The sequence below is a fragment of the Grampus griseus genome, assembly GCF_964374135.1.
Source record: "Grampus griseus genome assembly, chromosome: X".
Taxonomy (NCBI): Eukaryota; Metazoa; Chordata; class Mammalia; order Artiodactyla; family Delphinidae; genus Grampus; species Grampus griseus.
This window is the reverse complement of record NC_138999.1, coordinates 67,246,747-67,390,925: the sequence shown is the minus strand read 5'-3', so window position 1 is coordinate 67,390,925 and position 144,179 is coordinate 67,246,747.

Below are 144,179 nucleotides of genomic sequence, written 5' to 3'. Positions count from 1 at the left end.
ACACTACTTTGTGTGTGCCCTCCAAGAGTGGAGCCTCTGTTTCCTCCAGTCCTGTCAAAGTCCTGCAATCAAATCCTGCTAGCCTTCAAACTCTGATTTCTGCGAATTCCTCCTCCCATTGCTGGACCCCCAGGTTGGGAAGCCTGATGTGGGGCTCAGAACCTTCACTCCAGTGTGTGGACTTTTGTGGTATAATTGTTCTCCAGTTTGTGAGTCACCCACCCAGTGTTTATGCAATTTGATTTTATTGTGATTGTGACCCTCCAACCCTCTCACTGTGGCTTCTCCTTTGTCTTTGGATGTGAGGTATACTTTTTGTGAGTTCTACTGTCTTTCTGATGATGACTGTTCAGCAGTTAGTTGTGAGTCCAGTGCTCTTGAAAGAGGGATTGGGTGCACATCCTTCTACTCCACTATCTTCCATGCTGTTTTGATTACTGTCACTTTGTAGTATTGTCTGATGTCTGGAAGGTTTATACCTCTAGGTTTGTTCTTTTTCCTCAGGATTGTTTTCATAATTCCTGGTCTTTTATGGTTCCACATAAATTTTAGGATTATTTTTCTAGTTCTGTGAAAAATGTCTTGGGTAATTTAATAGGGGTCACATTAAATCTGTAGATTGCTTTGGGTAGTGTTGTCATTTTAACAATATTAATTCTTCCATTCCAAGAGCATGGGGTATCTTTCCATTTCTTTGAATCATCTTTAATTTCCTTTATCAGTGTTTTATACTTCTCTGCATTTAAGTCTTTCATCTTCTTGGTCACGTTTATTCCTATTTTAGTTTTCTGATGCAATTTTAAAAGAGATTGCTTTTTAAATTTCCCTTTCTGATATTTCATTATTAGTGTAAAGAAATGCAACTGATTTCTGTAGGTTAATTTTGTATCCTGTTAACTTGCTGAATTCGTTTATCAGTTCTAGTAGTTTTTGTATGGAGTCTTTAGGGTTTTCTGTATAGAGTATCATGTCAGCTGCATATAATGATATTTTACCTGTTCCCTCCAATTTGGACAACTTTTATTTCTTTTCTTGTCTAATTCCTGTGGCTAGGACTCCTAATACTATGTTGAATACAAGTCGTGAGAGTGGGCATCCTTGTCTCATTCCAGATTTTAGCAGGAAGGCTTTCAGCTTTTCACCATTGAGTGTTATGTTGGCTGTGGGTTTTTCATAAATAGCCCTTATTATGTTTACAGTTTTTATCCTGAATTGATGTTGAATTTTATCAAATGCTTTTTCTTCATCTATTGAGATGATCATGTGTTTTTTGTCTTCTCTTTTTTGATATGGTGTATCACATTGCTTGATTTGCATATGCTGAACCGTGCTCATGACCCTGGGATGAATCTAACTTGATTGTGGTGTATGATCATTTTTTATGTGTTGTTGGGTTCGGGTTGCTAATTTTCTGAGAATTTTGCATCTATATTCATCAAATATATTGGCCTGTAATTTTCTTTTTTGGTTGTGTCTTTGTATGGTTTTGGTATCAGAGTGCTGGTGGCTTCATAGAATGACTATGATAGTGTTCCCTCTGCTTCAATTTTTAGAATAGTTTGGGAAGGATAGGTATAATTTCTTCTTTGTATGTCTCGTAGGATTCCCCAGTAAAGCTGTATGGTCCTGGGTTTTTGTTTGCAGGGAGTTTTTTTGTTTGTTTGTTATTTTGTTTTGTTTTTATAACAGATTCTATTTCACTTCTAGTGATTAGTCTGTTTAGATTACATGTTTCCTCTTGACTCAGTTTTGACAGGCTGTATGTTTCTAGAAACTTGTCCATTTTTTCTAGGTTGTCCAATTTCTTGGCAAATAATGGTTTGTAGTATTCTCTTTAAAAAAAAATTAACTTGTACCCAGAATTTTAAGGCCTACTCCAGACTTATAGAATCTCTTGATATGCTCAGTATAGTTTTGGTATAGTCTAACTATATTCTTGGAATATTTATGGTAAATTATGTTTTAGGATTAGTATGTTACATCTGAAAATTGTTTTCCTGAAGACTGTTCATCCATTTAAGGAGTAAGAGCTTTATTGAGATATAATTATTATTTCAGCCTTTTAAACATATTAGTTGATATATAATTCACATACCATATGATCCCACCATTTAGAACATTGTCATAATTTCTCAAATAAAGTCAGTACCTATTGGCAGTCAACCCCCAGCCTACTTTGCCAAACCCCTACCAGCCCTGATAAACTGCTGTATCTATAGATTTGCCTATTCTGGACATTTAACATAATGGAATCATACAAAATATTACTTTTTGTGTCTAACTTCTTCATTAGCATAATGTTTTCAAGGTGCATCTATGCAGTAAACATCTAGTAGTACTTCATTTCTTTTTTTGCCTAATAATATCCTATTGTATGTACATGACCACTTTTATTTATTCATTAATCAGTTAATTGACATTTGGGTTCTTTCCACTTTTGAGTTATAATAAGTAATGCTGTTATGATCATTCATGTACAAGTTTTGTTAGAACACCTGTTTTTAATTCTCTTGGGTATATTTCTAGGAGTTGAATCGCTGGATCATATGGTAACTCTGTGTTTAACATTTTGGGGGAACTGCCAGACTTTTCTTCACAGTATCTGTATTATTTTACATTCCCATCAGGGATGTAAGAGGGTTCCAGTTTCTCCATATCTCCACCAACACATGTTATTACCAGTCTTTTAAAATTGTAGCCATGCTAGTGGATGTGAAGTGGTATCTTCAGATATAACAATCTTCAGATATAACACAATAATCCTGAGACAAAATACAGCTGATTATACCAAAAATATATTTCAATGATACCAAGAATATATTGAGAACATTAGCATATTATTGTCACTATATTTACCATTTCCCTGATGGCTGAAAATGTTAAATGTTCTTTCATGTACTTATTTGCCATATATATATATATATATATATATATATATATATATATGTATATGTATATGTATATATATATATATATATATATATATCTTATCTGAAGAAATGTCCATTGAGATCCTTTGCCCTGGAGGGTGTGATGCTTAGACAAATAAGTCTGACAGAGGAAGACAAATGCTATATGGTGTCACTAATATGTGGACTCTAAAAAAACTAAAATAAAATATAAAAGAAAGAAACAGACTCACAGACACAGAGAACACAAGTGGTTACCAGTGGGGAGAGGAAAGGGGGAGGGGCAAGATGGGGTAGGGGATTAAGAGGTACAACTCCTATGTATAAAATTAAGAAGCTACAAGGATATATTGTACAGCACAGGGAATATAGCCAATATTTTATAATAACTCTAAATGGAGCATAATCTATAAAAATTTTGCACCACAATGTTGTATACCTGAAACTAATTTAACATTGTAAATCAACTATACTTCAAAATAAAAAAAAATCCTTTGCCCAGTTTTTAATTGGCTATTTGTATTGTTATACTTAAGTTTAGGAGTTCTTTTTATGTTCTAGATAATACCCTTATCAGATACATAATTTGCAAAAATTTCCCCCAATCTGTGAGCTGTCTTTTAATACTATTCATAGTATCATTTGAGGCACAAAAGTTTTTAATTTTGATGCTGTCCAATTTATTTATTTTTTCTTTGTTACTTGTGATTTTGGTATCAGATCTAAGACACAATTACTCAATCCAAGTTCATGAAGATTTACACCTAGGTTTTATTCTAAGAGTTTACTAGTTTTAGCTCTTCATTTAGGTCTTTGTTCCATTTTGAGTTCATTTTTGTATATGGTGGTGTGAGGCAGGAGTTCAAATTTATTCTTTTGCATATGGGTATCTAGTTGGCCTAGCACCAATTTAAAACAAAACAAAACAATTCTTTCTCCATTCAATTGCCTTAGCACCCTTGTTGAAAATCAATTGAGTATAAATGTAAACATTTATTTCTAGATTCTGAGTTCAATATAAGTTATCTATATGTTTACCCTTATGCCAATACCACATTGCCTTTGTCACTGTTCTTTTGTAGTAAGTACATTTCCTTTCTGGAAATGTTAGTCTTCTAACTTTCTTATTTACTATCTTATTTACTATCATCTTGGTTATTCTGAAGACATTGACCCCCTTTATAAATTTTAGGGCTAGCTTGGAAATTAAAGAGCCACTGGATATTTTGATAGGAATTGTGAAGAACCTGTAATGAATTTATGAAGTATTGCCACCTTAATGATATTGTATTTTCCAATACCTTAACATATCACACCTTTCTACTTAGTTCTTATATAATTTTTTGGACAATGTTTTATTGCTTGAAGAGTATCAGTTTTGCAACTCTTAATTTTTTTTTTTTTTTTTTTTGCGGTACGCAGGCCTCTCACTGTTGTGGCCTCTCCCGTTGCGGAGCACAAGCTCTGGAGGTGCAGGCTCAGTGGCCATGGCTCACGGGCCTAGCCTCTCCGCAACATGTGGGATCTTCCTGGACCGGGGCATAAACCTGTGTACCCTTCATTGACAGGCAGACTCTCAACCACTGCGCCACCAGGCAAGCTCCTGCACCTCTTAAATTTATTCCTAAGTATTTTATTCTTTCTAGTGATATTGTAAATTGATTTGTATCCTTACTTTTCATTTTGGTTTATTCATTGTTATTATATAGAAATACAAGTGATTTTTGTATATTGACCTTACATCCTGCAACATTGAGGAATTCATTTTTAATCTAATATTGATACTTTTTTTAGTGAATTGTAGAGGATTTTCTACATACAAAATTATGTCAGGGACTTCCCTGGTGGTCCAGTGGTTAAGAATCCACGCTTCCAATGCAGGGAGCACGGGTTTGATCTCCGGTCGGGGAACTAAGATCTCACATGCCACACAGAATGGCCAAAAACAAACAACAAACAAACAAACACAATTATTTCATTTCCCAATAGAGATAGTTTTACTTCTTTCTTTCCATTCTGGATTTTAAAATTTCAGTTTCTTGCCTAATTTCCCTGTCTAGAACCTCCAATATATGGTTTAATAGAAGTGATCAGAGTGGACATCCTTACTTTATTCCTGATCTAAGGGGGAAATTATTTAGTCTTTCATCATTAAATATGATTTAAATTGTAGATTTTTCATAGAGGTCCTTTTAATCACGTTGAGGAAACACTTTTTCACTCTGGCTTTTGAAAATCATGATAGGGTATTGAATCTTCTGAAGTGATTTTTCTACATCTGTTGAGATGATAATACAGTTTTCTTCTTTACGCTGTTGACATGGTGTATTATATTAGTTGATATACAGATGAAAAACCAACTTTGCTTCCTGGATAAAACCCACTTGATTAGGATGTATAATCCTTTTATATAGTGCAAGTTTTTGTCTGTTAATATTTAGTTGAGGATATTGCATGTATATTTAAAAGAGATGTTGGTTTCTCATTTTCTTTTCTGTGACACCCTTTTTCTGATTTTAGTATCAGGGTAGTAGTGACCTCACAAAATGAGTTGAAAAGTGTTTCCTGCATTCTATTTCTTGAAAGAGCTTGTGAAAAATTAGTATTAGTTAATCTTTAAACTTTATATTTTTTTAAATTTACCAGTGAAGCATCTGGGTCAGTGCTTTACATTGTGGGTAGGTTTTATATTTCTAGTTCAGTCTCTTTACCTGTTATAGATTTATTCATATGTTCTATGTGTCCTTGTAGAAATTTATCCACATTATTGAAGTTATCTAATTTGTTGACATACAGTTGTGTACAGTATTCCCTTATAATTCATTCCTATTTCTGTAAGCTTAGTACTAATGTCCCCTCTTTCATTCCTGATTTTAGTAATTAGTGTCTTCTCTCATTTTGTTCTTGGTAAGTCTAGAAAGAGATTTGTCAATTTTGTTGAACTTCTTAAGAACAACCTTTTCATTTTGTTGATTTATCCCCCTTTACTATGTTCTATTTTATTCATTTCTTCTCTCATCCTTATTATTTTCTCCAAATCCTAATTTGGATTTAATTTGTTCTATTTTCTTATCAATGATTTCAGGTGGAAGTTTAGGTTATGACTTTTAAGTTATGTTATTTAACTTTTTTTAATGATACAAAATTCACATAACATAAAACTTACAATTTAATATATTTTAAAGTTTATGATTCAGGGGTTTCTTGACAGACACAACCATCTCCACTAATCTATAACATTTTTGTCATCCCCAAAATAAAACCCGTAAAAATAAATTAGTAACATTCTACTCATTTTCCTCTCCCTTCAGCACTTGGCAACCACCACACTGCTTTCTCTCTCTATGGATTTAGCTATTCTGTACACTTCATATAAATGGAATTGTTTGGCTTTGTGTGTCTGGCTTATTTTACTAAATAATAATGTTTTCAAAGTTCACCCATTTTATAGGACAAGCAGTACTTAAATTATTTTTATTGCCAAAAATCTTACATTGTATGTATGTAACTACATTTTATTTATCCATTCATCAGTTGTTGGATATTTGTGTTGTTCCACTTTTTGGCTATGGTGAATGATGCTTCAATAAAAAATCATGTCCAAAATTTGTTCTGAACATGATTTTTATTCTCCTTAGTAATTGCTGGGTCATATGGTAACATGTTTAAATTTTTGAAATGTTTTTCACAGTGGCAGAACCATTTTACATTTGAAAGAGCAATATATAAATGTATCAACTTTACCATGTCCTTGTCAACCCTTATTTTCTTATTTTATTTTAATTTTTGATTTTTATTCCATCTATTATGATTTTCAGTCTTTTTCTTTTTAATACTTATCAGTCATTTATATTCATTTATGAATTGCCTGGTCAGGTTCCTTGTTAAAATTTGATAAGTATTTACCCAATTTTATTGATAAGATGCAATACGTATTCAGGTATTTTTGACTTATTTGACATACAAGATTTTTTAATTGAAGTTTAGTTGATTTACAATATTATATTAGTTTCAACTGTATATAATATTCATTAAATTTTTATAGACTATATTCTATCTTAAATTATTATAAACTATATTCTCTGTATGGTTATATTCTCTGTGCTAAACAATATATCCTTGTAGCTTTTTGTTTTATACATAGTTCTTTTTTTTTTAAACATCTTTATTGGAGTATAATTGCTCTACAATGGTGTGTTAGCTCTGCTTTATAAAAAAGTGAATTGGCCATATATATACATATATCCCCATATCTCCTCTTTCTTGCATTTCCCCCCCCACCCTCCCTATCCCACCCCTCTAGGTGGTCACAAATCACCGAGCTGATCTCCCTGTTTTATGTGGCTGCTTCCCACTAGCTATCTATTTTACATTTGGTATTGTAAATATGTGCATGCCACTCTCTCACTTTGTCCCAGCTTACCAAACCCCTCCCCATGTCCTCAAGTCCATTCTCTATGTCTGCATCTTTATTCATGTCCTGCACCTAGTTCTTCAGAAACATTTTTTTAAATGCCATATATAGGTGTTAGCATATGGTATTTGTTTTTCTCTCTCTGACTTACTTCACTCTGTATGACAAACTCTAGGTCCATCCACCTCACTACATATAACTCAATTTCGTTTCCATTTATGGCTGAGTAATATTCCATTGTATACATGTGCCACATCTTTATCCATTCATGTGTTGATGGACACTTAGGTTGCTTCCATGTTTTGGCTATTGTAAATAGAGCTGCAATAGACAATGTCATACATGTCTATTTTTGAATTATGGTTTTCTCAGGGTATATGCCTAGTAGTGGCATTGCTCTGTAATATGATAGTTCTATTTCTAGATTTTTAAGGAACCTCTATTCTGTTCTCTGTAGTGGCTGTATCAATTTCCATTCCCACCAACAGTGCAGGAGGGTTCCCTTTTCACCACACCCTCTCTAGCATTTATTGTTTGCAGATTTTTTGAAGATGGCCATTCAGACCGGTGCGAGGTGATACCATACTGTAGTTTTGATTTGAATTTCTCTAATAATTAGTGATGTTGAGCATCCTTTCATGTGTTCATTGGCAATCTGTATATCTTCTTTGGAGAAATGTCTATTTAAGTCTTCTGCCCATTTTTGGATTGGGTTGTTTGTTTTTATGATATTGAGCTGAATGAGCTGCTTGTAAATTTTGGAGATAATCCTTTGTCAGTTGCTTCATTTGCAAATATTTTCTCCCATTCTGAGGGTTGTCTTTCCATCTTACTTATGGTTTCCTTTGCTGTGCAAAAGCTTTTAAGTTTCATTAGGTCCCTTATGTTTATTTTTGTTTTTATTTCCACCTCTCTAGGAGGTGGGTCAAAAAGATCTTGCTGTGATTTATGTCATAGAGTGTTCTGCCTATGTTTTACTCTAAGAGTTTTATACAGTCTGGCCTTACATTTAGGTCTTTAATGCATTTTGAGTTTGTTTTTGTGTATGGTGTTAGGGAGTGTTCTAATTTCATTCTTTTAAATGTAGCTGTCCAGTTTTCCAAGCAGCACATATTAAAGAGGCTGTCTTATCTCCATTGTATAGTCTTGCCTCCTTTATCAAAAATAAGGTGACCATATGTGTGTGGGTTTATCTCTGGGCTTTCTATCCTGTTCCATTTATCTATATTTCTGTTTCTGTGCCAGTACCATACTGTCTTGATTACTGTAGTTTTGTAGTATAGTCTGAAGTCTGGGAGCCTGATTCCTCCAGCTCCATTTTTCTTTCTCAAGATTGCTTTGGTTATTTGGGGTCTTTTGTGTTTCCATACAAATTGTGAATTTTTTGTTGTAGTTCTCTGAAAAATTCCATTGCTAGTTTGATAGGGATTGCATTGAATCTGTAGATTTCTTCAGTTAGTATAGTCATTTTCACAATGTTGATTCTTCCAGCCCAAGAACATGGTATTTCTCTCCATCTGTTTGTATCATCTTTCATTTCTTTCATCAGTGTCTTATAGTATTTTGGCATTATATTTTGGCATATTTTAGTATTACAGGTCTTTTTCATCAGTGTCTTATAGTATTTTGGCATATATTTTGGCATATTTTAGTATTACAGGTCTTTTGTCTCCTTTGTAGGTTTATTCCTAGGTATTTTATTCTTTTTGTTGCAATGGTAAATGGGAGAGTTTCCTTAATTTCTCTTTCAGATTTTTCATCATTAGTGTATAGGAATGCCCAAGATTTCTGTGCATTAATTTTGTATCCTGCTACTTTACCAAATTCACTGATTAGCTCTAGTAGTTTTATGGTAGCATCTTTAGGATTCTCTATGTATAATATCATGTCATCTTCAAAGAGTGACAGCTTTAATTCACTGTTAAAGTGAAAGTGACAGCTTTACTTTAATGAGAGTTTTAATTTAATTCTTCTTTTCTGATTTGGATTCCTTTTATTTATTTTTTGTCTCTGATTCCTGTGGCTAAAACTTCCGAAACTCTGTTTAAATGACAAAGCGAGAGAGAGGCATGGACATATATACACTACCAAACGTAAGGTAGATAGCTAGTGGGAAGCAGCCGCATAGAACAGGCATATCAGCTCAGTACTTTGTGACCGCCTGGAGGGGTGGGATAGGGAGGGTGGGAGGGAGGAAGACTCAAGAGGGAAGAGATATGGGAACATATGTATATGTACAACTGATTCACTTTGTTATAAAGCAGAAACTAACACACCATTGTAAAGCAATTATATCCCAATAAAGATGTTAAAAAAAATAATAGTGGTGAGAGTGGACAGTCTTTTCTTGTTGCTGATCTTAGAGGAAATGCTTTCAGTTTTTCACAGTTGAGAAGGATATTGGCTGTGGGTTTGTCATATATGGCCTTTATTATGTTGAGGTAGATTCCCTCCCTCTATGACTACTTCCTGGAGAGTTATTATCATAATTAGGTGTTGAATTTTGTCAAAAATCTTTTTATGCATCTATTGAGGTAATCATGTAGTTTTCTGACTTCAATATAGTAATATGGTGTATCACATTTGTAGATTTGCATATATTGAAGAATCCTTGTATTTCTTCGATAAACCCCACTTGGTCATGGTGTATGATCATTTTAACGTGCTTTTGGATTGTTTTTCCTAGTATTTTGTTGAGGATTTTTGCATCTATGTTCATCAGTGATATTGGCCTGTAGTTTTTATTTTTTGTGACATCTTGGTCTGCTTTTGGTATCAGGGTGTTGGTGCATTGCACAATGATTTTGAGAGTGTTCCTCCCTATGCTCTATTTCAGAGGAGTTTGAGAAGGATAGATGTTAGCTCTTTACTAATTGTTAGATAGAATTCACTTGTGAAGCCATTTGTTCTTGGGCTTTTGTTCCTTCCAAGATTTTTAATCACAGTTTCAATTTCAGGGCTTGTGATAGGTCTGTTTATGTTTTCTACTTCCTGTTTCAGGCATGGAAGTTGTGCTTTTCTAAGAATGGGTCCAATTCTTCTAGGTTGTCCATTTTATTGGCATATAGTTGCTTGTATTAATCTCTCAGGATCCTTTGCATTTCTGCAGTGTCAGTTGTTACTTCTCCTTTTTCATTTCAAATTCTGTTGATTTGAGTCTTCTCCCTTTTATTTTTGCTGAGTCTGGCTAACGATTTATCAATTTTATTTATCTTCTCAAAGAACCAGCTTTGAGTTTTATTCATCTTTGCTACTGTTTCCTTCATCTCTTTTTTTTTTTAACATCTTTATTGGGATATAATTGCTTTACAATGGTGTGTTAGTTTCTGCTTTATAACAAAGTGAATCAGTTATACATATACATATGTTCCCATATCTCTTCCCTCTTGCATCTCCCTCCCTCCCACCCTCCCTATCCCACCCCTCCAGGCTGTCACAAAGCACCGAGCCGATATCCCTGTGCCATGCGGCTGCTTCCCACTAGCTATCTACCTTACTACGTTTGTTAGTGTGTATATGTCCATGACTCTCTGTCGCCCTGTCACAGCTCACCCTTCCCCCTCCCCATAACCTCAAGTCCGTTCTCTAGGAGGCCTGCGTCTTTATTCCTGCCTTACCGCTAGGTTCTTCATGACATTTTTTTTTCTTAAATTCCACATATATGTGTTAGCATACGGGATTTGTCTTTTTCTTTCTGACTTACTTCACTCTGTATGACAGTCTCTAGGTCCATCCACCTCATTACAAATAGTTCAATTTCGTTTCCTTTTATGGCTGAGTAATATTCCATTGTAGATATGTGCCACATCTTCTTTATCCATTCATCCGATGATGGGCACTTAGGTTGTTTCCATCTCCGGGCTATTGTAAATAGAGCTGCAATGAACATTTTGGTACATGACTCTTTTTGAATTTCGGTTTTCTCAGGGTATATGCCCAGTAGTGGGATTGCTGGGTCATATGGTAGTTCTATTTGTAGTTTTTTAAGGAACCTCCATACTGTTCTCCATAGTGGCTGTACCAATTCACATTCCCACCAGCAGTGCAAGAGTGTTCCCTTTTGTCCACACCCTCTCCAGCATTTATTGTTTCTAGATTTTTTGATGATGGCCATTCTGACTGGTGTGAGATGATATCTCATTGTAGTTTTGATTTGCATTTCTCTAATGATTAATGATGTTGAGCATTCTTTCATGTGTTTGTTGGCAGTCTGTATATCTTCTTTGGAGAAATGTCTATTTAGGTCTTCTGCCCATTTTTGGATTGCGTTGTTTGTTTTTTTGTTATTGAGCTGCATGAGCTGCTTGTAAATTTTGGAAATTAATCCTTTGTCAGTTGCCTCATTTGCAAATATTTTCTCCCATTCTGAGGGTTGTCTTTTAGTCTTGTTTATGGTTTCCTTTGCTGTGCAAAAGCTTTGAAGTTTCATTGGGTCCCATTTGTCTATTTTTGTTTTTATTTCCATTACTCTAGGAGGTGGGTCAGAAAGGATCTTCCTGTGATTTATGTCATAGAGTGTTCTGCCTATGTTTTCCTCTAAGAGTTTGATAGTTTCTGGCCTTATATTTAGGTCTTTAATCCATTTTGAGCTTATTTTTGTGTATGGTGTTAGGGAGTGATCTAATCTCATACTTTTACATGTACCTGTCCAGTTTTCCCAGCACCACTTATTGAAGAGGCTGTCCTTTCTCCGCTGTACATTCCTGCCACCTTTATCAAAGATAAGGTGTCCATATGTGCATGGGTTTATCTCTGGGCTTTCTATCCTGTTCCATTGATCTATCTTTCTGTTTTTGTGCCAGTACCATACCGTCTTGATAACTGTAGCTTTGTAGTATAGTCTGAAGTCAGGGAGCCTGATTCCTCCAGTTCCTTTTTTCGTTCTCAAGATTGCTTTGGCGATTCAGGGTCTTTTGTGTTTCCATACAAATTGCAAAATTTTTTGTTCTAGTTCTGTGAAAAATGCCAGTGGTAGTTTGATAGGGATTGCATTGAATCTATAGATTGCTTTGGGTAGTAGAGTCATTTTCACAATGTTGATTGTTCCAATCCAAGAACATGGTATATCTCTCCATCTATTTGTATCATCTTTAATTTCTTTCATCACTGTCTTATAATTTTCTGCATACATGTCTTTTGTCTCCTTAGGTATGTTTATTCCTAGATATTTTATTCTTTTTGTTGCAATGGTAAATGGGAGTGTTTTCTTGATTTCACTTTCAGATTTTTCATCATTAGTATATAGGAATGCCAGATTTTTCTGTGCATTAATTTTGTATCCTGCCACTTTACCAAATTCATTGATTAGCTCTAGTAGTTTTCTGGTAGCATCTTTAGGATTCTCTATGTATAGGATCATGTCATCTGCAAACAGTGACAGCTTTACTTCTTCTTTTCTGATTTGGATTCCTTTTATTTCCTTTTCTTCTCTGATTGCTGTGGCTAAAACTTCCAAAACTATGTTGAATAAGAGTGGTGAGAGTGGGCAACCTTGTCTTGTTCCTTATCTCAGTGGAAATGCTTTCAGTTTTTCACCATTGAGGATGATGTTTGCTGTTGGCTTGTCATATATGGCCTTTATTATGTTGAGGAAAGTTCCCTCTATGCCTACTTTCTGCAGAGTTTTTATCATAAATGGGTGTTGAATTTTGTCAAAAGCTTTCTCTGCATCTATTGAGATGATCATATGGTTTTTCTCCTTCAATTTGTTAATATGGTTTATCACATTGATAGATTTGCGTATATTGAGGAATCCTTGCATTCCTGGAATAAACCCCACTTGATCATGGTGTATGATCCTTTTAATGTGCTGTTGGATTCTGTTTGCTAGTATTTTGTTGAGGATTTTTGCATTCCTGCATTTCTTTTTCATTTAATTCTTTCTTTTATTATTGTAGTATAATTGCTTTACAATGGTGTGTTAGTTTCTGCTTTATAACAAAGTGAATCAGTTATACATGTACATATATTCCCATATCTCTTCCCTCTTGCATCTCCCTCCTTCCCACCCTCCCTATCTCACCCTTCCAGGCGGTCACAAAGCACCTAGCTGATCTCCCTGTGCTATGCAGCTGCTTCCCACTAGTTATCTTCCTTACATTTGGTAGTGTATATACGTCCATGCCTCTCTCTCACTTTGTCACAGCATACCCTTCCGCCTCCCCATATCCTCAAGTCCATTCTCTAGTAGGTCTGTGTCTTTATTCCTGTCTTACAGCTAGGTTCTTCATGACATTTTTTTTCTTAAATTCCATATATATATATATATATACATATATATATATATGTATCTGTTAGCATACACTATTTATCTATCTCTTTCTGACTTACTTCACTCTGTATAACAGACTCTAGATCTATCCACCTCATTATAAATAGCTCAATTTCATTTCTTTTTATGGCTGAGTAATATTCCATTGCATATATGTGCCACATTTTCTTTATCCATTCGTCCAATGTTGGACACTTAGGTTGTTTCCATCTCTGGTCTATTGTACATAGAGCTGCAATGAACATTTTGGTACATGACACTTTTTGAATTATGGTTTTCTCAAGGTATATGCTGAGTAGTGGGATTGCAGGGTCATATGGTAGTTCTATTTGTAGTTTTGTAAGGAACCACCATACTGTTCTCCATACTGGCTGTACCAATTCACAATCCCACCAGCACTGCAAGAGTGTTCCCTTTTCTCCATACCCTCTCCAGCATTTATTGTTTCTAGATTTTTTGATGATGGCCATTCTGACCGGTGTGAGATGATATCTCATTGTAGTTTTGATTTGCATTTCTCTAACGATTAATGATGTTGAGCATTCTTTCATGTGTTTGTTGCCAGTCTGTATACCTTCTTTGGAGAAATGTCTGTTTAGGTCTTCTGCCCATTTTTGGATTGTGTTGTTTGTTTTTTTGTTATTGAGCTGCATGAGCTGCTTATAAATTTTGGAGATTAATCCTTTGTCAGTTGCTTCATTAGCAAATATTTTCTCCCATTCTGAGGGTTGTCTTTTGGTCTTGTTTATGGTTTCCTTTGCTGTGCAAAAGCTTTGAAGTTTCATTAGGTCCCATTTGTTTATCTTTGTTTTTATTTACATTTCTCTAGGAGGTGGGTCAAAAAGGATCGTGCTGTGATTTATGTCATAGAATATTCTGCCTATGTTTTCCGCTAATAGTTTGATAATTTCTGGCCTTACATTTAGGTCTTCAATCCATTTTGAGGTTATTTTTGTGTACGGTGTTAGGGAGTGATCTAATCTCATACTTTTCCATGTACCTGTCCAGTTTTCCTAGCACCACTTTTTGAAGAGGCTGTCCTTTCTCCACTGTATATTCCTGCCTCCTTTATCAAAGATAAGGTGACCATATGTGCATGGGTTTATCTCTGGTCTTTCTATCCTGTTTCATTGATCTATCCTTCTGTTTTTGTGCCAGTACCATACTGTCTTGATTACTGTAGCTTTGTAGTATAGTCTGACGTCAGGGAGCCTGATCTCTCCAGCTCCGTTTTTCATTCTCAAGATTGCTTTGGTATTCGGGGTCTTTTGTGTTTCATACAAACTGTGAAATTTTTGTTCTAGTTCTGTGAAAAATGCCAGTGGTAGTTTGATAGGATTGCATTGAATCTGTAGATTGCTTTGGGTAGTCATTTTCACAATGTTGATTCTTCCAATGCAAGAACATGGTATATCTCTCTATCTATTTGTATCATCTTTAATTTCTTTCATCAGTGTCTTTTAATTTTCTGCATACAGGTCTTTTGTCTCCTTAGGTAGGTTTATTCCTAGATATTTTATTCTGTTTGTTGCAATGGTAAATGTGAGTGTTTTCATGATTTCACTTTCAGATTTTTCATCATTAGTGTATAGGAATGCCAGAGATTTCTGTGCATTAATTTTGTATCCTGCTACTTTACCAGATTCATTGATTAGATCTAGTAGTTTTCTGGTAGCATCTTTAGGATTATCTATGTATAGTATCATGTCATCTGCAAACAGGGACACCTTTACTTCTTCTTTTCTGATTTGGATTCCTTTTAGTTCCTATTCTTGCCTGATTGCTGTGACTAAAACTTCCAAAACTATGTTGAATAAGAGTGGTGAGAGTGGGCAACCTTTTCTTTTTCCTGATCTTAGTGGAAATGCTTTCAGTTTTTCACCTTTGAGGATGATGCAGGCTTTGGGTTTGTCATATATGGCCTTTATTATGTGGAGGAAAGTTCCTTTTATGCCTACTTTCTGCAGGGTTTTGTCATAAATGGGTGTTGAATTTTGTTGAAAGCTTTCTCTGCATCTATTGACATGATCATATGGTTTTTCTCCTTCAACTTGTTAATATGGTGTGTCACATTGTTTGATTTGCATATATTGAAGAATCCTTGCATTCCTCTAATAAACCCCACGTGATCATGGTGTATGATCCTTTCAGTGTGTTGTTGGATTCTGTTTGCTAGTATTTTTTGAGGATTTTTTGCATCTATGTTCATCAGTGATATTGGCCTATAAATTTCTTTCTTTGTGACATCCTTGCCTGGTTTTGGTATCAAGGTGATGGTGGCCTCGTAGAAGGAATTTGAGAGTGTTCCTCCCTCTGCTTTATTTTGGAAGAGTTTGAGAAGGATAGCTCTTAGCTCTTCTCTAAATGTTTGATAGAATTCACCTGTGAAGCCATCTGGTCCTGGGCATTTGTTTCTTGGAAGATTTTTAATCACAGTTTCAATTTCAGTGCTTGTGATTGGTATGTTCATGTTTTGTGTTTCTTCCAGATTCAGTCTTGGCACGTTGTGCATTTCTAAGAATTTGTCCATTTCTTCCAGGTTGTCCATTTTATTGGCATAGAGTTGCTTGTAGTAATCTCTCATGATCTTTTGTATTTCTGCTGTGTCAGTTGTTACTTCTCCTTTTTCATTTCTAATTCTATTGATTTGAGTTTTCTCCCTTTTTTCTAGGTGAATCTGGTAAATGGTTCATTAATTTTCTTTATCTTCTCAAAGAACCAGCTTTTAGTTTTATTGATCTTTGCTATCATTTCCTTCATTTCTTTTTCTTTTATTTCTGATCTGATTTTTATGATTTCTTTCCTTCTGCTAACTTTGGCTATTTTTTGTTCTTCTTTCTCTAATTGCTTTAGGTGCAAGGTTAGGTTGTTTATTTGAGATGTTTCCTGTTCCTTAAGGTAGGATTGTATTGCTATTAACTTCCCTCTTAGAACTGCTTTTGCTGCATCCCATAGGTTTTGGGTTTTTGTGTCTCCATTGTTATTTGTTTCTAGGTATATTTTTATTACCTCTTTGATTTCTTCAGTGATCACTTCATTATTATGTGGTGTATTGTTTAGCCTCCATGTGTTTTTATGTTTTCAGATATTTTCCTGTAATTGATATCTAGTCTCATAGTGTTGTGTTTGGAAAATTTATTTGATACAATTTCAATTTTATTAAATTTACCAAAGCTTGATTTGTGGCCCAAAATATAATCTATCCTGGAGAATGTTCCATGAGCACTTGAGAAAAAAGTGTATTGTGTTGTTTTTGGATGGAATGTCCTATAAATATCAATTAAGTGCATCTTGTTTAATGTATCATTTAAAGCTGTGTTTCCTTATTTATTTTCATTTTGGATGATCTGTCCATTGGTGAAACTAGGGTGTTAAAGTCCCCTACTATGAATATGTTACTGTCTATTTCCCCTTTTATGGCTGTTAGTATTTGCCTTATGTATTGAGCTGCTCCTGTGTTGGGTGCATAAATCTTTACAATTGTTATATCTTCTTCCTGGATCGATCTATTGATCATTATGTAGTCCTTCTTTGTCTCTTTTAACAATCTTTATTTTAAAGTGTATTTTGTTTGATGTGAGAATTGCTACTCCAGCTTTCTGTTGGTTTCCATTTGCATGGAATATCTTTTTCCATCCCCTTTCTTACAGTCTGTATGTGTCTCTAGGTCCGAAGTGAGTCTCTTGTAGACAGCATATATAAGGGTCTTGTTTTTGTATCCATTCAGCCAATCTGTGTCTTTTGATGGGAGCATTTAGTACATTTACATTTAAGGTAATTATCGGTATGTATGTTCTTATTCCCATTTTCTTAATTGTTTTTGGTTCGTTATTGTAGGTCTTTTCCTCCTCTTGTGTTTCTTGCTTAGAGAAGTTCCTTTAGCATGTGTTGTAAAGCTGGTTTGGTTGTGCTGACTCTCTCAGCTTTTGCTTGTCTGTAAAGGTTTTAATTTCTCCCTCAAATCTGAATGAGATCCTTGCTGGGTAGAGTGGTCTTGGTTGCAGGTTTTTCTCCTTCATCACTTTCAGTATGTCCTGCAAGTCCCTTCTGGCTTGCAGAGTTTCTGCTGAGAGATCAGCTGTTAACCTTATGGGGATTCCCTTGTGTGTTATTTGTTGTTTTTCCCTTGCTGCTTTTAATATGCTTTCTTTGTATTTAATTTTTGACAGTTTGATTAATATGTGTCTTGACATATTTCTCCTTAGATTTATCCTGTATGGGACACTTTGTGCTTCCTGGACTTGATTAACTATTTCCTTTCCCATATTAGGGAAGTTTTCAACTATAATCTCTTCAAATATTTTCTCAGTCCCTTTCTTCTTCTCTTCTTCTCTGGAACCCCTATAATTTGAATGTTAGTGCGTTTAATGTTGTCCCAAAGGACTCTGAGACTATCCTCAGTTCTTTACATTCTTTTTTCTTTATTCTGCTCTGCAGTAGGTATTTCCACTAATTTATCTTCCAGGTCACTTATCCGTTCTTCTGCCTCAGTTATTCTGCCATTGATCCAGTCTAGAGTATTTTTCATTTCATTTATTGTTTTGTTCATCGTTGTTTGTTTCATCTTTCGTTCTTCTAGGTCCTTGTTAAATGTTTCTTGCATTTTCTCTCTTCTATTTCCAAGATTTTCGATCATCTTTACTATCATTATTCTGAATTATTTTTCAGGTAGACTGCCTATTTCCTCTTCATTTGTTAGGTCTGCTCGGATTTTATCTTGCTCCTTCATTTGCTGTGTGTTTTTCTGTCTTCTCATTTTGCTTATCTTACTGTGTTTGGGGTTTCCTTTTTGCAGGCTGCAGGTTCATAGTTCCCGTTGTTTTTGGTGTCTGTCCCCAGTGGCTAATGTTGGTTTAGTGTGTTGTGTAGACTTCCTGGTGGAGGGGACTAATGCCTGTGTTCTAGTGGATCAGGCTTTATCTTGTCTTTCTGGTGGGCAGGTCCACGTCTGGTGGTGTGTTTTGCGGTATCTGTGGACTTATTATGATTTTACTCAACTTCTCTGCTAATTGGTGGGGTTGTGTTCCTCTCTTGCTAGTTGTTTGGCATAGGTTGTCAAGCACTGTAGCTTGCTGGTCGTTGAGTGATGCTGGGTGCTGGTGTTGAGATGGAGGTCTCTGGGAGATTTTCACCATTTTATAACATGTGGATCTGGGAGGTCTCTTGTGGACCAGTTTCCTGGAGTTGGCTCTCCCACCTCAGAGGCACAGCACTGACTCCTGGCTGTAGTACAAAGAGCCTTTCATCCACACGGATCAGAATAAAAGGGAGAAAATGTAGAAAGAAAGAATTCATAGAAGAAGAAAGAAAGGAAGAGGGAATGAAGGAAAGAAGGAAAGAAAGAAAGGAGGGAAGCAGGGAGGGAGGGAGCAAGGAAGGAAGTTGGGAAGGAAGGAAAAAAAGAACAAAAGAAAAGATAAAGTAAAATAAAATAAAGTAAGATAAAGTATAATAAGGTTATTAAAATAAAAATAATTATTAAGAAAAAAAATGGATGGAGTGATCCCTAGGACAAATGGTGGAAGCAAAGCTATACAGACAAAATCTCACACAGAAGCATACACATACACACTCACAAAAAGAGGAAAAGGGGAAAAAATCATAAATCTTGCTCTCAAAGTCCACTTCCTCAATTTGGGATGATTCGTTGTCTAAAGGAGGGAAGGAAGGAAAGATAGAAAGAAAGATAGAAACAAGACAAAGTAAAATAAAATAAAGTTATTAAGATAAAAAATAATTTTTAAGAAAAAAATTAAAAAAAAAAACAGACGGATAGAACCCTAGGATAAATGGTGGAAGCAAAGCTATACAGAAAAAATCTCACACAGAAGCATACACATTCACACTCTCAAAAAGAGGAAAAGGGGAAAAAAATCATAAATCTTGCTCTCAAAGTCTACGCTCCTCAATTTGGGATGATTCATTGTGTATTCATGTATTCCACAGATGCAGGTTACATCAAGTTGGTTGCGGAACTTTAATTCCCTGCTTCTGAAGCTGTTGAGAGACATTTCCCTTTCTCTTCTTTGTTCTCTCAGTTCCCAGGGGCTCAGCTTTGGATTTGGTCCTGCCTCTGCGTGTAGGTCGCCGGAGGGCGTCTGTTCTTCATTCAGACAGGATGGGGTTAAAGGAGCAGCAGATTCGGGGACTCTGGCTCACTCAGGCCGGGGGGAGGGAGGGGTATGGAGTGCGGGGGGAGCCTGTGGCGGCAGAGGCCCGTGTGACATTTCACCAGCCTGAGGCATGCCGTGCGTTCTCCCGTGGAGGTTGTCCCTGGATCCCGGGACCCTGGCAGTTGTAGGCTGCACAGGCTTCCCGGAGGGGAGGTGTGGAGAGTGACCTGTGCTCGCACACAGGTTTCTTAGTGGTGGCAGCAGCAGCCTTAGCGTCTCATGCCCATCTCTGGGGTCCACCCTCTTATCCGTGGCTTGTACCCGTCTCTGGAGCTCCTTTAAGCAGTGCTCTTAATCCTCTCTCCTCGCACAGCAGGAAACAAAGAGGGAAGAAAAAGTCTCTTGCCTCTTCGGCAGGTCCAGACTTTTCTCGGACTCCCACCCTGCTAGCCGTGGTGCAGTAACCCCCCTACAGGCTGTGTTCACGCCGCCAACCCTAGTCCTCTCCCTGCGCTCCGACCGAAGCCCGAGCCTCAGCTCCCAGCTCCGCCCACCCTGGTGGGTGAACAGACAAGCCTCTCGGGCTGGTGAGTGCTGGTCGGCACTGATCCTCTGTGCGAGACTCTCTCCACTTTGCCCTCCGCACCCCTGTTGCTGTGCTCTCTTCCGTGGCTCCAAAGCCTCCCACCTCCACCACCCACAGTCTCCGCCCGCGAAGGGGCTTCCTACTGTGTGGAAACCTCTCCTCCTTCACAGCTCCCTCCCACTGTTGCAGGACCCTTCCCTATCCTTTTGTCTCTGTTTATTCTTTTTTCTTTTGCCCTACCCAGGAACATGGAGAGTTTCTTGCCTTTTGGGAGGTCTTAGGTCTTCTGCCAGCCTTCAGTAGGTGTTCTGTAGGAGTTGTTCCACGTGTAGATGTGTTTCTGGTGTATCTGTGGGGAGGAGGGTGACCTCCGCATCTTACTCTTCAGCCATCTTCCCCTCCTCTCCCTTCATTTATTTCTTATCTGATCTTTATGATTTCTTTCCTTCTGCTAACTCTAGTATTTTTTTTTTTTGGTGGTGTTCTTTTTTTCTACTTGCTTTACGTGTAAGGTTAGGTTATTTACTTGACATTTTTCTTGTTTCTTGTGGTAGGATTGTATTACTAGAAACTTCCCTGTTAGAACTGCCTTTGCTGCCCTCCATAGGATTTGGGTCATCGTGTTTTCATTGTCATTTCTTTCTAGGTATTTTTTGATTTCCTCTTTGATTTCTTCAGTGATCTCTTATTTAGTGCCATATTGTTTACCCTCCATGTGTTTGTGCTTTTTACAATGTTTTTCATGTAATTGACATCAAGTCTCATAGCGTTGTGGGTGGAAAGATACTTGATATTATGTCAATTTTCTAAAATTTACTAATGCTTGATTTATGTCCCAAGATATGATCTATCCTGGAGTATGTTCCATGAGCATTTGAGAAGAAAATGTATTCTGTTGTTTTTGGATGGAACGTCCTATAAATATCAATTAAGTCCGTCTTGTCTAATTTTTCATTTAAAGCTTGTGTCTCCACATTTATTTCCATTTTGGATGATCTGTCCATTGGTGAAAGTGGGGTGTTAAAGTCCCGTACTATTATTGTGTTACTGTCTATTTCCTCTTTTGTGGCTGTCAGCATTTGCCTTATGTTTTGAGGTGCTCCTGTATTGGGTGTATAAATATTTACAATTGTTATATCTTCTTAGGTTGAACCCTTGATCATTATGTAGTGTCCTTCTTTGTCTCTTGTAATAGTCTTTATTTTAAAGTCTATTTTGTCTGATATGAGAATTGCTACTCCAGATTTCTTTTGATTTCCTTTTGCATGGAATATCTTTTTCCATCCCCTCACTTTCAGTCTGTACATGTCCCTAGGTCTGAAGTTGGTCTCTTGTAGACAGCATATATACAGGTCTTGTTTTTGTCTCCATTCAGCCAGCCTATGTCTTTTGGTTGGAGCATTTAATCCATTTACATTTAAGGTAATTACTGATATATATGTTCTTATTACCATTTTCTTAATTGTTTGTGTTTGTCTTTGTATGTGTTTTCTTTCTCTTTTGTTTTGGGCATAGAGAAGTTCCTTTATCATTTGTTGTAAATGTGGTTTGGTGGTGCTGTATTCTCTTTACTTTTGCTTGTTTGTGAAGCTTTTTATTTCTACATCGAATCTGAATGAGACCATTGCTGGGTAGAGTAATCTTGGTTGTATATTTTCCCCTTTCTTCACTTTAAATATGTCTTTCTACTCCCTTCTGGATCAGCTGCTAACCTTAAGGACATTTCCTTGTATGTTATTTGTTGTTTTTTCACTTGCTACTTTTAATATTTTTTCTTTATATTTAATTTTTGATGGTTTGATTAATATGTGTCTTGGCCTGTTTTTCCTTGAATTTATCCTGTATGGTACTCTCTGCACTTCCTGTACTTGACTGACTATTTCCTTTCCCGTGTTACTGAAGTTTTCATCTATAATCTCTTCAAATATTTCCTCAGTCCTTTTTTTTTTTCCTCTTCTTCCTCCTAGACCCCTATATTCAGAATGTTGGTGCATTTAATGTTGTCCCAGAGGTCTGTGAGACTGTCCTCGATTCTTTTTTCTGCATTCTGCTCTGTGGTTGTTTTTCCACTCTTTTATCTTCCTGGTCACTTATCTGTCCTTCTGCCTCAGTTATTCTGCTATTGATTCCTTCTAGAGATTTTTTTGTTTTTGTTTTTGTGGTATGCAAGCCTCTCGCTGTTGTGGCCTCTCCTGTTGTGGAGCACAGGCTCTGGACGCACAGGCTCAGCGGCCATGGCTCACAGGCCCAGCCGCTCCGCGGCATGTGGGATCTTCCCAGACCAGGGCATGAACCCATGTCCCCTGCATTGGCAGGTGGACTGTCAACCACTGCGCCACCAGGGAAGCCCTAGAGATTTTTTTATTTCATTTATTTTGTTGTTCATCATTGTTTGTGATCTCCTTAATTCTTCTAGGTCCTTGTTAAATGTTTCTTGTGTTTTCTCCATTCTATTTTCAAGATTTTGGATTATCTTTACTATTATTACTCTTAATTCTTTTTCAGGTAGACTGCCTATTTCCTCTTCATGTGTTTGATCTGGTGGGTTTTTACCTTGCTCCTTCATCTGCTACATATTTCTGTCTTCTCATTTTGTTTAACTTACTGTGCTTGAGGTCTCCTTTTTAAAGGCTGCATGTTCATAGTTCCCATTGTTTTTGGTGTCTGCACCCAGTGGTTAAGTTGGTTCAGTGGCTTTTGTAGACTTCCTTGTGGAAGGGCCTAGTGCCTGTGTTCTGGTGGATGAGGCTGTATCTTCTATTTCTGGTGGGCAGGGCCGCATCCAGTGGTGTATTTTGGGGTGTCTGTGAACTTAGTATGATTTTAGGTAGCCTCTTTGCTAATAGGTGGGGTTGTGTTCCTGTCTTGCTAGTTGTGTGGCATGGGGCACCCAGGACTGGGGTTTGCTGGCCTTTGGGTGGAGTTGGGTCTTAGCATTGAGATGGAGATTTCTGGGAGAGCTCTCACCGATTGATGTTATGAGGGCTGGGAGGTCTCTTGTGGTCCAATGTCCTGAACATGGCTTTCCCACCTCAGAGGCCCATGCCTGTCCCCAGGCCAGAGCACCAAGATTCTGTCAGTCACACAGATCAGGAGAAAAGTGAGAAAAAATAAAAAAAATAAATAAGTAAAAAAATATTATTATAATAATAATAAAAAAAGAAGGAAGAGAGCATTCAAACCAATAAACAAATATACTAACAATCACTAAACACTAAGCTAAAATAAACATAAAAAATCAGAAACAAATAAGTCACAGACAGAAAACCCCAAGGCTACAGTTGCTCCCAAAATCTACCGCCATAATTTTGGGATGATTCTTTGTCTATTCAGGTGTTCCCCAGATGAAGGGTACATCAAGTTGTTTGTGGGTATTTAATCTGCTGCTTCTCAGTTTGCAGGGAGACATTTTCCTTTCTCTTCCTTGTTCACACAACCCCTGGGGATCAGCTTTGATTTTGGTCCCACCTCTTCATGTAAGTTGTCCTCAGGCATCTGTTCTTCATCCAGAGAGGTGGGGGTTAAAAATTTGGCTGATTAAGTGGCTCTGCTCATTCAGGCCTGGGGAAAAGAGGGGTACTGTAGTTATAACTGGAATGTAGGGTGAGCTTTCAGCAGCAGAGGCGAGACTTTGCAACAGCCTGGGGTGTGCTGTGTGTTCTCCTGGGGAAGGTGTCCCTGGATCACCGGACCCTGGCAGTGGCAGGTGGCACAGACTCTCAGGGAGTGGTGTGTAGATAGTGACCTGTGGTTGCACACAGGCTTCTTGGTGGCTGCAGCAGCAGCCTTGGCGTTTCATGCCATCTCTGGGCTCCGAGCTAATAGCCGTGGCTCACGACCATCACTGAAGCTCGTTTAGGCGGTGCTCTGAATCCCCTCTCCTCATGCAGCCCAAAACAATGGTCTCTTGCCTCTTAGGCAGGTCCAGAATTTTTCCTGGACTCCCTCCTGGCTAGCTATGGTACACTAACCCCTTCAGGCTGTGTTCACACAGCAAACACCAGTTCTCTCCTTGCAATCTGACCTCCGAAGCCCGAGCCCCAGCTCCCAGCCCCATCCACTCTGGCGGGTGAGCAGGCAAGCTTCTCAGGCTGGTGAGTGCTGGTCAGCACCAATCATCTGTGTGGGAATCTCTCTGCTTTGCCCTCTGCACCCCTATTGCTGCACTCTCCTCCATGGCTCTGAAGCTTCCCACCCCCCATCTCCACCAGTGAAGGGGCATCCTAGTGTGTGGAAACTTTTCCTCCTACAGAGCCCCCTCCCAGAGGTTCACTTCCTGTCCCTATTCTTTTTTCTCTTGCCCTACCCAGGTACATGGGGATTTTCTTGCCTTTTGGGAAGTCTGAGGTCTTCTACCAGCTTTCAGTTGGTGTTCTGTAGGAGTTGTTCCACATGTAGATGTAATTTTGACGTATTTGTGGAGAAGGTGATCTCCACATCTTACTCCTCCACCATCTTGAAGGTCTCCCCGTGTTTAGTATATTTTTATATTTTCTATTTCTTTGTTGAAATTCTCACTGTGTTCCTCTATTCTTCTCCCACATTTGGTCAGCCTTTTTATGACCATTATTTTTTTCTAATTGAAATATAGTTGACTTACCTCTCAGGGGTACAGCAAAGTGATTCATATATACATATATATATTTCATATATACATATATATATTTCAGATTCTTTTCCATTGTAGGTTATTACAAGGTATTGAATACAGTTCATTCTCTGTGTTATGCAGTAGGTCCTTGTTGTTTATTTTATATATAGTGGTGTGTATCTGTTAGTTCCAAATTCCTAATTTATCCCTCCCCCACCCCTTTTCCCCTTTGGTAACCAGAGGTTTGTTTTCTATGCCTTTGAGGCTATTTTTGTTTTGCAAATAAGTTCATTTTCATCATATTTTTAGATCCCACATGTAAGTTATATTGTATGATGCCTGTCTTTTTCTGTCTGACTCACTTAGTATGATAATATCTAGGTCCATCCATGTTGCTGCAAATGGCAGTATTTCATTCTTTTTAATGGCTGAGTTATATATATATATATATATATATATATATACATCACATCTTCTTTATCCATTCTATTTTTGATTGACATTTGGATTGTTTCCATGTATTGGCTATTGTAAAGAGTGTTGCAATGTTCATTCAAGGTGCATGTAAACTTTCAAACCATCTTTTTCTCCAGATATATGCCCAAGAATCAGACTGCTGGATTATATCGTAGCTCTATTTTTAGTCTTTTTAAGGAATATCTGTACTTTTTTTCCATAGTGCCTGTACCAATTTACATTCCCACCAACATTGGGAGGGATTCCTTCTCTCCACACGCTTTCCAGCATTTATTATTTGTAGACATTTTGATGATGGCTATTCATACTGGTGTGAGGTGATATCTTATTGTGGCTTTGATTTGCATTTCTGTAATAATTAACAATGTTGAGCATCTTTTCTTTTCATGTGCCTGTTAACCATGTGGATGTCTTCTTTGGAGGAATGTATTTTAATTATTTTCTTTCCATTACTTTTAATTCTTTATCAAGTAGATTGTTTATCTCCATTTTGTTTAGTTCTTTTTCTGATTTTTTTCTTGTTTTTTTCTCAATCAAAACATATTCCTATGCCTCCTTATTTTGCCTACTTCTCTGTTTTTGTTTCTATGTACTAGGTAAATTAGTAACCTCTCTTGGTCTTGAACGTGTGGCCTTATGTAGATGTTTTGTGAACCCAAAGACACATACCAAGACACATTATAATTGTGTTCAGAAGCACAATTATTCCTGACCACTAGAGCCAGACACTCAAAGTGTATTCCTTATGTGTGCTGCATGCCCCCTCCTGTTATTTCAGGGCTTTGACTGCTGGTGGGTGGAACTCTCCTCCGGCCCAGCTGTGGAATCTGGCTGCAACTACTGCAGCATGCTGGTGAGTTGGTTTATTGGCTAGCCAGCTGTCAGGACTGGCTGAGGTGTAGGGGTGGGCTTTCAGTGAGGCATGCCCACTGGTGCTAAACGGTTAGAGGGAGAGTTATAAAATAGCACACACCAACACTGGCATTAATAAAGTAGCCTGAGGTTTCAAAAATGGCTTCCACCAGTGTTTCAGTCCCTGGGGAGCATTCCATCTCATTCCTGCCTCTCTGGCAGACACTTCAAGTTTGGTAAGTGGATCCCCTTCACCTGTAGTCTATGCACTTTTGAAACTAGTGTTTTTGCACTGTTTTCTGGGTTGAGTCAGTGTGCAAGCCCTTTAAGAGTGTGTTTTCTGTTCCCTGCAGTTCTATAATTTTGCTCATTGTATTTCTTGTTGATTTTCAAAGCCAGGTGTTTTGAGGGTTCGTCTCTTTTGTGCAGAATCTAAGGTTTGTGGTGCATGATGTGGTGCTCAAATCTTTAGTTCCTCAGGGTAAAAATCTCTACCTTTGTGATCCCTCTTGACTGTTGATCACTGTGACTGGGATTTTTTTTTTTCCCCTTGACAAGACCATATCTCTTCCTCTCCTCTCTGTATCAATACTGTCTTTTTACCCTTTGTTGTGGATGTTCTGTTGCTCTGTTCATCCAGTTTTCAGGTCCCTTTCAGTGGGACTTATCCCATATGTAGTTGCAGATTTGTTGTGTCTGTGGAAAGAGGTGAGTTCAGGATCGTCGTATGCTATCATCTTGATTCCTCCTCCTTATCGGCTTTTAATCATTCATCTGTTCAACAATTAATTTTTTTTTTTTTTGCAATATGCGGGCCTCGCACTGTTGTGGCCTCTCCCGTTGCGGAGCACAGGCTCCGGACTCGCAGGCTCAGTGGCCATGGCTCATGGGCCCAGCAGCTCCGCAGCATGTGAGATCTTCCCGGACCGGGGCACGAACCCGTGTCCCCTGCATCGGCAGGCAGACTCTCAACCACTGCGCCACCAGGGAAGCCCAACAATTAATTTTTGAGTAGTTTACTATGCTCTTGGCCCTTTATTGAACGCTGGAGATATGACCTAGATGTGAATCTAAGTAAGCATGACCACTGCCTCATAAAGGTTATATGTAGAATCTCATATTGCTGTATTTGAGGGGAGCAATGTAGGGTAGAAAACAGGCATTGATATAAAACCCTTTACTACTCGAATTATCACTTACTTTGCATTCCCTGGGATAGCAGAAACATTCAATTTAGTTGTTTATAATGCAAGCATCATCTTTTAAAAAAGTACTTTATCTAGACCTGAAATAGGCTTAAGATGAGTTGTTGAATACAATAACCAATATTCAGTTTCCCATAATTGAAGAGCAAAAGTCTAAAATAACATCTCCTTATGTCTGTGTCATTTTTAGTGTTTCCATACTGTGGAAATGACCTGAGACTCAGTGATTATTCATAATAGAACAAATGTCACATCAGCTTTGAACATTTAATAAAACAAGGCAGTTTCAATCTCTCTCAAAATGTTGTTTTCATTGATTCCATTTGCAGTAAACATTACCCTACTCTCAGCAGGGAGCTCTCATTAAATCCTGAGACTGCATTGTTCTGAGAAAAACTTGTCAGCAATCATTAACCCAACCCTCTGTGTTCTGTGCAGCCTCAAATGGTGACCTTCCCTGTCTTGTCAAAACATTTCAAAGACTCTAGCTCTTTGTTCACTAACATTCCAGTCATCCAGGTGCACAGGATCATGAGTGGTAAAATTACTTTCATTTAGCCTTTTTATCCCCACACATTTTAGAATCTAGTGGATGATCTTCGCCACCTACCAAATCAATATATTTTCTATAGAATAGTCATGGATGTTCTGGTTGGAGTGGTGGCTAGGAGCATTTCTTGACTTACTTGTAATTTTAAAATTGCTCACTTTATGATTAGATCATTACAAAACCCTAGTTTTCTTTGATTTCTTGAGATTTTGGGAAATGAGTAGATTTTTTGTTGTTATTTTACAGGGTGCTGGCATGGAGGAATTGCTTTCAGAGGAAATAAAAAATAAACTTAGTTAATTTTTTCCTGTTATGTTCATATGAAACAGCAATATCCTGGAAAGAAAATTACCTTTAGCATTTCTAAAACATCTGGATGACTCACTGTGTAATCGAAGCATTTCTCCCTCCCACTCACACACGTGCTAGCATATTCATACAAACATACATGAGTACAGAAACTTAATATTGGAGAAAATCAGAAATTGACTATAGAGCTCTCCATTCACCAAGAATTGACTTTGCTTTCCCTCAGAAATGGCACATTCTTGAAGAAAAGAGCACAAAGTCCATTAAATCTAATAGAATATACTATATCCAAACTGTTGAAAATTGTTTGGGAAGCTGGAAGTCAGATTGCTACTAGGAAGCATGATAGTTGCTCAAGAGGTTTTTGATTAATGTGTCAGTTATAAAGATAAAATATTTGGTTGAAATAGAACAAAATGATATCAGCCACATGGTCTTTCAGAATGGCCATAGGCTGCGAATAAAAAGGCTTGGTTTCTCATCTCAGTTTTTCCATTTATTAACTAGGTGACATTTTACAAGACACAGTACTTTGTACATCATAGGTACTGAAGTATGACACAGAAGGAAAAAAGGTGGTCTATGGTTATGTTGTCTCATTTCGCTTAAAACCTTACAGAAGATTCACGTCCAAACACCATCAGCTGTAATATAATTGCTGTAAACAAAGGTAATAATAAAGTGTTCAAAATGTCCAAAAGCAAAGAGAGATTTATTTATCCTTAAGAGATAAGGAAAGACTTTAAAGTAGACATAACACTAAAGTGGACCTTGCAGGAAATGTAGAATTTTGCCAGGGGGAAAAATAGTGAAAAATGTGCAAAAACACGGTAATTTGAAAAAGCATGGGATATTTGGGCAACACGAACAGTTTCTCCATCATTTTTTTCTGACTAACTATTTGCTTGAGAGCAATAAAGACAGTTTTTAGTTAAGGTTCCTTTTTGGAAATAATTCCTTAAGCCCAGCTAAGGTAACCCCAGCTCCATTGTAAAAAAAATGCTGTGTGTGGCAACGCATGCGTTGTAAAAAATTTTAAAAAAAAACAAAAACAAAAGACAACTGATGATTGCAGTTGTGATTATTAGGGATTCAGTAGAAGCAGGTTCTCTCAAGTGAAGGAACCCCTTCCCTGGACTGGCCATGTGACATCAATTTGGATTCTTATCTGAAGTTTCATAAGCACATTTTTTTTTGCTGTGTCAAACATCATTATCTACTCTCTACTTCTCTACATTTTGCTTCAGAATCCCATCCACGGGTACCTGACATATCTTTTAGCCAATGCAAGATGTGCTGCATATAGCATGATGAAGGCAACATAACACCTACATTCTGAGACAACACAGTTTTTTTTTAAATAAAAGGTTTTATTGGGAACAAATAAGGTAATTTTAATTACTTTGTGAACAGCTGTAATTATTCAAGCAGCTCCTCTCCTGACCATACCTTCCACACATAGTTTTGACAATACTAGAGCTCAGTATCACTCACATTTTATTTCTAAACACAACTAAAGACCATAAAGTGAAGCATCAGTGGTATTTCATAGTCCTAATGATATATTGGCACAGACTCCAAAATCAAGGACTGCTTGAATTTCTCCTTTATGTTGGAGAATTCCACATTATAGAAGTCTATTTCTAGATAATGAGACCTGTAGCCTCAAAGAGCATTATATAAGGTGTTGGAACTACGATCCTTTATTTTTTTTCTTAAACTGGAATGGTCATAAGTATTTGAATTGTAGGAAATAGGATGATTGTTATAATGCATTTTAATGTATCCTCAAATTAACCTTATAAACACTGGATCTATTCAAGATGCAAGATGTCAGCACTTAACAGTATTAGTTGTGAACTTAATTCACAGGCCATTATTTAACTTCCTCTTTGGTCTCCAGGAGTTATTGTATTCTATAACTGAACTATTGTGAAAAACCACTTAATCTCCCTGAGACTCAGTTTCTTCATCAAAAACATGGAGAAAATAATTCCCACCTTTCAAACTTGTTTAAGGAAAAATAAGATCACATAAATGAAGTGTCCAGCATAGAGACTGGCACATAATTACATGGTTAATTAATGATAGCTATCTAAAAGAGATGAACGGGACTTTCAACAGCTATGTGTTATTTGGGTAAAAAGTATGCCTGGCTAACCCTACTCCTATTTCAGTAACTTATAACCATGGAAACTCATCAAAAACAGAACACTGACTCATAGGGCCTCCTAGCTTATGTAACAGGGCCTTCTACTATAGAAGATAAGTCAAAGTTGCTGGTTACATAGAGCTCTCAAGAAGGATTTTAATGTTTTTCTGTATCTTTGCATATGACATTTCCATTTATATCTATCCTGGAAATGTTAGAAAGGCAAATAAGAACTAAATTGAAAGAAATACTCAAAGTGTTTACTGATAGATTTCACTTACCTGCTGTGCAACATAACCAGCTATAATACAAAGGTTCTATGTAATTCTTTTTATGACACTTCTTCACATGACCTTATTTTAACTTTTCAAAAGGTTGTAAGTGAAAATGGCATCAGGTCATATTTTTAATCACCAGCACTTTACCTCAATTACAGCCTAATCATACTGTTTTGACTGATAAGGAAGAACCAGCTTTAATTGTTGAAAAGTCTGAATTATTAACTATTATATCTATTTAGTCAACAAATACTTATTAAGCATCTATTATTTATTACGTAAAGGACAAAGGTGAAAAGGTGACAATCCTTGTCCTCCAGGATATACATTATCTTAGGACAATTCAGGAAAGCTCCCAAGTATAGATAATATAAAGATTATAGCTATAAAGACATGGCCATTCAAATAATTACAGAAGGTCCAGAAGAGGGAGGCGTCATAGCAGGTACAAGAAGAGACAACCAAGACAAATGATTGACCTAATGTGCCAGTGTAAAGCTTGAACTCATGCTAAAATCAAATATATTTCTACCACCACCCAACTTCAACATACATAATTTTTGCTCTTCTACTAACTAGAAATGGTTAGAATAGGTATGGAAACTCTTCTTTTTTGACATAAAGTAGAATTTCATCATGAGTGTAGCTCCTTCCTAAAAAACCTTCATACTATTTTTCTTTCAATACCAATGGTTCTCAACCTAACTGTACATTTGATTAACCCAGGAAACTTTAAAAAAAATATCAATCCCTAGAGCCCAATTCCAGATCAATTAAATTAGAATCTACTTGATAATGACTTATCCCAGCATATTATAAGTATATTCTTTTATTCAGCATGTAAGAGTTGTCACAGACCTCCATAAAGTGACAATTATTTTGATAGATATTGAATTGTTCATTATGGCAACATTTATGATTTTGAACCTGATTTTAATTCGATACATGATTGATAAATGTGTCAGGTTTTGCATCATACAAGTTTGGTTTGCTGTATAAGATAATTTGTCTGCTCAGCTTCGGCCATGATCTTCATTCACAGAGTCAGGTAGACATCTGGTCATGTCCTTATGCAAGTATCAGTATCCCTTTGTTATTAAACCCTTGAGATTACATAAATTGGCTTTATAGGAAGGGAGACATGGACTTCCTGGTTTCTCTATCAGTTAAAATCTTTGTGTGTGTCCCACATCATCAGGGTGTTCGCAAATTTTCCTCATTCTTGCAAATAAGTACAGTAAATTTCAGGCATCACATATTCATACATAAAGTGGAACAATAGAAAACGGACCATCTCTTCCTTCTAAGAAATCATTCTCCTTCTAAGAAATCTCCTATCCCAGACAGTGTCTTAGTTCTTATTAGCTAGAATAGTCTGATATGATACTCCCTAAGCAAATCACTGTAGAGAGAATGAAATTACCAGGATTGGCTTATATTAATCAAAATTCAGTTATTGAGTCTGGGCACTGGACCACTCATAAAAATTCAGAACCACACATGGTTCAAAACTAAAATTCTCTTAACAAGTAATAAGAGAGTAATTGTTGTTGGATAGGCAGACGAAAGTGTCTGCCACAGAATTATAGTATCTAAATTAACCAAGTGGTAAATCCAAGAGAGAACCAATAGCTAGTAATATCTCAAAAAAGTCCAAGCCCCAGAGCCTGCAGATAAAAGTAAGTAACATAAGGGCCTCATTTTACTGGACTGAGATTTTTGTCTGGGCTTTAGTACTCGAAATAAAGATCAGTAAGTAATCTAGGGCAGTCATGTGAGGATGAAGTTGATGTCCAAGAATATTGTTCAGAGAAGTCATGATAAACTTCAGGCATGTACATTGAAGATTATTTCACATCCCTCTCACTAGAAAGAGAAATATAGCTCTTGAGCACCTCCAGAACTCACAAAGAAAAGATGCACAACAAGCCTTCTTTCCCAGCAGACAGGAAGGCAACTAATTGCACCTTTGCATTTCTGTAAGTCAGTCAGTAGTATTTATGGGTTCCTCGACATTGTGTTGATTAGCCCACTCTTTCCTGCTATCAGCTCTCTCCTGGTGCCCCCCACCCCACTCAACTGATTCTACTTCTTTCTCCTCTTTTGGCCTCCTTGTATGGGCTGAAGAAAGCAAATGGTATAATACTATCCTTTCCTCAATGGGAAAATCTGCTTTCAGGAATTTTTAGTAGTCATTTAATATGGAAGTTGGAGGTTTTCTGCAAGTCAAAATTAGATGATCAAAGTCTTCATATAAAAAGTTTAAAACAGCTGTCATGTCTCATATGAATAACTAAGAATTGAGAAATTAAAAACCTAGATGATTTCACCTACCTGATAATTAAATATCATATAGAAATTATCTGAATAATTAAAAGTGATAAATATGTATCCTAGAGTTAAGATTATTATCTAGATTTTCTTCCTACCTAATTGAGGCCCTTTTATGAAATATTTCTAATACAAGGACTCTACATGTAAGAACACTCTAGTTGTTATGAGAATTTCCCTTATTCTGAACCAACTTACTTTGTATATTTTTGCTCTTTGTCAAAGTTTTGCTGTCTGCAACAACATATCTAAAGTAATCTCTGTTTCCCAGAACAAAAACTTCAAATACTGAATAATCTTTCCTGGCAAAAATAATTAAATATGTAGATAAACAAATAAATAAAAAACTGTCTTTGCACATGATTTCTTAGGTTCAGATCTCAAGCTAATGAAAAACTTTTTTCTTCTAAATTCTAATAACACTGACTTTGAAAAAAAGATATCTTTGGCAGCTTTAGGATTGGATGCTTTGTCTCCTCATCCACAGTGTAAGCCAGTTGAAGAACCTGAGATAATTTGACCGCTTATGGTATCTCCTATAAGTTGAAGGGGGCTTCAACCTTGTTTCTAAGGTGAGTTAATATGTGAAAAAAGTGAATTCCACAGAACCTCTGTAAAAACAAAGGACAAGCTGCAAGAATTCACATTTTATTCCAAGACAATTTATGTTTCATAATAAAAAGTAAATATCAGAATTTTAAAATAACATCTACCTCAGTATATCTCAGTATCCATCTCTTAACTGAACGGACTGTCTTTTACTTAATGGTAACAGTGGGATGGAGAAACCAAAATTCATAACTTAAGAAGCACTTTGAGAATTTATTGTGTCACATCAGACCATGTAATGTATTAGTACATATTATGATTCTTAAAATTCATTCAGAATTTACTAAAATCAACAATTATAGATAGTATCAAAGCATTCTAGTTTGTGAACCATGTTCTGGTTCCCATTCTATCACTAACTTCCTGTAGTACTCTAACCAACTCAACATTTCTCCCTTCAGTGTTCTCATCTGGGAACTGGAGATGTGCTGACTGTAAGACAGTGAGCCATGTTCCCTCCCACTTCTACCTCAGAGTTTGATGTTGCATATATATTAATACACATAGTGGGTCCAACATGCTCGCTGTTAAAAATAGACTTGGGTAAGTATATTTTCTTTGAATAAAAATTCCATATAACAAAAACTTTCTGCTTTCTCTGCATCACTTTCTCAATTAAGGCTAAAATAAGAAAGGAGAAAAATATAAAATGAAAAACAGACCAAATAAAATGTATGCATTTTCCCCCATATCTACTAGAATGTTCTGGTAAGCAGTGCTTCTGATATATCACAAGGAATATCAGGGAAAAGAGGGAATGGGAGAGATAGTATGCAAACTACAGAATGTCCTCATCCTTAGAGAAGGATAGATATAACAGAAACAAAAAAGATTGTTTAGTTCAGTCTCCTCATTTCACATGAGAAGATTCTGAAGGTCAGAGAGATAAAGTATTTTCCCCAAGACAACACAATTAGTTAATGTGAGAGCTGGAACTAAAACCCCAAATCGCCCTATGGCCAGTCCACTAACCTTCACACTAGTGTTTCTACACCTCAGTGACACACATGTGTGTTGTGATCAGCTAGCCGTAAGCTGTGTCACCAGGAATTTTCTAACAATTATAAAGTCCAAATGCTACCAATAATTTACTTATTTTATACATATATAGCAATGATTCAGCATTTTCCAAATCATATCACTCTTAAACCCCTTTTATGTACTATACATTCTTGAGTGAGAGAAAAATGGCTGAGATTAGAGAAAGCAAAAAAGAAATTACATGCAGCTCTGGCCATTTCTGGAAGCATGTCACAACTGTGGAGGTTATATTTCATGTTTATTGAGGTAGAAAAATTTTGAGGGTCATAGCCCTAAAATAGTATGACATTGTTTGGGAGGGAAAATGTTGAGAAACTTGTGATTTTTGTAAACAGTGGTAAATAAAAGTCTCCTTATTCATTTATAAGTCAGAGCCAAATAAGGTTAGAGCAGAAAGAAAGAGATAGAAATTATCTAATATAATCCAAATATCCCCATTTATTGATGGGGAAAGTTGGGGCATTATGGGACAAAATGAATTTACCAAGATACCAGAGCTCATTAGTGATTGATCTGGAAATAGAGCCCAGTATAAAATAACTGATGATAGCCAAGAGGGAGACAAATTGAGGTATAGTATGAAGCTAATCTATATTTTCTAACTAATTGGGCTTCCATAAATGATAACTTTTACCATTTTGTCATGCTTTAGCCTTACTCTTCCTACAAACAATCCAGGGATACTTACCTGGTGGAGGAAAGATAAAGGTGAATTTCAGGCTAAGGGTGCCAGAACAAAACAAACTCATAGTTGCTTTGTAGACATTTAATTTTCCAGCAAGAATAACAGTAGAATAGCAGTGGAATATAGATAATGGACAAAATTTGGAGCCTCAAACACCTGGGGGTTACTCCCAAGCCTAGAATGGAAGATGCTGAGTTTTTTCCTCTTACACTATGGGTTGAGAGGGTGAGCCATCCAGTGTGAAGAACTGTCTGCACACCAGCACACAGGATGTGATGTTGGTCACAAATATTCAATGTCTTCTGCACTGTCACAGGGAAAACAAAGTTAAGAAATTCAGGGCATGCTAGCCCAGAATTTCTTAAAACAACAGTTGATCTATTATAAGGATTAAGAATATATAAAGAAAAATATTAGAGTACAGACTGAAAAATAATCTCAAGATCTGACTGGGTTTTGGAAGTCCCAGTCACAACAATCAGAGAAGAAAAAAAATAAAGAAATGCAAATTGGAAAAGAAGAAGTAAAACTGTCACTGATATCATGCATAAAAAATTGTAAAGATGCTACCAGAAAACTACTAGATCTCATCAGTGAATTTGGTAATGTTGCAGGATACAAAATTAATACACAGAGCTCTGCTGCATTTCTATACATGAACAACAAAAGATCAGAAAGAAAAATTGAGGAAACAATCCCATTAACCATTATATCAAAAAGAATAAAATACGTAGGAATAAACTTACCTAAGGAAGAATAAAACCTGTACTATGGAAACTATAAGACGTTGATGAAAGAAATCAAAGATGGCACAAACAAGTGGAGAGAAATACCATGTTCTTGGATTGGAAGAATCTATAATATCAAAATGACTATGCTACCCAAAGCAATCTACAGACACAATGCAATCCTTATCAAATTACCAATGGCAGTTTTCACAGAACTAGGACAAAAAATCTTAAAATTTGTATGGAGACACCAAAGACCATGAATACCCAAAGCAATCTTGAAAAAGAAAAATGGAGCTGGAGGAATCAGACTCCCTGACTTCAGACTATACTACAAAGCTATAGTCATCAAAACAGTGTGATACAGGTACAAAAACAGAAATAGAAATATAGATCAACGGAACAGGATAGAAAGCCCAGAAATAAACTCACACACCTATGGTCAATTAATCTATGAAAAAGGAGGCAACACAATACAATGGAGGAAAAACAGTCTCTTCAATAAATGGTGCTACATGTAAAAAATGAAATTAGAATATTATTTAATACCATACACAAATATAAACTCAAAATGGATTAAAGACGTAAATGTAAGAATGGATACAATAAATCTCTTAGAGAAAAACATAGGTAGAACACACTTTGACATAAATAGTAGCAAGATCTTTTGCAATCCATCTCCTACAGCAATGTAAATAAAAATAAACAAATGGGACCTAATTAAATTCAAAAGCTTTTGCACGGCAAAGTAAGACTAAATGAAAGACATACACTAAAAGGAAAGACAACCCACAGAATGGGAGAAAATATTTCTAAATGATGAGACTGACAGCAGATTAGTCTCAAAAATATACAAACAGTTCATGTGCCTCAATATCAAAATAACAAACAACCCAATAAAAAAATAAGCCAAAGACTTAAATAGACATTTCTACAAAGAAGACATACAGATGGTCAAGAGGCACATGAATATATGCTCAACATCACTAATTATTAGAGAAATGCAAATCAAAACTACAATAAGATGCCACCTCACACTGTCAGAATGGCCGTCATCAAAAAACCTACAAAAAATAAATGCTGGAAAGGGTGTGGAGAAAAGGGAACCCTCTTGCACTGTTGGTGGGAAAGTAAATTGATACAGATGCTATGGAGAACAGTATGGAGGTTCCTTAAAAAACTAAAATAGAATTACCATATAACCCAGAAATATACTGGGCATATACCCTACTGGGTATATACCCTAAGAAAACCATAATTAAAAAAGACACATGCACCCAATGTTCATTGCAGCACTACTAACAATAGCCAGGTCATGGACACAACCTAAATGTCCATCAAAAGATGAATGGATAAGGAAGATGTGTTACATATATACAATGGAATATTACTCAGCCATAAAAAGGAACAAAATTGGGTCATTTGTAGAGACGTGGATGGACCTAGAGACTGTCATAAGAGTGAAGTAGTCAGAAAGAGAAAAACAAAAATATTGTATATTAACATGTATACATGGAATCTAGAAAAATGGTACAGATACACCTGTTTGCAAGGCAGAAATACAGATACAGACATAGAGAACAAATGTATGGACACCAAGGAGGGAAAGAGGGTGTGGGATGAATTGAGAGATTGGGATTGACATATATACACTAATATGTATGAAATAGATAACTAATGAGAACCTGCTGTATAGCACAGGGAACTCTACTGAATGCTCTGTGGTGACCTAAATGGGAAGAAAATCAAAAAAGAGAGGGATATATGTATACATATAGCTGATTTACTTCACTGTACAGGAGAAACTAACACAACATTGTAAAGCAACTCTACCCCAATTTTAAAAATCCAAATAGGAAGATACCATAAAAACAAGCCTACAAATAATAAATACTGTAGAGGGTGTGGAGAAACGGGAGCCCTTCTACACTGTTAGTGGAAATGTAAATTGGTACAGCCACTGTGGAGAACAGTACAGTATGGAAGTTCCTTAAAACCTAATAATAGAGTTACCATATGATCCAGCAATCCCACTTCTGGGCATATATTTGGAGAAAAATATGGGTTCAAAGGATACATGCACCCCAGTGTTCGTTGCAGCACTGTTTACAATAGCCAAGATATGAGAGTAACCTAAATGTCCATTGGCAGATGAATGGATAAAGAAGATGTGATATATATGTACAATGGAATAGTACTCAGCCTTTAAAAAGAATGAAATAATGCCATTTACAGCAACATGGTTGGACTTGAAGATTATCATACTAAGTGAAGTAAGTCAGACAGAGAAAGACAAATATCATATGATATTACTTATATGAACCTAAAAATAATGATACAAACAAACTTATTTTTAAAAACAGAAACAGACTCACAGACTTAGAGAACAAACTTACAGTTACCAGGGAGGATGCGTGGGGAGGGATAGATTGGGAGTTTGGGATTAACACATACACACTGCCTTATTTATTTATTTATTTACTGGAGTATTACTTTACAATGTTGTGTTAGTTTCTGCTGTACAATGAAATAAATCAGCTATATGTACACCTATGTCCCCACTCTTTTAGACCTCCCTCCCACACCCCCATCCCACTCATCTAGGTCATCACAGAGCACCGAGCTAAGCTCCCTGTGCTATACAGCATGTTCCCACTAGCTATATATTTTACACATGGTAGTGTATTTTTGTCAAACCCAATCTCCCAATCCGTCCCACCCTCCCCTTCCCCTCTGTGTCCACATGTCCGTTATATATGTCTACATCTCTATTCCTGACCTACAAATAGGTTCATCTGTAGAATTTTTCTAGATTCCACAAACATGCATTAATATACTGTATTTGTTTTTCTCTTTCTGGCTTACTTCACTCTGTATGACAGACTCTAGTTCCATCCACATCACTACAAGTGACCCAGTTTCATTCCTTTTTATGGCTGAGTAATATTCCATTGTATATATGCACCACATCTTCTTTAACCATTCATCTATTGTTGGACTTCTAGGTTGTTTCCATGTCTTGGATAGTGCTGCAATGAATATTGTGGTTCATGTGTCCTTTTGAATTATGGTTTTCTCAGGGTATATGCCCAGGAGTGGGATTTTTGAGTCATATGGTAGTTCTATTTTTAGTTTCTTAAGGAACCTCCATACTTTTCTCCATAGTGGCTGTATCAATTTACATTCCCACCAACAGTGCAAAAGTCTTCCTTTTTCTCCACACCCTCTCCAGCATTTACCATTTGTAGATTTTTTGATGATGGCCATTATGACTGGTGTGAGGTGATACCTCATTGTAGTTTTGAGTTGCATCTCTCTAATAATTAGTGATGTTGAGCATCTTTTCATGTGCCTCTTGGCCATCTCTATGTCTTCTTTTGTGAAATTTCTATTTAGGTCTTCTGCCCAGTTTTTACTTGGGTTGGTTGGGTTTTTTTGTTTTATTTTTGTTGTTGTTTTGTTTTTTTATTGAGCTCCATGTGCTGTTTGTATAACTTGGAGATTAATCCTTTGTCCGTTGCTTTTCTCATTCTGAGGGTTGTCTTTGTTTATGGTTTCCTTTGCTGTGCAGAAGCTTTTAAGTTTAATTAGGTTCCACTTGTTTATTTTTTGTGATTTTTTCATTGCTCTAGGAGGTGGGTCAAAAAAGATATTGCTGTGGTTTATGTAAAAGTGTGTTTTTCCTATGTTTTCCTCTAAGGGTTTTATAGTGTCCAGTCTTACATTTAGGTCTTTAATCCATTTGGAGTATATTTTTTTGTATGGTGTTGGCTAGTGTTCTAATTTCATTATGTTACATGGGGCTGTCCAGTTTTCCCAGCACCACTTTTTGAAGAGGCTGTCTTTTCTCCATTGTATGTTCTTGTCTTACTTGTCATAAATTAGGTGACCATATGTGCGTGGGTTCATTTCTGGGCTTTCTATCCTATACTATTGCTCTATATTTCTGTTTTTGTACCAGTACCATGCTGTCTTGATTACTGTAGCTTTATACTATAGGTTGAAGTCAGGAGCCTGATTCTTCCAGCTCAATTTTTCTTTCTCAAGATTGCTTTAGGCTATTAGGACTCTTCTGTGTTTCCATACAAATTGTAAATATTCTTTTCTAATTCTGTGAAGGATGCCATTGGTAGTTTGATAGGGATTGCATTGAATCTGTAGACTGCTTTGCGTAGTATAGTCATTTTCACATTATTGATTCTTTCAATCCAAGAGCATGATATATTTCTCCATCTGTTTGTGGCATTTTTGATTTCTATCATCAGTGTTTTATAGTTTTCTGAGTACAAGTCTTTTGCCCCCCTAGGTAGGTTTATTCCTAGATATTTTATTCTTTTTGTTGTGATGGTAAAAGGAATTGTTTCCTTAATTTGGCTTTATGATTTTTCATGTTTAATGTATAGTAATGCCAGAGATTTCTGTGCATTAATTTTGTAACCTGCAACCTTACCAAATTAATTGATTAGTTATAGTAGTTTTCGAGTGGCATCTTTAGGATTTTCTATGTATAGTATCTTGTCATCTGCAAACAGTGAGAGTTTTACTTCTTTTCCAATTTGTATTTCTTTTATTTCTTTTTCTTCTCGGATCACCTTGGCTAGGACTTCTAAAACTATGTTGAATAAGGGTGGCAAGACAGGATATCCTTGTCTTGTTCCTGATCTTAGTGGAGATGCTTTTAGTTTCTCACCATTGAGTATGATATTTGCTGTGGGTTTGTCATATATGACCTTTATTATGTTGAGGTAGATTCCCTCTATGCCCATTTTCTGGAGAGTTTTTATCATAAATCAGTGTTAAATTTTGTCAGAAGTTTTTTCTGTATCTATTGAGATGATCATGTAGCATTTGTTCCTTAATTTGTTAATATGGTATATCACATTTTTTGATTTGTGTATATTGAAGAATCCTTTCATTCCTGGGGCAAATCCCACTTGATCATGGTTTATGATCCTTTTAATATGTTGTTGGATTCTGTTTGCTTGTATTTTGTTCACGATTTTTGCATCCATATTAATCAATGATATTTGTCTGTAGTTTTCTGTTTTTGTGATATCTTTGATTTTGGTATCAGGGTGATGGTTGCCTTGTAGAATGAATTTTGGAGTGTTCCTCTCTCTGCAATTTTTTGGAAGAGATTGAGAAAGATTGGTGTTAACTCTTCTTGAAATGTTTAATGGAATTCACCTATGAAGCCATCTGGTCCTGGACTTTTGTTTGTTGGAAGATTTTAATCAGAGTTTCAATATCATTACTTGTGATAGGTCAGTTTATATTTTCTAATTCTTCCTGGTTCAGTCTTGTAAAATTGCACTTTTCCAAGAATTTGTTCATTCTTCTTGGTTGTCCATTTTATTGTCATATAGTTTTTAGTAGTCTCTTACAATCCTTTGTATTTCTACAGTGTCAGTTGTCATTTCTCCTTTTTCATTTCTAATTGTATTGATTTGTGTCCTCTCCTTTATTTTCTTAATGAATATGGCTAAAGGATTATCAATTTTGTTTATCTTCTCAAAGAGCCAGCTTTTAGTTTCATTGATCTTTGCTATTGTTTTCATCATTTCTCTTTCATTTATTTCTGCTCTGATATTTGTGATTTCTTTCATTCTCCTGACTTTAGGTCTTATTTGTTCTTTCTCTTGTTGCTTGAGGTGTAAGTTTTAAATTTTTTATTTGAGATTTTTCTTGTTTCTTGAGGTGAGATTGAATTGCTATAAACTTCCTTCCTAGAGCTTTTTTGCTGCATCCCAAACAGAGGTGAACTACACCATAACTGAAATGAAAAATACACTAATTAATTAATTATAATTAATCAATAACTGAGGCAGAAGAATGAATAAGTGAGCTGGAATACAGAATGGTAGAAATAACTGACGAGGAGCAGAATAAAGAAAAAAGAGTAAAAAGAACTGAAGACAATCTCAGAGACCTCTGAGACAACACTAAATGCACCAACATTTGTATTATAAGGGTCTCAGAAGAAGAAGAGAAAACAAAAGTGTCTCAGAAAATATTTGAAGAGATTTTAGTGGAAATCTCCCATAACAATGGAAAGGAAATGGTCACCTAATTTCAGGAATTACAGAGAGTCCCATACAGGATAAACCCTAGGAGAAACACACCAAGACACATATTATTCAAATTAACAAAAATTAAATTCAAAGAAAAAATATTAAAAGCAGCAAGGGAAAAGCAAAAATTACATTCAAAGGGATCCCCATAAAGTTATCAGCTGATTTTTCAGCAGAAATCCTGCAGACCAGAAGGGAGTGGCAGGATATACTTAAAGTGGTGAAAGAGAAAAACCTGCACCCAAGATTACTGTACCCAGTAAGGCTCTCATTCAGATTCAATGGAGAAATAAAAAGCTTTACAGCCAAGCCAAAGCTAAGAGAATTCAGCACCACTAAACCAGCTTTACAATAAATGCTAAAATAACTTCTCTAGTTGGGAAACACAAGAGGAGAAAAAGACCCATAAAAACAATCCCAAAACAATTAAGAAAATGGTAATAGGAACATACATATGGATAATAACCTTGGAAGTAAATGGATTAAATGCTCCAAACAAAAGGCACAGGCTGACTGAATTGATACAAAAACAAGACTCATATATATGCTGTCTACAAGAGACCTACTTCAGACCTAGGCACACATACAGACAGAAAGTGAAGGGATGGAAAAAGATATTCAATGCAAATTGAAACCAAAAGAAAGCTGGAGTAGCAATCCTTGTATCAGATAAAATAGACTTTAAAATAAAGACTGTTACAAGAGAAAACGTAGGATACTACATAATGAACAAGGGATCATTCAAAGACGTAGATATAACCATTATAAATATTTATGCACCCAACATAGGAGCACCTCAATACATAAGGCAAATTCTAACAACCATAAAAAGGGAAATTGACAGTAACACAATGATAGTAGGAGACTTTAAGTTATTCTACTGCCTCATTGGCCTCAACTTATTCCCAGTCCCATTTCTGATGTTTTTGATAAACTGGGTCCAGGTGGCCCTGTTCTTATTCCATTTTATTTTTAATTGAGGTATAATTGACATGTAACTTTATATAAGTTGCAGGTGTACAATGTAATGATCCACTGTTTGTATATATTGCAGAATCATGACCACAATAAGTCTAATTATCACCCATCACCATACATAGTTACAACATTTTAATTTTCTTGTGGTGAGAACTTATAAGATCTATTCTCTTAGCAATTTTCAAATGTACAATATAGTGTTACTAACTATGGTCAAAAAAATAATAATAGGATGGGAGTTGAGGAAGATGGCAGAAGAGTAAGACACAGAGACCACCTTCCTCCCCACAGATACATCAGAAATACATCGACATGTGGAACTGCTCCTATAGAACACCCACTGAACGCTGGCAGAAGACCTCAGACCTCACAAAAGGCAAGAAACTACCCACGTACCTGGGTAGGGCAAAAGAAAAAACAGAAACAAAAGAATAGGGATGGGACCTGCACCAGTGAGAGGGAGCTGTGAAGGAGGAAAGGTTTCCACACACTAGGAAGCCCCTAAGTGGGTGAAGACTGCAGGTGGCGGAGGGGGGAAGCTTCAGAGCTGTGGAGGAGAGCACAGCAACAGGGGTGCAGAGGGCAAAGTGGAGAGATTCCCACACAGAGGATTGGTGCCAACCAGCACTCACCAGCACGAGAGGCTTGTCTGCTTACCCACTGGGGTGGACGAGGGCTGGGAGCTGAGGCTTGTGTTTTGGTCAGATCACAGGGAGAGGACTGGCGGCATGAAAACAGACTTCAGGGGTTTAGTGCACCACGGCTAGCCGGGAAGGAGTCCGGGAAAATGTCTGGACCTGCTGAAGAGGCAAGAGACATTTTCTTCCCTCTTTGTTTCCTGGTGCGCATGGAGAGGGGATTAAGAGCACTGCTTAAAGAAGCTCCAGAGACGGGCATGAGCCACGGCTAACAGTGCGGACCACAGAGATGGGCATGAGACGCTAAGGCTGCTGCTGCTAACACCAAGAAGCCTGTGTGCGAGCACAGGTCACTCTTAACAGCTCCACTCTGGGGAGGCTGTGCAGCCCACCACTGCCAGGGCCCTGTGATCAAGGGACAACTTCCCCGGGAGAAGGCACAGAGCACCTCAGGCTGGTGCAAAGTCAAGCCGGCCTCTGCCATTGCAGGCTTGTACCGTACCCCTCCCTCCCGCTGGCCTGAGTGAGTCAGAGTCCCCAAAGCAGCTGTTCCTTTAACCCCATCCTGTCTAAGTGAAGAACAGACACCCTCAGGCAACCAAAATGCAGAGGTGGAGCCAAATCCAAAGCTGAACCCCAGGAGCAGTGCGAACAAAGAAGAGAAAGGGAAATATCTCCCAGCAGCCTCAGGAGAAGCAAATTAAATCTCCACAATCAACTTGATGTACCCTGCATCTGTGGAATACCTGAACAAAGAATCATCCCAAATTGAGGAGGTGGACTTTGAGAGCAAGATATATTATTTTATTGCCTTTTCCTCTTTTTGTCAGTGTGTATGTGTATGCTTCTATGTGAGATTTTTTTCTGTATAGCTTTGCTTTCACCATTTGTCCTAGGGTTCTGTCTGTCTTTTTTTGTTTGTTTGTTTGTTGTTTGTTTTACTTTTTTAAAATAGTTTTTTCTTAATAATTATTTTTTATTTTAATACCTTTATTTTATTTTATTTTATCCTTTTTATTTCTACATGTTCTCCTTTTCATTCTGAGCTGTGTGGATGAAAGGCTCTCGGTGTTCCAGCCAGGAGTCACTGCTGTGCCTCTGATATGGGAGAGCCAACTTCAGGACACTGGTCAACAAGAGACCTCCCAGCTACATGTAATACCAAACAGCAAAAATCTCCCAGAGATCTCCATCTCAACGCCAAGACCGAGCTTCGTTCAATGACCAGCAAGCTACAGTGCTGGACACCCTATGCCAATCAACTAGCAAGACAGGAACACAACCCCACCCATTAGAAGAGAGGCTGTCTAAAATCATAATAATGCCACAGACACCCCAAAACACACCACTAGACGTGGAACTGCACACCAGAAAGACAAGATCCAGCCTCATCCACTAGAACATAGGCACTAGTCCTCTCCACCAGGAAGCCTACACAACCCACTGAACAAACATTAGCCACTGGGGATAGACACCGAAAACAACGGGAACTACTAATCTGCAGCCTGCAAAAAGGAGACCCCAAACACAGTAAGATAAGCAAAATGAGAAGACAGAAAAACACACAACAGATGAAGGAGCAAGGCAAAAACCCACAAGACCTAACAAATGAAGAGGAAATAGGCAGGCTACTGGAAAAAGAATTCAGAATAATGAGAGTAAAGATGATCCAAAATCTTCAAAATAGTATAGAGAAAATGCAAGAAACATTTAACAAGGACCTAGAAGAACTAAAGAGGAAACAAGCAATGATGAGCAACAAAATAAATGAAATTAAAAGTACTCTAGATGGGAACAATAGAAGAATAACTGAGGCAGAAGAATGGATAAGTGACCTGGAAGATAAAATAGTGGAAATAAATACTGCAGAGAAGAATACAGAATAAAGAATGAAAAGAACTGAGGATAGCCAGAGAGACTTCTGGGACAACATTAAATGCACCAACATTCGAATTATAGGGGTCCCAGAAGAAGAAGAGAAAAACAAAGGGACTGAGAGAATATTTGAAGAGATTATAGTTGAAAACTTCCCTAATATAGGAAAGGAAATAGTTAATCAAGTCCAGGAAGCACAGAGAGTCCCATACAGGATAAATCCAAGAAGAAATACGGCAAGACACGTATTAATCAAACTGTCAAAATTTAAATACAAAGGAAGCATATTAAAAGCAGCAAGGGAAAAACAACAAATAACACACAAGGGAATCCCCATAAGGTTAACAGCTGATCTCTCAGCAGAAACACTACAAGGCAGAAAGGAGTGGCAGGACATACTGAAAGTGATGAAGGAGAAAAACCTACAACCAAGATTACTCTACCCAGCAAGGATCTCATTCAGATTTGATGGAGAAATTAAAACCTTTAAAGACAAGGAAAAGCTGAGAGAGTTCAGCACCACCAAACCAGCTTTACAACAAATCCTAAAGGGACTCCTCTAGGCAAGAAACACAAGAGAAGAAAAAGACCTACAATAACAAACCCAAAACAATTTAGAAAATGGGAATAGGAACATACATATCGATAATTACCTTAAATGTAAATGGATTAAAGGCTCAAACCAAAAGACACAGACTGGCTGAATGGACAGAAAAACAAGACCCATATATATGCTGTTTACAAGGGACCCACTTCCGACCTAGGGACACATACAGACTGAAAGTGAGGGGATGGAAAAAGATATTCCATGCAAATAGAAATCAAAAGAAAGCTGGAGTAGCAATTCTCATATCAGACAAAATAGATGTAAAATAAAGACTATTACATGAGACAAAGAAGGACACTACATAATGATCAAGGGATCGATCCAAGAAGCAGATATAACAATTGTAAATATTTATGCACCCAACATAGGAGCACCTCAATACATAAGGCAAATACTAACAGCCATAAAAGGGGAAATCGACAGGAACATATTCATAGTAGGGGACTTTAACAACCCACTTTCCCCAATGGACAGATCATCCAAAATGAAAATGAATAAGGAAACACAAGCTTTAAGTGATACATTAAACAGGATGGACTTAATTGATATATACAGGACATTGAATACAAAAAGAACAGAATACACATTTTTCTCAAGTGCTCATGGAACATTCTCCAGGATAGATCATATCTTGGGTCACAAATCAAGCCTTGGTAAATTTAATAAAGTTTAAATTGTATCAAGTATCTTTTCTGACCACAGTGCTATGAGACTAGATATCAATTACAGGAAAAGATCTTTAACAAATACAAACACATGGTGGCTAAACAATGGACTACTTAATAATGAAGTGATCACTGAAGAAATCAAAGAGGAAATCAAAAATACCTAGAAACAAATGACAATGGAGACATGATGACCCAAAACCTATGGGATGAAGCAAAAGCAGTTCTAAGAGGGAAGTTTAGAGCAATACAATCCTACCTCAAGAAACAAGATACATCTCAAAAAAAAAACAACCTTACCTTGCACCTAAAGCAATTAGAGAAAGAAGAACAAAAAAAACCCAAAGTTAGCAGAAGGAAAGAAATCATATATATCAGATCAGATATAAATGAAAAAGAAATGAAGGAAATGATAGCAAAGAGAAATAAAACTAAAAGCTGGTTCTTCAAGAAGATAAAAAAAATTGATAAACCATTAGCCAGACTCATAAAGAGAAAAAGAGGGAACACTCAAAACAATAGAATTAGAAATGAAAAAGGAGAAGTAACAACTGACACTGCAGAAATACAAAAAATCATGAGAGATTACTACAAGCAACTCAATGCCAATAAAATGGACAACCTGTAAGAAATGGAAAATTCTTAGTAATGCAAAACCTGCCAAGACTGAATCAGGAAGAAATAGATAATTTGAAGATATCAATCACAAGAACTGAAATTGAAACTGTGAAAAAAATCTTCCAACCAAAAAAAGCCCAGGACCAGATGGCTTCACCAGCGAATTCTATCAAAATTTTAGAGAAGTGCTAACACCTATTCTTCTCAAAATAGAGCAGAGGGAGGAAAACTCTTAAACTCATTCTACAAGGCCACCATCACCCTGATACCAAAACCGGACAAAGATGTCACAAAAAAAGAAAACTACAGGCCAATATCACTGATGAACATAGATGTAAAAATCTTCAATAAAATACTAGCAATCAGAATCCAACAGCACATTAAAACTATCATTCACCATGATCAAGTGGGGATTATTTCAGGAATGCAAGGATTCTTCAATATACACAAATCAATCAAAGTGATATACCATATTAACAATTTGAAGGAGAAAAACCATATGATCATCTCAATAGATGCAGAGAAAGCTTTCAACAAAATTCAACACCCATTTATGATAAAACCCTGCAGAAAGTAGGAATAGAAGGAATTTTCCTCAACAAAATACAGGCCATATATTACAAATCCACAGCCAACATCGTCGACAATGCTGAAAAATTGAAACGATTTCCACTAAGATCAGGAACAAGACATGGTTGTCCACTCTCACCACTATTATTCAACATAGTTTTGGAAGTTTTTGCCACAGCAATTAGAGAAGAAATAGAAAGAAAATAATCCACATATGAAAAGAAGAAGTAAAGCTATCACTGTTTGCAGATGACATGATACTCTACATAGAAAATCCTGAAGATACTAACAGAAAACTACTAGAGCTCATCAATGAATTTGGTAAAGTAGCAGATTACAAAATTAATGCACAGAAATCTCTGACATTCCTATACACTAATGATGAAAAATCTGAAAGTGAAATTAATAAAACACTCCCAGTTTCCTTTGTAACAAAAATAATACAATATCTAGGAATAAACCTACTTAAGGAGACAAAAGACCTGTGTTCAGAAAATTATAAGACACTGATGAAAGAAATTATAGATGATACAAATAGATGGAGAGATATACCATAGTCTTGGATTGGAAGACTCAACCTTGTAAAAATGACTCTACTACCCAAAGCAATCTACAGATTAAACACAATCCGTATCAAACAACCACTGGTATTTTTCTGAGAACTAGAACAAAACATTTCACAATTTGTATGGAAACACAAAAGATCCTGAATAAACAATACAATTTTGCGGCTGAAAAATGGAGCTGGAGGAATCAGGCTCCCTGACTTCAGACTATACTACAAAGCTACAGTAATCAAGACAGTATACTACCGGCAATACAGCAGAAATATAGATCAATGGAGCAGGATAGAAAGCCCAGCAATAAACCCACACACATATGGTCACCTTATCTTTGATAAGGAGGCAAAAATATACAGTTAAGAAAAGACAGCCTCTTCAATAAGTGGTGCTGGGAAAACTGGACAGCTACATGTAAAAGTATGAGATTAGAAAAGTCCCTAACACCATACTCAAAAATAAGCTCAAAATGGATTAAAGACCTAAATGTAAGGCCAGAAACTATCAAACTCTTAGAGGAAAACATAGGCAGAACACTCTACGACATAAATCACAGCAAGATCATTTTTGACCCACCTCCTAGAGTAATGGAAACAAAAATAAACAAATGGACCTAATGAAATTTAAAAGCTTTTGCACAGAAAAGGAAACAGTAAACAAGACAAAAAGACAACCCTCAGAATGGGAGAAAATATTTGCAAATGAAGCAACTGACAAAGGATTCATGTCCAGATTTACAAGCAGCTCATGCAGCTCAGTAACAAGAAAACAAACAACCCAATCCAAAAATGGGCAGAAGACCTAAATAGACATTTCTCCAAAGAAGATATACAGATATCCCATAAACACATGAAAGAATGCTCAACATCATTAATCATTAGAGAAATGCAAATCAAAACTACAATGAGAGGGCTTCCCTGGTGGCACAGTGGTTGAGAGTCCGCTTGCTGATGCAGGGGAAGCGGATTCATGCCCTGGTACGGGAGGATCCCACATGCCGTGGAGCGGCTGGGCCCGTGAGTCATGGCTGCTAAGCCTGCGCGTCTGGATCCTGTGCTCCTCAACGAGAGAGGTCGCAACAGTGAGAAGCCCGCGTACCACAAAAAAAAAAAAAAAAAACCTACAATGAGATGTCATCTCACACCAGTCAGAATGGCCATCATCAAAAAATCTAGAAACAATAAATGCTGGAGAGGGTGTGGAGAAAAGGGAACACTCTTGCACTGCTGGTGGGAATGTGAATTGGTACAGCCACAATTGAGAATAGTATGGAGGTTCCTTAGAAAACTACAAATAGAACTCCCATATGACCCAGCAATCTCACTACTGAGCATATACCCTGAGAAAACCATAATTTAAAAAGAGTCATGTACCGAAATGTTGATTGCAGCTCTGTTTACAATAACCAGGAGATGGAAGCAACCTAAGTGTCCATCATTGGATGAAATGGATAAAGAAGGTGTGGCACATATATACGATGGAATATTACTCAGCCATAAAAAGAAACGAAACTGAGTTATTTGTAGTGAAGTGGATGGACCTAGAGACTGTCATACAGAGTGAAGTGTGCCAGAAAGGGAAAAATAAATACCGTATGCTAACACATATATATGGAATTTAAGAAGAAAAAAATGGTCATGAAGAACCTAGGTGTAAGACGGAAATAAAGACACAGACCTACTAGAGCATGGACTTGAGCATATGGGGAGGGGAAAGGGTAAGCTTTGACAAAGTGAGAGAGTGGCATCGACATATATACACTACCAAATGTAAAATAGATAGCTAGTGGGAAGCAGCCGCATAGCACAGGGAGATCAGCTCCGTGCTTTGTGACCACCTAGAGGAGTGGGATAGCAAGGGTGGGAGGGAGGGAGACACAAGAGGGAAGAGATATGGGAAGATATGTATACGTATAACTGATTCACTTTGTTATAAAGCAGAAACTATCACACCATTGTAAAGCTGTTATACTCCAATAAAGATGTTGACAAATTAATAATAATAGTAGGGAACTTTAACACCCTACCTACATGATGGATAGGTCCTCCAAACAGAAAGTAAATAAGGCAATAGAAGTTTTAAATGACACAATAGACCAGACAGATTTAATTGATATTTATAGGACATTCCACGTGAAAGTGGCAGATTACACATTCTTCACAAGTGCTCACGAAACATTCTCCAGGATTGATCATAGCTGCGATCCCAAATCAAGCCTCTGTAAATTTAAGAAAATTGAAATCATATCAAGTATCTTCTCTGACCACAGTACTATTAGACTGGAAATCAATTACAGGGAAAAAAACATAAAAACACAAATACATGGAGGCTAACTGTGTGCTACTAAATAACCAAGAGATCACTGAAGATATCAAAGAAGAAATTTAAAAAATATATAGAAACAAATGACAACAAAAACACACTGCCATATTTAAAATAGAAACCAATGAGGTTCTACCATATAGCACTGGGAACTCTGCTCAGTATTCTGTCATAACCTAAATAGGAAAGTAACTTGAAAAAGAATTGATATTTGTACAGGTATAGCTGAATCACTTTGCTGTACACTTGAAAGTAACACTACATTGTTAATCAACAGTACTCTGATATAAAATCAAAATTAAAGAAGAAAGATCTGAATGACAAGGGAGCTTTGGGGAAAAGAAAAAACTAGAGACACCCCAACAAACCAAGGGGGAAACTCCTAGTGTTTCATGTCACATTATATAGTGACAAAGTCATCTGTTACTGCAACCTCCTTATGATCATTTATCCCCATGGAGTTTTCCTGTCTGTGTTTTTGTGTGTGTGTGTGTGTGTGTCCCACCCCCCAACCCCGTCTGTGTTTCTAACACTTGTCCATGTGACCCTGATCCTGCCTACACTTCTGCTTATATTTCTCCTGTTTGCTAAAATCGAGATGGAAGACATCAGCTATATCTCTGGCTCCAAAATATTCCTTTCCTCGTTGTTTGCTTCTACCTTCCTCCAGATTTTATTCTAGTTGGCCTTCTTCTTCTTTTTTTTTTTTTAACATCTTTGTTGGGGTATAATTGCTTTACAGTGGTGTGTTAGTTTCTGCTTTATAACAAAGTGAATCAGTTATACATATACATATGTTCCCATATGTCTTCCCTCTTGCGTCTCCCTCCCTCACACCCTCCCTATCCCACCCCTCCAGGCGGTCACAAAGCACCGAGCCGATATCCCTGTGCCATGTGGCTGCTTCCCACTAACTATCTACCATAAGTTTGTTAGTATATATATGTCCATGACTCTCCCTCGCCCTGTCACAGCTCACCCTTCCCCCTCCCCATATCCTCAAGTCCATTCTCCAGTAGGTCTGTGTCTATTCTTGTCTTACCCCTAGGTTCTTCATGACATTTTTTTTCTTAAATTCCATTTATATGTGTTAGCATACGGTATTTGTCTTTTTCTTTCTGACTTACTTCACTCTGTATGACAGACTCTAGGTCTATCCACCTCATTACAAATAGCTCAATTTCGTTTCTTTTTATGGCTGAGTAATATTCCATTGTAGATATGTGCCACATCTTCTTTATCCATTCATCTGATGATGGGCACTTAGGTTGTTTCCATCTCTGGGCTATTGTAAATAGAGCTGCAATGAACATTTTGGTACATGACTCTTTTTGAATTTTGGTTTTCTCAGGGTATATGCCCAGTAGTGGGATTGCTGGGTCATATGGTAGTTCTATTTGTAGTTTTTTAAGGAACCTCCATACTGTTCTCCATAGTGGCTGAACCAATTCACATTCCCACCAGCAGTGCAAGAGTGTTCCCTTTTCTCCACACCCTCTCCAGCATTTACTGTTTCTAGATTTTTTGATGATGGCCATTCTGACTGGTGTGAGATGATATCTCATTGTAGTTTTGATTTGCATTTCTCTCATGATTAATGATGTTGAGCATTCTTTCATGTGTTTGTTGTCAGTCTGTATATCTTCTTTGGAGAAATGTCTATTTAGATCTTCTGCCCATTTTTGGATTGGGTGGTTTGTTTTTTTTGTTATTGAGCTGCATGAGCTGCTTGTAAATTTTGGAGATTAATCCTTTCTCAGTTGTTTCATTTGCAAATATTCTCTCCCAATCTGAGAGTTGTCTTTTGGTCTTGTTTATGGTTTCCTTTGCTGTGCAAAAGCTTTGAAGTTTCATTAGGTCCCATTTGTTTATTTTTGTTTTTATTTCCATTACTCTAGGAGGTGGGACAGAAAGGATCTTGCTGTGATTTATGTCATAGAGTGTTCTGCCTATGTTTTCCTCTAAGAGTTTGATAGTTTCTGGCCTTACATTTAGGTCTTTAATCCATTTCGAGCTTATTTTTGTGTATGGTGTTAGGGAGTGAACTAATCTCATACTTTTACATGTATCTGTCCATGTTTTCCCAGCACCACTTATTGAAAAGGCTGTCCTTTCTCCACTGCACATTCCTGCCACCTTTATCAAAGATAAGGTGTGCATATGTGCGTGGGCTTATCTCTGGGTTTTCTATCCTGTTCCATTGATCTATATGTCTGTTTTTGTGCCACTACCATACTGTCTTGATTACTGTAGCTTTGTAGTATAGTCTGAAGTCAGGGAGCCTGATTCCTTCAGCTCCGTTTTTCGTTCTCAAGATTGCTTTGGCTATTCGGGGTCTTTTGTGTTTCCATACAAATTTCGAAATTTTATGATCTACTTCTGTGAAAAATGCCAGTGGTAGTTTGACAGGAATTGCATTGAATCTATAGATTGCTTTGGGTAGTAGAGTCATTTTCACAATGTTGATTCTTCCAATCCAAGAACATGGTATATCTCTCCAATTATTTGTATCATCTTTAATTTCTTTCATCACTGTCTTATAATTTTCTGCATACAGGTCTTTTGTCTCCTTAGGTAGGTTTATTCCTAGATATTTTATTCTTTTTGTTGCAATGGTAAATGGGAGCGTTTTCTTGATTTCACTTTCAGATTTTTCATCATTAGTATATAGGAATGCCAGAGATTTCTGTGCATCAATTTTGTATCCTGCTACTTTACCAAATTCATTGATTAGCTCTAGTAGTTTTCTGGTAGCATCTTTAGGATTCTCTATGTATAGTATCATATCATCTGCAAACAGTGACAGCTTTACTTCTTCTTTTCCGATTTGGATTCCTTTTATTTCCTTTTCTTCTCTGACTGCTGTGGCTAAAACTTCCAAAACTATGTTGAATAAGAGTGGTGAGGGTGGGCAACCTTGTCTTTATCCTGATATTAGTGGAAATGATTTCCGTTTTTCACCATTGAGGATGATGTTGGCTGTGGGCTTGTCATATATGACCTTTATTTTGTTGAGGAACGTTCCTGCTATGCCTACTTTCTGCAGTGTTCTTATCATAAATGGGTGTTGAATTTTGTCAAAAGCTTTCTCTGCATCTAGTGAGATGATCATATGGTTTTTCTCCTTCAGTTTGTTATTAAGGTTTACCACATTGATAGATTTGAGTATATTGAAGAATCCTTGCATTCCTGGAACAAACCCCACTTGATCATGGTGTATGATCCTTTTAATGTGCTGTTGATTTCTGTTTGCTAGTATTTTGTTGAGGATTTTTGCATGTATGTTCATCAGTGATATTGGCCTGTAGTTTTCTTTCTTTGTGACATCCTTGTCTGATTTTGGTATCAAGGTGATGGTGGCCTCGTAGAAGGAATTTGAGAGTGTTCCTCCCTCTGCTTTATTTTGGAAGAGTTTGAGAAGGATAGGTGATAGCTCTTCTCTAAATGTTTGATAGAATTCACCTGTGAAGCCATCTGGTCCTAGGCTTTTGTTTGTTGGAAGAGTTTTAATCACAGTTTCAATTTCAGTGCTTGTGATTGGTCTTTTCATATTTTCTATTTCTTCCTCATTCAGTCTTGGCAGGTTGTGCATTTCTAAGAATTTGTCCATTTCTTCCAGATTGTCCATTTTATTGGCAAAGAGTTGCTTGTAGTAATCTCTCATGATCTTTTTTATTTCTGCAGTATCATTTGTTACTTCTTTTTCATTTCTAATTCTATTGATTTGAGTCTTCTCCCTTTTTTTCTTGATGAGTCTGGCTAATGGCTTATCTATTTTGTTTATCTTCTCAAAGAACCAACTTTTAGTTTTATTGATCTTTGTTATTGTTTCCTTGATTTCTTTTTCATTTAATTCTGATCTGATTTTTATGATTTCTTTCCTTCTGGTACCTTTGGGTTATTTTTGTTCTTCTTTCTCTAATTCCTTTAGGTGCAAGGTTAGGTTGTTTATCTAAGATGTTTCCTGCTTCTTAAGGTGGGCTTGTATTGCTATAAACTTCCCCATTAGAACTGCTTTTGCTGCATCCCATAGGTTTTGGGGCGTTGTGTCTCCATTGTCATTTGTTTCTAAGTATTTTTTTATTTCCTCTTTGATTTCTTCAGTGATCACTTCGTTATTAAGTAGTGTATTGTTTAGCCTCCATGTGTTTGCATTTTTTACAGATCTTTTCCTGTAACTGATATCTAGTCTCATGGCGTTGTGGTCAGAAAAGATGCTTGATACAATTTCAATTTTCTTATATTTACCAAGGCTTGATTTGTGACCCAAGATATGATCTATCCTGGAGAATGTTCCATGAGCACTTGAGAAAAATGTGTATTCTGTTGTTTTTGGATGGAATGTCCTATAAATATCAATTAAGTCCATCTTGTTTGATGTATCATTTAAAGCTTGTGTTTTCTTATTTATTTTCATTTTGGTTGATCTGTCCATGGGTGAAAGTGGGTTGTTAAAGTCCTCTACTATGAATGTGTTACTGTCGATTTTCCCTTTTATGGCTGTTAGTATTTGCCTTATGTATTGAGGTGCTCCTATGTTGGGTGCATAAATACTTACATTTGTTATATCTTCTTCTTGGATCGATCCCTTGATCATTATGTAGTGTCCTTCTTTGTCTCTTCTAATAATCTTTATTTTAAAGTCTATTTTTTCTGATATGAGAATTGCTACTCCAGCTTTCTTTTGGTTTCCATTTGCATGGAATATCTTTTTCCATCCCCTTACTTTCTGTCTGTATGTTTCTCTAGGTCTGAAGTGGGTCTCTTGTATACAGCATATATAAGGGTCTTGTTTTTGTATCCATTCAGCCAATCTGTATCTTTTGCTGGGGGCATTTAGTCCATTTACATTTAAGGTAATTATTGATATGTATGTTCCTATTCCCATTTTCTAAATTGTTTTGGGTTTGTTATTATAGTTCTTTTCCTTCTCTTGAGTTTGTTGCCTAGAGAAGTTCCTTTAGCATTTGTTGTAAAGCTGGTTTGGTGGTGCTGAACTCTCTCAGCTTTTGCTTGTCTGTAAAGGTTTTAATTTCTCCATCAAATCTGAATGAGATCCTTGCTGGGTAGAGTGGTCTTGGTTGCAGGGTTTTCTCCTTCATCACTTTCAGTATGTCCTGCCACTCCTTTCTGCCTTGTAGTGTTTCTGCTGAGAGATCAGCTGTTAACCTTATGGGGATTCCCTTGTGTGTTATTTGTTGTTTTTCCCTTGCTGCTTTTAATATCCTTCCTTTGTATTAAATTTTGACAGTTTGATTAATATGTGTCTTGCCGTATTTCTTCTTGGATTTATCCTGTATGGGACTCTCTGTGCTTCCTGGACTTGATTAACTATTTCCTTTCCCATATTAGGGAAGTTTTCAACTATAGTGTCTTCAAATATTTTCTCAGTCCCATTCTTTTTCTCTTCTTCTTCTGGAACCCCTACAATTCGAATGTTGGTGCGTTTAATGTTGTCCCAGATGTCTCTGAAACTGTTCTCAGTTCTTTAACTTCTTTTCTCTTTATTCTGCTCTGCAGTATTTATTTCCACTATTTTATCTTCCAGGTCACTTATCCGTTCTTCTGCCTCAGTTATTCTGCTATTGATCCCATCTAGAGTACTTTTAACTTCATTTATTGTGTTGTTCATCGTTACTTGTTTCATCTTTATTTCTTCTAGGTCCTTGTTATCTCTTTTTTGCATTTTGTCCATTCTATTTCCAAGATTTCGGATCATCCTTACTATCATAATTCTGAATTCTTTTTCAGGTAGACTGCCTATTTCCTCTTTATTTGTTAGGTCTGGTGCATTTTTATCTTGCTCCTTTATCTGCTGTGTGTTTTTCTGTCTTCTCATTTTGTTTATCTTACTGTGTTTGGGGTCTCCTTTTTGCAGGCTGCAGGTTTGTAGTTCCCGCTGTTTTTGACGTCTGTCTTCAGTTGCTAAGGTTGGTTCAGTGGGTTGTGTAGGCTTCCTGATGGAGGGGACTAGTGCCTGTGTTGTGGTGGAGGAGGCTATATCTTGTCTCTCTAGTGGGCAGTTTCACGTCTGGTGGTGTGTTTTGGGGTGTCTGTGGCCTTATTATGATTTTAGGCAGCCTCCCTGCTAATGGGTGGGGTTGTGTTCCTGTTTTGCTAGTTGTTTGGCATAGGTTGTCCAGCACTGTAGCTTGCTGGTCGTTGAGTGAAGCTGGGTGCTGGTGTTAAGATGGAGGTCTGTCGGAGATTTTCGCCATTTGATATTATGTGGAGCTGGGAAGTCTCTTGTTGATCAGTGCCCTGAAGTTGGCTCTCCCACTTCAGGGGCAGAGCCCTGACTTCTGGCTGGAACACCAAGAGCCTTTCATCCACACGGCTCAGAATAAAAGGGAGAAAAATTAGAGAGAATTAGTAGAAGCATGATGAAAGAAAGAAAGAAAGGAGGGAAGGAAGGAAGGAAGGAAGAAAGAAAGAAAGGAAGAAGCAAATAAGGATAAAAGGCAATAAGGAAAGAACGGAAGGAGGGAGGGAGGGAGGAAGGAAAGAAGGAGGGATGGAAGGAAAAAAGACAGAAAGAAAGAAGATACAGTAAAATAAAATAATGTATAATAAAGTTATTGAATTAAAAAATAATTATTTAGAAAAAAAAAGGGACAGATAGAACCTTACGCCAAATGTTGGAAGCAAAGCTATACAGACAAAATCTTACACAGAAGCATACACATACACCGTCACAAAAGGAGGTAAAGGGGAAAAAATCATAAATCTTGCTCTCAGAGACCACCTCAATTTGGGATGATTCGTTGTCTCAAGGAGGGAAGGAAGGAAGGAAAGAAAGAAAGGAAGAAAGAAAGAAAGAAAGAAAGACGAAGGTAAAGTATAATAAAGGTATTAAAATTAATTATTAAGAAAAAAATATTTTAAAAAACCATGGACGGATAGAACCCTAGGACAAATGGTGGAAGCAAAGCTATAAAGACAAGATCTCACACAGAAGCATACACATACACATTCACAAAAAGAGGAAAATGGGAAAAAATCATAGATCTTGCTCTCGAAGCCCACCTCCTCAATTTGGGATGATTCTTTGTCTATTCATGTATTCCATAGATCCAGGTACATCAAGTTGATTGTGAAGCTTTAATCTGCCGTTTCTGAGGCTGCTGCGAGAGATTTCCCTTTCTCTTCTTTGTTCTCACAGCTCACAGGGTCTCAGCGTTGGATTCGGCCCCACCTCTGTGTGTAGGTCCCTGGAGGGCATTTTTTTTTTTGCTCGCACAGGATGGGGTTAAAGGAGCCGCTGATTCGGGGGCTCTGGCGCACTCAGGCCAGGGGGAGGGAGGGGCACTGTGTGCGGGGCGGGCCTGTGGTGGTAGAGGCCAGCGTGACGTTGCACCAGCCTGAGATCTGCCGTGCGTTCTCCCGGGGAAGTTGTCCCTGGATCCCGGGAACCTGGCAGTGGCGGCCTGCACAGCCTCCCCGGAAGAGGGGTGTGGATAGTGACCTGTTCTCACACACAGGTCCCTTGGTGGCAGCAGCAGCAGCCTTAGCGTCTCCCGCCTGTCCCTGTGGTCCGTGCTTTTAGCCGCGGCTCGCGGCTCTGGCTTTCTTGATATTACCTGTAGCCTGAGACACTAGTTTGCTATTTGTAAATAAGTCAATCTCTGCAGTTATTCTAGGAGTATTGAATTACATTGGATTACTTCTGTAAGCAATAAATTAATCCTTAATGAGACATAATTCAGTATCTGTCCTTGTGATCTTCAATTTGAGAACCAAATATGGAATACTCATTTGTGTTTTCTGTCCATGGTATCTTAGTATGAATAAGAATATTTTTCCAGGTACCAGTATCAAAAGGCCTATCCCTTTAAGGAAGCTCCAGATGCTCCTCTTTCCCTCAAAAAAATAGAATGGTTGGCTGACCATTCAAAATATACTCTTACAAATTTCTTAAAACTACATTCTCACTTGCAATTTTTCTGGAAGATATCTGTCCCCCAGCGTCCCTCAAATTGAGTTTCATCTGTACTACAGAGCCTATATCTTAGTATAGACCATCAAAAACATACACTCCATGTTTGGTGAAAATATTACCAAACAAATCAAACAGATATTTATATATTTATGTATATTGCTATGTAAAACCACTATATGGAAAGAAGGAAGACTCTCACTCCTTCCCTTGTGTGTTCCATTCACCTGTCTCTGATTATGAGTCATGTATGCATACCACTGACTCATCACTTCACTGCATGCAGGCTAGAACTGAAGAGGGAAACTTGGCTTCCAAGGAAGTGTTCTGCTTTCCTTTTTTTCTTCTCTAACAACAAATTTCCTTAGTTGAAGATATATCCTTAAGGACATCAGTGAACTTGAGAAGTGGTAGGCCTGGTGGTATAAGTAAAGTTTGAAGCCTGAAGCCTTAGGCATTGGTAATCTCAAGTGGTTGGCAGTTCAGTGTAAGAATAGTGTGGGAATAAAATAGCTAGGGGGGATAAAAATGAAGAGTTTGTAGACCACATGGCAGTTCAAAGGCAAATGAGTCATATAAATGAGGCTGGTGGCAAGAGTACAGGAAGGAGGGTCAGATTCTAAACCGAGTATTAAAGAGCTGAAAGATGATGGAGAAGCAAAGTTCTCAGGTAGCCAGGAAGTATTAGGAGAGTGTGTTTGCCTCAAACCTAGATGGAATCACTCTTGTGTATAAGATGCTAATGGCATTTGTATGCAATTTGTTCCTCCTGTGGTGCCATCTCTTGTTCTTGTAGGAAGCCTATAGTTTCCAAAACAAATCTTGGTAGTCAATTTATATAGACTGCATTGTAAATCTTTTAGAGTAGATTTGCACAGCTGAAAAACTTCTGTCTTTTAGAGTCACCTGGGACGTGGGATTAGGTTTTTAGATATTAAAAAACCTCAGTAAACTTAGAAGGATCAAACATGGTTATTACTTCTGGATTCTAGTAATTTTTTTCAAACTGTTACTCTTCTCATTTCACACACACTCTGAAAAGCTTTGAATTTGGAAAGCTAGCTTGTTCTATATTAATGTAGGGCTATTACAGAAAGTAAGACTACATACATGACAGGCTGGAAGATTTTAATTCTGACAACCTTAGAAAATGTAGTATGGAGAAGGAACACTGAACAATCTGGAACCCTGTGGTCTAGCCAAGGCTTTTCCACTAACTATGTGACCGAGAGTTAGTCTTTTCTCCTCCCTAGGCCTCAGTTCCCTCTAGTGTAAAATGAGGAGGGTAGACAAGCATGGTTTATAAGGCATGGTCCATGAGGGAATCCTTAGGTCATAAAGAAAGCATATGTTTGATCATTAGAAATCCTGTACTTCTGTCCCAGTTTTGACATCCTGTAAATTCCCACCTCTATGAGTTTCTGCAATTTCACATCATTATATCACTATGCATTAGAAATATGAAATTTGAAAAGGAACTGGCTATATTTCTGAATAGTAAAGGTGAAGCTAGGGATGTGAAATTAGACAAATCTCAGAATCTAGGAATTACCAATTACTAATTGTGAACCTTGGTTATATTACTTACTAAGTCTGCACCTCCATATCCTTGCCTAAAAATAATCATATAATATCTAACTTATAAGGTTACTGCGATGATTAAATGGCATCATGTATATAAAGTATATAACACAATGCCTGGAACATAGTAAGCACTTACCATTAGCAAAAACAAATAATAAATAAATAAATAAATAAATCCTTCAATTATATGAAAGAGAGTGATGTAAACAGGATTAAATCCTGGATGACAAATTGTTTTTTATTTCCCAGACCAACTCCAATTGATTGGTATGGTTTGCCTGCTTAGATTATGAAATCTGTTGGGGCTCAGGGGTGATGTGTCATTATCAATTAAAGATTTCTGCATTGAGCACAGAAAGAGGCATCAAAGGTACTTGAGTCTTGAACTTACTAACATTGGAAAATATGTGGTTCAAGTGATCCCATATGGTTAACTAGATCAAGGGAATGAAGCCAAAGAAAGATAACTCAATGTAAGATAGAAATTTCTTAAATTTTTTAAATTATTTATTTATTTGGTTGCACCAGGTTTTAGTTGTGGCAGGCGGGCTCCTTAGTTGTGGCTTACAGGCTCCTTAGTTGCAGCTTGTGAGCTCCTTAGTCGTGGCATGTGAACTCTTAGTTATATCATGCATGTGAGATCTAGTTCTCTGATCAGGGATTGAACACATGCCCCTTGCACTGGGAGCTAAGAATCTTAACTGCTTCACCACTAGGGAAGTCTAAGATAGAACTTTCTAATAGAAATGGGTGTTCAAAGCAGAAATGATGTTTTTACAGTCTGTGATTTGTGTCACTAGAGATATTCAAATACAGGTTGAATGGACACTTGGAAGAAATATTATAGTAGCGATAAAGATGGAATGCTCTGAGAGGTGAGATTTTTGGAATGTTGGACTCGAGAGCTCCTTAAATCCTCTGCTCCCTGAAAATTAATGAAAAGGCTCACAAATATGGAAACAATAAAGTTTTTCAGAACTTAGAAAACTATGCAATCTAATAAAAACTACCAAGCCTCAGAAAGAACATCAGTGTTAGAGATGTTATGAGTTAGCCTATTATGATCCATCTCTCCTTGGTGTTGCATTAGCTTTAAAAAGGTACAGAGTGAGAATGGAACTCTATAGAACATTCCATAACCAGAGCATTATCATTAATTGACTGTCTTGTAGCTCCCTCAAATGCTCCTTTCACAGGGCATTGCTGTCATTTGACCTGACTAGAATACCCCTCTGTGGGGAAATCGCAATCCCCAGGGTGTTGGTTGAAAGCAATTAGTTGCAATCATATAATATTTTGGCTTCATAAGGCTGTTTGTTAGCATAAACAACAGATCAGCCAAAAAGTTAAAAGGAAAGTGGGGAGAAAGAAAAAAGACATAGAGAGATTTGAAAAATTCTGACACATTGATGGGGATCTAGAAGATTGTGGACATGTACGACACTGGGAGTATGTCCAGAAAAGAATATGGAAATTCCCAGTCTCTCATCTCTGGCTAACAATGAGGCCTTACACAAACAAGAAATAGAGGGTAAGGGAGAATGATCAACTGTCTTTGCTTTGAAGATTTGCCTCAAGGTACACAAAGAACCTGTCAGCAAAGGACAGAAGACTTACTGACTTAAGGTATATAAGGAAATTTCTGTTCATCAGAGTGAACTACTAAGACAATGGAGCAGAGGTTTCAGTGGTCATACACAACAAAGAACGCAGACTTTAAACACTTAGTCCAAGAAAGTCATTAAACACATAAGTTGCATAAATGACAAAAACAAAAGAAATAAAACACTGACAAAAACAACCCCTGAGGTGAGAGGATAGGGTTTTAAAAGTCACAACATTATATTGTATGAAATGCTAAGTTTTCCAAAAAATTAGGAGACATACAAAGAAACAAGAAAATATAATCTATACACAGGGAGAAACAAACAATTGAAACTCTCTGAGGAAGGCCTGAGACAAAGACTTAAAATCTTGATAGACAAAGATTTAAAATCAGCTATAAAGAGAGAGCTAAAAAAAAGAACATGCCAAAGAACTAAAAGTACATATGAGGATGATGTTTAATCAAATAGAGAATATGAATAAAGAGATATAAACTTAAAATAATAGATATTCCAGAGTGAAAAAGAACAATAACTGGTATAAAATTCACAGGAGACCTCAACAGTAGATTTTAATAGCAAAAATATACAGGAAATTTGAAAATAGGTCAATTTAAAAATTTCAATGTGAGGACCACATAGAAAAAAGAATGAAGAAAATAAGCAGAGCTTCAGAGATCTTTGGGACACTATCAAGTACAGTAAATATGCATAAAAGAAGTCCCAGAGAAGAGAGCAAAAGAATCAGAAAGAATATTGGAATAATGTTTGAAAACTTCCAAAATTTGATGATAAACATCAATCTACACATCCAAGAAGCTCAATGAAATACAAACAGTAACTCAAAAATACGCAAACATAGCACATCAAAATCAAACTGTTGAAAGCCAAAAACAGAGAATCTTGAAAGCATAAAGAGATAGATGATTCATCACATGCAACATATCTTCAAAAATATTAACAGTGGACCAATGGAGGAAGCACCACAAGTGCCTGTGTGCGGTCACGTCTGCCAGAGACAAGCGCTCGCTGTCTGCGCCCCAGTATCTGAGGGGGGGCGCTCATCCAGAACATTTTTTTCTTAAATAGCACAGAACCTTGCTTTTCTGGATGATCCCCGGTGGTTTACTCCCTAATTTTCACCCGTGTGGATGAAAAGCTCTTGAGGCTGCAGCCAGGAGTCAGCGCTGTGCATCTGAGGTGAGAGAGTCAACTTCAGGACACTGGTCCACAAGAGACCTCATATCTCCACGTAATATCAAATGGCGAAAATCTCCCAGAGATCTCCATCTCAACACCAAGATCCAGCTTCACTCAACGACTAGCAAACTACAGTGTTGGACAACTTATGCCAAACAACTAGCAAGACATGAACACAACCCCACCCATTAGCAGAGAGGCTGCGTAAAATCAAAATAAGGCCACAGACACGCAAAAACATAAAACAAGACATGGACCTGGCGAACAGAAAGACAAGATCCAGCCTCATCCACCAAAGCACAGGCACTACTCCCCGCCACCAGGAAGCCTACACAACCCACTGAACCAAGATTAGGCACTGGGGACAGACACCAAAACAACGGGAACTAAAAACCTTCAGCCTGCAAAAAGGAGACCCCAAACACAGTAAGATAAGCAAAATGAGAAGACAGAAAAACACACAGCAGATGAAGAAGCAAGATAAAAACCCACCAGACCTAACAAATGAAGAGGAAATAGGCAGTCTACTTGAAAAAGAATTCAGAATAATGATAGTAAAGATGATCGAAAATCTTGGAAATAGAATAGAGAAAATGCAAAAAACATTTAACAAGGACCTAGAAGAACTAAAAATGAAACAAGCAACGATGAACAACACAATAAATGAAATTAAAAATACTCTAGATGGGATCAGTAGCAGAATAACTGAGGCAGAAGAACGGATAAGTGACCTGGAATATAAAATAGTGGAAATAACTACTACAGAGCAGAATAAAGAAAACAGAAGGTAAAGAACTGAGGACAGTCTCAGAGACCTCTGGGACAACATTAAAGGCACCAACATTCGAAATATAGGGGTTCCAGAAGAAGAAGAGAAAAAGAAAGTGACTGAGAATATATATGAAGAGATTATGGTTGAAAACTTCCCGAATATGGGAAAGGAAATAGTTAATCAAGTACAGGAAGCACAGGGAGTCCCATACAGGATAAATCCAAGGAGAAACACACCAAGACACATATTAATCAAACTATCAAAAATTAAATACAAAGAAAACATATTAAAAGCAGCAAGGGAAAAACAACAAATAACACACAAGGGAATCCCCATAAGGTTAACAGCTTATCTTTCAAAAAAACTCTGCAAGCCAGAAGGGACTGGCAGGACATACTGAAAAGTGATGAAGGAGAAAAACTACAACCAAGATTACTATACCCAGCAAGGATCTCATTCAGATTTGAGGGAGAAATTAAAACCTTTACAGACAAGCAAAAGCTGAGAGAGTTCAGCACCACCAAACCAGCTTTACAACAATTGCTAAAGGAACTTATCTAGGCAAGAAACACAAGAGAAGGAAAAGACCTACAATAACAAACACAAAGCAATTAAAAAAATGAGAATAGGAACATACATATAGATAATTACCTTAAATGTAAATGAATTAAATGCTCCCAACACAAGACACAGACTGACTGAATGGATATAAAAACGAGACCCATACATATGCTGTCTACAAGAGACCCACTGCAGACCTACAGACACATACAGACTGAAAGTGAGGTGATGGAAAATGATATTCCATGCAAATAGAAATCAAAGGAAAGCTGGAGTAGCAATTCTCATATCAGACAAAGTAGACTTTAAAATAAAGACTATTCGAAGAGGCAAAGAAGGACACTACATAATGATCAAGCGATCGATCCAAGAAGAAGATATAACAATTCTAAATATTTATGCACCCAAAATAGGAGCACCTCAATACATAAGGCAAATACTAACAGCCATAAAAGGGGATATCGACAGTAACACATTCATAGTAGGGTAATTTAGCACCCCATTTTCACCAATGGACAGATGATCCAAAATGAAAATAAATAAGGAAACAAAAGCTTTAAATGATACATTAAACAACATGGACTTAATTGATATTTATAGAACATTCCATCTAAAAACAAGAAAATACACATTTTTCTCAAGTACTCCTGGAATGTTCTCCAGGATAGATCATATCTTGGGTCACAAATCAAGCCTTGGTAAATTTAAGAAAATTGAAATTGTATCAAGTAACTTTTCTGACCACAGTGCTATGAGACTAGATATCGATTACAGGGAAATATCTGTAAAAAATACAAACACATGGAAGCTAAACAATACACTACTTAATAACGAAGTGATCACTGAAGAAATCAAAGAGGAAATTTAAAAATACCTGAGAAAAAATGACAGTGGAGACACGACAAACAAAAACCTGTGAGATGCAGCAAAAGCAGTTCTAAGATGGAAGTTTATAGCAATGCAGTCCTAATTAAGAAACAGGAAACATCTCGAATAATCATCTTAACCCTGCACCTAAAGCAAGTAGAGAAAGAAGAAGAACAACAACAAAAAAATAACCCAAAGTTAGCAGAAGGAAAGAACTTATAAATGTCAGATCAGAAATAAATGAAAAAGAACTGAAGGAAACAATAGCAAAAATCAATAAAACTGAAAGCTGGTTCTTTGAGAAGATAAACAAAATTGATAAAACATTAGCCAGACTCATCAAGAATATGAGGGAGAAGACTCAAATTAATAGAATTAGAAATGAAAAAGGAGAAGTAACAACTGACACTGCAGAAATACAAAAGATCATGAGAGATTAGTATAAGCAACTCTATGACAATAAAAGGGACAACCTGGAAGAAATGCACAAATTCTTATAAAAGCACAACATGCCAAGACTGAATAAGGAAAAAATAGAATATTTTAACAGACCAATCACAAGCACTGAAATTGAAACTTTGAATAAAAATCTTCCAACCAACAAAAGCCCAGGACCAGATAGCTTCACAGGAGAATTCTATCAAACATTTAGAGAAGTGCTACACCTATCCTTCTCAAACTCTTCCAAAATAGAGCAGAGGAAGGAACACTCCCAAACTCATTCTACAAGGCCACTATCACCCTGGTACCAAAACCAGACAAGGATGTTGTAAAGAAAGAAAACTACAGACCAATATGACTGATGAACATAGATGCAAAAATCCTCAACAAAATACTAGCAAACAGAGTCCAACAGCACATTAAACAGATCAGACACCATGATCAAGTGGGGTTTATTCCAGGAATGCAAGGATTCTTCAATATATGCAAATCAAACAATGTGATACACCATGTTAAGAAATTGAAGGAGAAAAAACATATGATCATCTCAATAGATGCAGAGAAAGCTTTTGACAAAATTCAACACCCATTTATGATAAAAACTTTGCAGAAAGTAGGCACAGAGGGAACTTTCCTCATCATAATAAAGGCCATATATGACAAACCCACAGCCAAAATCGTTCTCAGTGGTGAAAAACTTAAAGCATTTCCAGTAAGATCAGGAACAAGAGAAGGTTGCCAACTCTCACCACTATTTTTGTGTGTGTGTGTGCAGTACGTGGGCCTCTCCCTGTTCTGGCCTTTCCCGTTGTGGAGCACAGGCTACGGACATGCAGGCTCAGCAGCCATGGCTTTCAGGCCCAGCTGCTCTGCGGCATGTGGGATCTCCCTGGATGGGGGCACGAACCCACGTCCCATGCAACGGCAGCCAGACTCTCAACCACTGTGTCACAAGGGAAGCCCCTCTCCACTCTTATTCAACATAGTTTCGGAAGTTTTAACCACAGCAATCAGAAAAGGAAACGAAATAAAATGAATCCAAGTCGGAAAAGAAGATGTAGAGCTGTCAACTGTTTGCAGCTGACATGATACTATACATAGAGAATCCTAAAGATGCTACCAGAAAACTACTAGAGTTAATAAATGAATTTGCTAAAGTAGCAGGAAGCAAAATTAATGCACAGAAATCTCTGGCATTCCTATACACTAATGATGAAAAATCTGAAAGTGAAATCAAGAAAGCACTCCCGTTTACCATTGCAACAAAAAGTATAAAATATCTAGGAATAAACCTACCTAAGGAGACAAAAGACCTGTATGCAGAATATTATAAAACACTGATGAAAGAAATTAAAGATGATACAAATAGATGGAGAGATATACCATGTTCTTGGATTGGAAGAATCAACATTGTGAAAATGACTCAACTACCCAGAGCAATCTACAGATTCAATGCAATCCTTACCAAACTACCACTAGCATTTTTCACAGAACTAGAAGAAAAACTTCACAATTTTTATTGAAACACAAAAGACCCCAATAGCCAATGCAATCTTGAGAACGAAAAACGGAGCTGGAGTAATCAAGCTCACTGACTTCAGACTACACTACAAAGCTACAGTAATCAAGACATTATGGTACTGGCACAAAAACAGAAATATAGATCAATGGAACAGGATAGAAAGCCCAGAGGTAAACCCGCACACATATGGTCAACTTATATTTGATAAAGGAGGCAGGAATGTACAGTGGAGAAAGGATAGCCTCTTCAATAAGTGGTGCTGGGAAAACTGGACAGCTACATGTAAAAGTATGAGATTAGATCACTCCCTAACACCATACACAAAAATAAGCTCAAAATGGATTAAAGACCTAAATATAAGGCCAGAAACTATCAAACTCATAGAGGAAAAACATAGGCAGAACACTCTATGATATAAATCACAGCAAGATCCTTTTTGACCCACCTCCTAGAGAAATGGAAATAAAAACAAAAATAAACAAATGGGACCTAATGAAACTTCAAAGCTTTTGCACAGCAAAGAAAACCATAAACAAGACCAAAAGCAACCCTCAGAATGGGAGAAAATATTTGCAAATGAAGCAACTGACAAAGGATCAATCTCCAAAATTTACAAGCAGCCCATGCAGCTCAATAACAATAAAACAAACAACCCAATCTAAAATTGGGCAGAAGACCTAAATAGACACTTCTCCAAAGAAGATATACAGATTGCCAACAAACACATGAAAGAATGCTCAACATCATTAATCATTAGAGAAATGCAAATCAAAACTACAATGAGATATCATCTCACACCAGTCAGAATGGCCATCATCAAAAAATCTAGAAACAATGAATGCTGGAGATGGTGTGGAGAAAAGGTAACACTCTTGCACTGCGGGTGGGAATGTGAATTGGTACAGTCACTAGGGAGAACAGTATGGAGGTTCCTTAAAAAACTACATATAGTACTACCATATGACCCAGCAGTCCCACTACTGGGCATATATGCTGAGAAATCTATAATTCAAAAAGATTCATGTACCAAAATGTTAATTGCAGATCTATTTACAATAACCAGGGGATGGAAACAACCTAAGTGTTCATCATTGGATGAATGGATAAATGATATATGGCACATATATTAATGGAATATTACTCAGCCGTAAAAAGAAACAAAACTGAGCTATTTGTAATGAGGTGGATGGACATAGAGTCTGTCACACAGAGTGAAGTAAGTCAGAAAGAGAAAGACAAATACCGTATGCTAACACATATATATGGAATTTAAGAAAAAAAAATGTCATGAAGAACCTAGGGGGAAGACAGGAATAAAGATACAGACCTACTAGAGAATGGGCTTGAGGATATGGGGAGGGGGAAGGGTAAGTTGTGACAAAGCAAGAGAGTGGCATGGACATATATATACTATCAAACATAAAATAGATAGCTAGTGGGAAGCAGCTGCATAGAACAGGGAGATCAGCTTGGTGCTTTGTGATCACCTAGAGGGGTGGTATAGGGAGGGTGGGAGGGAGGGAGACGCAAGAGGGAAGAGAGATGAAAACATATGTACATGTATAACTGATTTATTTTTATACAGTGGAAACTAGCACACCATTTTAAAGCAATTATACTCCAATGGAGATGTAAAAAAATGATTAACAGCTTGTTTCTTTTTTTTTTTTTGGAATATTATTTATTTATTTATACAGCACGTTCTTATTAGTTATCTATTTTATACACATTAGTGTATATATGTCAATCCCAATCTCCCAATTCATCCCAGTGCAACTCGCACCCCCCACCCCCTGATTTCCCACCTTTGTGTCCATATGTTTGTTCTCTACATCTGTGTCTCTATTTCTCCCTTGTAAACTGGCTCATTTGTAACATTTTTCTAGATTCCACATACATGTGTTTATGTATGATATTTGTTTTTCTCTTTCTGACTTACTTCTCTCTGTATGATAGTCTCTATGTCCATCCACGTCTCTACAAAGGACCCAGTTTTGTTCATTATGGCTGAGTAATATTCGATTGTATATATGTACCACATCTTCTTTATCCATTTGTCTGTCGATGGGCATTTAGGTTGCTTCCATGACATGGATTTTGTGAAGAGTGCTGCAATGAATATTGAGATGCATGTAATTTTTTGAATTATGGTTTTCTCTGGGTATATGCCCAGAAGTGAGATTGCTGGGTAATACAGTAGTTCTATTTGTAGTTTTTTAAGGAACCTCCATACTGTTCTCCAGAGTGGCTGTATCAATTTACATTCCCACCAACAGTGCAAGAGGGTTCCCTTTTCTCCACACCCTCTCCAGCATTGGTTGTTTTTAGATTTTCTGATGATTCCTATTCTAACTGGTGTGAGGTGATACATCACTGTAGTTTTAATTTGAATTTCTGTAATAATCAGTGATATTGAGCAACTTTTCATGTTCTTCTTGGCCATCTGTATGTCTTCTTTGTAGAACTGTCTATTTAGGTCTTCTGCCCATTTTTTGATTGGGTTGTTTGTTTTTTTGATATTGAGCTACATGTGCTTTTTATATATTTTGGAGGTTAATCCTTTGTCTATTGATTCATTTGCAAATATTTTCTCCCATTCTGAGAGTTGTCTTTCCATCTTGTTTGTAGTTCCCTTTGCTGTGCAAAAACTTTTAAGTTTCATTAGGTCCCATTTGTTTATTTTTATTTCCATTACTGTAGGAGGTGGGTCAAAAAAAGGTCTTGCTTTGATATATGTCAGAGAGTGTTCTTCCTATGTTTTCCTCTAAGTGTTTTATAGTGTCTGGTCTTACATTTAAGTCTTTAATCCATTTTGAGTTTACTTCTGTGTGTGGTATTAGGCAGTGTTCTGATTTTATTCTTTTATATGTAGCTGTCTAGTTTTCCCACCACCACTTATTGAAGATACTGTCTTTTCTCCAGTGTATATCATTGCCTCCTTTGTCATAGATTAGTGGACCATAGGTGTATTGGCTTATATCTGGGCTTTCTATCCGATTCCATTGATCTATATTTCTGTTTTTGTGCCAGTACCATATTGTCTTGGTTATTGTGGCTTTGTAGTATAGCCTGAAGTCAAGGAGCCTGGTTCCTCCTGCTCTGTTCTTTTTCCCTCAAGATTACTTTGGTTATTTGGAGTCTTCTGTGTCTCCATACAAATTTTAACACATTTTGTTCTACTTTTTAAAAAAATGCCATTGGTAATTTGATAGGGATTACATTAAATCTGTAGTTTGCTTTGGGTAGCATAGTCATTTTCACAATATTGATTCTTCCAATCCAAGAACGTGGTATAGCTCTCCATCTGTTTGTTTCATATTTGATTTCTTTCTTCAATGTCTTATAGGTTCCTTAGTACAAGTCTTTTACTTCCTTAAGTAGGTTTATTCCTATGTATTTTATTCTTTTTGTTGCAATGGTGAATGGGATTGTTTCCTTAATTTTTTACTGATATTTCATTGTTAGTGCATAGCAATGCCAGATATTTCTGTGCATTATTTTTTTTATTTGGCAACTTTACCAAACTCATTGATTAGTAGTTTTCTGGTGGCATGTTTAGGATTATCTGCTTATAGTATCATGTCATCTGCAAACAGTGACAGTTTTACTTCCTCTTTTCCAATCTGTATTCATTTTATTTCTTTTTCTTCTGTGATTGCCATGTGTAGGACTTCCAAAACTATGGTGAATAATAGTGGCAAGAATGGACATCCTTGTCTTGTTCCTGATCTTAGATGAAATGCTTTCAGGTTTACACCATTGAAAATGATGTTTGCTGAGGGTTTGTCATATATGGGCTTTCTTAGGTTGAGGTAGGTTCCCTCTATTCCCACTTTCTGGAGAGTTTTTTTTTTTATCATAAATGTGGGTTGAATTTTGTCAAAAGATTTTTCTGCATCTATTGAGGTGATCATATGTTTTTATTCTTCAATTTATTAATACGACATATCACATTGATTGATTTGCATAATTGAAGAATCTTTGCATCCCTGGGATAAATCCCACTTGATCATGGTGTATGATCCTTTTAATGTGTTGTTGGATTCTGTTTCCTACTATTTTGTTGAGAATTTTTGCATCTATATTTATCAGTGATATTGGTTTGTAATTTTCTTTTTTTCTAGTATCCTTGTCTTGCTTTGGTATCAGGGTGATAGTGGCCTCATAGAATGAGATTTGGTTTGTTACTTCCTCTGCAAATATTTTGGAAGTGTTTTAGAAGGATGGGCGTTAGTTCTTCTCTAAGTGTTTGATAGAATTCACCTCTGAAGTCATTTGGTCCTGGACTTTTTTTGTTGGAATATTTTTTATCACAGTTTCAATTTCATTACTTGTGATTGGTCTGTTCATATTTTCTATTTCTTCCTGGTTAAGTCTTGGATGGTTATACCTTTCTACGTATTTGTCCATATCTTCCACGTTGTCCATTTTATTGGCATAGTGTTGCTTGTAGTAGTCACTTATGATGCTTTGTATTTCTGCAGTGTCAGTTTTAACTTCTTTTTCATTTCTAATTTTATTGAATTGAGTCCTCTCCCTCTTTTTCTTGTTGAGTTTGGCTAATGGTTTATCAGTTTTGTTTATCTTCTCAAAGAACCATCTTTTATTTTTATTGACCTTTGTTATTGTTTTCTTTGTTTCTATTTCATTTATTTCTGCTCTAGTCTTTATGACTTCTTTCCTTCTACTAAGTTTGGGTTTTGTTTGTTCTTCTTTCTCTAGATCATTTAGGTGTAAGATTAGATTACTTATTTGAGATTTTTCTTGTTCCTTGAGGTAGGATTGTATTGCTATAAACTTCTTTCTTAGAACTGCTTTTGCTGCACCCCACAGGTTTTGGATCATGGTGTTCTTCTTGTCTTTTGTCTCTAGGTATATTCTGATTTCCTCCTTGATTTCTTCAGTGATCTCTTGGTTATTTAGTAACGTATTGTTTAGCCTCCATCTGTCTGTGTTTTTTACACTTTTTTTTTACGTTTTTTACATTTTCTAATCTCACAGCGTTGTGGTCAGAAAAGATGCTTGATATGATTTCAATAGTTTTAAATTTCCTGAGGCTTGAACTGTGACCCAAGATGTGATCTATCCAGGAGAATATTCTATGTGCACTTGAGAAGAAATTATAATCTCTTGTTTTCAGATGGAATGTCCTATAAATTTCAATTAAGTGTATCTGGTCTATAGTGTCATTTAAAGACTGTGTTTCCTTATCTATTTTCTGTCTCAATGATCTGTCCATTGGTGTAAATGAATTATTAACATCACCCAGTATTATTGTGTTACTGTTGATTTCCTCATTTACAGCTGTTAACATTTGCCTTATGTAGGGAGGTGCTCCTACGTTGGGTGCATATATATTTATAATTGTTATACCTTCTTCTTGGATGGATCCCTTGATCATTATGTAGTGTCCTTCCTGGAAAAAGAGACCCCAAACACAGTAAGATAAGCAAAATGAGAAGACAGAAAAACACACAGCAGATGAAGGAGCAAGATAAAAACCGACCAGAGCTAACAAATGAAGAGGAAATAGGCAGTCTACCTGAAAAACAATTCAGAATAATGATAGTAAAGATGATCCAAAATATTGGAAATAGAAGAGAGAAAAGGCAAGAAACATTTAACAAGGACCTAGAGGAGATAAAGATGAAACAAGCAATGATGAACAACACAATAAATGAAATTAAGAATACTCTAGATGGGATCAATAGCAGAATAACTGAGGCAGAAGAACGGATAAGTGACCTGGAAGATAAAGTAGTGGAAATAACTACTGCAGAGCAGAATGAAGAAGAGAGAATGAAAAGAACTGAGGACAGTTTCAGAGACCTCTGGGACAACATTAAATACACCAACATTCGAATTATAGGGGTCCCAGAAGAAGAAGGGAAAAAGAAAGGGACTGAGAAAATATTTGAAAAGGTTATAGTTGAAAACTTCCCGAATATGGGAAAGGAAATAGTTAATCAAGGCCAGGAAGCACACAGAGTCCCATATAGGATAAATCCAAGGAGAAACACACCAAGACATATATTAATCAAACTATCAAAAATTAAATACAAAGAAAACATATTAAAAGCAACAAGGGAAAAACAACAAATAACACACAAAGGAATCCCAATAAGGTTAACAGCTGATCTTTCAGCAGAAACTCTGCAAGTCAGAAGGGACTGGAAAGACTTATTTAAAGTGATGAAGGAGAAGAACCTGCAACCAAGATTGCTCTACCCAGCAAGGATCTCATTCAGATTTGATGGAGAAATCAAAACCTTTACAGACAAGGAAAAGCTGAGAGAGTTCAGCACCACCAAACCAGCTTTACAACAAATGCTAAAGGAACTTCTCTAGGCAGGAAGCACAAGAGAAGGAAAAGACCTACAATAACAAACCAAAAACAATTAAGAAATGAGAATAGGAACATACATATCAATAATTACCTTAAATGTAAATGGAATAAATGCTCCCACCAAAAGACACAGACTGGCTGAATGGATACAAAAATAAGATCCATATATATGCTTTCTCCAAAAGAGCTACTTCAGACGTAGGGACACATGCAGACTGAAAGTGAGGTGATGGAAAAAGATATTCCATGCAAATGGAAATCAAAGGAAAGCTGGAGTAGCAATTCTCATATCAGACAAAATAGACTTTAAAGTAAAGAGTATTAGAAGAGACAAAGAAGGACACTACATAATGATCAAGGGATCGATCCAAGAAGAAGATATAACAATTGTAAATATTTATGCACCCAAAATAGGAGCACCTCAATACGTAAGGCAAATACTAACAGCTATAAAAGGGGAAATTGACAGTAACACATTCATAGTAGGGGACTTTAACACCCTACTTTCACCAATGGACAGATCATCTAAATTGAAAATAAATACGGAAACACAAGCTTTAAATGATATATTAAAGAAGTTGGACTTAATTGATATTTATAGGACATTCCATCCAAAAACAACAGAATACGCATTTTTCTCAAGTGCTCATGGAACATTCTCCAAGATAGATCATATCATGGATCACAATTCAAGCCTTGGTAAATTTAAGAAAATTGAAATCATATCGAGTAACTTTTCCAATCACACTATGAGACTAGATATCAATTACTGGAAAATAATCTGTAAAAAATTCACATGCGTAGAAGCTAAACAATTCATTAATTAATAACCAAGAGATCACTGAAGAAATCAAAAATTACCTAGAAACAAATGACAATGGAAACACGATGACCCAAAACTTATGGGATGCAGAAAAAGCAGTTCTAACAGGGAAGTTTATAGCAATAGAATCCTCCTTCAAGACAGAAGAAACATCTCAAATAAACAATGTAACCTTACACCTAAAGCAATTAGAGAAAGAAGAACAACAACAAAAAAAAACCAAAGTTAGCAGAAGGAAAGAAATAAAAATCAGATCAGAAATAAATGAAAAAGAAATGAAGGAAATGGTAGCAAAGATCAATAAAACTAAAAGCTGATTCTTTGAGAAGATAAACAAAATCGATAAACCATTAACCAGACTCCACAATGAAAAAAGGGAGAAGACTCAAATCAATAGAATTAGAAATGAAAAAGGAGAAGTATCAACTGTCAGTGCAGAGATACAAAAGATCATGAGAGATTACTACAGGCAACTCTATGCCAATAAATGGACAACCTGGAAGAAATGGACAAATTCTTAGAAATGCACAACCTGCAAAGACTGAATCAGGAAGAAATAGAAAATATGAACAGACCAATCACAAGCACTGAAATTGAAACTGTGAGTAGTCTTTATTTTAAAGTCTAATTTATCTGATATGAATATTGCTACTCCCACTTTCTTTTGCTTTCCATTTGCATGGGATATCTTTTTCCGTCGCCTCATTTCCATTCTGTATGTGTCCCTAGGTCTGAAGTGGGTCTCTTGTAGACAACATATATATGGGTCTTGCTTTTGTATCCATTCAGGCAGCCTGTGTCTTTTGGTTGGAACCTTTAATCCATTCACATTTATGGTTATGATCAATATGTATGTTTTTATTAACATTTTCTTAATTGTTTTGTTTTTTTATGTAGATCCTTTTCTTCCCTTGTGTTTCCCACTTAGAGAAGTTCCTTTAGCATTTGTTATAGTGTTGGTTTGGTTGTGCTGTATTCTGTTAGCTTTTGCTTGTCTGTAAAGCTTTTTATTTCTCTGTCAAATCTGAATGAGATCCTTGCCAGGTAGAGTAATCTTGGTTGTATGTTCTTCCCTTTCATCACTTTGAATATATCGTGCCACTCCCTTCTGACTTGTATAGTTTCTGCTGAGAAATCAGCTGTTTTCCTTATTGGAGTTCCTTGTATGCTATTTGTCATTTTTCCCTTGTTGCTTTTAATAATTTTTGTTAATTTGATTATTTTTTGTCCTGGTGTGTTTCTTTCTGGGTTTATTGTGATGGAACTCCCTGTGCCTCCTGGACTTGGGTGGCTATTTCCTTTCCCATGTTATGGAAGTTATTGACTATAATATCTTCAAATATTTTTCTCGGGTCCATTCTCTCTCTCTTATCCTCCTGGGACCCCTATAATGTGAATGTTGGTGCATTTAATGTTGTCCCAGAGGTCTCAGGCTGTTTTCATTTCTTTTCATTCTTTTTTCTTTATTCTGTTTTGCAGCAGTTTTTTCCAGCATTCTGTCTTTCAGGTCACTTATCTGTTCTTCTGCCTCAGTTATTCTGCTATTGATTCCTTCTATTGTATTTTTCATTTCAGGTATTGTACTGTTCATCTCTGTTTGTTTGTTCTTTAATTCTTCTAGGTTTTTATTAAACATTTCTTACATCTTTTCGATCTTTGCCTCCATTCTTTTTCTGAGGTCCTGGATCATCTTCACTATCATTATTCTGAATTCTTTTCCTGGAAGATTGCCTATCTTCCCTTCATTTAGTTGTTTTCCTAGGATTTTATCTTGTTCCTTCCTCTGGTACATAGTCCTCTGCTGTTTCATTTTGTCTGTCTTTATGTGAATGTGGGTATCGTTCCACAGGCTGCACGACTATAATTCTTCTTGCTTCTGTTGTCTGTCCTCTCTTGGATGAGGCTCAACAGCTGATTTGTAATCAGAAACAGTGGAGGCCAGATAACATTCAAAATACTGACAGAAAAAAAAAGTCAACAAATAATTCCATACCAAATTTCTCCTTCTGAAGGAGAAACTAAGAGTTCTCAAATAAAAAATAAAAATAAAAAAAACCTTGGATAATTCATTTTTAGCAAATATGCTGTATAAGAACTATTAAAGGAGTCTTCAAATTTGAAATCAAAGGACAAGAGATAATAACTCAAATGAAGGCATTCATCAACAGAAAATATTGAAAAAGCTAACACAATTAAGTCTAACCATATAAGTATTATAAAAATAAATATAAATCTTTGAAACCTCAATTATAAGAAAAAATGGTCAAAAAATATTACTTCATTCTATCAAGAGACACACTATGACTCATAAAGAATGAAAGTAATAATAATAGCTAACATTTAGTATGGGCTCATTATGTGGCAGACACTCTTCATAAATGCTTTCCATGAATGAATTAACTTTAATTCTCAGAACAGCTCTATGAGATTGGTGCAATTTTCACACCATTTAACAAACCAGAACTGAGGAATGGAAAGGATGAGAAAATTTTCTTAGGTCCCAGGACTATCAAGTGACATAATTTTTATTTTAATCCAGGCAGACTGATTTCAAAACATATGCTCTTAATCACTATGTTATATAGGCTCTTAAAGTAAAAATATAAAGTATATGATACAAAAGAACCCAGAAATAATCATATTAACATCAGAAAAATGATTTAAAGGGAGAAAGCACTATGTGGGGCTACAGGTCAATCCATAATATTTTAGTGTTAACTGCACAGTGAAGCTGTTACTGTAATAAATGTATATGAGAAAATAATGGCATTAAAATATAGAAAATAAATACTCGTGATTGTATAATAAGAAAGTATTAAAAATAATGTAGTCTTTATTGTTTTTGTATATTTTTTTAATTATTGAGATTTTTGTAGTGGCCCAATATATGTAAATATCCATTATTAAGTAAAAAAGATGTGATGAATTGGAAGATTGGGATTGACATATATACACTAATATTTATAAAATGGATAACTAATAAGAACCTGCTGTATAAAAAATAAATAAAATTAAATTTTAAAAAATTAAAAATGTGCATTTTCTGATATCAGGCAGCAAGGATTGATATAGACCTATTAGACCAGCTTTATTCAGTTTATTTATTTGGATTCTCTCCAAATTTTCTAAATTTTGTCAATTGTGTTTCTATTTTTTTGGTATTTATTCCATTTTTTCTTGATGTATTTTAATGTTGTGCTATTTTCTATATAATATCATAACCTTTAGAAATTCATTTTGAATTATACTTTTAATGAAGCATTTCTCCTATGTTTTGTTTAACTTGTATATAAATTCAATTTTGGTTGACATCAATATTATACCTACAACTTTCTTTATGTTGATGCCTATACTTTTACTGCCATCTTTCTGAGTCATTGCTTTAGATCCCTCTTGTAACTTGAATTTAAGATTCTCTACAAATATTATCTCCTCAGAGAGGCCTAACTTAATAGTCATCTATCTCCTCAACTGGCTCTATATTCTTTGATAGAACATATCACCATCTGAAGTTATATTATATTTCGATTTACTTACTTATTTTACTCACATTCAGTAGAATGTGAACCCCATGAGGACAGAGACTTTACCTCTACTATTCATTACTGTATCCCTGATGTTTCAAACACTTCACTGTTGATTTTAATAAATGTGTTTATACCATTGAAATTTGTTGATATGAAATATATTTTCTTAATTCTATCATGATTTTATGTTATTACTGTTCTTCATATTTTAGCTTTTTAGCTTTTGCTACATCTTTTATGATTTATTTTTTTAAAATATATGTTTATATGCCTTATGATAATTGAAGGATGTAACTATTTTTTCTACCTGTACTTTCATCCTAGATTTTCTCATTCTGTTCCATGGGTTTAAACACAATCTGCATGCTAATAACTACAAAATGCTCATCTTCAGGCCTAAACTTACCTCAGAACACCTGACTATTCTTATTGCTTACACTTTATTTCCACATCCTTTGTCACAAACTTGCTCTTCCTCTCCAAAATACACCTTGAATGAAGTCACTTCTCACCATCTCTACCACTAACACAGTCCTGATACATCCACTATCATCTCTTGCATGGATTACTGCAACTGGTTTCCTTGCCTCCACTCTTAACACTCCACAATCCACTCTGTGCCCAGGAGCTACAGTGAGCTTTCAAAAAATAATATGGATCACATATCTCCTCTGCTTAAAACCTTCAATGGATTCCCTTGATCCTCAGATTAAAACCCAAACTTTTTATCATGTGTTTCAAATATAAGATTTATAAATCCTTCAAAGCTCACCTCATACCATTTCTTAGCCACAGGCCCTCTTGCAGTGTCTCATTCAGGATATTTTAGTTCTTGCCTCAGAGTATTTGCATATGATTTTATATCTGGGTGGAAATTTCTCTCTCCCATGAATAGCACATGCTAGCACTTAAAAACATTGCTGCATAACTGAATAGTTATAGTTATCATTTTATATTATATTTGAACTTCTGTCTCTAGATTTAGGTATCTATTCAATTTTTGCTATAAAAATGAAAAAAAATTAACATGATTACAACTTTTAAACTTTTGTGTTTTATCTCCCAATTTTTTTCTTTATAGTACTAAATGTATATTTTCAAGTTTATAATACTTATATTTTGTTCTGAAGCCATGATGTTATAGTTTTGGTGGTTGGCCAAGGTACTATTAGCCCATAGTTGGGGAGACAGATTTATACTGACACTTTCTTTGTGTCTTTTCCCAAATGGCTACCCACTCACTTCATAGTTATCTGTATTATATCCTCAAATTTGGTAAATCTCTTATTGTTACAGCTAATTAGGTCTGATTGTTTAAGACCTTCTGCCTTCTCTTTCCCATATTTCTCCCAGCTAAAGAGTACTGACATTTTTTTTTAACTCTGTGTCAGTGTGGAAGTATGGAGGATGGAGAGACACTTTCTACCTTTCACCCAGGAAACTCATTTGCCTTTTTCAGTCTCTTTCCTTATAGATTAGGAGGTATGAGTGACACTTTCCCAAATGCAGTCCACTTTCTTGCACCCAATACCACCCCTCAGCCCCATTATCGAACCACTCCTCAAGCAATGTGGATAGAAGTTATGTGCCAGTAGCTAAAATCCCTGGTCTATATATCCTTGGACAAAAATTTCCAGAATGCATGGTAGGAGATTATGCCCCTTATTTTTTTATAGTGCTGAAGTGTTTATTTTTTCATTTTAAAATTCATTTTTGTCCATATCACTTATTTTTCAAGGATTTTTTTTGTCATTTGACTATACTCTGTCATCTTATTCAGAGGTCTTTCCAGATTGAATATTTTAAAATGAATACATGGATTAATGGACACATGGATGGAATGAGGAAGGAAAGCAGATTGGAAGAGGAAAAGAGAGGATCAGGAAAATATTTAGGAGACTGTTCTGGTCATTCTGGTGGAAGATGGTGTGAAATTTACTCTACTAGTGGTAAGGTAGGTGGAGAGGAGTGGATACATTTTGGGATATAATTTGGAATAGAACTGACCATATTGTAGACTGGGTGTGGAAATAAGAGAAGTGTCGAGGACAGAGTTAATTACCAGATTTTTGACATGAGTAACTGGATGGATGGACTTGCCATATTCAGGAATAAGAGATGCAGGGAGGAGAGGCAGGGGTGGGTAGAATAAGATACCAAAGTACAAGATTGAGATGGCTGTGTGATATCCAAACGGGGCTCAGAATAAACATTTCAACTGGAAGATAATTTTTGGAATCAGATGAGAGAAAAATGTTACTTGAAGTCAATGAAATAAGCTGGTGGTCACATGGGATAGTCTGTTTTCAACTCTAGGGTCACACTTAGAGAAACATTAAATGAGAGGTTAGGTTATAGCTTTTTTTCTTCCTCTCCAGGTGGTCTCTCTCCATCTCTGTGAAACTAGTTCTAGAGAGGGTGACCAGAGGGGCGTGGCAATGATTTGAAGGCATTGTTCTCTCACTGCTCGGGCAACCTTAAGCTTCTGACACAGAGCTTGGTTGCCAGGTTACTACAGCTCAAAAACTGGAGGCAAGAGCTTTTATTTTCACATACAGTCAGCGTCTGCCAATTGCCAGATGTTGCTGGCGAAGTTCAAAACCCTGTGAAGCTTGCAGCAGATCTGAAAAGCACAGTGGATGCTCAAAAGTGGGTGAGGCAGGGGTGCTCCCTCAACTTTTTTATTGACCTAACACTAATCTAAAATGTCGTTAAATGAAGAAAAAGATGAAGGGCATCTGAGTCTATCAGCAATGCCCAGAAAAATTCAAGATGAATTAGTTTATGTAATCCAGACATCTTTAAACAATATAGCTAGACAAGTAAATGATCTAAATAAATATGCTGAATACTTATTTGGGGAACTAACCAAAGAGATTGATAGCGTCTCTTTCAAATTTAAGACTTTACAACAGAGGGTAATCCAGTTAACTGATGGCATTACCCACAAGGATCCAAATGAAGGAGTGTCCTTGCAAGTTAGAAAATCAAGGAAAATGTTTCGAAGTACAGTTTTTCAAACACAGCCTGTATACTCTTCCATACCTGTTAAAATATGTGAAAAACATGATGCTTGTGTACAGACATCAACTCTTACTATGCCTGCTCATTACTGCCAAGATAATAGAGAAAGTTTAAAGATTTATCCTGCTTCATATTGTTTTGAAGTTTCTAAAAAAAGATTATATCTGGAAAAGAAAAACAAAAGGGAGGGAATTTTAAGCAAAAGAAGCACCTAGATTATCCCTTTGAGATAGAATGTGTGCCTCAAAGTCAATTGATAGAAGATAATATTACAGTGGACCATATCACAGATGCTTGTAGTGAGACCTCTCATTCATATGTAGATCAACCATCTGAAAGTACATTTTCCACCTTCTTATTTAGTGAAATCAGTAAACTTCTAACAAAACCTGTAGAAAAAGTGTTATCCTGCCCTCTACAACAGCCAATGCATGGATCTGGTGATGTGAAGCATTCACATAGCTATATCAATTATGGAACTGGAATGGGAGAATAGTTGCAATCCCAACCTCAAACTCATCTTAAAACAGAGGTGTTTGTGAGTCCCACAGCACCAAATTCACCACCTCCACTACCACCTGATTGGTTAGCTCTATTAAGAGCTTCAAAGAGGATAAGTATTCCCTCAATAATACACTCCCCAACTCAACTTACATCAACTGTTTTCAGGAATCCAGCAGCATCACCAACTCCTGATTGCCTTCAGACTACTCTTGATGCAGCTCTTCTAATTACACCACCTCAAACAGAGTTCTCTCCTCCAATACCCGAAATTTTCCAATATAATGAACTGATACCAGATGATCTAGTCCCACAAAGTGAATATCAGGAAATGCCTCCACCTTTATCTCCTTCTTCAGTAACTTCACCTAGATTTCAATCAAGGGCTGAAGTTGCAAATCTAACTGACTCTGCTTCAGTTGTACAATTACCAAGATCTTCAGCTTTTCAAGTTGTGAGACCTTCATCTGCAAAATCAAGACTTTTTGTTGCAAAATCACCAAGATCTTCAGTTCCATCAAGACTAAGATCTTCACTTCCACCACCACCAAAATATGTGGTTCCACCAGCATCAACATCTTCAATTGCACCATTACCAATATCTTCAACTCCACAAATACTACAAAGTTCAGTTCCACTACCATCAGTTTCTTCAAGTCCACAAACATCAATATCTTTAATTCCATCATCAAAACATTCAGTTGCCCAGTCAACAAGACATTCATTTGTCCAATTATCAGGATGTTTAGATACACAGTCATCAAGATCTTCAGTTTACAGTTACCAAGATCTTCAGTTGCACAACCAACAGGACATTTGATTACACCACACCCAATATCACCAAGTTTGAATTCAACAAAATCTTCCACTCTATAATCACTGTTTACTTTCCTACAATCACCATCTTCCATATCAAGCCCTTGGGCTCTATCAGTTTCCTGATCTTCATCAGCTGTAGTTTGTCCTGGTTTAAAGCAATTTCCTCCATCAACTCTATGGATGATCAATAAAGCAAAGAGGGCCTTGATGGAAGCAATTAGAAAACGTGTTCTGCTATTCAAAACTAAAGAACAATGTGTACCCAAAGCCAAAATGGAGATTCCTGAAATTGAAGCAAGTAGTATCCTGATCCGTCATAAAGCTATAGGATATAGTTCTGGTGAATAAGACCAGGTGAGGCTGTTTAGATGGATGAAAAGTAAACAAATAAATACAACTAAAGTAAAAATAAATGTCTATTGTCTTATTCTATTTAATTAACTAATTTATAATATTTGGCTTTTTTACTTTTTTAGAATTAAACACGATATTTTTTCCAAGAAAACTGTCAGCACATGCTCCACTCTAAATATTTTACAGTTTTCTTAATTTGCTCAAATAAACCAAAACTACTGACTATTAAGCACAGATAGCACTTATGCTAGTTTTTTACAAATTTTCTTGAAGACAATTAATATCGAAATTCTGAACTTAGCAAGGCCATTTATTCCATTTCAAATCATGCTTAACTCAAGCTTTAAGAATCTCTGTCTCAATTATATGAATGTATTTAGTAAGCATAAATAATTTATAGTTCTAAATTTACCTCAAGGGGCTGGAACAATCATTTTTTATTTTTTAATTTATTTTATTTTTTAACACTTTATTGGAGTATAATTGCTTTACAATGGTGTGTTAGTTTCTGCTTTATAACAAAGTGAACCAGCTATACATATACATATATTCCCATATCTCCTCCTTCTTGCATCTCCCTCCCACCCTCCATATCCCACCCTTCTAGGTGGTCACAAAGCACCGAGATGACCTCACTGTGCTATGCGGCTGCTTCCCACTAGCTACCTATTTTACATTTGGTAGTGTATATATGTCCATGCCACTCTCTTTGTCCCAGCTTGCCCTTCCCACTCCCTGTGCCCTCAAGTCCATTCTCTACGTCTGCGTCTTTATTCCTGTCCTGCCCCTACGTTCTTTGGAACCATTTTATTTTTATTAGATTCTATATATATGTGTTAGAATATGGTATTTGTTTTTATCTTTCTGACTTCACTCTGTATGAAAAATTCTAGGTTCATCCACAAATAACTCAATTATGTTTATTTTTATGGCTGAGTAATATTCCATTGTATATAGGTGTCGTAGCTTCTTTATTCATTCATCTATCGATGCACTTAGGTTGGTCCCATGTCCTGGCTATGGTAAATAGAGATGCAATGAACATAGTGGTGCATGACATGTTTTGAATTATGGTTTTCCCAGGGTATATGCCAGTAGTGGGATTACTGGGTCATATGGTAGTTCTATATTTAGTTTTCTTAAGGAACCTCCATACTGCTCTCCATAGTGGCTGTATCAATTTACATTCACACCAACAGTGCAAGAGGGTTCTCCTTTCTCCACACCCTCTCCAGCATTAATTGTTTGTAGATATTTTGGTGATGGCCATTCTGATTGGTGCGAGATAATACCTCATTGTAGTTTTGATTTGCATTTCTCTAATGATTAGTGATGTTGAGCATCCTTTCATGTGTTTGTTGGCAATCGCTATATCTTCTTTGGAGAAATGTCTATTTAGGTCTTCTGCCCATTTATGCATTGGGTGGTTTGGTTTTTATATTGAGCTGCATGACCTGCTTGTATATTTTGGAGACGAACCCTTTGTCAGTTGCTTCATTTGCAAATATTTTCTCCCATTCTGAGGGTTGCCTTTTGGTCTTGTTTATGGTTTGCTTTGCTGCGAAAAAAAATTCCGTTTCATTAGGTCTCATTTGTTTATTTTTGTTTTCATTTCCATTTCTCTGGAAGGGGGGTCAAAAAGATTCTTGCTGTCATTTATGTCATAGAGTGTTCTGCCTATGCTTTCCTCTAAAAGTTTTATAGTGTCTGGCTTTACATTTAGGTCTTTAATCTATCCTGAGTTTATTTTTGTGTATGGTGTCAGGGAGTGTTCTAATTTCATTCTTTGATATGTAGCTGTCCACTTTTCCCAGCACCACTTATTGAAGAGGCTGTCTTTTCTCCATTATATATTCTAGCCTCCTTTATCAAAAATAAGCTGACCATATGTGTGTGGGTTAGTCCCTGGGCTTTCTATCCTGTTCCATTGATATATATTTCTGTTTTTGTGCCAGTACCATACTGTCTTGATTTCTGTAACATTGTAATATAGTCTGAAGTCTGGGAGCCTGATTACTCCTGCTCCATTTTTCTTTCTGAAGATTGCTTTGGCTATTCGGGGTTATTTTTGTTTCCATACAAACTGTGAAATGTTTGTTCTAGTTTTGTGAAAAATTCCATTGGTAATTTGATAGGGATTGCATAGAATCTTTAGATTGCTTTGGGTAGTATATTCATTTTCACAATACTGAGTCTTCCAATCCAAGAACATGGTGTATCTCTCCATCAGTTTGTATCATCTTTAATTACTTTCATCAGTGTCTTACAGCTTTCCACATACAGGTCTTTTGTCTCCTTAGGTAGGGTTAATACTAGGTATTTTATTCTTTTTGTTGCAATGGTAAATGTGAGTGTTTCCTTAATTTCTCTCTCAGATATTTCATCATTAGTGTATAGGAATGCAAGTGATTTCTGTGCATTAATTTTGTATCCTGCTACTTTACCAATTCATCGATTAGCTCTCATAGTTTTCTGGTAGCATCTTTAGGATTCTATATGTTTAGTACCATGTCATCTGCAAACAGTGACAGCTTTACTTCTTCTTTTTCAACTTGGATTCTTTGTGTTTCTTTTTCTTCTCTGATTGCTGTAGCTAAAACTTCTAAAACTGTGCTGAATAATAGTGGTGAGAGTGAACACCTTGTCTTGTTCCTGATCTTAGTTGAAATGGTTTCAGTTTTTCAACATTGAGAACTATGTTGGCTGTGGGTTTGTCATATATGGCCTTTATTATGTTGAGGTAATTTCCCTCTATGCCTACCTTCTGGAGGGTTTTTATCATAAATGGGTTTTGAATTTTGTTAAAAGATTTTTTTGCATCTATTTAGATGATTATATGGTTTTTATCCTTCTTAATATGGTGTATCACATTGATTGATTTGTGTTTATTGAAGAATCCTTGGATTTCGGGATAAACATCACTTGATCATGGTGTATGATCCTTTTAGTGTGCTGTTGGATTCTCTTTGCTAGTATTTTGTTGAGGATTTTTGCATCTATGTTCATCAGTGATATTGGCCTGTAGTTTACTTTTTTCATGGCGTCTTTGTCTGGTTTTGGTACCAGTGTGATGGTGACATCATAGAATGTGTTTGGGAGTGTCCCTCCCTCTGCTATATATTGAAAGAGTTTGAAAAGGATTGGTGTTAGCTCTTCTCTAAACAGTTGATAGAATTCACCTGTGAAACCATTTGGTCCAGGGCTTGTTTGTTGGAAGATTTTTAATCACAGTCTGAATTTCAGTGCTTGTGATTGGTCTGTTTATATCTTCTCTTTCTTCCTGGTTCAGTCTGAGAAGGTTGTGATTTTCTAAGAATTTGTCCATTTCTTCCGGGTTGTCCATTTTATTGGCATATAGTTGCTGGTAGTAATCTCTCATGATGCTTTGTGTTTCTGCAGTGTCAGTTGTTACTTCTCCGTTTTCATTTCTAATTCTATTGATTTGAGTCTTCTCCCTTTTTCTCTTGATGAGTCTGGCTAATTGTTTATCAATTTTGTTTTACTTCTCAAAGAATCAGATTTTAGTTTTATTGATATTTGCTTTTTTTCCCTTCATTTCTTTTTCATTTATTTCTGATCTGATCTTTATGATTTCTTTCCTTTTGCTAATTTTGGGGGGTTTTTTGATCTTCTTTCTCTAATTGCTTTAGGTGTAAGGTTAGGTTGTTTATTTGAAATGTTTCTTGTTTCTTGAGGTAGGATTGTATTGCTATAAACTTCCCTCTTAGAACTGCTTTTGCTGCATCCCATAGGTTTTAGGTCATCGTGTTTTCATTGTCATTTGTTTCTCGGTATTTTTTGATTTCCCCTTTTATTTTTTCAGTGATCACTTAGTTATTTAGTAGTGTATTGTTTAGCCTCCATGTGTTTGTATTGTTTACAGATTTTTTCCTGTAATTGATATCTAGTCTCATAGCGTTGTGGTTTGACAAGATACCTGATATTATTTCACTTTCTTAAATATACCCAAGGCTTCATTTGTGACCCAAGACATGATCTATCCTGGAGAATGTTCCATGAGCACTCTAGAAGAAAGTGTATTCTGTTTTCTTTCTGCTTGAATGTCCTACAATTATCAATTAAGCCCATCTTGTTTAATGTATCATTTAAAGCTTGTGTTTCCTTATTTATTTTCATTTTGGATAATATGTCCATTGGTGAAAGTGTGTTGTTAAAATCTCCTCTATGATTGTGTTACTGTCGATTTCCTGTTTCATGGGTGTTAGCATTTTCCTTATATATTGAGGTGCTCCTTTATTGGGTGCATAAATATTTACAATTGTTCTATCTTCTCCTTGGATTGATCCCTTGATGATTATGTAGTGTCCTTCTTTGTCTCTTGTAATAGTCTTTATTTTAAATTCTATTTTATCTGATGTGAGAATTACTTCTCCAGCTTTGTTTTGATTTCCATTTGCATGGAATATCTTTTTCCATCCCCTCACTTTCAGTCTGTTTGTGTCCCTATGTCTGCAGTTGGTGTCTTGTAGACAGCATATATACAGGTCTTTGTTTTGTATCCATTCAGCCAGTCTGTGTCTTTTGGTTGGAACATTTAATCCATTTACATTTAATGTAGTTATCAATATGTATGTTCCTATTCCCATTTTCTTAATTCTTTGGGGTTTGTTATTTTAGGTCTTTTCCTTCTCTTATGTTTCCTGTCTAGAGAAGTTCCTTTAATGGTGGTTTGGTGGTGCTGAATTCTCTTAGCTTTTGCTTTTCTGTAAAGGTTTTAATTTCTCCATCAAATCTGAATGTGAACCTTGCTGGGTCAAGTAATCTTGGTTGTATATTTTTCCATTTCATCGCTTTAAATATGTCCCGCTACTCCCTTTTGGCTTGCAGAGTTTCTGCTGAAAGATCAGCTGTTAACCTTATCAGGATTCCCTTGTATATTATTTGTTGTTTTTTCCTTGCTGCTTTTATTTTTTGTGTGTGTATTTAATTTTTGATAGTTTGATTAATATGTGTGTTGATGTGTTTCTCCTTGGATTTATCGTGTATGGGACTCTCTGCACTTCCTGGACTTGATTGGCTATTTCATTTCCCATATTAGGTAAGTTTTCAACTATAATCTCTCCCAATATATTCTCAGTCCCTTTATTTTTCTCTTCTTCTGGGACCTCTATAATTCTAATGTTGTTGTGTTTAATGTTGTCCTAGAGGTCTCTGTGATAGTCCTCAGTTCTTTTCATTCTTTTTTCTTTATTCTGCTCTGCGGTAGTTATTTCCACTATTTTATCTTCCTGGCCACTTATCTGTTTTTCTGCCTCAGTTAATCTGCTATTGATTCCTTCTAGAGAATTTTTAATGTCATTTATTTTGTTCTTTTTCACTGTTTGTTTTCTCTCTAGTTCTTCTAGGTCTTTATTAAACGTTTCTTGTATTTTCTCCATTTTTTTCCCAATATTTTGGATCATCTTTCCTGTCATTACTCTGAATTCTTTTTCAGGTAGACTCACTATTTTCTGTTCATTTGTTTGGTCTGATGGGTTTTTACCTTGCTCATTCATGTGCTGTGTGTTTGTCTGTCTTCTCATTTTGCTTAACTTACTCTGTTTGTGGTCTCCTTTTTGCAGGCTGCAGGTTCATAGTTCCTGTTGTTTTTGGTGTCTGCCTCCAGTGGCTAATGTTGGTTCAGTGGGTTGTATAGGTGTAAAATATTTTTCTCTCACTTTGAATGCTCTTCACTTTTGCTTTCATTCAGAGTAGTATCCACAGGATTCTTGACATCCGAGGAGTTTCTCTGAGTCACTGTCATGCTGGGAGACTTTGGAATTGGGGCGCATGCTCCTGCAGATGGAAGTATTGCTCTTTCATCCATCCAACTGCTACCAGGGCCAACTACATCTGCCAATTTTTCATTTTTTTAGGTGCCTTGTCATCTAACTAAATTGACCTATCTCCAAGATATTCAAGTTTCTAAATGAAATATTCAGAATTAATAACTTTGTTCACATAATATTAAAATATGTTTTAGTAAATTATTTTACAAGTCAATTGAATTCAGGTGTCTGGGTGAGTTTTCTTAAGGAAATAATTTAAAAGAGAGAGCCAAGGTCTGGACCTTAAGAAATTCTAAAAGTTAAAGTTCTTGGAATGGTCGAGAGTCCTCAGATAAGATTGAAGCTAAATGATCATATAACTAGGAGAGGAATAAATAATCTGGGAAGTAAGACTCTTTCTAGAAATACAGAGAATGAATATTTCAAGAAAGGAACATTCAACTGTATGAAATGCTGCAGAGAAATAAGATTCAATAAGAACTGAAAAATACCCATTGGTTTTGAATCACTTTACTGTTCACCAGAAAGTAACACAACATTGTAAGTCAACTATACTTTAAATAAGAAAAAAGACAGTGAATAACCAAAGCAGTCTTTAAAAAAAAGCAAGCTGGAGGTATCACACTTCCTGAGTTCAAATTATATTAGAAAGTTATGATAATCAAAAAAAGTTTGGTATGATATGATCCAGCAATTCTACTCCTTGGCATATATCTGTAAAAAATGAAAACTCTAGGTTGAAAAGATACAAGCAATCCAATATTCATATCAGCACTATTTACAACAGCAAATGCATGGAAGCAACCTAAAAGTCCGTGGGAAGATCATTGATAAAGAAGATGTGGGGCTTCCCTGGTAGCACAGTGGTTGAGAGTCTGCCTGCCGATGCAGGGGACATGGGTTCGTGCTCCTGTCCAGGAAGATCCCACATGCTGCAGAGTGGCTGGCCCCGTGAGTCATGGCCGCTGAGCCTGCGCTTCTGGAGCCTGTGCTCTGCAACGGGAGAGGCCACAACAGTGAGAGGCCTGAGTACCACAAACAAAACAAAACAAAAACAAAGAAGATGTGGCACATATATACATAATAGTATATTACTGAGCCATAAAAAGGAATGAAATGTTGCCATTTGTGGCAACATGGATGTTCCTAGAGAATGTCATACCAAGTGAAGCAAGTCAGACAAAGACAAATATTATATAATATCACTTACGTTGGAATCTAAAAAATAATGCAAAAGAACCTATTTACAAAACAGAAACAGACTCACAGACATAGAAAACAGACTTATGATTACCAAAGGGGAAAGTGGAGGATAAATTAAGAGTATGAGATTAACAGATACCCATGACTATATATAAAATAGATAAGCAACAAGGATTTAACATATAACTCAGGCAACAATATTCAATATCTTGTAATAACCTATAATGGCTGATAATCTGAAAAAATATTTGTATAATCACTTTGCCATACACCTGAAACTGATGCAATATTGTAAATCAACTATGCTTCAAAAATGTATGGTATTGGCATAGAAACTGACACATAGAACAATGGAACAGAATGGAAAGCCTAGAAATAAGCCCATGCATATATGATCAATTAATTTACTGCAAAGGTGCCAAGGCTACACAATCAGTAAAGGATAGTGTCTTCAATAAACAGTGGTGGAAAAACTCTATAGCCACATGAATAAGAGTAAAACTAGACTCCTATCTTAAACCATAAACAAAATAAACTCTAAATGGATTAAAAGTGATGGCAGTAACTTGCATAAGACATTCCTCTTTAATATAAGCCTTTTTAGTCAATAAAGTAGGCATCCATGTGTGAACAAAGACCACTTTGTGGGAGTTTGCATTTAGCTCCAAGGGAACCAAGAAGAATCTTGTCTATGAGTGCAGATGGTAGGAGATATTCAAACCTCCATACATTCTGCAGAACCAACAGAAGCAACAGGACTGTCTGGACCTCTCTTGCTGCTGTTTGGCAAGGATTGAGTAAGTGCTGAATTGGGCAGCATTTACCCATGAAAAAGAATTTTTTGCAGAACACCAGCCCTCCTGAAGGGAGACTCCAACACACCATTAGAGAAAAAAATAAAGAAAAATATACATCTTGCCACAGCAAAGATAAGTTTGGTTCCAGCAAAGGTGGTAAGAGAAAACTTTCCTAGAACTCTTCATCCCCAAGAAGGCCCTGATTGGGGCTGATTCATCTAACAGAAACTATCCTTCAGGGAAACAAGAGAGCAGTGAGAGAGGGTCTGCTTACTCCAGCTGGATGGGATGCAGCAGGAGAAAGCCATTTCTCTCCACCAGCATCTAAAGTACTAAGGTGGGAGCACTGTGACTGGGGGGAGGGAAGATACTTGAGAAAAGACAGATAAGAATTTCAAATGGCTTTAAAATAATTATTCTCAGTAGAAAGTCCACCCACATGTCTCTGGGTGTACCATCTCTGGGGAATTTCTTACCATGTCTACAATAGCCAAACACACTGAGTGCTACACCCACACTTCTTCCCACTCTGCTAACCTCTTCTTGGGTGTGATCTCAGGTGCATCTGAGAGAGCAAGCTCCTGAGAGCTCTGGTAGACAATTAACATGGCCAAAAACAAGAAACAGTTGGTAACCAAGGGAGAAACCATAAACTTGAGCTATAATGCCACCTTCCGGAAAACAAAAGAGAGGTTCCTAATAGACAACCTGGAGAATTGTAAGAACTAAAGAACACATAAAAGCTTATTTAAAGAGGTATCTGTTACCTCAAATGCAGAAGCAGAATGCATGACTAGAAGCAATAGGAAAAATCAAGAAAATGTGGCATCATAAGAAGAAAATTATAACTTTCCAGCAACTAAACCAAGATCATAGAATATTGTGATATAACTGATAAATATTTGAAAATAGCTGTTATAAGGAAATTCAGTGAACTACAAGAAAATTTCAAAATATGATTCAATGAAATCAGGAATAAAATTAATGAATAGAGAGACTTCTTTACCAAAGAGACTGAAACAAAAAATAAAGGAACAGAAATTTTAGAGCTGAAGAATTCAATGAATGAGATGAAGAATGCAATAGAGAACATCTGTAGTAGGGCAGACCAGATGGAAGTGACAATAAATGACTTGGAGTATAGGAATGTAGAAATAATATAGTTAGAAGAGGAGAGGAAACTAAGGTTTAAAAAGAGCGAAGAAAGACCGTGAGAGCTATCTGATTCTATCAGAAAGGGAAATATTTGAATATAAGTGTTCCAGAAAGAGAAGAGAGGGGGAAGGGGGCAAAGAGTTTATTTAAAGAAATAATAGTTTAGAACTTCCCAAACCTGAGGAAAAACTTGGGCATACAAGTCCACGAAGCTGATAGAACACCTGATTATCTCTATGCAAAAAGACCTTCTTTATGACACATTATAATAAATGTCAAGATCAACAAAGAAAGAATCATAAAGGCAGCCAGGGATAAAAAGAAAGTGCCCTACAAAAAAACTCCCATTAGGCTAAGAGTGGTTTACTCAACAGAAACTCTACAGGTTAAGAGAGAGTGAAATGACACGTTTAAAGTGTTGAAAGATAAAAATTGCCAGTCAAGAATACTTTATCTGTTAAAGTTATCCTTCAGATATGAGAAACAAGGCTTTCATAGACAAACAAAAGCTGAGAGAGTTTATCACCACTAGACCTGTCTTGCAAGAAATGCTGAAAGGAGTTCTTCAAGCTGAAATGAAAACACACTAATCAATGACATAAAAACATATAGAAGTACACAACACACTGGTAAAGGTAAAAAATAGACAAACAGATTTAGAAAGCAGTGACTTTGTATTAGATGATGTGTTTGCCACTTAACTATAGTGTAGAAGTTAAAAAAGTTAAAGTTAAATGGAATGATTAGTAACAATAACTATAGCTATGCAAGTTGTTAACAAATGCACAACAAAAAAAAAGTAAATTATAACATCAATAATATTAAAGGGTGAAGTAAAATGGTGGAGCTTTTTAAGCGTTTGAAGATGACTTGCTATAGTCCTAAAAAGGACTGTTTTACCTATTAGGTGTTTTGGGTAATTCACAAGGTAGCCACAAAAGAAAAACCTAGAGTAGACCCACAAGTGAAAAAGGAAAGGCAAAACAGCATGCACCACCACAGAAATTAACCAATTTAAGAAATCAGGCAGAGACAGAGGAAGAAGGAAACAATAGAAATACAAAACAACCAGAAAGAAATTAATAAGATGACATTAATATATACTTACATACCAATATTACAATAAATGTAAATGGATTGAACTCACCAACAAAAAGGCACTGAGTGGCAGAATTGATGAATACAACAACAACCCAGTTCTATGCTGTCTATGAGACACCCATATCAATTTCAGAACACCCTTAGACAAAGTGAAGGAATGGAAAAAGATATTCCATGTAAGTGAAAACATGGTTAGCTATACTTATATCAGAGAGAATAGACTTAAAGCCAAAAACAGTAAAAAGAGACAAGGAAGGTTATTATATAATGAAAAAGGATCAACCCATCAAGGAGATATAACAATTATAAATATATACTCACCCAACATTGGAGCTCCTAAATATATTAAACAAATACTAATAGATCTGAAGAGATAAATAGAGAATAATACAAAAATAGTAGGGGGTTTCAATAGCTAACTTTCAACAATGGTTACATCATTCAGACAGAAAATCAACAAGAAAATGATGGACTTGAACCATAGAGTAGATTGAATGGACATAACAGTTATTCATCCAACAGCAGCACAATACACATACTTCTCAAGTACACACAGAACATTTCTAAGGATAGATCATATGATGCAACACAAAATAAGTCTTAACAAATTTAAGAAAATTAAAATTGTACCAAGTATCTTTTCTGATCACAATAATATGAAACTAGAAATCAACAACAAGAGGAAGGTTAGAAAATCTACAAACATGTGGAAACTAAACAACACATTTCTGAACAACTAATGGGTCACAGAAGAAATCAAAAGGGAAATCAAAGAATATCTCAAAACATATTTAAAAAAAATCAACCTACCAGAAACCTATGGGACACTGCTAAGACATACAAATGGCCATCAGATACATTAAAAGGTGCTCAAAATCACTAATCATCAGGGAGAGGCAATCAAACAACAATGAGATATCATCTCACACCGATTAGAATGACTATTATAAAAAGACAAGACATAGCACGTATTTGTGAAGATGTGGCACAAAGGGAACACTTGTGCACTATTGGAGGCATTGTTAACTGGTATAGCCACTATGGAAAACAGTGTGGAGATTCCTCAAAAAATTAAAAATAGAACTCCCCTGTGATCTAGCAATTCCAATCCTGGGTAAATAGCCAGATGAAATGAAATCATTATCACAAAGATGTAACTGTATTGCCAAATTTATAGCAGATTATTCACAATAGTCAAGGTACGGAAAAAACTTAAGTGTGTCCATCAATGGATGAATAGATATGTACAATGGAATATTATTCAACCCTAAAAGGAGGGTAATTCTGTCATTTGCAATGAATTTGAGCACATTATGCTTAGTGAAATAAGCCAGGCAGGGGAAGACAATACTGCATTATATCACCTATATGTTGAATCTAAAAAAAAAGTTGAATTCATGGATACAGAGAGTAGAAAAGTGGTTACCAGAATATGAGGGTTGGGAGAAATAGACAGGTTGGTAAATGGGTATAAAGTTTCAGTTATAATGAATAAAGTCTGAGGATCTAATGTATAACCTGATGACTATAGTTGATAACACTGTATTGTATAGGTGAAATTTGCTAAGAGAGTGAAACAAAATGTCACAGAAATTTAAATATGTGAGATGATAAATGTGTTAATTAGCTTGATAGGAGGAATCCTTTCATCATGTATATGTATATCAAACCATCATATTGTACACTTTAAATATCTTATAATTTAATTTAACCTCAGTAAACCTGGAAAAAATAAAAGAATTACAAAAAATATAAAGGGAACTCTTATACACTGTTGGTAGGAATGTAAATTAGTATAGCTATTATGAAAAAAGTATGGAGGTTCCTCAAACAATTAAAAAAATAGAACTACTATATGACACAGGAATCCCACTTCTGGGTGTATATCCAAAGGAAATAAAATCTGTATCTTGAAGAGTTATCTGCCTTCTGTTCATTGCAACATTATTCACAACAGCCAAAGTATGGAAACAACCTAAGTCTCTGTGGACAAATGAATGCATAAAGAAAATGTGATATCTATATGTATCACACTATGTCCTAGTATATAGCTTTATCCTAACCTCCAGTATATATAATGGAATGTTATTCAGTCTTTAAGGAAATTCTGTCATTGCAACAACATGGATGAACCTGGAAGACATTATGGTAAGTGAAATAAGGCAGAGTCAGAAAGAAAAGTACTGCATAATCTCATTTATGTGTGGAATCTAAAAAAATCAAACTTATAAAAGAAGAAAATAAAATGGTGGTTACCAGCTACTGGGGGTTTGGGAAAATGGGGAAATATTGGTCTCAGGGTGCATTCAGTTATGCAAGTGGAGTAAGTTCTAGAGATCTAAAGTACAGCATTGTGACTACATTTAATAATACTGTATTGTATACTTGGAATTTGCTAACGAAATAGATTTTAAATGTTTTTGCCCCCCGAACACACACAAAAGGAAATTTGTGAGGTGATAGATATATTAATTAGTTTGATTGTGGTAATCAATCACAATGTATACATATATAAAAAATCACATTGTACACTTTAAATATATACAATTTTTATTTGTTAATTAGACTTTAATAAAGCTGGAAAAAAATTTAAAGCACACAAAAAAGACAAACAAAAAACAATGAAAGAGTTAAGTCTTTTAATCACTTATTTAATAGTATAAGCATAAAGCTAAAGCTGGAGGAAGTGCCAACTCCCCCTTTTCCTTTTTTCCCCATGGAATAACCCACTGGTAATAGTTGTATCAGCACTGGTGTGGAGCTTGTGTCACAATTGAGGAAGCCCCAACAAAAGGCTTCCACAGTTTCATGGACCTTGAGGATGTGGGCAGGTGAGATTGGTAAGGATGAGAGTGTAGGGATAGGAGTGGAGTGAATCAGAGTAGGGAAAAGTATATTCACGTTTTCCCTGCTGAGGCGGTCTCAGCAGAGGGTCTGAACAGCACAAGATTGCATGGAATCAGATAAAGAGTAATAGAAATGATGTTGCCCAACGTAGACATGTAAATATGTGAAAGAGCATGACAGTCAGAGGGCCTGAAACCTTGACTACAACTCTCCTCAGAGACTGCAAAGCATTGTCGGTACATCAAGTCTGGCATAAAGAAGGCAGTTTCCACATGAGACCTGCCAGGAAAAGCCTTTATAATTGCCTACAGTTAAGCCTGAAAAAAATCACACATAGGTTTTATTTTTCTTTTTAATACTTATTTTTATTTTATTTTCTTGTGGAAAGAATACTTAACATGAGATCTACTTTTAAACAAATTTTATATGTACAATATGTTATTGTTTTTAAAACATTTTTATTGGAGTATAGTTGACTTACAATGTTGTATTAGTTTCAGATGTATAACAAAGTGAGTCAGTTATATATATACATATATCTACTCTGTTTTAAATTCTTTTCCCATATAGGTCATTACAGAGTACTCAGTAGAGTTCACTGTGCTATACAGTAGGTCTTTATTAGTTCTCTATTTTATATATAGTGTGTATATTTCAATCCCAGTCTCACAATTTATCCTTCCCCTCCTTACTCCTTGGTAACCATAAGTATGTATTCTACATCTGTGATTCTATTTCTGTTTTGTAAATAAGTTCATGTGTACCTTTTATTTAGATTCCACATATAAGTGATATCATATGATACTTGTCTTTCTCTGACTACTTCACTCAGTATGATAATCTCTGTGTCAATCCATGTTACTGCAAAAGTCATTATTTTGCTCTTTTTTATGGCTGAGTAATATTCCATTGTATATATGTACCACATCCTCTTTATCCATTCCTCCATTGTTGGACATTTAGGGTGCATCTGTGTCCTTGCTATTGTAAATAGTGCTGTAATGAACATTGGGGGGCATGTATCTTTCAAATTCTGGTTTTCTCGGGGTATATGTCCAGGAGTGGGTTTGTCAGTTCATATGGTAGTTCTATTTTTAGTTTTCTAAGTAACCTCCACACTGTTCTCCATAGTGGCTGTACCAATTTACATGCCAATCAACAGTGTAGGAGGCTATGCTTTTCTCTACACCCTCTCCAGAATTTATTGTTTGCAGATATTTTGACAATGGCTCTTCTGAGCAGTGTGAGGTAATACCTCATCGTAGTTTTGATTTGCAATTCTCTAATAATTAGGGATGTTGAGCAACTTTTCATGTGCTTTTTGGCCATCTGTGTGTCTTCTTTGGAGAAATGTCTATTTAGAACTTCCATCCAATTTTTTGAATGGGTTGTTTATTTTTTAGATATTGAGCTGCATGAGCTGTTTGTATATTTTGGAGATTAGTCACTTGTCAGTTGCTTCATTTGCAAATATTTTCTCCCATTCTGAGGGTTGTCTTTTTGTTTTATGGTTTCCTTTGTTGTAAAAATGTGTTTAATTAGACCCCATTTGCTTATTTTATTTTCATTACTCTAGGACGTGGATCAAAAAAGATATTGCTGCAATTTACATCAAAGAGTGTTCTGCCTATGTTTTCCTCTAAGAGTTTTATAGTATCCGGACTTACATTTAGGCCTTTAATCTATTTTGAGTTTATTTTTATGTATGGTGTTAGGGAGTGTTCTAATTTTGTTCTTTTACATGTAGCTGTCCAGTTTTCCCAGCGTCTCTTATTGAAGAGACTGTCTTTCCCCCATTGTATATTTTTGCCTCCTTTGTCATACATTAGGTGACCATAGGTGTGTGGGTTTATCTCTGGATTTTCTATCCTGTTCCATTGATCTATATTTCTGTTTTTGTGACAATGCCATACTGTTTTGGTGACTCTAGCTTTGTAGTATAGTCTGAAGTCAGGGAGTCTGAATCCTCCAGCTCTGTTTTTCTTCCTCAAGATTCCTTTAGCTATTTGGGGGTGTCTGTTTTAATTCCATACAAATTGTAAATTTTTTTTCTAATTCTGTGAAAAATGCCATTGGTAATTTGATAGGGATTGCATTGAATCTGTAGATTGCCTTGGGTAGTATAGTTATTTTGACGATATTGATTCTTCCAATCCAAGAACATGGTATATCTCTCCATCTGTGTTGTCTTTTATTTCTTTCTTTCTTTCTTTTTTATTTCTTAGTATCTTATAGTTTTCTGAGTACAGGTTTTTGCCTCCTTAGTTAGGTTTATTCTTAGGTATTTTATTCTTTTTGATGCAATGATAAATGGGATTTTTTATTTAATTTCTTTTTCTGATCTTTAGTTGTTAGTGTATAGGAATGCAAGAGATTTCTGTGTATTAATTTTGTATCCTGCAACTTTACCAAATTTGTTGATGAGATCTAGTAATTTTCTGGTAGCATCTTTAAGGATTCTATATGTTTAGTATCCTGTCATCTGCAAACAGTGACAGTTTACTTCTTCTTTTCCAATTTGGACTCCTTTTATATATTTCTTTTTCTTCTCTGATTCCCATGGCTTGGATTTCCAAATCTATGTTGAATAATAGTGGTGAGAGTGGACATCCTTGTTTTGTTCCTGATCTTAGGGGAAATGCTTTGAGTTTTTACCACTGAGAATGATGTTTGCTGAGGGTTTGTCATACATAGCCTTATTATGTTGAGGTAGGTTCCCTCCATGCCCCATTTCTGGAGAGGTTTTATCATAATGGGTGTTAAATTTTGTTAAAAGCTTTTTCTACATCTATTGAGATGAGCATATGCTTTTTATTCTTCAATGTCTTAATACGGTGTATCACTTTGATTAATTTGTGTATATTGAAGAATCCTTGCATCCCTGGGATAAATTCCACTTGATCATGGTGTATGATCCTTTTAATGTGTTGTTAGGTTCAATTTTTTTTTTTTTTTTTTTGCGGTAAGCGGGCCTCTCACTGTTGTGACCTCTCCCGTTGCGAAGCACAGGCTCCAGACATGCAGACTCAGCGGCCATGGCTCATGGGCCTAGCCGCTCTGTGGCATCTTCCCAGACCAGGGTACGAACCCGTGTCCCCTGCATCGGCAGGCAGACTCTCAACCACTGCGCCACCAGGGAAGCCCTAATGTGTTGTTGGATTCAATTTGCTAGTATTTTGTTGAGGAGTTTTGCGTCTATGTTCATCAGTGATATTGGCCTGTAATTTCTTTTTTTTTTTTCGGGTGGTATCTTTGTCTGGATTTGGTATCAGGGTGATTGTAGCTTTGTAGAATGAGCTTGGGAGTGTTCCTTCCTGTGCGAATTTTTGGAAGAGTTTCCAATGGGTAGGGTTAACTCTTTTCTAAATGTTTGATAGAATTTGCCGGTGAAGCCATCTGGTCCTGAGCTTTTGTTTGTTGGAAGATTTTTTTGGGGGGTGGGGTAGGAGTTTATTTATTTATTTATTTTTGCTGTGTTGGGTCTTCGTTTCTGTGTGAGAGCTTTCTCTAGTTGTGGCAAGCAGGGGCCACTCTTCATCGCGGTGAGCAGACCTCTCACTATTGCGGCCTCTCCTGTTGCAGAGCACAGGCTCCAGATGCGCAGGCTCAGTAGTTGTTGCTCACCGGCCTAGTTGCTCCACGGCATGTGGGATCCTCCCAGACCAGGGCTTGAACCCATGTCCCCTGCATTAGCAGGCAGATTCTCAATGACTGCACCAGCAGGGAAGCCCCTGTTGGAAGATTTTTCATCAGTTTCAATTTTAGTAGTTGTGATTGCTCTGTTATTTCCTATTTCTTCCTGGTTCACTCTTTAGGGTTGTACCTTTCTAAGAATTTATCAGTTTCTTCTAAGTTGTCCATTTTATTGGCCTATAGTTGCTGGTAGTAGTCTCTTATGATGCATTGTGTTTCTGTGGTGTCCATTGTAACTTCTCCTGTTACATTTCTAATTTTATTGATTTGAGTCCTCTCCCTTTTTTTCTTTAGTCTGGCTAAAGGTTTATCAATGTTTTTTATCTGCTCAATGAACCACCTTTTAGTTTCATTGATCTTTGCTACTGTTTTCTTTGTCTCTATTTCATTTATTTCTGCTCTGATCTTTATGGTTTCTCTCCTTCTACTAAATCTTGGTTTTGCTTTTTCTTCTTTCTCTAGTTGGTTTAGTTGTAAGGATAAGTTGTTTATTTGAGATTTTTCTTGTTTCCTGATGTAAGATTGTATTGCTATAAACTTCCCTCTTAGAACTGCTTTTGCTGCCTCCCATAGGATTAGGATCATCATGTTTTCATTGTCATTTGTCTCTAAGTTTCTTTTGTTTTCCTCTTTGATTTCTTCAGTGATCCTTTGGTTGTTTAGTAATATATTATTTAGCCTCCATATGTTTGTGTTTTAAACAGTATTATTTTTCCTGTAATTGTGTTCTAATTTCAAAGTGTTGTGGTCAGAAAACATGCTTGATATGATTTCATTTTTTTTCTTTTAATTTACTGAGGCTTGATTTGTGACCCAATGTATGATCTATCCTGGAGAATATTCCATGTGCACTTGAGAAGTATGTATATTCTGTTGCTTTTGGATGGAATGTCTTATAAATATCAATTAAGTCTATCTGGTCTAATGTGTCATTTAAGGCTTGTGTTTCCTTATCAATTTTTGGTCTGGATGATCTGTCCATTAGTGTAAGTGTAGTGTTAGTGTCTCCCACTATTACTGTGTTACTGTCGATTTACCTTTTTATGGCTGTTAGCATATGCCTTATGTATTGAGGCGTTCCTATGTTGGGTGCATATGTATTTACAATTGTTATATCTTCTTCTTGGATTGATCCCTTCAGCATTATGTAGTGTCATTCCTTATCTCTTTATATATTATAAAGTTTATTTTGACTGACATTAGTATTGCTACTCTAGCTTCCTTTCGATTTCCATTTGCATGGAATACCTTTTCCCATCCCCTCACTTTTAGTCTGTATGTGTCCCTAGGTCTGAAGTGGGTGTCTTGTAGACAGTATATATACAGGTCTTGCTTATGTATCCATTCAGCCAGTCTGTGTCTTTTGTTTGGAGCATTTAATCCATTTACATTTAAGGTAATTATCGATATGTATGTTCCTATTGCCATTTTCTTAATTGTTTTGGGTTTGTTTTTGTAGATCGTTTTCTTCACTTCCTCTTTTATTCTCTTCTTTTGTGGTTTGATGACCATCTTCAGTGTTGTGTTTGGGTTGATTTTTCTTTCTTGTGTGTGTATCTATTGTAGTTTTTTTTCGTTTGCATTTACCATGAGATTTTGATAAATCAGTCTCTATATACACCAGGTTGTTTTAAGTTACTGGTCTCATAATTTCAAATGCAATTCCCATTTCCTGCATTTGCACTCTCATTTTCTCATAGTTGCTTATTTTGATATCATCTTTGTGTATGGATGATTTCCTGCTTTTAATGTATGTTTCCCTTTACCATTGAGCTTTCCTGTTTGTGATTTTCTTGTTTCTAGTTGTGACCTCTTTTTTTTCCCCCTGCCTAGAGAAGTTCCTTTAGCATTTGTTATAAAGCTAGTCTGGTGGTGCTGAATTCTCTTAGTCTTTGCTTGTCTATAAAGCTTTATATTTCTCCATTGAATCTGAATGAGTGTCTTGCTGGGTAGGGTTTCTTGGCTGTAGGCTTTTCCCATTCATCACTTTGAATATATTGTGCCACTCCTGTCAGGCCTACAGAGTTTCTGCTGAAAACTCAGCTAAAAACCTTATGGGGATTCCCTTGTATGTTATTTGTTGCTTTTCCCTAGTTGCTTTTAATATTTTTCTTTGTATTTAATTTCTGTTAGTTTGATTAATATGTGTCTCGGCATGTTCTTCCTTGGGTTTATTCTGTATGGGACTCTCTGCCCTTCCTGGATTTTGGTGACTACTTCCTTTCCCAGATTAAGGATATTTTCAATTTAATCACTTCAAATATTCTCTCAGGCCTTTCTCCCTCTTCTTCTCCTTCTGGGACCCATATAATTCAAGTATTGGTGCATTTAATGTTGTGCCAGAGATCTCTGAGACTGTCTGCATTTCTTCTAATTCTTATTTCATTATTCTATTCCACAACAGTGATTTCCACACTTCTGTCTTCCAGCTCAGTCATCCGTTCTCCTGCCATGGTTATTTTGTTATTGATTCCTTTTAGTGTATTTTTCTTTTCAGTTATTGTATTGTTCATCTGTGTTTGTTTTTTCTTTAGTTATTTTAGGTCCTTGTTGATCATTTCCTGCATCTTCTTGATCCGTGCCTCCATTTTTTTTTCCGAGATCTGGTGTCATCTTTACTCTCGTTACTCTGAATTCTTTTTTAGGTAGATTGCCTATCTCATCTTTGTTTATTTTTTCTTCTCAGTTTTTATCTTGCTACGTTATCTACAAAATATTTCTCTGTCATCTCATTTTGTCTAACATACTGTGCTTGTGGTCTCCTTCCGGCAGGCTGCAGGATCATTTTTCTTCTTACTTCTGATGACTACCCTCTGGTGGTCGAAGTTGGTCCAGGGGCTTGTACAGCTTTCATACTGGGAGGGACATTTATCTGTCCTCTGGTGGGTGGATCTGGGTCTTGCCCCTCTGGTGGGCAGGTTTGTGTCAGGTGGTATGTTTTGGGATGGCTATGAGCTTAGTATGACTTTAGGCAGCCTGTCTTCTGATGGGTGGGGCTGTGTTTCTGTGTTGCTTGTTGTTTGGCCTGAGACATCCCAGTACTGGAGCCTGCAGGATGTTGGGTGGGGCCAGGATTTTGTGCCAAGGTGGGGATGTTCAGGAGAGCTCACACCAATTCATATGTGCTGAGATCTCTGCTACCAGTCCCTGTGCCCTCAGAGTGAGCTACAGTCAACTCCTGCCTCCCCAGGGGACACTACAAAACCCCTAAATAGGTCTAGCTCAGGTTCCTATAGAGGTGCTTCTCTGTGCTGTGTCCCAGTGTATGTGTGACCTTGTGTGCACACTCCAAGAGTGGAATCTCTGTTTCCCCCAACTCTATGGAGCTCCTTCACTGAAGCCCCACAGGCCTTATAGGCTAAATGCTCTGGAGGTTCTCCCTCCCATTGCCAGATCCTCAGACTGTCTTGGAGGGCAATTTTTATGTGGGAATGTCCCCGTGTGACCTGTGTAGGTCTATTTATTTATTTTTTTATTGTGCGAGGTCTATTTTAGTATGGATGACTGCCACCACTTTCCTCACTTTATACTGGCCATTTTCCCCTTGATAGGGGGTTTGACTGGTGTTTTGGTGACCAGAGCCTGCCCTAGATATTGAGCAGGGTCTCCCCTTTGCTCTGTGGTTGTCACTGCCCTGTCGGGGCAGGGTCTGTTCCCTAATTGTTGAAGGAGAGGCTGCCAGATCTGTTTCTTAGCTGTGTTTCTGATCTGTGTTGTGAGGTATGTGGGATTGGATCACTCCCACTTGGAGGGAAGCCACTGAGTATTCCCTTTCTGGAACTGTTCACATGTGAGTGTGCTCTGTTGTGTCCCCTTTCACCTAATGTGTGGGCACACAAATTTCACTGTTGCTGGCACTTCTTTCAGTCTCACCTTAACCATGTGTATGCCAGCAATTGTTCTTGTTGACTCTCAGACGTTATTGTCACTAGGCCACTGGCACAGATCCACTGAAGTCAGGTCCCAGGACTGCAGTAGTCATAAACTGCAGCTCATACTCTGACCTGGCCTAACCCCCATGTGTATGCACCCACAAAGCCCATAGCTTCTAAAGCCAGACTTGTCTCAGCTGCAGGAGCATTTGTTTTCTGTTCAGAGGTTTTGCAGGCACTGAATTTAGGAAGTTGTCAGTGGAGGTGTAACTCCTCTATACATGCAACCACGAGGAGATATTTCAGTTCTTTTTCTGTAGTTACACAGCCTCAGGGGCTCAGCTGTGATTTCCACCCCACCTCTGGTCAGATTTCCTAGTGGTGCTAGCTCTCTGCATGCTCCCAGGAGAGCAGGGCAGGTCCCAGCATCTTCAGGCAGATTTCTTAGTGGTGGGAGCTATCAGTGCCCTCCAGAGATAGTGGGGGCAGGTCCTGGGGCCCACTAGTGGATTTCCTAGTGGCCAGAGTGATCTGAACCATACTGGGAGAGTGGGAGCAGGTCCCAGGGCCAACTGATGGATTTCCTAGTGGCAGGAGCTATCTGAACTCTACAGTGTCAGCCGGGGTAGGTCCTGAGGTCTGCTGGCAGAATTCCTAGTTATGGCAGTTACCAGGGCCCTTCTGGGTCAGTGGGAGCAGGGCCTGGGACCTGCTGGAAGATTTCCTAGTGGCCAGAGCTGTCTGTGCCCTACCAGGTCAGTGGGGGCAGGTCCTGGCACCCACTGGTGGATTTCCTAGTGGAGGATGCTTTACATGCCCTCCCAGAACAAGGGGTGTGGTGCCTGGTGTCTTCCTGTGGGTATGGAAGAGGTTACCAGTGGCTGTCTCTGGAGCTCAAAATGGTGGCCGTCACTTGGGCTTGACCCCGGAGCTCCTGTAGACAGTGTCCTGTTGGCTGGGAGCACTCACAGGGAAAGAAGCTCTTTTGGTGGTCCCACCCCTCTCCTCATGCACCTCCCAATAATGGTGCCCTGTTTCTCTGGTGGGCCCCGGCTTCTGAGTACACCCTCAGTTGCCACAGCCCAGCCTCTCCAGGCTGTTTCTGCACATCTAACCCTGGTCCTCTCCCTGGGTCTGACTAGAAGAGCCTCAGTTTCAGTACCCAGCCACCACCCCCACTGACAGAGGAATATTTCAGGTTGGGAAGCACAGGGTGGTGGTGCCGACCCTCTGTGCAGGTTACTCTTCATTTTGCCTTCCACAAACCAATTGCTGCTCTCTCCTCCTAGGCTCTGAAGCTCGCCCTCCATCCAGGCTGACCTCCCCATTGGTGAGGAGACTTTCCAGAGTGTGGGAACCTTTCCTCCTTCACAGCTCTCTCCCTGGGGTGCAGGCCCCATCCAGACTCCTTTTTCTTTTTCTTTTTGTCCTACCTGAGGTCTTCTGTCAGTGCTCAGTAGCCGTTCTGTGGGAATGTTTCCACTAATAGATGTATTTTCAATGTTTTAATGGAAGAAGTTGAACTCCATGTCCTACTTCTCTGCCATCTTGATCAGTCTCTTCACACACAGGTTTTTTAACAAGGAGCTGGACCCCACAATTTTGAAGGCAGAATCTAGGAGATTTGTTGGTAGACAAGACATTGGAATCAAGGATGGCACTCAAAATGACTTGAGAGGGCTTCCCTGGTGGTGCAGTTGTTGAGAGTCTGCCTGCCGATGCAGGGGACATGGGTTCATGTCCTGGTCTGGGACGATCCAACATGCCACGGAGCTGCTGGGCCCATGAGCCATGGCCACTGAGCCTGTGTGTCTGGAGCCTGTGCTCTGCAATGGGAGAGGCCATAACAGTGAGAGGCCCGCATACAGTGAAAAAAAAAATGACTTGAGAAACTAGAAGAATGGAGTGGCCATTAACTGAAATGGAAAAAATTCATGAAGATCAGGTTTGGAGGCAGATCATGAATTCAATTTTGAACATATTGAAGGATTTTTTTAATGTTTAATTAATTAATTTTCTTCTTATTTTAATTGGGTAGTATATTCATATGGTTAAAAATTAAAAAAAATAATAAAGAGAATAAGGAGAAATTATAATGAGAAGCTTTGTTTCCACCTCTGTCTCATTCTACCTCATTTTTCCTGATAACCCTAACTACATTTATTAGTTTTCATTTTCCTGCAGTGCTTCTTTATGCCCATACAAATACAAGTCTATATTTTATTTTCAACCTTTTCTTTCCCAAATGAAGTATTTTATACACTCTATTACACATTAGTGTTTTGGTGTGATGTTATGATTTTTTTCCTGAGTATATTCTGGACATATTTTCATTTCAATGCATAGATATATTTCTCATTATTTTTTTGAAACTGCAGAGTATCTGACTGAGTAAATGTGCAATAGTTTTAACCAGTCTTCTACAGATTTATCCTTAAGTTATTTATAGTGTTTTGTCATCACACATACACACACACACACAAAGTTGTAATACATAACCTGTAGAAAAGTAAAACATGAAGGAAAAGAAGAAGCCATAGTACAGAAACATAAATATTAGACTAATAATAATTTAACTATTCTAAATTTCAAAAAATATGCAAAATTAAATCATAAACAGAAAAAAAGTTATTTAATATATACTGCTATCAAATTTTTGCTCTCCTTCAGCAATCCCACTACTGGGAATATACCCTGAGAAAACCATAATTCAAAAAGAGTCATGTACCAAAGTGTTCATTGCAGCTCTATTTACAATAGCCAGGAGATGGAAGCAACCTAAATGTCCATCATTGGATGAATGGATAAAGAAGATGTGGTACATATATGCAATGGAATATTACTCAGCCATAAACAGAAATGAAATTGAGTTATTTGTAGTGAGGTGGATGGACCTAGAGTCTGTCATACAGAGTGTAGTAAGTCAGAAAGAGAAAACAAATACTGTATGCTAACACATATATATGGAATCTAAGGAAAAACAAAACAAAACGGTCATGAAGAACCTAGGGGTAAGACAGGAATAAAGACACAGACCTATTAGAGAATGGACTTGAGGATATGGGGAGGGGGAAGGGTAAGCTGTGACAAAGTGAGAGAGTGGCATGGACATATGTACACTACCAAACGTAAAATAGATAGCGAGTGGGAAGCAGCCACATAGCACAGGGAGATCAGCTAGGTGCTTTGTGACCACCTAGAGGGGTGGGATAGGGAAGGTGGGAGGGAGGGAGATGCAAGAGGGAAGAGATATGGGAACATATGTATATGTATAACTGATTCACTTTGTTATAAAGCAGAAACTAAAACATCATTGTAAAGCAATTATACTCCAATAAAGATGTTAAAAAATTGCTCTCCTTAATATACAAAGAGATTAAAACATTGAGAGACTATATTAGATACACATAAGAATAAAAGCCCTCATAAGAATTAAAGATATTATCAAAAAGAAAAAAAAAACAGTCAAAAAATGGACAGAAGACCTAATAGACATTTCTCCAAAATAGATATACGGATGTCCAACAGGCACATGAAAAGATGCTGAATATCACTAATTATTAGAGAAATGAAAATCAAAACTATAATGAGGTATCACCTCACACTAGTCAGAGTGGCCATCATTAAAATAACTGCAAATAATAAATGCTGGAGAGGGTGTGGAGAAAAAGGAACTCTTCTACACTTTTTGTGGGAATGTAAACTGGTGCATCCACTATGGAAAACAGTATGGAGGCTCCTTTAAAAACTAAAAAGAGGGCTTCCCTCATGGCGCAGTGGTTGAGAGTACGCCTGCCGATGCAGGGGACACGGGTTCGTGCCCCAGTCCGGGAAGATCCCACATGCCGTGGAGTGGCTGGGCCCATGAGCCATGGCCACTGAGCCTGCGCATCCGGAGCCTGTGCTCCACAACGGGAGAGGCCACAACAGTGAGAGGCCCACGTACTGAAAAAAAACAAAAAAAACAAACTAAAAACAGAGTTACTATATGATTCTACCAACCGACTCCTAGGCATATATCTAGAGAAAACTCTAATTTGAAAAGATATGTGTACCCCAATGTTCATAGCAGCACTATTTACAATAGCCAATATATGGAAGCAACCTAAATGTCTGTCGACAGATGAATGGATAAAGAAAATGTGGTATATATATATATACATATATATGTATATATATTACTCAGTCAAACAAGAATGAAATAATGACATTTGCAGCAACATGGATGGACCTAGAGATTAAGTGAAGTAAGTCAGACAGAGAAAGACAAATATCATATGATATCATTTATATGTGGAATCTTAAAAATGATACAAATGAATTTATTTACAAAACAGAAAGTGACTCACAGACATAGAAAATAAACTTATGGTTACAAAAGAGGAAAGGGGAGGGGGAGGGATAAACTAGGAGTCTGGGATTAACATATTCACATTACTACATATGAAACAGATAAACAACAAGGACCTACTTTATAGCACAGGGAACTATATTCAATACCTTGTAATAACCTATAATGCAAAATTATCTGAAAAAGAATATATATACATAACTGAATCATTTTACTGTACACCAGAAACTAACAGAACATTGTAAATCAACCATAGTTTAATTTAAAAAAAGATTTAAGAAGAACTAAAGATATTGCACAAGAATGGTCCAATAATAAAATAATAAAGACAATAACACAAATACAATAGAAGAATATTTTCTATAGTTTACAAAGTTCTGAATCCAGAAATACAAATTGTTTAAGATCAAATAATACTGATTTCACACATTTTGATAAATATTTGAATTTCAAGATAAAATAAAATTACATAAACAGGTTGGTAACATAAAAACATGATCTGTAAAGTGCTACTTTCAGGTCTTTCTACAACATTAAAAAGCAGAAGAGCAGTATGTATAAAGTTTCTTAGGTCAACTTGCCAGCAGAACAATGAATAACAAAAATAAGGCATAAAATCAGACCAGTAAATCTGGCTAACAGTAAAGGAAAAAAAAAGCTAAAAACATTTTAAAAATTTGAAAAATTCTTTCCAAATATGATATACTTTAAGCCAAATATAAGAAAGGTAGAGGAAGCTAATTATTCTTTCTAAGAGAGCAAGGTCCTCTAACTTGACTTATCAATATACCATTTGGAAATTCTCCAAATGTGCTAGGCTGTTTTCCTGATTCAGTATGGCTGATTCCAATGGAATGTTTATAAAAAGAAATATATGTATATATAAAAAAACACATGTCCTATCTCTTTGTCCACTCCCACAACTAGCTGCTAAATGACTAATTGAATAGTATAAACCTGCTTTATCTTAACCTCCAGCTTACATTCTAAGGGTAGAAGTTGAATGATTTCTAGATAAACAAAGAAAGTGCTCACAAAAAATCCATGCATGATATTTTGAGGGAAGGAGAAAGTCTGATTTTACTTTCTATAACAACAAAAATAATAACTGTAATGGTTTACATTTCTTGAGTCCTCACTGTGAGAAATTATGCTACATGATATACATATGTACATTTTTCTCATTGTATGGAATAGGCATCTTTGTTATCTTCATTTTACAGATGAGAAAACCAAGACTCAGCAATATTAATACGCTTGCCCAAGATTATGTAGTTAGTCAATCATAGAGCTGGGTCTTGAACCCAGGTAGTTCAAATCTAGCATCCATATGTGTTATGATCATTGGCAGAGGCAGATGGCTCCCCACCCAAGTTTTGCTTTGGATGTGGAGACTGAGAGACCACACACACAGACACAAAGACATGAAAAACTTATTACGTAAATAATTGTGATCTCTGGGAAGACTAAGACAGGTCTCTCAAGGAGGTTAAAAATGGTTTGAGAGGGCAAAGAAAAAAGACTGGCTAGGGGCCTTTATTGCAATTAGCAATAGGGGTAAGTGTTCCTGTGTATGGGAAGGGGATTTCATGGTTTAAATCTCACATTGGTCCCTAAGAAAGAAGCACTGAAGCATTCTTATCAGTTTATCCAGAGGTAGAGTACAAGGTGAAGGAGAGGGAGTGAAGTCTAAAAGCTGTCAGTAGTCATAATCAAAAAATGGTGTCAAATTTCTCATTACAATTCATCCTTTATGTTTAACTGATAACTGAAACACAACTTGTTTCATGTAATTTCATTTAAACTTGTTTGAGGAAGGCATTATTATAATTTTTGAGGCCTGCAGCTTGAGGCCTGTAAGGAAGGTGAATGCTACATTGAATGCCTTGTTCAATAGCCCAGCATTCTGGAACTGAGAATGTGACTTGGTCACATAAATACTATCTGGAACTCTGAAATGGATGAAGATTGACCTAATGGGACCTTATATTTTGGCTTCAGTAAGTATAGACATGTATTATCTTTATTTATATTTGGGTATCTGTGAAGCAAGAACTTTCCAGAGTCATTTAACGGAAATGGGGGAAACTTAGGAAATGGCCTAAGAGTTTGTAAATATGTGCAAATGGGACCATTTGTTGCCAAGGCATCTAGTATTAAGATGACTGCCTGAAGTTTGGCCAATCGTGCTGGCCTTTGGGTCCTAACTTGTATCAGGGACATTTTAGTTAAGAGATGGAAAGCAGTAATATTTTACTGAGCTACATCACATATGAACTCCTATTAATGTTTACTTGGTTGCCCCCAAGGGGATCCCCAAGTAACCAGGGGATCTGGAAAAGGGTGACCTCCTCCATCATTGTGGCATTTGGCAAGGCACTAGGATAGCTAAGGATACACCCTTCTGCATGTGGAATATGCCAGAGGGTCCAGTTTGGGTTCCATTATGTACCAAAGATGACTAAGTAGTTGTGCTAAGCTTGTGAGGTACTGTTTCTGTGACCGAAGGCATAAGAGGGAGCTAGGTATGAAGGTTCTCAGGCTCAGGGCCTGTGAGATCCTCCATTTCCAGGAGAGCCTAGTATGTATCTAGTAATTCCCACTGTAATGTATAGCTCAAACTGAGGAGTGCAGTTTCTTACATCAAAAGCCCATGGACAATGTAAGGATATCATGAGGCATATGAAAATGTTGCTAAAATCTCTAAAATGAAGGAGTCTCTGGGGGCACTAATAAGAGTACTTCTTGTATTCTTTCATTGGAGGGAGTCCCAAAGTGGGACAATCTGACAGTGCATAAGTGAGATTAAATGAAATTTGCAAATATGTTGCCTTGATAGACTAAATAAGCCTAAAATATGTTGGGGGTGCTGAGATTCAATAACTGCTTCTTGACAGCATCAGGGATGAAACAACCATTGGTCTACCAAATAATTTTCAGGAATTTAATCAAGATAGCAGGTCCTTGCACTGTGTGTGGAGCAATGGATCATCCCATTTTTGCAAGCAATTTTGTATTGTTTCATCCTTAATGAGTGTGTCAAATGAATCCCCTAGGCGGAAGATGTCATCAATGTAATGTCATACCTGTGCTTCTGGAGGAAGGTGGAGAGAATTAGGATCTTGCCTGTGGAGACTGTGTGTGATGGCAAGGCTGTTGATGTACCCCATATGTAGCCTGACAAAGAGATATTTTTTTTTCCTGTCAGAGGTTAAGGTAAACTGCAACTGAGAGACTGTTGAAATAAGCAATGAATAAAACTTCAGCCAAATTTTTAATAACAAAATATTTTCCTGTTGCTATTTAGATGGAGTAAGTAATTTTCATATTATTGAGTATTTGGTATGGGACTTTAATGGATGGGACCACAACATTAAGGTTTCAGTAATACACTGTGGGACACCACTCATTCTTTCCAGAGTTGAAAGAGGTAATGTTGGACTGTTAAATAGAAGAGTGGTCATAATTATCTCTTCACTCATTAGGTTGTATATATTATGTTTCAATCCTCAAAGACTCTCTTGTTTTCTTAAATAGTCACAATGCTGTACATTACATATCCATGATTTATTTATTTTATAACTGTAAATTTGTGCCTTTTGACCCCCTGCACCCATTTTGCCCACCTCCACTGCCCACCTCTATAAGCTCATTTTTTTAGATCCCACATGTAAGTGAGACCATACAGTATTTGTCGTTCTCTGTCTGACATATTTCACTTTGCATAATGTCCTCAAGGTCCCTCCATATTGTTGTAAAAGGAAATATTTTATTATTTTATGGATGAATAATATTCCTCTGTGTGTGTGTGTGTGTGTGTGTGTGTATTTCACATTTTCTTTATCCATTCGTCCATCGGTAGACACCAGGGTTGATCCCACCATGTCTTGGCTATTGTACATAATGCAAGGAACATGGGAGTGCATATCGTTTTGAATTAGTGTTTTCATTTTCTTCAGCTAGATAACCAGAAGTGGAATTACAAGATCTAACAGTAGTTCTATTTTATATTTTTTGAATAACCTCCATATTGTTTCCATAGTAGTTGCATGAATTTACATTCCCATCAATAATGCACAAGTGTTCCCTTTTCTCCACATCCTCACCAACACTTGTTATTTGTTGTCTTTTTGATAATAATCATTTGAAAGGGTGTGAGGTGATATCTCGCTGTGGTTTTGATTTGCATTTTCCTGATGAAGATTGATGTTAGAGCATCTTTTCATGTATCTATTTGACATCTCTATGCCTTCTTTGTATCTTTTGCCCATTTTTAAATCAGATTGTCTGTTTGTTTTGTTTGCTATTGAGTTGTGTGAGTTCTTTATGTATTTTGAATATTTGCTTCTTATCAGATACATAATTTGCAGATATTTTCTCTTATTCCATAGGTTGCCTTTTCATTGTGTTGATGGCTTCCTTTGTTGTGCAGAATCTTTTTAGTTTGATGTAGTCCCAGTTGTTTATTTTTACTTTTGTTGTTTTTGGTGTCAAATCCAAAAAAATCCTTGTCAAAATCAGTGTCAGTGAGGTTATTGCCTATGTTTCCTTCTTGTAATTTTATGATTTCAGGTCTTACATTCAAGTCTTTAATCCATTTTGAGTGATTTTTTGTGTGTATGGTGTTAGATCATGGCCCAGTTTGATTCATTTGCATGTAGTTGTCCACTTTCCCCAACACCATTTATTGAAAAGACTGTTCTTTCTCCATTGTATATTCTTGGCTCCTTTGTCATAAATGAATTGACCTTATATGCATGGATTTAATTCTGGGTTCTGTTCCTTTGATCTATGTGTCTGTCTTTATGCCAATACCATAATGTTTTGATTATATAGCTTTGTAGTATAGTTTAAAATCAAGGATTATGATTCCTCTAGCTTTGTTCTTCTTAAGATTTCTTTGGCTATTTGAGGTCTTTTGTAATTTTAATTTTACTTGGCCAATTAATTATTTTAACTTAGGGAGACATGGGAGTCCCACTCTCTCAAGCCAGTTGTAAGTGCCAAATACTTAATTTTAATTTGTTACTTATTGTATCAGAGCATCCATACCCAGTATGTGATATTTTATGCAATTGCTGCTATGACTAAGAGGAATTTAGTGGATATAATAGTTCTAATGGCTAAAGTAAGGCATTTGTTCTTTATTTTATATTTGGTAACTATCCCAAGATTATAAGGGTACCATGTTTAAATTTAGTGTTCTAGCTACAGCAGTTCCTTTTAACCTGTACAACATATTCAGCAACCAAGAAAAAAAGTCACAAGAAATACCAAAGTCAAAATACACATTTTGAAGAGACAGAGCAAGGAGAACCAGACATGACAGAGATTTTGGAATTATCAACTGGGAGTTTAAAACAGCTATGATTAATGTACTAAGGTCTCTAATGGATAAAGTAGATATAGCAGGTAAGAACAGATGGACAATGTAAGTAGAGAGATGTAAATCCTAGGAAAGAACCAAAAGAAATGTTGGAGATAAAAAATAATGTAACAGAAATTAAGAATGCCTTTGATGGGCTTATTAGTAGACTGGACACAGCTGAGGAAAGAATTTCTTAGCTAGAGGGTATATCAATAGAAATCTTGAAAACTGAAAATGAAAGAGAACAAAGACTGGAAAAAAAAATCCCAGAATGTACAAGGACTGTGGGACAGCTACAAAAGGTGTAACGTATTTGTGATAGGAATACCAGAAGGAGAAGAAAGAGAAAAATGAATAGGAGGAATATTTGAAACTATAATGACTAAATTTTTTCTCAAATTAATGTCAGACATCAAATCACAGATTCCGAAAGTTCACAGAACGTCAGGCAGGAAAATTGTCAAAAAATCTACACCTAGGCATATAATACCGAAAATTAAAGATAAAGAAAAAAATTCTGAAGAAGGCCAGAGGAGGAAAATCACCTTACCCATAGAAAAACAAAGATAAGAATTACATCCAACTTCTCCTCAGAAACCGTGCAAGCAAGAAGAAAGTAAAGTAAAACATTTAAAATGTTAAGAGAAATGCCCCCCCACAAACCTAAAGTTCTATATCTTGCAAAATTATCCTTCAAAAGTGATGGAGGAATAAAGACTTTCTCAGACAAACAAAATCTGATGTAATTTATTGACAGTGTATCTGCCCTGCAATAAATGTTTTAAAAAGTTCTTTAGAGAGAGGAAAAATAATATACATCAGAAACTCAGATCTACGTAAAGTAAGGAAGAACTTTAAGGAAGGAATAAGTGAAGGTAAAATATATCCAACTGGTGTATAGATAATATTCATATCATGTAATATATATTCTATGAGAGAGAGAGAGAGAGAATGTTAAGGAATTTCTTCATACAATTATGTGGTTTGACAAGTTTGAAATCTGCAGGCAGGCAGAAATACTTATAACAAATATAGTCTGTGGTTCTATAACTGGCCACATAGTCATAACTGGTATTTGCAATTACCTTCTTTCACTATTTATTTCCTATTCTCTTTGCCTTCCACCAGCAACTTAGCTGGTCATGTCTCTTATGGCATGACTCAATCCTTCATTCCTGTAGGGTCTGGGCCATTAGTAGTCTTGTCTGAATTGGGTCATTATAGTTTTCTATTGACTCTATTTTTTTCTATTTAAGTATAGTTGATTTACAATATTATATTAGTTTCAGGTGTACAACCACAAGACATTACTTACTATAGGTAGTACTAAGAGACATCTTAAAGGAGCTCATGTGTTCCAAATATTCTTTCTTATCTCCATGTGTAGTAGTATCTGCATTCCTTGGTAATGAGGATTAATCACCCCAGAAAGCAAATAACTCCCTTCTTTGTTGCTTCAGAGGCATGAGAACACAAAGAGGCAAGGTGGCTATCTTAATTTCCATTTCAATGGAATCATTTTTGTGTTTCCTGGTGTAACCACTTCTACCTTTGGAACTAAGACCTCTAAGTCAGCATAGCATAAGGTCAAGAAACAAGAAGAAAAAAATTGCTGGTCGATCGCTAGTGGTAATAATGAGTGGTACCATTACCATTCCCACCTCTTGATTCCTGGACCTGTGAATCCTGGCTATAAGACAAATGGTACCACATATTAGAAGCTGATCCAAAGCACATACAGCCTCCTAGAGAACCTTGCTCTGGTCCTGCAAAGTAATGCCATCTATCTGTAATGCCATCTAACTAAGTCTTCAAAAAAACCATTCCCCCTTTCAATTAAGCCAGCTGCTTCAGGATGCTGAGGAAAATTGTAAGTCCAGTTAATTCTATGAGCATGGGCCTAATGTCACACTGCTTTGTTGTGAGGGAGTCCCTCAATCAAAAGCAATTCTGTATGGAATACCATGATAGTAGATGACATTCTGTAAGTTTACAGATGGTAATATTGGAAGAAGCTCTGCATGCAGGGAAGGCAAATGATTATCCAGAGTGTCTATTACAGTAAGAAAAAAATGCTGCTGTTTCCATGATGGAAGTGGTCCAATGTAATCAACTTGCCACCAGGTAACTAGATGATCATCCTAGGGAAGTGTGCCATACTGAAGATTCAGTGTTAGTTTCTACTGCTGGCAGACTGGGCACTCAGTAGTGGCTGTGGCCAAGTCAGCCTTGGTGAGTGCATATTCATGTTGCTAAGCCCATGGATCACTTCCATCCCTGCCACCATGACCACATTTTTAACAAACCCATTGGACAATTTGGGGGTGTGTGGGTTAGAGGCTGATTGCATATCCACAGAATGAGTTATCCTGTCAATTTGATTATTAAATACTCCACTGTTTGAGTCACTAGGCATTGTGCTCCTTTTGTTGTTGCTGTTAGACAAGGTCAGATGCAACAACTTATCCTCAACCTTAGAAGGGATGTCTCAACATGCTCCACACCACTAGGCCCCAATAAATTTCACTAAGGTAGAAGGCCCCTGAATTTTTGTTAGATTTATTTCTCACCCTCTGACATTCAAATGTCATACCAGTAAATCTAGAGTAGTTTCTACTTGTTGCTTCTTAAGGTCCAATCTGCATAATATCATCAATATAAATGCACCAGTGTGATGTATTGTGGAAGTGAAAGGTGATCAAGATCCCTGCAAACTAAATTATGACATAGGACTAGAGAGTTGATATAATCTTGAGGTAGAACAGTGAAGGTACACTGCTGGCTATGCAAGTGTGTCTAGTGGTATTTAGTAATACTTATTGTGAAAAAAGCATGTGTCAGATCAATAGCTGTATACCAAGTACCAGGTAATATGCTAGTTTGGTCAAGGAATGAAATCACACTGGAACAGAAGGTGTAGTTGGAATGACCACCTGACTAAGTTTATAATAATCCACTAACATTCCCAAAGATCCATCTATTTTCTTCACAAGCCAAATAGGCAAGTTAAATGGGAATGTGGTGGGAATAACCACCCCTACATTCATCAGGTCCTTGATGTTGGCACTAATTTCTGTAATCCCTCTATGAATATGTTATTTCTTTTAAGTTACTATTTTCTTAGGGGAAGGCAGTTCTAGCGGCTTCCACTTTGTCTTTCCTACCATAATAGTACCTACTCCACAGATTAGGGAACCAACGTCAAGATTCTGCCAGTTGCTGAATTCCAAAATCCAATTATGCATTCCAAAACTTGGGAAATAACCAGAAGATGGTTTCGGAGACACAATGGACCCACTTGGAGATGGACTTGATCACTTGACCTCTATAAGCCTCTAGTTTGAATGGTGGAGCACAGTGACAATTTGGGTCTCCTAGAATGAGTGTCAGTTTAGAGCCTGTGTTCAGTAACCCACAAAAAGTCTGATTTTCTTTTCCTTAATGCACAGGCACCCTGTAAGAAAACATAAGCTGCTTTGGGGAAGACTGAGATAAAATTTAACCGTATAATTTTTTGCAGTATAGCAGATTCTTACTTCAAGGGAACATGACTTCTCTTTTATTCAAGGGGTTCAAGTCTGTAAACTGGCTCAAGTCTGGGAATTGGTTGAGGAGCTTTGACTCTTTTTTTATGACTCAAGTCATGGGTAAATGTATTGTGACATATCTATATAATGGAGTAACATTCAATAATAAGAAGGAATGAATTATTGATACATGCTAAAATACACATAAACTTTGAAAATGAAGCCAGTTATATATTGTATGTCACTTATTTTATAAGTCTATATGAAATGTCCAGGATAGGCAAATCTATACATACAGAAAGTAAATCAATAGCTATCTGTGGCTCAGGTGGAGAAGTGGGCATGGGAAATGACTGCTAAAGAATGTGGTCTTTCCTTTTGGAGTGATAAAAATGTTCTAAAATTGTATTGTGGTGATGGTGGCACAACCTTGTAAATATACTAAAAACACCGAAGAATACACTTAAATGTGTGAATTTTATAATATCTGAATTATATCCCAATAAAGTTATTGAAAAGATAGAATGGTCTATCTTGGGTAATATTAAATTGCCCGTAATTAGAAAGATTCAATATTCATTTATTTACCAAGCATTTGTTGAGCATTGACTAAGAGTCTAAACCATTGGATGTTATAGATATAAATACAACAGAATTCTCTTCAAGGAGTTCACAGTCTAGTTCAGGAAGCCCAAAGTAAATCATCACAGTGTGATCACTACCTTAAAAGACACTATAAGAAAAATAAACAAGGAAGTGTGTATTTTTGCATTGACAGACAAAAGAAGATTCCTCAGGGGAAATGCGTATTTATTAAACTTGGCAAAGAGTTACAGCCCAGAGAAAGAAAGCTGGAAAAGCATGACAAGCTTAGAGAAGAACATGTACAAAGGAATAGAAGGAAAAATGATCAGGATGTGTTTGCTCAGAGACCTGCAGAGCAGTAAGGAATAGTTTAGAAGTCAACAGCTGACCCAAAAGGCCCTCACATGAAATATTAGAGTATGCTGTAGGTCTGTGGCTCTTCAGTTGAGCTTCCTATTATAATTACTAAGGATTTACTAAAATCAAAAGAAAAATAACAATGCTCAGGCCACATCCCATACCAATTACATCATAATGTCTAAAGTTGAGGTTCTGGCATCAGTATTTTTTAAAAAAGTCTTCAAAGGATTTTAATGTGCAACTAACACTAATTACTGATGTAGGAAAAGGGGGCAGTAAGAAGGGTGTTTTACTACAAAGATATTTTGGTGCCATAACCTTTAAACATTTTATTTCTCCGTGAGTTAAACATCCTCTGAAACTTCTTTCAAACTACATATTCTATGTTCTCCAAAGACTACCTGCTTGTCACTACTGAACAAATTTCCTCTAATAAATTTCAGGAATATTGTACTGCGTAAGATATAATGGCATGAAACCAGATTTTTTTTACCAACTTTATTGAGATATGATTGACATATAACATTGTGCAAGGTTAAGGTGTACATGTGTTAATTTGATACACTTATATATTGCAAAATGATTACCATAATAGCATTAGCTAACACCTCCATCCTGTCACATTATTACCACTTCATTTTTGTGGTGAGAAGATTTAAGATTTACTCTCTTAGCAACTTTCAAGTATATAATACAGTATTATTAACTATCACCACCATGCTATACACTAGATTCCCAGAAAATTTTAATCTTATGCCTGGAAGTTTGTGTGCCCTTTGAACATTACCTCCGCATTTTCCCTACACCCTTTCCCTGGTAACCACTACTCTACTTCTAGTTTCTCTGATTTTGGCTTTTTTTACATTCCACATATAAGTGCTATCATACAGTTTTTGCCCTTCTCTGTCTGTTTCATTTCACTTAGTATAACGTCCTCAAGGTTCATCCAAGTTGCTGCAAATGGTAGGATTTCATTTTTCTCTTGGTTAAATAATATTCCATTGTGTATGTATATATATATATTAAGCATCAGTTGACCATATCTGCAATGGTGTGTTCCTGGGCTATTTATTCTGTTCCATTAATGTATGTGTCTATCTTTATGCCAGAACCATGCTGTTTTAATTACTATAGGTTTATAATGTAGTTTGAATCAGGAAGTGTGATACCTCCAGATTTGTCCTTTCTCAGGATTTCTTTGGCTATTCAAGGTCTTTTGTAGCAATATACAAATTATAGGGTTTTTTTTCTATTTTTATGAAAAATGACATTGGAATTTTGGCAAGAATTGAATTGAATCTATATGGCTTTGGGCAGTATGGACATTTTAACAATATTAAATCTTCTGCAACATAGGATATTTTTCCACATCTCCTTCAATGTTATTCAACAAAGTCTTGTAGTTTTCAGTGTATAGACTTTTCCCTCTTTTGTAAATTTATTCCTAAATATTTCATTGTTTTTAATGTTATTGTGAATGGGGTTGTTTTCTTTATTTCTTCTTCATATATTTTGTTGTTAGTATATAGAAACACAAGTCATTTCTGCCTGTTAGTTTTATATGCTGCAACTTTGTAAAATTTATTGATTAGTACTAACAATTTTTGTTGCAATCTTTAGGATTTTTTTGTGTAAGATCATATCATCTACTATCAAAGACAGTTTTGCTTCTTTTTTCTGATCTGGATGATTTTCATTTAATTTTCTTGCCTGATTGCTCTAGCTACAACTTCCAGTACTATGTTGAATTGGCACCATTTTCTTTCTCCTGATCTTAGAGGTAAAGTTGTCATTCTTTCATCATTGAGTATGATGTTAGCTGAGAGTTTGTCATATATGGCCTTTATTATGTTGACATATTTTCCTCCTTTACCCTAATTCTTGAGAGTTCTTATAATGAGAGAATATTGTATTTTGTCAAGTGTTTTTCTGTTTCTATTGAGATGATCATATGATTATTTTTAATTAATAAATTACTTTTTATTGAGGTATATTTGATTTACAACATAATATTAGCTTCAGCTGTACAAAATAGTGATTCAAAAATTTTTGATTATACTCCACTTATAGTTATTATAAAATATTTGCTATATTCCCTATGTGGTACAATATATTCTTTTTTGTGTGTGGTATGCGGGCCTCTCACTATTGTGGCCTCTCCCATTGTGGAGCACAGGCTCTGGACGTGCAGGCTCAGTGGCCATGGCTCATGGGCCCAGCTGCTCCGCGGCATGTGGGATCTTCCCGGACTGGGACACAAACCCGCATATCCTGCATCAGCAGGTGGACTCTCAACCACTGTGCCACCAGGGAAGCCCGGTACAATATATTCTTGCAGGTTATTTATTTTATACATAGCAGTTAGTGCCTCTTGATCCCCATCCCTATCTTGCCCTGTCCCACTTCTCTCTCCCTACTGACAACCATTAGTTGTTCTCTGTATCTGTGAGTCTGTGTCTCTTATGTTATATTCACTAGTTTGCTTTCTATTTTAGACTCCACATACAAGTAATAACATAGAATATTTGTCTTTCTCTGTCTGACTTGTTTCACTAAGCATGATAACCTCCAGGTCCATCTGTGTTGTTGCAAATGGTAAAATTTCATTCTTTTTTTAATGGCTGAGTAGTATTCCATTGTATATATGTGTCACATCTTCTTTATCCATTCATCTGTTGATGGACACTTGGGTTGCTTCAATATCTTGGCTATTGTAAATAAAACTGCTATGAACATTGGGGTGTCTGTATCTTTTTGAATTACTGTTTTTGTTTTCTTCAGATATATACCAAGAAGTGGAATTACTCAATCCTCTGGTAGTTCTATTTTTAGTATTTTGAGGAACCTCCATACTGTTTTCCACAGTAGCTGCACCAAGTTACATTCCCACTAACAGTGTACAAGTGTTCCCTTTTCTCCACATTCTTGCCCACATTTGTTATTTGTGGTTTTTTGATGAAAGCCATTTTGACAGTTGTAAGGTGATATAGTATTGTGGTGTTGACTTGTATTTCTCTTATACTTAACAATGTTGATCATATTTACATGTGCCTTTATGTCATCTGTATGTCTTCTCTGGAAAAATGTCTATTCAGGTCTTCTGCTAATTTTTTAATTGGGTTGTTCTTTAAATATTGAGTTGTATTAGTGTTTTATATATTTTGGATATTAATCCCTTATTGGTCATATCGTTTGCAAATATTTTCTCCCATTCAGTAGTTTGTCTGTTTTGTTTTGTCAGTGGTTTCCTATGTTATGCAAAAGCTTTTAAGTTTAATTATTATGATGTTAGCTGAGAGTTTGCCATATATGGCCTTTATTGTGTTGAGGTATGTTCCTTCTGTACTCTATTTGGTAAGAGTTCTTATCATGAAAGAATGTTGTATTTTGTCAATTGCATTTTCTGCTTCTATTGAGATGACCATGTGATTCTTATCACTCATTTTTTTAACATCTTTATTGGAGTATAATTGCTTTACAATGGTGTGTTAGTTTCTGCTTTATAACAAAGTGAATCAGCTATACATGTACATATATACCCATATCTCCTCCCTCTTGCATCTCCCTCCTGTCCTCCCTATCCCACCCCTCTAAGTGGTCACAAAGCACTGAGCTGATCTCTCTGTGCTATGCAGCTCTTTTTTAATCTGTTGTATCATACTTATTGATTAGTGTATGTTGAACAATCCTTGCATGCCATGGATAAATCCCACTTGATCTTAATGTATAATCTTTTAAACTTGTTTTGAGTTTGGTTTGCTAATATTTTGTTGAGAATATTTGCATCTATGTTTATGAAGGACATTGGTCTGTAATTTTCTTTTTACTTATCTGGCTTTGATATTAAGGTAATTCAGGCCACCTAAAATGAGTTTGGTTGTGTTCCCTTTGCTTTAATTTTTTTCGAAGAGTTTGAAAAGGACTTGGTTAATTCTTCTTTAAACGTTTGATAGAATTTACAAGTGAAACCATCTGGCTCTTGGCTTTTATGTGTTACTAATTCTACCTACTCACTTTTTAATGATATGTTCACATTATCTATTCCTTTATGATTCACTACTCATGAGTTGTATATTTCTAGGAATTTATCCTTTTTTTCTAGGTTATCCAGTTTGCTCACATATATTTGTTCATCATAGTCTCTCATTAGTCTTTGTATTTCTGTGATATCAATGTAATGTCTTCTCTTTCTTTTCTGATTTTATTTTATTATTATTTTTTTAATATTTATTTTTATTTTTTGGCCATGCCACGCAGCATGTGGGATCTTAGTTCCCTGACCAGGGATCAAACCTGTGCCTCCTGCAGTAGAAACATGGAGTCTTAACCACTGGACTTCCAGGGAAGTCCCATTTCTGGTTTTATTTGAGTCTTCTTTTTTTCTGACTTAGTGGAGCTAAAGGTTTGTCAACTTTGATTCTTTTTGAAATATTAGTTCTTACTTTGTTGATCTTTTCTATTGTTTTTCTGGTTTTTATTTCATTTGTATCTGCTCTGATCTTTATTATTTCCTGCCTTCTGCTAACTTTTGGATTAGTTTGTCCTTGATTTTCTAGTTCCTTGAGGTGTAAAGGTAAATTGTTTATTTGAGATTTCTCTTTTTTCTTAATGAAGGTGTTGATCACTATAAATGTCCTTCTCAGAACTGCTGTTGCAGAATACCATAGATTTTGATATGTTGTGCTTCTATTTTCACTTGTTTCAAGACACTTCTTGATTTCCCTTTTAATTTATTTTTGACAAATTGATTGTTTAGGTTTTTTTCTTTAATATTCACATATTTCTGATGTAGCTTTCTTTCTTGTTATTGATTTGTAGTTTCATACCATTGTGGTATGATTTGAATCTTTCTAAATTTGTTATGACTTGTTTTGTGACTTATATGATCTCTTCTGGTGAATGTTCTGTGTGTTTGTGAGGAGAGTATGCATTCTGCTGCTGTTGACAGAATGTATGTATACACACACATACACACACACAAACACACATATATGTGTGTATATACATATATAAGAATATATATATATATACACATACATATATATATACACATACATATATATATACACACACACACATATATATATATATATATATATATATATATATATATATATATATATATATATATATATATTCTTTTTGGTCTAAAGTAAGATTCAAGTCCAAAGTTTCCTCATTGATTTTCTGTAAGAATGACCTGTCCATTGTCAAAAGTGTGGTTTCAAAATTTCCTACTGTTATTATATTGTCTATTTCTTCCTTCAGATTTGTTAGTGTTTGCTTAATACATTTAGGAGCTCTGATTTTGAGTGTATGTATATTTACAACTATTATATCTTCTTGATGAATTGACCCTAGTGTTATTACACAATGACTTTCTTTGTTTCTTGTTACCAATTTTGGTTTAAAGTCTATTTTATCTGATACAAGTATAGCTACCCTGCTTTCTTTTAGTTTCTACTTGATGGAATATCTTCTTCCATTCTTTCATTTTGAACCTATGTGTATCTTTAAAGCTGATGTGAGTCCCTTTTGGCCCCATATTGTTAGGTATATTTTTATTATTATTCATCTAGCCACTCAATGCCTTTGATTAGATAATTTAATCCATTTTCATTAAGAGTAATTGTTGATATGCAAGGACTTACTAATGCCATCTTATTAATTGTTTTATAGTTGTTTTGTAGTTCCATTGTTCCTTTCTCTCCCTCTTGCTGCTTTTCTTTGTGAATTGATAATTATCTGCAGTGGAATGTTTTGGTTCCCTACTCATTATCTTTATCTTTTGTTAAGCTACTGTAGGTTTTTCCTTTGTGGTTACCATGAGTTATACATAAAACATCATATATATATGATATATATATGATATATGTATCAGTGTATTTTACACTGATAACAATTTAAATTCAATCTCATACAACAATTCTATCCTTTTATTCCTCTCCTTTCATGTTTTTGATGTCAGGATTTATATCTTTTTATATTGTCTATCTATTAACAAATTGTTGAAGGTATATGTTTTTAAATTATTTTAAATTTATTTTAAAAATTTAATGATTGATTTACATATATTCTTTTTTATATTCTTTTCCATTATGGTTTATCGCATACTATTGAATATAGCTCCCTGTGCTATACAGTAGAACCTTGTTTTTTTTATCATTCTATATATAATAGTTTGCATTTGCTAACCCTAAACACCCAATCCATCCCTCCCCCACCCTCCTTCTCCCTTGGCAACCACAAGTCTGTTCTCTATGTCTGTGAGTCTGTTTCTGTTTTGTAGATAGGTTCGTTTGTGTCACATTTTAGATTCCACACATAAGTGATGTCATATAGTATTTGTCTTTCTCTTTCTGACTTACCTCACTTAGTATGATAATCTCTAAGTCCATCCATGTTGCTGCAAATGGCATTATTTCATTCATTTTTATCGCTGCATCGTATTCCACTGTATATATGTACCACATCTTCTTTATCCATTCATCTGTCAATGTACATTTAGGTTGTTTCCATGTCTTGGCTATTGTGAATAGTGCTGCTATGAACATAGGAGTGCAAGGTATAGTTATTTTTAATACTTTTGTCCATTAACCTTTATACTATAATTAAGTAGTTAACACATCACCATATTACAATATTAGTGTATTCATAATCTGTCTATATGTTTACATTTACCAATGTGTTATTTATTTTCCAATGTTTTCTATGTTACCAATTGCCATCCTTTTTTTTAAGTCTGAAAAACTCCTGCCAGCATTCTTATAAGCAGGTCTAGTGGTGAAGAATTCCCTCAGCTTTTGTTTATTAGAGAAAGTCTTTATCTCACTTTCATTTCATTGTTGGCTAACGTATTCTTGGTTGGCAGGTTGTTTTGTTTTGTTTTGTTTTGTTTTTTTCTTTCAGCACCTTGAATATATCATCCTATTCTCTCTTGGTCTGCAAGGTCTCTGATGAGAAAACTGCTGCTGGCCTTATGAGTGTTCCCTTGTATGAGAGATTATGTCCCTATTGCTGCTTTTAAAATTCTCTTTTCTTTTTTTTTGGACAGTTTTATTATAATGTGGCTTGAAGAAAATCATTTTGGATGGAAATTTCAGTGTGACCCATGTCTACTTCATGAACTTGAAAATCCAAATTTCTCCTGGGGGGAAGTTCTAAGCCATTATTTCTTTAAATAGGTTTTCTACTGTTACCCCCATTTTCCTTTCTCTGTGACTCTAGGTATGCATATATTATTTCTTTTGATGGTGTCCCATAAGTCCCCTGGGCTTTCTGTGTTCCTTTACTTTTTTGTTCTTTTTGCTTATCTGATTGAATTGGTCTTTCATTTGATCTGTCTTCTAGCTAACTGATTCTTTCTTCTGTTGTTTGACTCTATTTTGAAGATCTCTACTGAATTATTCTGTTCAGTAATTGTATTATTCACCTCCAAAATTTTTCTTTCTTTCCTTCTTATGTTTTCTATCTCTTTGTTGAACTCATTTTATTCTTGTATTGGTTTCCTGAGTCCACTAAATTGTTTACCTGTATTCTGTTGCAGCTCTCTGACCATCTTTAGAACAATTATTTTGAAATCTTTATTGGTAAATCCCTGGATATTAATTTCTAGAGGCCAGTTACTGGAGGTTTACTGTATTTCTTTGGTGATGTCATGTTTCTTTGATTTGTCTTGATCTCTGTAGTTTTGAAAAGGTGTCTGCACATTTGAAGAAGCCCTCACCTCTTCCAGACTTTATAAACTGAACTTGGTAAGGGAAACCTTTTACCTATGGATGGGAGTATGCTGGATCATGTTATGGCTTGATTTCTAGTGGTTCAGTGGAACAAATCTGAGGGTGTTTGATGGCACCAGGCTTAGTAGGGCCTGATGTCTCTTTGGTTCAGGCCACTGCAGTCCACAGCATTGACAACTGTGTAGTCCTTGTCAAGCACTGTGTGGGGACCATAGTGGCTTCAAGGGCTATTGACATCCTTAGACATCTAAGTCTAGCAGCTAGAAACCAGGGCAGGCAGCAGTGGTAGCCAGAGCCAGTTGTGTACACACACTTAGCTGTGGAGGCCAGCTGAAGGTGCCTATGTAGTGGCAGCGGCAAGTTGCAGATACACATGTAGTAATGAGGCCCAGGACAAATAACATGGGCCAGGGACAACTATGCTCTCTGGAAGCTGCAGAAGCCCTGGCTGTCAGCATGTTCTCCTGTAGCTTTACACTCTCCCTCCAGGCATACATGCTTCAGCATAAGTCACTAATGGGGATTCGTCTGGAGGCATGCAACTGCACAGCTGGAAATGTTAGCTGCATGTATATGCATTGATGCCATGCAGTGACAGAAGCCAGTGACTGATCCAGGTCCACAACAGCTGCAGTGACGCTGGTTGTTGGTGTGCTCTCCTATGGCTGCACACTCTTCCCCTGGGCATGCATCCTGCAGTGAAGGCCAATCACAGACATCAAACTGGAAATGTACAGATGTGTAGCTGGAGAGGTTAATCCTGAGTGCAGTCATGGCAGTGGGCATCAGATAGGGGGTGTATAGGCTGGTCTCTTGAATTCATGCATCTGCAGATGCCTCGGATGCCTGCTTGTGCATGCTCTGGGCTTCTGTAGAGGCAGAGGGGAGGGAGTGGGGAAGGACTCAGGTGGCTGGCATTAGCAAATGTGAATACCTGAGGACCAAATGCTAGCAAAATCTGCAGGGAGTCTACAGAAGCTCTGCTGGCTCTTGGCTTCATCACTGGTGAAATCTGCTGAGTTTGTCTGCAGAGAAGGTCTTTATAAACCATAATAGCTCCTCCTGCAAGTATATTAATAATAGTCCCAGATTTTCTTCCTTGTTCCTAGCCGGCTCTATACATCTTGACTTTGCTGGTCTGGGTGAGGTGAAACCAAAGCAAAACCTTTGTGCAGTGTCCTGAAAGGCTGGAGAATCTGGTCTGTCACCACACTCTTCCTTTCCTGGCTAGAGGAATTCGTTCTAGCTGGGAAGTTCCTTCTTAGAACTGAACAATGCTGTTCGGGGGATGGGATGATGCAAGAAAAAAAGCTGTCCTTCTTCTCTTCTACATATACTCAGAGTTTAAAAATCTAAATCAATGAAGCCCCTTGACCATAGAATATTACTAGAATCTAATCCCTGGGATATCCATAAGAAAATTGTAAATCACTCATGTCCTGTGTATCCCATATAAAGAAGGAAAGTGGTAGAAGAGACATTATCATGGTATTTTTTAGGCTTAGCTATCACCACCTCAGTACTGCCACAGAAGCAAGTGTTCTAATGTGTATTATGTTTCCTGAAGACAGTGCTGAAAGTACTAAATGATAGTTAATTTCTCAGTCTGTTGCTTTTTTCCATGTAAATAAAATCAGAGTATTTTAATTAGCTCACTTATTTTCCAAAAACAGAAAGAATTAAAAAAGAGCATATTTCAACTCAACATGTTAGATAATAAATTGAATCATAGTAAGATAAGGGATTTTGTTCTCCTTTCTTCACCATATGCAGTCCTTTTATTTATTTATTTATTTATTTATTTCAGAAAAAGTTCACTATGAAACTTTACTATGAAAACCTTCAAACATATACTAAGCTTCAACTTTATCAACTCCTGGTTAATCCTGTTTTAGCTGCACTTGTACTTAGATCCCATTTTCCCTGATTTTTTTTTAACATCTTTATTGGAATATAATTGCTTTACAATGGTGTGTTAGTTTCTGCTGTATAACAAAGTGAATCAGCTATACATATACATATATCCCCATATGTCCTCTCACTTGAGTTTCCCTCCTACCTGCCCTATCCCACCCCTCAAGGTGGACACAAAACACCAAGCTAATTTCCCTGTGCTATGCAGCTGCTTCCCACTAGGTATCTTTTTTATATTTGTTAGTGTATATATTCATGCCACTCCCTCACTTTGTCCCAGCTTACCCTTCCCCCTCCCCATATCCTCAAGTCCATTCTCTACGTCTGAGTCTTTATTCCTGTCCTGCCCCCAGGTTCTTCAGACCTTTTTCTTTCTTTTAGATTCCATATATATGTGTTAGCATATACGGTATTTATTTTTCTCTTTCTGACTTACTTCATTCTGTATGACAGGCTCTAGGTTCATCCACCTCACTAGAAATAACTCAATTTCGTTTCTTTTTATGGCTGAGTAATAATCCATTGTATATAGGTGGCACATCTTCTTTCTTATTTTTTAAATTTATAATGCCTTTATTTTTTTTAAGTTTTTTTATTTTTTGAATTTTTTAATTATTATTTTTCTACAATGGTGTGTTAGTTTCTGCTTTATAACAAAGTGAATCAGCTATAATACATATATAACCATATCCCCTCCCTCTTGCATCTCACTCCCACCCTCCCTATCCCACTGCTCTAGGTGGTCACAAAGCACCGAGCTGATCTCCCTATGCTATGCAGCTGCTTCCCACTAGCTATCAATTTTACATTTGGTAGTGTATTTATGTACATGCCACTCTCCCACTTTGTCCCAGCTTACCCTTCCCCCTCCCCATGTCCTGAAGTCCATTCTCTAGTAGGTCTGTGTCTTTATTCCCATGCTGCCCCTAGGTTCTTCATGACCATTTTTTTCTTTTTTTTAGATTCCATATATGTGTGTTAGCATACGGTATTTGTTTTTCTCTTTCTGACTTACTTCGCTCTGTATGACAGACTCTAGGTCCATCCACCTCACTACAAATAACTCAATTTCATTTCTTTTTATGGCTGAGTAATATTCCATTGTATATATGTGCCACATCTTCTTTATCTGTTCATCTGTCGATGGACCCTTAGGGTGCTTCCATGTCCTGGCTATTATAAGTAGTGCTGCAATGAAAATTGAGGTATATGATTCTTTTTGAATTATGGTTTTCTCAGGGTATGTGCTCAGTAGTGGGATTGCTGGGTCATATGGTAGTTCTATTTTTAGTTTTCTAAGGAACCTCCATACTGTTCTCCATAGTGTCTGTATCAATTTACGTCCCCACCAACAGTGCAAGATAGGCAGAACACTCTATGATATTAATCACAGCAAGATCCTTTTTGACACACTTCCTAGAGAAATGGAAATAAAAACAAAAATAAACAAATGGGACATAATGAAACTGAAAACTTTTTCATAGCAAAGGAAACCATAAATAAGACAAAAAGACTACCATCAGGATGGGAGAAAATATTTGCACACTAAGCAACTGACAAAGGATTAATCTCCAAAATATACAAGTAGCTCATGCAGCTCAATATCAAAAAGCAAACAGCCTAATCCAAAAATGGGCGGAAATCCTAAATAGACCTTTCTCCAAAGCAGATATACAGATTGCCACAAACACATGAAGGGATGCTCAACATCACTAATCATTAGAGAAATGCAAATCAAAATACAGTGAGGTAACACCTCACACCAGTCAGAAAGACCATCATCAAAAATCTACAAAAAATAAATGTTGGAGAGGGTGTGGAGAAAAGGGAACATGTGGTCCTTTTGGAATCAATGTAATTAGATATACCTTCTGCAGAAGTGTGTTTTTTTCAAAAAGGAGAGGGCCATTTCCTTTTGTGTTGAACAAATTTAGGTAATATGTTAAATTTATTTTAAAAATGAGAACTTGGGAATTTGTCTTGTGTCGGATATGAGATATGAGAGTCAAGATGTTAGGTTCCTATTTTCGGAGTCAAAGAAATGACAGCAAAATGGAGGTAATTTGATATAGTTGTAAGACCTAGGCTATATTTGAAGAAGCATTAAAAAATACCATGTAGGTTCGTCTAGGCTACTATTATGTTTAAAGCAGGAACACCAAAATATAGGTGGCACTTATGATGCTGGTAAGTTCAGCTTTCTGAAGGTTTCCCTTAAAAAGTTCTTGACAATCTTACCCTAAAATCAACACAGTAAGCCTATTAACAATATGAATAAAAATGTAGTTATTGATGTTTACTATGCCGTGCTTTTAGCCTGTGTACTATTAAACCCTCAAAATAGCTCCATTATATAGGAAATATTGTTTTTGTTCCCATACTGCAGATAGAAGTTAAGACGTTTGCTAATGTTACCCATCTAAGAAGTAGTAGACATGCCTAGCTCTTTTCTCCAAATTAAGCATTCACATTTCCTTCTGTTATATTCAGTAAAATGAATTCTATCAATAGATAAGAAGACTGAAAATTGCCTCACTTACTTACTTGAGGAAGAAATTCTCCCTCTCTCTCTCTCATCTACCAGTGTTTTGTGTTTCTGGAGAGAATATCAATAACAGGAGGCAGTTTAAGTACAGAGGTGAAGGTAAAGACATCAGTAGAAGAATCTTAAAGCTGAAAATCTCAGACTATTTTGTGAGCTGGCTTTTTAGAACTGGTGCTTCTGAGAAGAGATCTTTCTGAGAACATGGATTTCCCTAGCAATGACAACAGGTTGCAGATGTCATAGATCAGACTCCTGTGTTAGAATTTGGCTTTATGATGAAGAAGTTGAGGGTAGGAAAGGGTAGATGAATTAATAATTTAATTATCATTTTCTATTTTACCTTTGCCAAAGGGAAACTGAAAGTCTTATTTCCAACAATGATGTTACTTGAATATCTGCAATTTAGTTAATTTAATGTCCTTTCTCTGTGATAACTGCACTTTCAAAAACAAAGAAAATTATAGCCACAAGTTGTAGGACTGATAATTCTTACAATGTATGAAATCAACCATGAATGAAATTTTCTTGATTTCAGAAATGATACTGGCTCTCAACTTACGGTGACATACTTGAATTTTTAAGTCAGTTATAAACAAATAGGGATATTCACCTATCTTTATTATACTGTCCCTTTGTTTGGAGTTGTCAAATTTTATGTAGATCTGGGAATAGTTCTCCAAGGCCTGCTGTCCTGGATAAAACACTCTTGAAGCTATTGATATCATTTCCCTGCCTCTAGATCACACTCAGCAGTTGTCAGAGCTTTGCAACCCTGTGTACCAGTCTGATGTTTGTGAACATCCTCCCAGGACAAGCATATCATTGCAAGTGGAAATCCACAAAAGAAATTATGTTCAATGGCTTGTCCTCTGACTGGATTCTTTCATGAGTCTAACAAGTTCAGGTTGTTAGTTGGCTAGTAAAGAAGGTGTGACTGTCAGAAATGTGAACTCGCTTATTGATTATAAAGCGATGACAAGTTTTCTTATATTTTCATCTCAAAAATTTGCTGAGACTGACATTTAATGTGAAGAAAATTACAGTAACTCAAGGCTGCCTTTCACCCTGTAAAGACTAGCCTTTTTGTTTGATTTCCCCATTCCTACCCCAGCCCATGTCTTCAAGCCCTGCTAAATAGCTCTACTAAATTGTTCTCTGATGTAACTATTAGGCTCAATGTGGCAGGATAATTTATTAAGACATTAATTTGTATTTCAAATCCTAGTTGTTTTTCCTTCTCTCTTTCAATGTTTGACTTTGTAATTTTTTTGTTTGTGTTTTTTTACAAAGCAAGTACTGGTGGTATTTGTCCAGAGACATTGAAGTGCTTTTTGCTAAATGTAAGACAGGTTGAAGTGTTGGAGAGCAAAGGAGGGTAACAGGGGTGACAATTTCTCAGTGACTGGGAAGATTTGGGAAGCTGGAGAGCCCTGTAAGAGGTGGGTACCCATGTTCCCCTTTGTCAGTGTTCCAGAGAGGTACCAAAATCTCAAAGAGGTGACTTTCTTGGTGGACCTAAGAAATCTGGTCTGTAAGTACTCACTCCCTTAGGCACAGTAAGGATACTGGTGCCTCAAGCCTGAAATGAGAGTGGGAGAGTGGTTGTATATGAATGTTTTGCATTTCCTAATGAACTGGCCTTTCATAAGAATGTGGGCCTTGTACCATCTTTGAGGAGAAGAGAAATGGAAATAGTAACAACTGGTATTGGATTTCACACCGTCCTGTGGAATGAGGGTTCTTATTTGTGTAAAACTAAAATGAACAAATAAATGTTAGAATGATTGCATACCTGAGTGTATGGACTAATTACATAACTTCTGTGGGTTCTATTCACATAGTAAAGTCACAAAACATATTAATCTTTCATTATTTCCATCTCCATTGTCCATCAGTTAGAAATAGTAGCAATACAACATACACCACTCTCATCCTCCACAGAGGTCATTGTTACTCAAAGGGAAACCTTGTGCACTATTGATGGGACTGTAAATAGGTACAACCACTGTGGAAAAGGGTATGAAGTTATTTTAAAAGTTAGAAACAGAACTACCATATGATCCAGCAATTCCACTTCTGGGAATATGTTTAAAGGAAATGAAATCACTATGCAGAGAGATATCAGCACCCCCATGTTCAAAGCAGCATTATTTACAATAGCCAAGACATGGGCACAACCTAAGTGTCCATTGCCAGATGAATGGATATATAAGTTGATTATATATATTATATATTCATATAATTTTATATATTCATTCAGTGTAATATTATTCAGCCATAAAAGAAGGAAATCCTGACATTTGTGATAATATGGATGGACCTTGAGGGCATTATGCTTGGTGGAATGTCAGACAGATAAAGACAAATACTATATAATCTCAACCATGTGTAGAATCAGAAAAAAAATAAATAAAATAAAACAAAGCAAAAGACCCAATAAATTTATTTTAAAAAATAGGTCAAATTTGTGGTTTCCAGAAGCAAGGGATGAGGGAGGGGAAATTGGATAAAGAACGCCAAGAGGTATAAAATTCCAGGTGTAAGATAAATAAGTAATAGAGATATAATGTACAGCAGGATAACTATAATTAACACCCTATATGGTATATATGAAAGCTATTAAGAGAGTGAATCCTAAGAGTTTTCATCTCAAGAAAAAACACGTTTTTTCCTTTTTTCTTTTGTATCTTTATGAGATTATGGATGTTAACTGAATTTATTGTGGTAATCATTTCACAATATATGTAAGACAATTCATTATGCTGTATATCTTAAACTCATACAGTGCTGTGGGTCAAATATATCTCAATAAAACTGGATAAAATGTATGTGGATGTAGAATAAATGTGGAAATTAGAGAAGAAATGGTAGGTAAAAGTGTTGATCATAGCTTGATCTTATAATGTGAGAAGTCAAGTTTATATAATAAGGAATAAAGGCAATATATTACTTAAATTTACAAAAGGAACAAATAAGGAAAATTAAAATATTATTATAACTATATTGTTCAGATGAAAAAGAGAACATGGGATATTCTAGTGAGTCAAATTCCCAACTATCATGTAAAGAAGTCTACACAATTTTTAAAAAAAGAAAAAAACAATATAGTAGAAACATTATTTAGAGTTTGGGCAGTAACTAATGGTAGAAACAAATAAAAAAAGAGTTGAAAGTGATTATTTCTTGATATGAGAGAGTGAAACAATGGAATGTTTTTATTTTCCTTCTAAATTATTTCATTTGAAACCTTGTGTATGCTTTGCTTTGAAAAAATGTAATAAAAATAAATACATAATCAAGAAGGTGAGAAAGCAACCTCCTAAATGGGAGAAAATGTTTGCAAATCATGTACCTGATATGGGGTTAATATTCAAAATATATAAAGAACTCATACAACTCAATAGCAAAACCCCAAACAATTCAATTTAAAATGGGCAGAGGATCTGAATAGACACTTTTCCAAAGAAGACATATAGATGGCCAACAGGCACATAAAAAGATTCTTAACACCACTAACCAACAGGGAAATACAAATCAAAACCACAATGAGATATCACCTTATACCTGTTAGAATGGCTATTATCAAAATGATAAGGCATAATAAGTGTTGGCAAGGATGTGGAGAAAAGGGAACCCTTGTACATGTTGGTGGGAATGTTAATTGGTGCAGCCAGTATGGAAAAGAATATGCAGATTCTTCAAAAAACTAAAAATAGAGCTACCATGTGATCCAGCAATTTCATTTCTAGGTATTTATCCAAAGAAAATGAAAACACTAATTCAAAATGGCATGCACTCCCATGTTCACTGCAACATTATTTATAATAGCCAAGACATGGTGGGATCAATCCAAGTGCCCATCTACGGATGAGTGAATAAAATATGTATATATGTGTATATGTATATACATATATCTATGTGTGTGTGTGTATATATATATATACACACACACATACAATGGGATATTATTCATCTGTAAGAAAAGAAGGAAATCTTGCCATTTGAAAGGACATTGCCTTGAGAGCATTATGCTAACTGAAATACATCAGACATAGAAAGACAAATATTGTATGATATCATTATATGTGGAATCTAAACAAACAAGCAAACAAATTCATAGATACCGAAAACAGATTGGTGGTTGCCAGAGGCGGGGAGAGGAAGTGGGCAAGATGAATGAAAGGAGTCAAAAGGTGCAAACTTCCACCTATAAAATAAATAAATCATGGGGATGTAGTATACAACTGGTGACTATAGTTAATAATACTGTATTGCATATTTGAAAGGTGCTAAGAGAGTAGACCTTAAAAGTTCTCATCACAAGAAAAAAATATGAAACTGTATGGTGACGGCTGTTAACTAGACTTACTGTAGTGATAATTTTGCAATATATACAAATATCTAACTATTGCCTTGTATATCTGAAACTGATATAATGTTGTATGTCAATTATACCTCGATTTTAAAAATATATAAAAATAGATCATTGTTAATCCAATATATGCCATGGGAAAACAAAATGCTATTTAAAATTTCTCTGAGATCTCTCAGAACAGGGAAAGATGGGAGGTGTAATAGAAGTTTTCCCAATATGTTAAAAAATTGCCTTCTCCTTCTCCTATAAGGAAATGGTACCTACAGGAATAAAGACTTACACAGCCCAGGTGAAATTAGGCCCTGTTTTAAACATATTACCTTGGGTGAGGAATGGTGAGACCAGACACAGATCAAGAGAGAAAAATCAGAAGGAGTTTTACAGTTTTGTTACACATAGTTCCATAGAGAGAACACAGCACACCACACAGGGCAACCCAGGGGAAGCACCAGGGTGGTCATTAGCCAGAAGGAAGGAGGGAAACTATGAGCAAGTGCTTTTTATTGTGTTTTCTGCAGGAACAAGTGAGGCAGGGTAAGCAGGTTCAGGATTGGCTTATTTGTAGAATTTCAGCAGATTCTAGCCATAGAGGCTCTCCCTGGTTGTCTAGAACCTGGCCCTGGAGTGATTAGAGCAGGTGTAGAGTGACCCAGACTGTGAGAGCCCAATATGGGAGGTGGTTGTGGGGTGTGAACTTAACTGGCTGCTCAAGAAGGAAAACTGGCCTCTAGCCAGGATCTCAAAACTGAGTCAAGGCAGGCTTTTAGAAACTATAATACAAATGACCACTTGATTTCTTGACATCAGTTTTGAGCTAGATTATTTGGGGGCATTTGGGTGGCCTGGATAGTAGGGTAGACTTTTAGGGAGTAGACTGTAAGTTACCCTAAAAAGTGTAGAAAACATTTTATTATGAGAGTAAAAAGGAAGAACACAAGTTGATGTATGAGGAGTCCTTGTAGGCTAGCTTATAAGGTTTCCATTTACATGGCACTAGCCGAGAAAACTGATTTGAAATTTCTGGTGTCTCTAAAAATATCTTGGTAGAGTTGTAAAGTGCGTTAAAAGTATGGGTTTTACATATTTATTTTGGCAATAATATATTGGTGTGTTTCTTAAGTCAAGGTGACAGGTCTGGTAGTTATGTTTTTGGAGCATATGAACTGATAGTTAAGTAAAATCTATGTAAAGATTAGGAGTATTTGTGTGTAACCAAAAGGAAGGAGTGGTTGTAGTGGTCATGTTTGGAGACACTGGGCTGAAGGTCATGGTGAAAAGCTTGGATGGGGGTAGCAGATAAAAGGCACTGGGGAGTGGGTGTTTTTGTGCTCAGTGATGGAAGAGCTGACTGATATGAAACAGTTGTTTCCTGGGGAAAGCAGTAATCTCCAATAATTTTTAGAATGGCACAGTTAACAGTAACCTTGACTAGATTTCCCTTTAGCCATGGAAGTGTAGGGCTATACGTTTTGGTGGAGAACAAGGTGTATACCAGGATCATAAGCTAAACAGACGTGGATCTCAAGAAACATAGACCAAAGTTTTGCCCAGATAGGTGAAGAGAGGACTTCTGTTGCAAATATTTTAAATTTTATGGCCTGATGGAAGTGTGTGGTTTTAATAGGGTGTTTTTTATTTGTTTGTTTTTGTTTTATTCAGTTCTTAATTTCTTTGGTGATGGGCAAGCTCATGAGGTCTTTGTGTTGTAGAACTTGTACTAACGAAACTCAAAGGTATGTTGGCTTCAGCATTTGCCATATCTGGTTGAAACAATAACTTATTCGAAGGGCTTGGGCCTCTGGCTTTCAAACCAATGAAAGCACCCAGATCAATAGCAATAAACCCTAAATTCAACAAAGTGGTGTGAAACTACACTTTAAAGGCTTTGTTTTCTGATATTTATTTTCCTCCAGCATGTATTATTACCAAGTGCAAGTTGTCTTGTTTCCATATTATGGAATATGGTGTTGATTTTATTTTCTCCAAATGTGTTTGTTTACTAAGTAGAGTCTTCTATTTCCTTTTTGGTAGTCCATACTGTCTGAGGGAATAGCCTTGGGATACTAATTTTAATTTCCTGGAGAGGATCATATAGAGATCACAGATTAATCATCTGCCCTTATAACTTGAATATTCAGGAAGTTCATTTGAAGGGTGGGGGATGGTGGAAGTTTAGACTAAAATGGGTCCCATATCAGATGGGCAGTTGCTTGGTCTGTGGCAAATCTATGGTTAATGGGTCTCAGGAGATTAGACACCTTCAACTGGTTTCCAGCTCTTATAGTATAGGGAAAAGATAGAAAATTTGTAAAGTTAGGAGGAAACATTATTAAACGGCCGCATATATAATGAGTCTCTACATACATGGCCTTTAAATATAGGAAAAGGCAATGAGAAAGGTTATTTTTTGAAGTGGGTATGAGGTGGGAGTCAGCCAAGGGGTCTTAAGAGATATTAAGGCCTAGGGCAAGATAGAGCCCCATTAAGGGGTCCATTTGCCAAACTGGAATACGAAAAGGAATTGTTTGTGTAGACTATTATATCTCTCAATTAAATTGGGTATCTGAGGTCTATCAAGAACAGGAAAGTTCTATTGAATGTCTTTATAAAGAGCCTATCATTATATGTTCTGAGAAATATAATGTGTGCGTTGGTTATTATCAGTACCATCTGTAATCTGAAAGGGATAAGGAATATTGTGGCAAGGCATTATATTGTGGCCTTTGTATATGTAGAGACATATGTAACCTTGATTTATATTTTATATTTTGGGTATCTATAAGGTAAGAGATTTCCAGAATTCTCTATCCTGAATGTGATAACCCTTGGGCAATGGTCTAACAGTTTGTAATAAATGTGAAAATGGGGCCATTTGTTGGCCAGGGCTGTGCTAAAATGACTGCTTGAACTTTGTCCAATTGTGCTGACTCTTGGGTCCTGTCCTTTATCAGGGATATCCTAGTTAATGAATGAAAAGCAGAAATATTCCACTGAGCTACATCATTTATGATGGTGGCAATGCTTTTAATACTGTCTATGAACTCCCATTTTTGTTCATTTAGTTAATCCCAATGGGCTTCCCAGTTGCCAAGGAGTATGAGGGAGGGGTGACCTCTTCAAGCATCATGACATCTGGCAAGGAACTAAAGATAGGGGAGACCACCACCTCCTACAGGTAGAATATTGCCAGAGGGCACAGGTTTGGCTCCTTCCTGTAATAAAGAGGCCCCAGTAATTCTGCTGAGCTTGTGGGGTATTGCTTTCATGGCTCAAATTATAATGGGAAGCTGGGTATGGAGAGTTACAGGCTCAGAGATTTGAGAGCCTCTATTTCCAGGAGAGCTAAGTATGTAGTCAGTAATTATGTTTTAGTTGTATACAGGTGTACAGCGTGGAGCCCAGAGAGGCAGTTTCTTGTCTCAGAAAGCACTGAATAACTTATGGGCATCACAGGTGGTCCAGAGACATGAACAATGAGCCATGAAATGAGGTTGCCAAAGCCTTTACAATGAAGGAGACTATGAGATAAATTGCAGCATCAGTGAGATTAAGCAAAATCTGTAAATAAGGAATACGTTGTCATCACAATCCAAAATGGACTAAATGATGTTAGACTTCTATAACCTTAATGAATCTCCTCAGAGGAAGATATAAATGTATCATCTTACCTGTGCTCCTGGATAAAAGTAGATGCAGTTAAGATCTTGTCTGCAAAGATTGTGTGCAATGGGAAAGCTGCTGAGGTACCGCCATGGTTAGCCTAGGTAAGGTGTATTGTAAAGGCAAACTCAAGCTGAGATGCTCTTGAAATAGGCACTAAACAGAACATATTAGCCAACTCTGCAATAGGACAATATTTACTGAATGAATAGCGGATGGATAGAGTCAGTAATTTTAATAATATTGAGTGTTTGGTAGGGGGTACTTAATGAATGGGATCACAATATTAAAGTTTCAGTAATACATTGTAAGGTGATATATATATATATATATATATATATATATATATATATATACGTTGATATATATATATATATCCTTAAGAACAGGCAAAGTTGGGCTATTCATGCCTTTATTATCTCTTATATAATAAGTTTTAATCTTTGAAGGCCCTATTTTAACCTACATTAGGCCATATTAATTATTTTACTTGAGGAGCCATGGGGATCCCATTTTATCAAGCCAATTTGTAATTGCCAAAGACTTAATTTAATTTTAACTTATTGTGTTAGAGAATCTATGCCTAATATGGCATATTTTAGGGCATTGGTACTATGACATGGAAAATTTAGGCAAGGCTATAATTTAAGTGAGGCATATCCCTTTTTACTCTATTTAGTTACTTACTTCCCTAAGATTATAGGGGATGCTACATTTAAATTTAATGCAAACTCAAGGTATAACTTTCTTTCTTTCTTTTTTTATATATTCTTTTTTATTATCATAAAATAAATATAACATAAAATTTACCATTTTAACCATTGTTAAGCATACTGTTCAATGTCATTGTCTTAGCCCATTGGACTGCTTTAACAAAGTAGTATAAACGTGACTCATAAACACAAAACTTTTGTTTCTCACAGTTCTGAAGGCTGGGAAGTCTAAGATCAAGGTACTGGCAGATTCAGTGTCTGGTGAGAGCCCGCTTCTTTCTTCATAGATAGCCATCTTCTCTCTGTGTCCTCACATGGTAGAAGGGTGAGGGAGCTCTCTAGGGTTTCTGGGTTTTTTTGCGGTACGCGGGCCTCTCACTGTTGTGGTCTCTCCCATTGCGGAGCACAAGCTCCGGACGCGCAGGCTCAGTGGCCATGGCTCACGGGTCCAGCCGTTCTGCGGCATGTGGGATCTTCCCGGACTGGGGCACGAACCCGTGTCCCCTGCATCGGCAGGCAGACTCTCAACCACTGCGCCACCAGGGAAGCCCTAGGGTCTCTTTTATAAAGCACTAATCCCATTCATCAGGACTCTACCCTCATGGTCTAAACACTTCCCAGAGACCTCACCTCTAAATGCCATCATATTAGGCATTAGGTTTCAGCATATGAATTTTAGGGGCACACAAACATTCCGTCTAGAGCAAGCATTAAGTAAGTACACTCACATTGTGCAACCATCACCACTATCCATCTCTAGAATTTTCAGCATCCCAAAAGCTGAAATTCTGCACCGGAAAAACAATAGCTCCCCTTTCCTATCTCCTCTCAGCCCCTGTTAACTTTACGTTCTACTTTATGTCTCAGTGTATTTGACTAAGGTAGGTACCTCATATAAGTGGAATCATAAAATATTTGCCCTTTGTGCCTGGCTTATTTCACTTAGCATAATGTCTTCAAGTCACATTATGTTGTAGCATATGTCAGAATTTCATTACTTTTTTTTAACGTTTTTATTGGAGTATAATTGCTTTACAATGGTGTGTTACTTTCTGCTTTATAACAAAGTGAATCAGTTATACATATACATATATCCCCATATCTCTTCCCTCTTGCGCCTCCCTCCCTCCCACCCTCTCTATCCCACCCTTCCAGCTGGTCACAAAGCACCAAGCTGATCTCTCTGTGCTATGCAGCTGCTTCCCACTAGCTATCTATTTTACATTTGGTAGTGTATATATGTCCATATATACACTACCACTCTCTTACTTTGTCCCAGCTTACCGTTCCCCCTCCCTGTGTCCTCACGTCCATTCTCTAGTAGGTCTGTGTCTTTATTCCCTTCTTTCCCCTAGGTTCTTCATGGTCTTTTTTTTTTTTTCTTTTCTTTAGATTCCATATATATGTGTTAGCATATGGTATTTGTTTTTCTCTTTCTGACTTACTTCACTCTGTATGACAGACTCTAGGTCCATCCACCTCACTACAAATAACTCAATTTCATTTCTTTTTATGGCTGAGTAATATTCCATCGTATATATGTGCCACATCTTCTTTATCCATTCATCTGTTGATGGACAATTAGGTTGCTTCCATGTCCTAGCTATTGTAAATAGAGCTGCAATGAACATTGTGGTACATGACTCATTTTGAATTATGGTTTTCTCAGGGAATATGTCCAGTAGTGGGATGGCTGGGTCTTATGGTAGGCTGAATACTATTGCATTGTAAGTATATACCATATTTTTTAAAAACAAATTTAAACATCTTTATTGGAGTAAAATTGCTTTACAATGGTGTGTTAGTTCCTGTTTATAACAAAGTGAATCAGCTATACATAGACATATATCCCCATATCTCCTCCCTCTTGAGTCTCCCTCAGACTCTCTTTATCCCACCCCTCTAGGTGGTCACAAAGAAATGAGCTGATCTCCACGTGCAATGCAGATGCTTCCCACTAGCTTTCTATTTTAGATTTGGTGGTGTATATATGTCCATGCCAATCTCTCACTTCGTCCCAGCTTACCCTTCCCCCTCCCCATGTCCTCAAGTCCATTCTCTATGTCTACGTCTTTATTCCTGTCCTGCCCCCAGGTTCTTCAGACCTTTTTTTTTTTTTTTAGATTCCATATATATGTGTTAGCGTATACAGTATTTATTTTTCTCTTTCTGACTTACTTTACTCTGTATGACAGTCTCTAGATCCATCCACCTCACTACAAATAACTGTTTCATTTTTTTTTTGGCTGAATAATAGTACATTGTATATATGTGCCACCTCTTCTTTATCCATTCATCTGTCGATGGACACTTAGGTTGCTTCCATGTCCTGGTTATGGTAAATAGTGTATCAATGAACACTGTGGTACATGACTCTGTTTGAATTATGGTTTTCTCAGGGTATATAACCAGTAGTGGGCTTGCTGGGTCATATGGTAGTTCTATTTGTAGTTTTTTAAGGAACCTCCACATGTTCTCCATAGTGGCTGTATCAATCTACATTCCCACCAACAGTGCAAGAGGGTTCCCTTTCTCCACACGCTCTCCAGCATTTATTTTTTGTAGACTTTTTGATGATGGCCATTCTGACTGGTGTGAGGTGATACCACATTTTAGTTTTGATTTGCATTTCTCTAATGATTAGGGATGTTGAGCATCCTTTCATGTGTTTGTTGGTAATCTGTATATCTTCTTTGGATAAATGTCTATTTAGGTCTTCTGCCCATTTTTGGATTGGGTTGTTTCTTTTTTGATATTGAGCTGCATGAGCTCCTTATAAATTTTGGAGATTAATCCTTTGTCAGTTGCTTCATTTGCAAATATTTTCTCCCATTCTGAGGATTATCTTTTCGGCTTGTTTATGGTTTCCTTTGCCATGCAAAAGTTTTAAGTTTCATTAGGTCCCATTTGTTTATTTTTGTTTTTATTTCAATTTCTCTAGGAAGTGGGTCAAAATGGTTCTTGCTGTGACTTATGTCATAGAGTGTTCTGCCTATGTTTTCCTCTAAGAGTTTTAAAGTCTCTGGCCTTACATTTAGGTCTTTAATCCATGTTGAGTTTATCTTTGTGTATGGTGTTAGGGAGTGTTCTAATTTCATTCTTTTACATGTCGCTGTCCAGCTTTCCTAGCACCACTTATTGAAGAGGCTGCCTTTTCTCCATTGTATATTCTTGTTTCCTGTATCAAAAATAAGGTGACCATATGTGTGTGGGTAAACCTCTGGGATTTCTATCCGGTTCCATTGATCTATACTTCTGTTTTTGTGCCAGTACCATACTGTCTTTATTACTGTAACTTTGTAGTATAGTCTGAAGTCTGGGAACATGATTCCTCCAGCTCCTTTTATCTTTCTCAAGATTGCTTTGGCTATTAGGGGTCTTTTGTGTTTCCATACAAATTGTGAAATTTTTTGTTCTGGTTCTGTGAAAAATGCCATTGGTTGTTTGATAGGGATTGTAATGAATCTGCAGGTTGCTTTGGGTAGTGTAATCATTTTCACAACGTTGATTCTTCCAATCCAAGAACATGGTATATATCTCCCTCTGTTTGTATCATCTTTAAATTCTTTCATCAGAGTCTTATAGTTTTCTGAATACAAGTGTTTTGTCTACTTAAGTAGTTTGTTCCTAGGTATTTTATTCTTTTTGTTGCAATGTTAAATGAGAGTGTTTCCTTACTTTCTCTTCAGATATTTCTTCATTAGTGTATAGGAATGCAAGAGATTTCTGTGCATTTATTTTGTATCCTGCTACTTTACCAAATTCATTGATTAGCTCTAGTAGTTTTCTGCTGGCTTCTTTAGGATTCTCTATGTATAGTATCATGTCATCTGCAAACAGTGATAGCTTTACTTCTTTTCCGATTTGGATTCCTTTTTTTTTCTTCTTTTTCTTCTCTAATTGCTGTGGCTAAAGCCTTCAAAACTATACTTAATAATGGTAGTGAAATTGGGCAACCTTGTTCTGTTCCTGATCTTAGAGGAAATGGTTTCTCTTTTTCACCATTGAGAATGATGTTGGCTATGGGTTTGTCATATATGGCCTTTATTATGTTGAGGTAAGTTCCCCCTATGCCTATGTTCTGGAGAGTTTTATCATAAATTGGTGTTGAATTTTGTCAAAAACTTTTTCTGCATCTATTGAGATTATCATATGGTTTTGATCCTTCACTTTGTTAATATGGCTTATCACACTGATTGATTTGCATATATTGAAGAATCCTTGCATTTCTGGGATAAACCCCACTTTATCGTGGTGTATGATATTTTTAATGTGCTGTTTGCTAGATTGTTGTTGAGGATTTTTGCATCTATCTTCATCAGTGATATTGGTCTGTAGTTTTCTTTTTTGGACATCTTTTTCTGGTTTTGGTATCAGGTGATGGTGGCCTCATAGAATGTGTCTGGGAGTTTTCCTCCCTCTGCTTTATTTTGGAAGAGTTTAAGAAGGATAGGTGTTAGCTCTTCTCTAAATGTTTGATAGAATTCGCCTGTGAATCCACCTGGTCCTGGGGTTTTGTTTGTTGGCAGATTTTTAATCACAATTTCAATTTTAGTGCTTGTGATTGGTCGGTTTACATTTTCATTTTCTTCCTGGTTCAGTCTTGGAATGTTGTGCTTTTGTAAGAATTTGTCCATTTTTTTCCAGATTGTCCATTTTATTGGCATATAGTTGCTTGTAGTAATCTCTCATGGTCCTTTGTATTTCTGCAGTGTCAGTTTTTACTTTTCCTTTTTCATTTCTAATTCTGTTGATTTCAGTCATCTCCCTTTTTTTCTTGATGAGTCTAGGTAATGGTTTATCAATTTTGTTTATCTTCTCTAAGAACCAGCTTTTAGTTTTATTGATCTTTGCTATTGTTTTCTTCTTTTCTTTTTCATTTTTTTCTGATCTGACGTTTATGATTTCTTTCCTTCTGCTAACTTTGGGTTTTTTTCTTCTTCTTTTTTAATTTCTTTAGGTGTAAGGTTAGGTTGTTTATTTGAGATGTTTCTTGTTTCTTGAGGTAGGACTGTATTGCTATAAACATCCTGCTTAGAACTGCTTTTGCTGCCTCCCATAGGATGCACAGGGCTTTTAGCCTCCTTATATGAGTCATCAGTCCCTTTTTTATCGTATTTTGAGCAGATTTTTTAAAAAATAGCCTGTATTTCTAAGCACATAATATTTCTAAGCTCTATTTCAGTCTTCTATCTGTTCCCGATCATTTTTACCCTTCGGGTGTTTACCAAATAAACTTCTGGATATATTCCTGGGGGTCCCAAGTGGCCCTGTTTGTAGGTGGCTGCCTCCCATACCAGGGCATCCAAGTCAACCTAGAAGGAGTCGAAGTCAGCTTTCAGGAGTGCAATGGTGGCCCTATTTCTAGCGAAGTCTGCTAGGCCTTTTGTTCTCGATAACGAGTAGTGGTGAGGCACACTGACTTGGAGTTTTACATTATTCTAAGAGTTTGGAGACTTCATCCAGGAACTTAACGAGTGTGGGAAAAATTGTCTTTTCCCACTTCATAAGATTTGGAGCCGCTGGTCTCCATCAATGTGTGTCTTGACAGCCCACTAGGTCTGGGGATGGACAGTGACAGACTGAATTTAAGCAACAATACAGGAAACAGCTACCCAATGACACTGTTTTTGTCTGAGGTACCATATCTAATCCTAGGAAGGGGGTGTCCCCACACTAGCACCATGTACTACCCAGGG